The following is a 143,298-nucleotide window of genomic DNA, read 5'->3' on the forward strand; positions in this document are numbered from 1 at the left end:
AAGGCTTATACAATTAACTCCTTCCATGACCATGTAACACCGGTAAAACCCAGTAACTTTATGTTTAGGGTACAGTTTACAAAATACAGTTCTACAGCTGCAATAACACATTTAAAATATACAAATGTTAAACATATAAAATAAACATATAATATAAAACATATAAAATATTTTGTGTTATATAATATAATATAATATAATATAATATAATATAATATAATATAATATAATATAATATAATATAATATAATATAATATAATATAATGTGTTATATTTTAAAATAATTTTTATTATTATGTATTAGTAGTAGTAGTACTAGTAGTAGTATTAAATTAGTTATAGTTATAACATAATATATAAAATCTTTTTTATATTATATTATATTAATTTAAAAATAATTGATTTCTCCTATTGTTTAATATATTGTTTTTAATTAGTTATTTATAAACTATTTTTAATAAATGAAATACAAAACAATTTGTACAATTTAATAATAATAATAATAATAATAATAATAATAATAATAATAATAATAATAATAATAATAATAATAATAACAGTCAAAATAACAATATACAAGTTTCACATTTATGCTTTTAAACCCTCCAGAATACCTTTCCCCATAGACTTCTAAGTGTATACTGTTCAGACTGCAAATTAAAGTGGCCTGTTAAGATGGGAATTGTATACAATTGCCTGTGTGTGTGTGTGTGTGTGTGTGTGTGTGTGTGTGTGTGTGTGTGTGAGAGGGTGTGTATTACTAGCATTGTTAACTGTGATTACAGATTAATGAATCTGAACCACTGTAAATTAGACTGGCTAGTGTTTGTTGTTTATTTGAACTATATGTTAGGGAGCAGGAGCATCGGAACAGACGGCGCACAGTAACCAGGGCATTGTTTCAGGCAGCTAATGAGGATGAGATTGGGGCTAAATCAAGGGCGTTGTCATGGATATGACCTATGACAGTGTAATTTCAGTATTTTCTCAGAAGCTCTGTGGGTATTCTCTCTCATGCTGCTGTAGTCATGACAACGCTGACATACTGTAATTCAATGGAGTCTGCGGACTCTTGTGTGCATGTGTGTGTGTTGATCCATGGGATATTGCTTAAACTTATCATGCCAAGCTACCGTGATACATTAGAGTTCTATTTCCAGCATACAGACACCTCATGCAGAAAACACACACACATATACTCCCACACTCCCACATTGACCCTGAGATGGAGATGTAAACCGGCTCCATTCATACAATAGAAAGGCTGGGCAAATTGAGGGAGGAGCCGGGCCGTCACCCACGGAGACCAGAGCAGGGAGTCATGGGAAAGATAAGCTGTGGGAGTAATGAGGTGAACATCTTTTCACACAATTAATCTTACACAGAAAAAACAAAACCAACAGCTCAGCACCTAAAATTAGATTTGTGTATAAAAATATCACATCAATACCTAGTTTATCACTCCACATAAGTGTCTCGTTAATATAACACAAACAGTCTTTTGCAGCTGTGCATCAAAACCAGCTGTTTGAGGATCAAATCTTATGATATTTACGACGCTGCTGTTCTCACCCTGCCCACCAGGAGGCACCAGACTCACACCTCCCCAAGCAACAAACAGAAATGTCTTGCATCAAACAGTCCCTCTCAGGATGTCTTCCACCACACCCTGAAACTCTCACATGCTCTCCGCTGGTTTCGTACGCTGCTTTGAATTTAGCGTGAAAGCACGTCTGAAATGAGAAAGTTTGTGGTGTGTTTAATTGAGACGTTAAGAAGTCATTCAGACCCAATGAATTCAATGAAACCCCAACCCTCCATCCTTCTCTCCTCCCCTTCCTCCACAGCCCTGAATAAGACTCTGTTCTAAAGTGCCACATAAAGACCCTTTGGCATGACGTGTGTAAATGAGTTCGTCTGTGTGTGCATGTAAAGTTACATCTCAATCTCCTGTGTGCGTCTATGTGTTCTGTGGGAACATCTTCATCGGACTATTCACCCTGCACTCCACCCTCCGCAGGAACAATGCATTAGATCAGTGCACAAACCGAACAAAGACCTGCACTGGAAAACACACTCTCAGTTTCTAGGCTAAGAGGAAAAGTGATTGTCTTGAAATTGCAGGGCTTCTCTTTGATGCGCTGCTGGTATTGTGGCAGAATAGCTGAGCTTGAGGAAGAGGGTGCTAAAAATGGAATACGGGTCAGTTATATCACATCTAAACCAATTATTGTGTACCACTGATGCCATTAAGATGATAGAAAACACAGCTGCATGTTGTGAGCGTTCATTTTTCAGTCTCCTCGGGCCCACACAGAATCGAATCTGTGCCTGCTGAACTCCAGAGTCATTCACAGATTTCTGCAGAACTGGAACAGCATCATTCACTACACAGCCCCCCCCGGGAAGTGAGTGTGTTATCATTCACACACAAGGACTGCACGATGGTACGGCAAATACACTCTCTTTCAAACAAGCACACAAACACACACCAAATGCTGTTTGAAGATAGAGCTGATAAGAGAAGCGATCCCTCTCTTGCTTTTGCTGGCATATGGACATGGCCAAGCACTACATCACTCACTTGTGTGATGTGACAGGTCAAGATAAGACTGGAACAATCACACTCCTCATCACTTTAAAAATCTGCCCTTATCGTCCCATCCTTGACCTCTCTTTCAGTCTTTCTCTTTCATTCCTAACCACAAAACTGGCTTAGTTTTTGCATCCTGAATATGTAGATCTCCTAGATTGTAATTGTGGTTTGTGTGCGCTGTTGTAAAGGCCTTTCTTTCTGGTCCATGGTAAGTTTGCAAGGAAACGGAAGCAACATGAAACCAGAGCAGTTTTGGACTCATCTTGCGGTGTTTGTGTTCAGATGCTCAAATTAGAAGCGAGCAGTTCATATGTCTCTCACCACATACTGACCAGCTGGACATAAGCAGAGGCAAAGGCTAACTTACCGCAAGCATAGCAGGCCATCAATTTCATTTTCCAGCAACTTCCTTTTTGTGCCCTAAAATGGGAAATTTTATACAGCAAACTGCCGTACTGTTTCTTTTTCTATGTTTAAGAATGCTAAACTAAACAGCTTAAACAGTGCATTAGAAATGTATTGAATTTTACTTTAATATATATTTTTTTAAGTATACTAGAAGTACTTTGGTAATAAATATATGCTTAGTTGCACTTTTAAGAAATATGCTAAAACACAAGCATACTTTTGTGAAATGTTAGTGTATTTACAGAAAACATACTTATTTTACTCTTACTTAACGTATATGAAGATGAAGTAATTATTTTTGTATTATTTTGGTTATTTTAGATGTTGGACATAAATCTGTCAGATTATATTAAAATATATCAGTCCTATTTAATGCATTAAATGCATTTATTGCTATTTAAAGCATTCGAAGATAAACAAAAGTCTTAAAGGGTTTGGAACAACGTGGGTGAGTACTTGATTACAGAATTTAGAAAATATGTTTTACAATAAAATAAATGCTGGTGTGCATTTTCAAACGTTAGCTAACAATTGGAATGCTAATGTTAACCACTGTAATGCGAAGCTGAGGGTGCGTCTCAATCAGCTCCCTAGCTCCTGAGCTCGTGAATCAGTAGCTAAATCGTGTACACGAATGGTCACTGGTAAGTTCCCTGGCTCATTGCACACTGGGACAGAGATTTCTCCATTTCCGGTGATATGACTATATACCAAAGCTATAGAAGGCAAGCCTGCAACCTTTAGCCAAAAAAGCATAATGGCTAATGCTAACAATTCTACTTTGGCATTATGCGGGAAAGGAGACCAGAGGTCGTTTTTTTTTTTTTTTTGAATGGATGTCAATCGAGGAGAGGCTTCACTATACTGAAAAAACAGCTTTTTAGATGAAACAGCTTATCATTTAATAAATCGACAGCCTATCAACTAATCTCCAACATGTTTTACACTAAGCAATACTTTTGGATTCAATTATTTTTGGAAAAAATGCCATTTTATAAGAGAAGTCACTGACTTTTTGCGACAGGAGTGATTCAGCTTACAGCATTTCCCATTTATTCCTGGTATCCATAAACGGCGATTGAGTGTCGCATAACTCTGACTTAAATTCAGTGACGTCAAGGCTGTAATGTGGTTGGTTATTAAGGCTCACATGAACAAAGTTGAGCCTTATGCTTTCTCAAATAGTAAGTAATTCAGACCCTCAGTTTACATACAACATACAACGTCAACAGACAACATTCTAGAACGTCACCGATTTACAATTAATCAACAACAGGCAGGACCAATCTCTTTTGGATGTTATATTTATTGTCTTTAAACACATTGATCTGTTACATGTTCTTACAACATTTCAGACGAATATTAATTCTAAATGTTAACTAGATGTGTTCATTACCTGTTTAGCGATGTGTGTTTATGCTGAAATATACTAAATAATAATAATAATAATAATAAATAATGGGTTGTCTTTTTAAATCTTCTATCGCGTGTCATTACATTTATCGAGTGAGCATCGATGCTCCTTAGTTTTTTGGTGCATTGTGGGATTTTTCAGGAAGTGAACGTTCCAGTGCACTGGAAGGATTTCACGATTGAGACAGCACTTTAATGGCCAACTCCCTGTAATGATCATAAATGTGTCTAGGGAAATGAAGACATTTTAATAATTTATAAGTAAACTGCTTTTTGAATCATATCAGTGTCGGCTGCAAAGATGAAGTTTCCGAAGATGACTCGCCACCGCCACAGTATAGCCTAATGGACCTTTAACAGAGAAATGCACCTTTTCATACGGACTACATTATCAGAGATTTTTTTGTGTGTGTGTGTTTTTTGTTTTTTTTGAATTGGTTCGTTTAATATTTGACATTCCAAACTTTCTATAGATTTCATTTTATTATATATATATTCTGTTTCGGACTAGGCAGTCAAACCAGGAGTGAAAGGTTTAATTCTGGCTGACGTGTTTCCTAATAAAGTGAATATTAGGGCTCTGTCATGCTACCTTTGGATTCAGTACTTCTGTTGTAGAGATGTTGGGCCTCTTCTTACCTTATGTTCAGTATAACAGAGAGTGATGTATAGTGATTATAGACAAGAGAATGAAAACAAACGCTCATGTCAAGCTTGATGAGGATTTCGTCCAAGCTTTGAAAGGAAAACTGAGAATGGTCAAAGAAATTCCAATGCATATCTATGCAAATCATAATACATATGATAGGCTATTCAAAAACACTACTCAGAACCTCTGATTAATTCTTTTTCAGATACCAGTAGATAACAGTTTTCAAATACCAGTGTCTGAATTACAAGCTCTCAGAACCAGAAAATGCAGCAAGTCATACTCAAAGAAAAGTGATCAACCACTTGAAGATGAGGATGGTGACAATTAAAATGTTCTGTTTCTGTTTGGTTTAGCCATTTTCAAGCTTAACTTTGTGAAAAAAAGCACTTTATTAAATTCTGTGCTTTATTGTTTTTCAGTAACTTCTTTATTTGTGTGTGTGAAGAAAATTGTATTATTCATTTTTATTCAGTGATGGAAGATTCAAAGTGTACTTAGTGTACGTAATACAGGTATAACAGAAATGTTCTACAAATTGATTTAAGTAGTTCTGTTATAGCATTTCACAGATCTTTATTTTAATTGATCATAATTTATTATAATTGTTTTGGCCATGAGTTTTTATATGCTGCAGTACTTTTTAAATGTACTCAAGGAATGTATTGTTGTAATGCACACATGATATTTTACATTAAAATTTTCTAGATTTGAAAGTGTGTACGTGTGTGTCATGTTCATTTAATGATTTTTGTACTTTTTAATATACCATTTTAGTAATAAACTAATAATGTGCTAATAACACATTTATTATGCACTTAGTATAGTATAATAAAATATAATAAGTGCATTAATATTAGAACAAATTAAGTGTATTTCCTAAAGTGTATTTCATTGATTTTTTAAATAAAAAATACAGCCTGGTAGCACAAATGTGCATATATGAAAGCATATACTATTAAACTGATTTTTCTGAAGAAGTGTACTGGTTGCTCTTTTCATTGCATTTACAATGAATGGAGACTAAGGTTTTCAAACTTCAAAAAGGACACAAAAACACCACAGAAGCATCATAAAAATAGTGCATATGATTCATATACCATATTCCAAGTCTTTAAAGCCAAAAATGACTCTATGTGAGGAACAGACTAAAACTTGGATCAAGTATAAAACAAATAACACATTACTTTACTCATGCTACTTGAAAAAAGTGATAATATCACATGTGAGTAATGCCTCCTCATCTTAAGAATCATCATCATCTGAAGATACAGTATAATGATTCTCTCTCACAATCTTTTCTCTCTAACTGAGTGCAGTATCTTGTTTTATTCAGAGATATGATTGGTCCCTGGAGATGCAGGTCAAGTTAGCACCCTGAACTTGAGGCCTTGTTGTGTCAGCCGTAGCAATGCGTTCAATTATGCTCCCACACAATCGTTTCCTCGACAGCCATCCACAAGCCATCCAATTACATGTTTCCAAATGAGTTTTCTGTTTTGAGCTGCCAGCGAGGACCTGGAGAGCTGCACTGCTGCTAACCGTGTGTGTGTGTGTGTGTGTATGTGTATGTACTGTATGTGTGTGAATGATGATCTCAGGGCAAAGGGTGAGATTTCCGCGACACACACACACACATGCAGAAACGTTTATTTTGAGGTAAAAGTGTGAGCGGGGAACATCCAGCGGCACACAATCCTCTCTCTGTACTTGAGAGGAAGAGAGAGAGAAAGCAAAAATAAATGACGGCTTGTATTTCTCTCAGACTTCACTCTTTAATTCAGAAAGCAATTACTTCAGATTTTCCACTTCAGAGGGATGGAGTGAGAGAAAGTGAGAGAGAAAACTGCACAGAGATGATACTTTGAATTAGTTACATATGGAGACTGTGATGAAAGGCTAGAGAAAAAAAAGAAATAAAACTTCTTCATATGTGCTCTTGTGTGTATATATGTAGTGTGTGTGTGTGTGTGGCTTTACTGGCTGTCTTTCTATCTGTGGAGACTCTTTATAGTGGGGAGATGGATGATGCATCATTCTGACATCTGTATAAAACCACACACACACTCACAAACACACACGTGCCATTCACAGTGCTTTATTCGCTCTGTTATCAGACAAATACTTTGAAATTTATTGAGGTAATTACGTTAAAGTTGAATTATATTACATGGTAATGTGTTTTCTTTAAGCACATAATTATATGATAAGAAGATTTTTCTTTATTAATATGGACTAGAGGAGTGACTAGTGAAAATCTGTGCATGCAAAAGTGCCCATGATACAGAAAACGAAAAATGTACTTTAAAACACATGGCCAAGTTCTTACTCTTTGTATTCATATTGATTTCATATGATTTTGAAAAACTTTTAAATCATTTTAATGAATTTAAAAAGTCATGTTGTGTAACCATAAAACATAACAAAGTATGTATACTAATTCATAAATATAAGTTTTTAGGGGGCAATGCCACATGATATTATACAAATAATCTGATATTTTAAGAGGCTTTTTGATCTTGACACACAGTCATGGGGGTCTGTAGATGTCCTTTCTAGTATATAATTTTTTTTTTTTTTTTTTGCATGTTGGTTGCACCATTTTGATTTGGTGTTTTTGTTAAAATATTTTTTTTATAAATAATAATAATAAATGTTTATGGCAAACATTTTTTTTTCAAGATTAGTTGAATTAGTTTGGATTAAATATATTATTATAATTATATATCATGAATGTGAATTTGTTTGTATATCATGAATGGGGACACAAAAATGCGGCAAGAGTTTTTATTAAAAATAAATTTGTATATCAAGGTTCAGGTAACATGGAGAAAAAGTACACATTGTTCATTTACATATACTATTGCCATTGTATCAATACAAAGCTAGTTGAAAATCAGCAAACTTATCCTTAAAGTTATTTTATAGGCTATGTGAATTGCATTTTTAATGTATTTATGAAAAAATGAAGAACAATAATGAGCATCATGTCATTGAAACTTCAATACATTGTATTTAAACGTGAAAGGACAAATCAATTGCTTTGAAAGAGCTCAGAAATCATTAAATAATGGCATTTCGTAAGATGCACATTTATTGTGCCTTTCAGTGATTTGTTTGTGAGTATATGACAGTAGGTGTGTATGCTTTTGGTAGCATGGCCTCAGGTTGGCACGCTGGCCTGGATAAAGGGGATTTCCGTTGCTGCTCCCCTTTAGCCAACATCTGCCCATCTGGCACATCTCCTCAGTCATTCTGTGATTCCTTTGCCCAGCCCCCAAACCATGGCAAAAGAAAGCCCATGGCAGGTCTCTAGTTTACATTGCTGCATTCTTAGTTTTGGCTGAATGAGGTGGCACATATTCAATGAACGGATTCCTCCCACTGGCTCTGCACTCTAAGATGAATCATACAGGAGATGGCAGTAATATAAAAAATTATTATAATTTTTTTTTTTTCAGTGTTTGGCAAGTAATAAACCTGTGTAACTGAAACTGGACAGTCCAGCCTCTCTACTCTGTCTCTTTATGAGGTTTTTGAGTTTGGGGTCAGTCATGAGGGCCAAACTGTGACTTTAAATCAGGGTTTAAGCCCCAGATAGGAAAGGTCAAAGGTCAAGCCCCAGGGACCTCCAGAGATGTCGCCGTTCCTCTTCGTCAGAGATGATCCGGATGAGAGGAGTCTGTGTAGAGCAGAGTCTGGGTCAGTGGATTAGGCCTGTGTTTGGTCAAAGGTCAAGCAGCAGGCCATGTTTAAAGCCCATTACACAGGAATGAGATGGCACTAATTCTTTGACTAGAATGCAAAACGTCCACATACCCCACTTGCCTTCACCAAAAAGGACACATTAACAAAATATGTCAAAATGTAAACTTTCTATATATATCACTTAAAATTTTATATAATTTATGCTGACCAAGGCTGCATTTATTTGATCAAAAATACACTAAAAGCAGTTATAATGTGAAATATTTCATAAATATTTTCAGAATGTTACCTATGGTGTTTACTGGAATGAGCACTTTCTGTTGGCATGCAGGGTAAAATGCAAGAGAATCTTTATAGGAGCCATAAGAGCAGTTGTTGTGGGCGCTCCAAGGTTGTGGTACAGCTTGTAAAGTCAGAGAAGTGCTGAAATACACAAACACACACACAATCATACACAGACCACAGCACACCACACCACTGTGTTTGTGCGTCCACTCTTCCAGCTGAAGTTTGAACTGCTCTGTACTACTGAGGAACAGGACAGGCACTAATTGGAGGGACACAAACTTGCTGGTCAACCACAAAATGCCCTGGAATGTTGGGTAATTACTGCTTGACCTCTGGAATTTGATTGAAATACTTCTGTCACAGAATATGTGGACTTTTCAGGAAGAGCTGTTATTGATGGTTGTAGATGTTTGTTTCTCTCACCGCAAATTGTACTGCCATAAAGCAATGGATGAGAATGGAGGGGTGCATGAACCAGCCGGAGATTATGAAAATATGCTCCGCATTCAATGTAGAGATTTGTTGAGTAACTATAAGAGATGTTTCTAAAGAATGCTGCACATCATGGAAAACAAGAAATTCATTGCTCTTAAAAAAAAAAAAAAAAAGAGTGATGTAGATATATTCTAACATTCACAACACAAAAGCTTAATAAACTGTAAAAATGTTATCACACAACATCACAACCATGAGCACATTAATTTATGATTACCCACATTTATGTACCTTATTTTGTATTAGCAAATCTGATGAATGAGAGTGTGAAGTTCTGTCATCATTTACTCATCTTCATGTTTTTTCTAACCTGCATTACTTTCTTTCTTCTGTGAAACATGCATGAAGATATTTTGAAGAATGTGGGTATCCAAACGGTTTTGGTCACCACTGACTTCCATTGTATGGGGGGAAAAATAATAATAATGAGATATTTCCAAAAATACAGTGTAAGTCAACAGGGTCCAAAGTAGTTTGGACCCCAACATTCTGTTACAAAGAAAAAAGGGTGAAAAGTAGTTTGGAAAAAAAAAACAGTCAAACAGGTTTGGAACAACATGGATGTAAGCAAATGATGATGATGATGATAATTATCATTTTTGGGAGAACTATTCCTTTCAGAGGAAAACAGGGGAGCCGTCCATGCTTTAGCCAGTCAGAAACAATCTAAGAACTTAAGAAAAGAAAACCAGTAGCTTCTGCTTGTACCTGTGTGGTGTAAATACATGATCAACAACAGCAAAACAAACAATATCAGTTTGGATGAAGGCACTCTGATGTATAGTACAGCATCACTGTTCAAACACACTCATGCTCTGCTTTTATTCGTGACAATGGCCAGTTCAAGGTCTGCATTCATTCTAGTTAGAGCACCTGACTTTGACAGAAGCTTCAGTCTAAAAATAACAGAATTGTGCTTGGTTCTCTTTCAGCAAGGACAGGAAGTGGCAGACCCTGAGAGTGCTGTCCACAGGAAGTGGGCTGATTTATGTTGGCCCCTCATCACAGCGCGAAACGGCCATGTGCTACACACATGCTCATACAGAGGAAATGTACATCCGCTTGAAATATACAAACATCTCTCTTTCTGATTCCCTCTCTCCTCTATTATCTGTCTTGCTCCTACACTTCTTCCTTTATGTAACCCAGTCTCATGGCTAAGTAAAGACACAAATCATACAGACCACGGTTGTCTCGTGAATCATCCTGTACATATAGTGACACAGATCTGTGATTCATGCTGTGACTGAGCTGAATCCAGATGATACAATTGCATGTGCCATTAGTGATGAGAGGTGGGGACAAATGAGTATCATTTAGTTGGTCGGTGTTCATCGACAAATACAGTACAGGCCTGCAGAATACTGACTTGCATCCTTGATGAATGAAAGTATTCAGAAGAATCTTTCCCTTAATATTATAAGTTAAAAGTTAAATGTTTTTAAAATGTTAAAAGAAAATGTGGTTAGCATGGAGACAACAGTGTCAGTAACATGAAATATGACATGTGATGTGTGAAGAAAATATAGACAAAATAAAGATAATTTATGCAAATTATGCAGATTAGCTTTAGCAAGACAATGGACAAGACAATTTTTCCACCAAAAAATTTTTTAAAATGCCATTTTTACTATTGAATAAAAATTACATTGAAATTAAATAAACCAGTGTACAGTAGACTATGAAATTTGTGATTTATAGAGTTTGTTTTCTCATAGTTCACAGGGCCAAAATAGTTGAAGAAACATCCCATATTCTCCAGCAAAATGCAACCTGAATGCAACAAATACACATAATGAAAGATGTATAGGGAAAGGACTACTTTCTTCACTTCCAATTTCTTCTTTTCTCTTGCTTCCTTTCTTCATAATGACAGGAAGAGAGCTTTCCCGCTCTCCATTCATCCTCAGCTCAACCCAAACAAGAACCCATTTCTCCTTAAATGCTCTTAGTCTCAAGCCTATAATTTAGATTTAACCTAATGTATCCACCAAAAATTTCCCAAATTCAGCAAATCAAAATGATATCCTCCATCTTGGAGTAATTATGTGTTCATTTTGTTTTTTCCAGCACGACCACAGCTTGAGACGATATGTCTCGATCTCCACCATCAATTCCCCGAGCAAACATGCGTGTGTGTTTGCATTGCTCGCGTATGTGTGTGTTTGTATGAGGTCACATCGCCCTCCATTGCTCTGTTCCCACCCGGACTCTCCTCCTTGAAGCAACATATCGTCAGAGGAAGACCAGAAGCATTCGCAGAGCAATTGTGAATGAAACTTTACCCTGTGCAAAAAAAAAACTAGAAAGAGAGAATGACAGAAAAAGAGAGGGAAAAAGCAACTGCAGACTTGAAACCACAGCCGGGCTTGAGTTTTATGGGAAAATACTTCAGAAAAGCCTGATTCCACAAAAGACAGACTCGCAGGCAAAGACAACACACACAGACACAACATTTCTGAAACCCTCAGGGCCAAAGACGCACGCACTTAGTCACTTCACATGCAAAAAATGCTAATTAAGCCACAGATGTTGCTCATTTAGAGATAATTACAACTGTCCAGTCACAAACAAATTTGATCAACGACTCAGAATGTTGACAGATTCACACATTTGGAATATTTGGGTTCTGTCATGTCTCTAAACACACCCATTTTGCCACAAAGTGTCCTGACAACCACCAATTGTGTTTAATTGTGTGTCAAAAACATGAAATAAGAACGAAAAGTGTGTGTATGGTGATATTAAAGGAGAGAAACAGAGTGTGATTCTGTGACAGTGAGGATGGGGGTGTGTTTTGCTGTGTGTGTGGTTTTAATTATCTAGACTGCAGAGCTGCGGGTATGCATCTGTATCTGTATCAATGTGTGCGCGTCTGTGTGTGTGTACTGTATATGTGCTGTGGGTATGTGACTTTGCCAGGACGTCCCATGAGGCAAAGTGCTGACGCCTCGCAGCCCTGCCAAAGCAGCCACAGACTCCCCCCCACCTCACTCACAGACACACACACACACACCCACACAGTGAAAAACAAGGCACGGCCCAGCCGCCGAACTTGGGCCGCCGTAACGGAGGGGCAACGATGGGGCCACATCACATCTGACAAAACAATCATATACAGCAAGTTCAAACAAACACACACGGGTCTGAAGACTGTACAGAGCCATTATAAAGAGAGAAATGTGTTTATAGTGATGTCATGCTCTCCCTCTTCTTGGAGAGGTGGGAGAGAATGAGGCAGACTAAACATTGGGAGGAATATTCGATATGCACTATCATTAAATCTGCCGTAAATTAACCCGTTCTGAGAGAAGAGCTGAAGACGTAACACTTATCGGGTCTTGAACTTGAACTACAAAGTGGAGAAGCTATTTGATGTTCATGATATGCAGTTTTAGGGGCTGCTATACATTAGGCTTCTCCTCTCGGCCCGGCGGATCTATAATACTGACAGCTATAACTACAGACAGTCCAAATGGAGCTATTTTCGCACTTGCTGTGATCCGGTGACAGGCCCGTGTGTGTGGTATAGAGTGTTCAATAATGAATACCCTAGAGAGATTTTGCTTTAAGACAGCAGACAAAAAGTATGGTTGTGCAAATAACACACACATATCCTTTTATGTCTGTAAATATGCTCTGCATACACACCGCATGCATAAAAGAACAAGAAGGAAGGCCACACGCAAAAACAAGCGCATCCCTCCTTGCTGATTATATGTTTGGACAAATTGGTTTTGTAGTACAAAGCAAATCCAGACAGTTGCGGCGAAGCGTTTCAAGTAGCTTGTGTGTCATATCTGTTTGTGAGTAACTAATCTAAACTCGCTTGTTGTTCACTTTATGGTGAATTCTAAATAAAGCCTGAAGCCCTTCATTTGATGTGTGTGAGCCAGTGAGCGTCTATATGTGAACAACTGTTTTATTACCCAAAATGAAATACCATGTTGAGAATGTACAGTAGCTTTTGTCAACACATACAGTGAAAACCAGTTTGTGTTCAAATCCATGAGGGTGGTCTGTTGGGTGGTGTTCATACTCCAAGGATGGACTGGAACAAAGAAACAGGCTGCAAATTAGGCATGAATTTAACTAATTGAAACTATTGCCATAAAATATCCCCTTGTGAAAAATAAGTACTTGAGCATACTTCTAGTAAGAGTACATATTATGTAAATAAAAAAATTAAAAAAAATTTAGATATACGTAAGTGCAAACTGAATGTAATGTTTTCGGACACTTAATTGAATGTAAATAGCAATTAAATGAAAATGTATTATAATTTAAATATATATCAAATGCAGTTAGTTGATCTTTAGAGTGCTTTTTGGTTTTAAGTACATCTTATGTGTAATTTCAGAATTAATTTAGTTGTCTTTTGTTGTATTTAATTGTTTGTTTTTTTTTTTGGTTATTTTTGTTGTGTAGTGTTGAATTTATTGTTTAATGTAATTTCTATTGAAACTTGAATGTCGTGTATTTAAATATATTACACATATGGATGATGACATTGCAATTTCGTACATTTAAAATATATTAACTTTAAATGAAATAGTGAATAACATTAAAATGTTAGTCAACACATCAAAATAAGTGTACTTCTTTAAAGCATAACTGACGATTATTAAAACAATTATTTAAAATTTACTTTAAATAAAACGTTACAAAGCAGCTTTAAAACGGTTTCAGAAACAGGCATGAAAGTGCACTCTCTTCAAGTACATTTAAATTGCCTTTTATTTCAGTAATAGTGTATTATCTGCAAGTACAGTGTTTTAAAAGTACACTTAAGAATTGAAGTACACTACAAGTGCACATTCAATTCAATTAAGTGTACTCCTTTTTCACAAGGATTGAGTAACCTTGTTTTACACTGTAGCTATGTCTGAATATATACTTGAATTTTTTTTTAATTTGTAATTTTAATTTGTACTACTTTATAATAAAGAATTTCACTTCAATAAAAAACTTTCAGTTAATGCAATAGCTAAAATGAATAACAATTAACAACACTTTTATAGCATTTATTAGTCATTGGTTATGGTAATTTCTGCTAATACTTATGCATTTTATCATTTCAGTTTGTAAAAGTTAAACAATGTATTATGAACAAACATGAATTAACAATGAATGACAGTATATATATCAATTAGCATTAACATTAATAATAAAGTAATAAATTCTTATTGTTCATTATTAATTCATGAAGCATTAACTAAAGTTAACAAATTGAAAGTTATTTTTAAAGTACACTGTAAAATCTAATAAGTTGGGCTTACTTAAAAAAAGTATGCAAACTGATTGCCTTGAAAAAACTAAGTAAAGTGAAATAGGAATTGTATGTTGTACTGACAAATGCTTAGTTAGTATAGTTAACTTACACAAGAGTTCTAGTAACTAAAAAAGAACTGTAGGGGGTACTTGATCCTTTCATTTAGGTTTACTCACGACTTAGTATAGCTACTCACTGACTCCCAGAATGCATTGCGCAGAATAAATTATGCAGTTGCTTTGTTTTACAGTTGTTGTTTTTTATTTGCCGATTTTATTTGCTGTCTTGTGTCAGTAGTAGCACAACAAAAAGAGCAAATAAAATGGCTATTGTTACAATTAATGAAAATAAATTAAACTTAATTGTTACCATTGTTGTGATTCACCTGATGAATGTTTAAGTCTGTGTGTGACTTCAGCATATTACCGCACACTATTTAAGGATTATATAAAAAGCATATCAAGGCATTTATGAAAAAAAAAAATCTCAAAAAGGTCATTATTAAAACACACGACAGAAAAATGCTTTAATTAAAAAATAGGTCATTTTATAAAAGCAAATTTACTCTTTGAAATCGTGTAACTCTGATTTCATGATGCATTGCTGCATTAACAGAGAAAAAATTATAGTAACATAAATGAAGTTTCAAGTGCCCAACCAAAGGGAAGGCTAATCACTATAATGGTGAGCTAAAAAAAAAAAAAAAAAAAACGGCAATTGCAACATATTAGTGCACTGCTGCCTCTCACTGGTTTATTAATGTCATTGGTTCCTTTGTGGCTACTTGAATATTTTAAGTAAGTGTCACTCAAAACAGTAAGTAAATTGTTTTATTTGCCTTGAAAGTAGCTGAAACTTAATAAAACCTAGTAAGTATAACAACTAAGTAAAGATAACTAATTAAATCTAAGTAAGGTAAACTATTGGATTTTACAGTGTATTACCAATAGCATTACACTGAGCATCCATCCCCCATCATGTCTGCCTTTAAGCAGGTGAGCAGACTCTTGTGACTGAATTGATTTCATGTGCTCATGTGAAGACAAATAACAACAGAAGTGGGATGTGGCAGCCGCGGTGGAGAATGAATACATCCGTCACTATAGCTTATATGGATCGGTATTTTTTCCTCTCTTAAAAACCTTTGGGGATTTATTTTATGTCTAAATTTGGTTTCGACAGCCGGCAAACGGCTTTTTTTTGGTTGTATATTTGCATGATAAAATGCCAGTAATGACTTTCTGCATTGTGACTGGTTAAGACAGGTCCAGATAACCTGTGATGAGAGGCCTAAGAAGGAGAGAGAATGAAAAAAGGTGGAGAGGATGGGAACAAATGGTGTGACAAAGGCTGAAAGAAAGATTGATGGAGAGAAACGAAGAGAAAAGAAAAGTGAGATAAGTAAGGAGCAGGATGGCTAGCAGGGAGTATATTTTTCTGAGGGGGAGAAGGGAACTTTCTTTATTCTGAGAGGAAAGTAAAGTAGATGAGAGATACACAGAGGACAAAAAGAAAGTGAACAATAAAGAAGTGCCGTAACTCTGCTGTTTTATTCAGACAAGCGTTGATATTTAACATCACATCAAACACACACAGATGTAATGAGAACACAAGAAGCAGAGAGAGAGAGAGAGATTAGCACTGTTCCAAAACCTAGTGAGCTGCCTCAATGCCTTCTTCAAAAATATAGCCAGCAAAAGCAACAGTCTAACAGAAATGGATGAGTGCCCTACATAGACAGCAACTCTGTGTGAAACACAAATAGCTCTTCACACAGGAGATGTGACTTCAGAAGAGTTTGCATGCTCCTAAACCAATGCCAAAATGAGGTATCTTAAAAGGCAGCATAATTAAGATACTTAACTGGGCCATCTCAAGCTAAATAAATACATTTTAATATATTTTGAGATATACTGTAGTTATGCATTCAACAGGTAAATATTCAATTTCCAGTTTTTTACTATACAAAGTAATGGTAACAGGGCTAGCAGTTTAAAATCATTTTCAATTGTTAAACATAACAAAACATAAGAAAGAATATATTATAACATTTTTGGAGGACTTATGGAATGGCTCATTACTTTAAAAGGAGATAACACTATGATAAACATTATGTCAACAAAACAAATAAAAAAATAAAGAAAATAGTAAATGGATTCTAAATATTATTGACTGGATGATAATAATAATAATAATAATAATAATAATAATAATAGTTGTTGTAAAATCAAAATTATAATATAATATAAGGTTACACTTTATTTTAAGGTCAAACTGACCCTTCACAAAGATCTGCCCCCCTTAGTTACTGTTGCTATGTCCGACAAGCCGTGCCGAAAAATACATTGCAGAGCAAAGAGGACACTGACAGTACTCCGACAGACAAGACAGAGCAGGTTACTTTTGATATGAAACAACGTCTCAGCTTTCTAATTTTGTCATTTTTTAATAAATAGTCATAGCACAAAATAAACATGATTGAACATCAGAAGGTATCTTGTTTCAACTGCAGAAAGACATCAATACACACCATTTTTCAAGTTCAAGTCCACCAACGTTTAGCTACTCTCCTGTCTGGTTTGTTTATCAGAAAAAAAAAATGGCAGATTCTGCATTATGATTGTTCAGATCGCCTGTCAATCAAACTACCAGCAAAGGGTCAGTTCTCAGCTCTTAGCTAACTATTAACTACGACTTTTGCCTCACTAAACAACTAATTTGCTGCTTATTAATAGTAAGGTAGTTGTTAAGTTTAGGTATGGGGTAGGATTAAAGGATCTAAAATATGGTCATGCAAAATAAGGCATTAATATGTGCTTTATCAGTGCTAACAATCCATATGCTAGTAATATGCATGCCAGTTAATAGTGAGAATTGGATCTTAATTAAATTGTTGCCTAATATAATATAATTATTATTATCACTATAATATTAAAATCTTAAATTATTGTGCATATGTGCTAATACAGTACGTAATGGACAAGTTGGAAACACAGGGATGGGGACAGACCAAGGATGCTAATGGCATCTGTTTGTAGAATAACCAGTCTATGATGCCTTAAAATGCCAAATCTGTAGGCAGTTCACTAGGTTGCTGGAGAGCAGTAATTTTTTAATCTTTTCTTTGTTCTTTATAAACTATCTCAAAAGTAAAGAATAACCAAAATCTCATTGTGTGTAACTGTGCAACTCATCCGGCTTCAGGTCAATGTTTTTCTCAGATTGTAGATTATTTGAAGAGAAGCACCTTGAATCAAAGCGTTGAGCATGAGTGGGGCTGTGAAAACAAAGGTCAGACAGATCCTCAAACCTCAGCAAAGCACCACGATAAAGAAAAGGAGTTTTCCGAGCAGAGGCCTCTTCTCTTTCTTTCTTTTTTTATTTTTCATATCCCTCCTCACACCTGTTTACTACAGGAAGTGATGATGTCAGCCTCTCAACCCTCTGGCAGTTTGCAAGGAGGTTAGAGAGAGAGAGAGTGTGTGTGTGTGTGTGTGTGTGTGTGTGTGTGTGTGTGTGTGTGTGTGTGTGTGTGTGTGTGTGTGTGTGTGTGAGTTAGTGAGTGTGTGTGTGTGTGTGAGTGTGTGTGTGCGAGGAGGGTTTATTTATCAGTAATCCTGTTTTTTTTATTTCCTCTGCGCTCAGACTCGCACAATAACACTCAACTGTGCGAGTTTATGCTTTGCCCCTTTCCTCTCTCATTCTCTGTGTCTGTCTTTCTCTATCACTCTTCCTTTCTTTCCCCATTTCCCTCAAAGAAATGAATTTCTCCTCTTTACACGCCTCTAATTACTTTGGAGAGGAAGGGGGAAAAAAGGGAGACGAGAGAGGGGTTACATACAAAAAGAGGGTGAAAAAAGAATACACCGCATTCTTGTACTGCTCTACACAAACGCAATAAAGAAACGGGGGTTTGAGGGGCACGATGCTTTATAAAAAAATGTTCATTCCAGCAGGAGAGGAGGGGGGGGGTGGGGGGTGGGGGGGTCTCTGAATAAATTAATCAGCACGATTGGCTTTTTGGAGGCTGGAATCTTGAGCTGTTATTGGCCAAAGGAGATGGAATGGACTGTGGGGAGGGGTCTCTGATTGGACAGAGTGGCTGTGAGAAAGGGGAGACCCTGACTCGCCTGTTACTCTGAGGCTATGACCTTCAGCACACACATACACCCATACAAACACGCAGAAGCATCACACCTCTGTGTATCTGGAGAGGGATAATTAAAACTTCAGGAGGAGGGAGGTGAAGAGGGAATGGGTAGAAGGGTGGCCAAAAAAGCAAGTGTGTGTGTGTATGTGTGTGTCCCTGCTGTGTCAGCCCTGCAGACAGACATCTGCCTCATTATCAACAGCACTTCACTGCATGAGCTCCATTATCCCTCTCTCAAGTGTCCCTCTGTGTGTGTGTGTGTGTGTGTGTGTGGTGGCTGTAAGCAAGAGAATGTTCCAGATAAATGAAAATATTTCATGCTGATTTCCATTCATGCGTCTGGTGTAGTGCTTGTAATAAATTTAAATATGTTCAAATATTCAGAAAATCACTCCCCTCGAGCAGTTGTAGCTGTTTGTTTGTATGAGTGTTATATGAATATCTAAAAAGGCTTTTTGATGTCTGTGCATTATTAAATAATTACGACAAGAACAATGATGCAAGCAAGTGCACCTCTGAGGATCAACAACCAAAATGAACTGGTTAGACATAATCTGTTATACTAAAGAAGTGGTTTGTTAAGATTATTTCAAACCTGAATGGATTGGGTTATATTAAGGAAAGGTCATTTGTGAAGGGAATGTTCACACAAAAAATGAAGATCTGCCATCATTTACTCACCTTCATGTTGTTCTAAAACTTTAGTCTAACCCCTCATTTTTGGCCGTACTATCCTTTTAAATTGCAGCCTGTTTGTCTCATGATACAGGATAATATGTAAAGTTTTTACAGCTTTCACAAAATAAGATTTGCTTTACACTTTTTAAGATTTTTTTTTCCATCCTTAGTGATCACCGTACTGTTGATGACTAAGCCTCCAGACAATATCCAGCGAGGTTAAATGAAACTATTTTTTATAGTTACAGTTCTCATTTTGTGTTGAACCTCAGATCAATACATTTGAGTCACACCATAAAGATCACTGGAAGAGATAATTGTATTTGCATGCCCATATGCAATGCAGAATTAGATAATAGATCTCCACACCTGATGGGTCACAAACTCTTATACTTCATATAAGAAAGTTTTTTATATTGATTTTTACTGTTACATATCTGCTAGAACTGCTGAGCAAGTGAACAGCAGTAATAAAACAAATTCAGAAGTGAAAGCAGTGTTTGGTCTCAGACTGAATACAGCATGGTTAAATAAGTCTGATTTCTGGTGTCAGCACCAACACTGCAAGCGTCTGAGATGAAAGTCAATTCTTCCATTCAAAGGCCTTGAAGATGCAACTAATAATGACATCTCATCCAGAGCTGACGTCAAAGCGACCAGACTCCTTTAAAGGGCAGATTCGGTGTGAGTATCACTGCTGCCCATCAGAGTCAGTGTGTGTGTGTGTGTGTGTGTGTGTGTGTGTGTGTGTGTGTGTGTGTGTGTGTGTGTTAATGTGTCAAGATACACTGAGCAATAGAGTAGAAAGAGGTTTTTGTAAGTGTGTGTATATGAGTGCGTGTGGTGAAATTCTTTGCCGTCAGTAGAAAAGGAGCACTGTGAAGGTGAACTGGGTAGGAGACCAACGAAAACACCCCTTCCCACACGCACACACTCGGCCGTTGAGCGTCAGTAATGTAGTGCTGACTCTCAGTAAGGCCCTCTGTAAAGGACCGAGTTAGTCAAAGGAACATTTCAGCAAAAAAAATGGAAAAAAGGAAATAAGAAAAACATGCCAAACTTCCCCTGTGGCGTCAGCTACCTTTAAAGGTGAAGGCTAGTGGCTGAAAGAGGCCAACCGTTCTTCTCCCTTGGGGAAAAAAACACACAAACAAATCACCAAAATTTCTTTCTATAAAAAGACAGCACTTTAAAATAAAAGACCCGTTTGTAGCATATTTACTGTTCATTTTCTGTGCATTTGCTGATTTCCATTGTGATGTGAAAGGAGCTGATTATGTCTGACTGGTGCTGTATTTCATTGGGAGGCCATTGAAGTGCCTTTGAGTGTGCTCGTTTGGGCAATTCCATCTGGACCCTCTCCTCACTCCTGCAATGTTCACAGCTTTCACCGAGACAGAAGGAGCCCACACAGAATAATAAAATATATAGTATCATGGTTTCTGTTTGTATTTAACTTTTCGACTCTTTGTTCTAACGCTACAAAGCTTCTTCTGGATCCATTTTGAAAGATGGAAAGAGAGAGGTGTGTGGTATGTGTGTGTGTGTGTGTGTGTGTGTGTGTGTGTCTGTGTTTGTCTTTAAAGATGAGAAGATTAGAGTTTCTAAAAATACATATTTGAAAGAGTACTGTACATTAAATGTATGCTTTATATAACGTTTTAATTTAGATAATGGAGAAAGGAAGGGTAAAGAAGTGAAGGCCATATGTAAAGATGTGGTTTTGTTTCTGAGAAACAGGGGCAATTTTTAATGAAATTCTATTCAAAAAATCAATTTAAAGAGCAAAATGTCAGGGGATCAGGGAAGTGGTTTATTTGTGACAACATGCTTTTGCTGTTTCCATGGATACTTACATGACATTTATTTGACCTTTTATTACGGGACCAGAGAAAACAAAAAGTTACACATTGATTTTCAATTCAATTTTTTAAATTTCATTACAAGTTTCGATTACGTAGGCTGAACAGGAACAAACTGTAGCCAGGATTTTATGCTGGACCAAAATCTATTTTTAAAACAGATTATTCTAGACTTGCTTGATTCATAGCTGTCAGTCAAGCTGAATCCTCAAATATTGTTAGCAACACTAATGGTTGTGTCAAATACTTATTCGATCACAAAACACTGACAATGTTGACTCAATTTAGGTATGCTGGTCTAAGCTGTTTTTGCCTGGAAGACACTAACTACCCCACAGGCGTAGATCATAGGAAGAAACATCATAATACCTTTAAACATTACTGCAGGGCTAGATTTAGCAGGATATGGCATTATACATGGATTGTATGCACAGATTTATACACAGATTTTAATCATTTATGTGTGATTTTCAATTTATTGTTCTGGCCATTGCATTCGTTCTCTCTCAGAGCAACATTGCTGCATTTCATCATGCCAGATAGAATGGATGCAACATGGATGGGGAACATATAGAATGGGAGAGAAGCTGAGAAACAATAGAAAGTGTGCAGCACACACACACACACACATGATTCATCAGCATTCCGAGAAAAAAAATCACAGTGGTTTATCGCACCCCTGGGTTACCAACATGCCAGAAACACTTCCACTGTACGCTTGGCACTGCCAGCATGTCAACACGTACAGTACACAAATATGCGCAAATATACACACAGCAGTAAAACACAACACTCCTGCTTATGTGAGCACCTCTATATCTTTTAAAATCTGTTTGTGTGAGTGTGTTAAATGATATCTGAAATGTGTGAGTGTGTCTTTGCCTTGTTAAAGTTAATGGGCTTAAGTTGAACAGCAGCCCATCCAGAGAAACAGCTGTAAAATGCAGCAAATTACATCACACAGGAGCCATAACAGCTACCGTACACACACACACACACACACACACACACACACACACACACACACACACACACGCTTTGAAAAAATTAAATGAAAAAAGTTATTACAGAAATAACATACTTTATAGCTGCAAGCTATGTTTTTGGACACTTAAAAATGTTTAATCGCAAATAAATGCAAATAGAATTTTAATTTATATTAAATGCAATGCTGAATTTCGGAGGGATAGTTTTAAAGGTATAGTTCACCCAAAAATGAAAATTCTGTCATTAATTACTCACCCTCATGTCATTCCAAACCTCTAAGATCTTTGTTCATCTTCGGAACACAAATGAAGATATTATTGATGAAATCTGAGAGCTTTCTGACCCTCTGTAGACAGCAAGGAAACTACCACGTTCAAGGCACAGAAAAGTAGTAAGAACATCGTTAAAATGGTCCATGTGACATCGGTGGTTCAACCGTAATTTTACAAAGCTACAAGAACATATTTTGTGTGCAAAGAAAACAAAAATAACGACTTTATTTAACAAATCTTCTCCCCCGAGTTCTACCACCATTATCGAGAGTAACACGACGCATGTGCATGATGCTGCTGTCGTAGAACATGGATGTGCTGTGCCTTCTTTACAAGTGGAGGAAAGCATGCACATGTTACTCTTGTTACTCATGTGACGCATCCTGTAACTCTTGATAATGGCGGTAGATGGAAACTTGTTAGTATTATCATAGCTTTATAAAATTACGGTTGAACCACGGATGTTACATGGACTATTTTGTTGATGTTCAATGACAGAATGACAGAATTTGCACTTTAAGCACACTTTTCACAAGGGTAGCATGTACTAAAAAGCAACAATGAAATTTACCAGGGAGTAAGATGAAAATGATATTGTATGTCTACAATAAAAGTTCATAAGGAAAGATAAAATCAAAAGCTTTTATTTAGCATATATATATATATATATAAGTTTGGAAGCCTGTGAGGTTTAAGATTTGTATATTCAAGAAAGACACAAGAAAAGAAGAGCAATATTTGCCTGGCCCAATCAACACACACTCACACTCACAACCAGGCACCTTGTGTGCCAACCACTGTAAATATTTAGAGGTCAGTAGTCACTGAGTGGAAAATCAAAGCCCTCAGACATGTGTATGTGTGTACGCACATCGCGAACCGCTCTCACTTTCAAAGACTTCTTTTTAACTCCCCACACTGACAGGGAAAGAAAGCAGTTATCTGTCTGGATGTGTGTGTGTGTGTATGTGTGTGCGTGTGTGTGTACTTATCTGCGCTGTGCCACTGCACTCAGGGCACCACATTAATCAAAATGTTAGAAAAACGTTTCCAGTTTAAATAAACAACACAACCCAGAGCAAGACTAAGTGCACCAAAACGGACAGATACACACACACATTCACAAACCACTAATCTCTCTGCTGCAGCTCTATCTCGGCTTGTAAGGCAGAGACGGTGTGCTTACGTTAGTGGCCAACATCTACATTGGAAAAACGTAACGAGTGTGACAGGGTCTGATTTCAGACGATGTACAAGGAGTGTGTGAGTATTTGTGTGTGTTTGTGCATGTGTCTCCACACTGTGTGAGTGTGTGTGTGTGTGTGTGTGTGTGTGTGTGTGTGTGTGTGTGTGTGTGTGTGTGTGTGTGTCAGTGTTCAGGAAAGAGTTCATGTTCTTATTTGTGCTGCTTGTGAAGCAAGGCATCATTCTTCTTCTTCTTCAGGACCAAACTTGTGTATGTAACTCATCTCACGAGGTTTGTGCTATAGACATCAGTCACTGTACTTCTAATCCTGCTGCTTACTGAGCAGCGATGAGCCTGACTGGCTCTGTGATTTTTGCCTAGTGGATGAAAAAACAGACAGAGATTTAAAAAATCCCATATATTTACACTAAAAAGGGTTGATTAGATTAGAAAGCCTTGACAATCTTGACATAATTAAGTCTTTTTTGAACCAGGTCAGTAAGCAACCATTTAGTAACGCCATGGCAACCACCCATAACTCTTGAGCGATCTCCCAGAACAACTTACCAACCATCTAGCTATGCCCTAGCAACAACCCAGAACACCCTAGCAACAGCTTAAAACATCATGGCAACCACCTAGAATACCCAGCAACCACAAAAACACCATAGCAACTGCTTAAAATGCCCTATTGACCATCTAGAACATCCAAGCAATTGAAAACTTTAGCAACCATCCAGAACACCATAGCAATTAACAGTTAGCAACACCATAGCAATTGGCCACTAACACCATAGGAACTGCTCAGAACTCCAAAGTAACCATGAAAATAACCTAGCTACTGCTTAAAATTCTTTAGTGACGACCTAATACACTGTAGCAACCACCCAGGACTCACTAGAAACAGGTAACATCCTCAGAACAGAATAGCACCCACGAGAGCTCTGTCTAAAATGCCCTAGTGACCACCTAGAACACACCAGCAACCCCTTAGAACACCCAACCACAAGAACACCCTAGCAACTGCTTTGATTGAATGCCCTAGTGACCACCTAGAACACCTTAGCAATCCCTCAGAACACCACAGCAACAGCCTAAAATGCCCAAGTGAACACTTAGAACACCCTAGCAACCCCTTAAAACACCATAGCAACATATGATGCGATTTCAAATTTTCCTTTCTCTTTGGAGTGTTACAAGCTCTTGGTGACTAATGAAGATCTGTGAAGTTGCAAAGACTAAAGTCTCAAATCCAAAGAGATATTCTTTATAAAAGTTAAGACTCGTCCAGGCCCCCCTGAGACGGCTCGTTCTAACACGCCCCCACATCTCTACATCAGTATGTGGGAAGATTTCCATAACGCCACCCAGATGTTCACGCAAAGTAAGAAGGCCTACCTTTTATTCACATTGTAGTATTGTTGTTGCTGCCTCTGCCATATCGTATATAGTGTGTTTCATCGTGAAAGCGAAACTACTTTGTTTGGCCTTCCAAAAGAGGACGATATCCGCTTCGTCATGCCTGGGGCTGATCTGTGCTGGTCGCTGAGGAAATACATCATAGAGGGGCATGGAGGAGAAACAATAATGTACAGTATGTGGAAAATAAGGTGTTTTTTTTTTTTACCTTAAACCGCATGAACACATCTCATCACACCAAATACACAAAATAATTTTCTTTTTAGCAACATCATATGACCCCTTTAACACCCTAGCAACCCCTCAGGACACAATGGCAACCACTGTGCCAGCAACTATTGTCACCCTACAAACATCATGGGGGTGAGTTTTTTGCACAGACGCGCTCCAGTCACATTTCTAGTCATACATGTACAGTACATCGCCCTCGTGCATATGTGCATCCACTCAGTTTGATGTTTTTGGCGGGCAGCTAACTGAAAGGGTGCATGTGGGTGAAAGGGTGCCATACATTCTCTATAAGTCATAGCCTCCGTTTAACCACATGTATTTGTGTGTGTGCCACAACTCAGGAACATCAGATTGCGGTGTGTATGTTTACGTGTGGCATTTCAGGGAAGTCTAAATGTAGTTTTATATGAGAGGCATATGTGAGGCTGTGTGTGTGTGTGTGTGTGTGTGTAAATATATATATGTGTGTGTGTGTGTGTGTGTGTGTGTGTGTGTGTGTGTGTGTGTGTGTGTGTGTGTCTTTTTTGTGTTGCGGAAGGTCACCCTCTCTCTCGCTGGTCCTCTCTCTGGAAGCCTACCATATAATTTACTTTAAGCCAACCAGTCGCTATTTTTTCCAACCACTAATTAATTATAATTCTGCACGGTTTCATAAAGTCAGTAAAAAGGCATGCGAGAACCTACTAAACGAGTTCAGAAAGGGAGAGAGGAAGAGAGAAAGGGCTCTTGTGGTTTTGTGTTAAAGCATTTACCCTGCCTGTTGTCTTTGTGCCTCGAACACAAACTCCCTTTCAAGACTTTTTTCACATATTGCAAAAGGGCTTAAAGCAACTGCAAGATAATCAACTGAGACGCCAATGAAATCAAGCAGAGAAACGCAAAAAAAGACGGTTAGACTCTGTGTAGAATATATAAACAAACCGTGCACTGACATAGAAACACACAAGCAAATACAAGCCTCAGTGAAAAAGGGAAGTTGTTGTTTTAATATGCCGTCTGTAAGAAAATGTGCAGATTTAGGCCCAAGTAACTTTTAATTATACAAACCACTTACAAAACAACCTGGTATGTGTACAAACCACATTTTCAGATGTTATTCATCTCAGTTACGCAACTGCCATTGTTCCAATCAATATGACATTTAGCCAGATTTGGAACATGTCTAAAACTCTAATTTGGGTCATTTTGTTATTTTCAGTCAATAAACAATAAGTTAAATATCAATTCAACAGTCAAAATTAGGTCCTTATTGTATGATTTTGAGACAGACCAAAATACTTATTTAATGTGTTTCAAAGTAACAATTTTTCATGCTAAGTTAAATATCTGTTTATTTATATAAACTTTATTAACACATTTTATGGATTTTGTGTATTCAAATGTCTGTAAGCCTCTGGGCCATATGCTATATTTGAAAGTGTTTCGTCATGATCCATTTGTGTGACACCCTGTCATTAAAGTTTGAGTGTTTTTATGTCCACCTCTTGAAAGGAATTTACTGAGTTGCTTCCCTAAACAGTTTTTGTCTTCTCTCATCTGTCAAAACATAAGCTGACAGATGAGACTTAGCCTAAATATTTAATAATACTGCTAAGCTGGCACTTCAAACACCAGTGACATTTAAAAGTCTACCTTGAGGGAAAGAACTACAATCCCATGATGCATTGAGAATAACATAATCAAAATAAAAATGATGGATAAATATTAAGCTATTCATTTAATCATGTTGATAATGTATATACAGTAGAAACAATTATTTTCTTTCACTTTTATTCCAAAACATGCATATACACAAACATTTAAGTAGTTTGAGAGTGTAGGAACAGTGCTTCAAGGAAGTGGATGGGCACTAAAGAGGGTTAAGGCTAGAAGGGATGTGTATGGCGCTATTGGGCGTGCGCACACCATTAATAATTACTATTTCTACATTCTTATTAGAGGTAGGTTTAGGGTTGGGGTAGTTGTAGACATTAATAAAACACAATATAATAAGTAGAAAATTTTATTTATAGTTAGCTTCCAGTCAGAGCTGTATCCCTTCTAGCCACCACCACTAAAGAGTTTTTTTGCCGTGATCAGCCTGTTTTTATTCTCTGATTGGTGGAGATTTCTCCACAGAATCATGGGCAATGATGTTTTTCATCTGAAATTGGGTCGGGTCGAGATGAAGTTTCTCCGATGTGCATAAAACAGTCATTGGTGACGTTGTGTAGGGCAAAGTTCATTTGGTTATATTTGACTCTGCTCAATAGGAAGTCAGCCATTTTGGATTGAATGTGCGATTTTTACATTTTCATACATTGTTTTGAGGGACTTCCCATGGCTAAAAACATATGAAAGTCAACATAAAAGTTTGTCTTAGGTGCAATTTTGGAGAAACGTGCCTCATCAGCTCCACAGCGCCCCCAGTGCGAAAACACACATTTCATACCTTTGGAATACACACAAAAACTCACGAAAATTGGCACACTGGTAGAAGCTTAGCAGCACTATTTTATTCCATGGGCATTTGATTTGAGTGTGGCCAGTGGGCTCCGTAGCACCCCCTACAATTTCAAACTTTATTTATCGCTGTGGTTGCTGATCACAATTGTTCTGGCATAGTTTGTACAAATAGCCTATATATATATTACTTTGCAAGCCACATGGATATCATTCTTTTTGCCTACAGCCTACACAGATACTGAATGTATTTGGCCTTTGATAAGCTAATCTAAGTAGAGGAATCAGAGGACACAGGATTCACATATTGCTTTGAGCCTACAGTTTGCATCCTATAGAATAAGGCCTAAAACAGCAGTCCACCCACAGAAGCACCACTGAAAGCACTCAATATTCCATGAGCACAATCAGATGTTCAAAGTGCTCAAACTCATATCATAGGAATAAATGAAAGTGAGTCCATGCAGTTTGGAGGGGATTCAGCTGTTCTGCCTTAGGCTCTGCCTGAAGATGTGGAGGAGACACACGCACCAGCACATATAGCCACTTCCATCTGTACCTGAGAGTGGGGCACTGGGATGGCCTGTCAGAAAGTCCCTGTGAGGACATGATACTCCAGTATGGTTTAAACCGCTAATGTCCCAAAATGCATTTGTCCAAAGTGTTGGCTATGACTTTTTTAATGGACATAAATACACAGACCATTACACCTCAGTTAGCCACTTTTTATAGTGACATTAAACTTTTTTCCATCTTAGCACATAACAGCTCCTGCAGTGAGAGAAAACAAAAGAGAGAGAAAGAGAGAAGCATTTAAAATATTTATTTAATAAATCTCCTTCCCTGACACACACACATTCCCACACTTTAATCATAAGCATACAGAATACAATTTACCTGTCAAATATGAAAGCTTGTCTCCATTTTGTTATTTGTGCCAATACTCCTCCATCTACTTTATGTCCTTCTCTCTTCATTTCCCTTGCTTTCCTCCTCCTCATACATTCAGGCCCCTCCTTTCCTCTTAGTCTTTGCTAATGCCTGCTATAAAGTGAATATGTGCTGCTGCTGTCAGAATGATAATGGCATATGAGCGGTGTGACTCATGGGCCACAGAAGAGGGCAGAGCAAGTTAGAGAAAGAGTTTTGTTTGTTTGTTGAGTTTCCATTTGTGTGTTTTTCCCCCCTCTCTCTATATATATAACTGTTGAGCTTGTATTTCCTATTCAGTAACATCTTACGGAAAATGCAAAATTGTCACATAAGATTCTGGTATGTTAATCCCCTTGAGAAAAAGAAGTACACTTCAGCATTATTTTAAAAAGATTACTTGTTATGAAAATAATGCACTGAAGTGCAACCTGAATGTCACTTAACTCAGGCATTTAACTGTATGTTAATTGCAGTTAAATTTAAATATATTAAAGTTTCATTTACTTTGTCCAACGTAAGTACTTCTTTATATGTAATTTCATAATTACTTTATTTGTCTTTGAAATAATGGTTAAAGTTTACTGCTGTATGTACTCTACATAATGCATGCATTATGATTTAAAATGTACTTTAAAGTAAACATTTTCATTGGAAATAAAGAGCAATTTTCAAAGGTATACTTAAGTGTATTAAGAAACATAGAAAGTGTACAAGTACACTTACGTGCTTTTTATTTCATTAATATTATATCATCTGCAGGAGCTGTTTTTTTTTTTAACTTACCTTTTAAAAACATCTTACCTTTCACTTTTCTAAATATCAAAAAACTATTTCTGATAATTCTCCATGATCATCTTACCCTTTATTAATAAATGACTATGAAAAAGATTAATAAATGCTATAAAAAGTATTTTTATTGTTAGCTCATAATGCATATGTCTACATATAAATGCATATGTAAATATCTAAAACATCTAATGCATATCTAATATACAAATCCTTATTTTAAAGTGTTCCTGCACTGTCATACTAGATCATTTTCTCATGTCAAATTATCAACATTGGATATTGGCTAAAGGATATTACAAAGTGTGCAGTTTTGTTATTCTCTATATCCCGAAAGGATCATCTATCAGTAAAAACACCCCCATGTGACGGAAAACATTTTGTTCACCGTACATAAAGGCACACTATATAACCTGGGAGGGACATCAGCAGATTACATCAAACATTAAGCATTAAGCGCTAAATTTTCACCTGACTTTTGACCTCTCTTTTGACAGGACAGGCCTCACTGAACAGCGGCGGGTTTCTTTGCAGTCTCCCGGTTATGTTGAATTGGTGAGTTATCATGTCACGACTAATCCATGGAGGACAGAGGCTTTAAAATAGTGCTTGGCACAAGATTAAAACATCTCAAATAGTCAGCTAGTCTCCAACCGCAAATTGAGGCAGCCCTTGAGTGTGAGTTTTTTTTCACCTAAATTTGGTTTATATTTAGCTGTAATTGCCTGAAGTACAGTAGTATTGATGTCTTTTATAAGCACTGTAACCTCTCACCTCTCAGACTGCAGCAGTAATCAGAAAGAAATCTGCTCGGCGCTAATCATTAGCTGAGACACTATTGCTGGGTACGAAGAGGCAGGGCCTGAGCAAAGTGTTTGCCAGAGAAATGCTCAGGGAAGCCTTTCCATATCTTGCAACCTTTCAGAGACTCCTTAATGCTAAAGAATAAGTTAAATTTGCTTTTAATGACTTAACTTTGAACAGATAAGTTTAAATGAATGAAATTTAAATGCATCACATTTTGTGTGTAGCGATAGAAGCTGCGCTCATAAGACTGAGTGTTTGGTTTGCCAACTTGCCTGTTTATTTTCCAAATCGCAGAGCGGCATTAGAGTATTCAGCACATATATAAGAGCTAGTGCTCTGTTTTGAAAATCTCATTTTAAGAGATTATGTGAAATGAATGTTCCAATATTAAATTGAGCTCACAGCTGCATTAAAATTGCATGTTATAAACTGTCTCACCACACTTTTTTGCCATTCCTCCTCCTCCTCCTCTTTCTCTTTCACTCCTCTTCTCTGTCAGAGCGAGAGGAGATATATGTGCCAAGCAGACATAATAAAAAAGAAAGAAAGTGGAGGGCTGGAAAAACTTGAGCGGGACAAACTTTGTCGTTCTGTTGCACATTTTGAGTTTCAGTGTCTATGAATCAAATCATTATTGAAGCTGCCATCACACAAGCCAAACAGACAGGAATGTGGACTTTTTTAGACCTCGCAGGAAACAACTCAGAACCATTAACACGTTTATGTATGTTCCATAAGCATGTTTTATGACAACGAACACTGTGGTTTCCAAATCCATTTGTAACAATTATTATAATTACAGATGGCACAGAGAATGTATTGTATTAGTGTGTTCAAGTGAACAGGTTAATATGAGTTACATGTAAACAAATGAGGCTAATGGGGGAGACTGAGGCTTGATTAGAAGGTTATTAGTTAGGAGTGGGGGGAGTGAACACGAATGAGAGGATGTTAATTTGTCTTGGTCTACATGTTTCTTTACATAGCGTTTTAATTGCCCAGACGCCATGCTAACGATTTTACAACAATAATGGGGGTGTTTAATTTAAATAAATTGCCATCATTATAGAGTGAGCGCTGCCAATCTGATGGCTTTAGGCAGCAGTGCTGGGGTCAGTCTGAGCGCGCTCTCTCTACCTTTCCTCAGCTCACTCTTTCTTTCTCCTGCTGAGCTCTAGTTCTCCTTTCTTTTGCTTCATTTTCCTCTCATTTTTTTTTCATATTACCTTGCTCTTTTGGCTTATTTCTTGCCCATTTGCTTTTCTTTCTTTTTCTCTCGTGAGGTGATTAATTTAGCGCTATTTACCACTTGTTTTAATGAATATTTAGGTTTTTATCTCTTTAAAAAATTAATGAATAAAAAAAAAGTGAATTGTGTACGTTTTTAACCCCAGCGATGCCAGACTGAGCAGAAAAAATAACTGTTTTCACACAGGTTTCCTTGAACACGCCTCTTGTCTGCCATTGGTAATCCCAACAGATAGCCACGCCCTTAAATTCACACCATCTTTTACTGTTGTCAGGCAGGTTGTAATGCTCAAACAGAGCAATTGTTTGGCATCATAGTGTTATTCATTTCAGGAAAAGAAACCTTCAAATGTCTTATATTTGTCGCATATTAAGGTAGAAGAATGTGTTTAAACATTAGAGAAAAATGTAGTGCAGATAAAAGCAGATTTCATAATTCCTACCTTTTCAGCTCATGTAGGAAGTAACTTCAGATTGATAGTTAGGCCTACTGTAAACACAAGGAAAAAAGTGGCAGCTATAAATAGCTGTGTGTTTAATCTTTCCTAACAGCTAAAAGTTGGCAAATCGCGTTTTGTCATGATTCAAGTATTTACTCTGTTTGAACAGGCTTCTCCATCTCATGTGTTGTTTTTCTATTATATCCATCTCAGACAAGCTTTCTCACTTTGAACTAATGAACTGTCAGCTAAGACTTTCCAATAGGCTGCAAGACAGAAACTGTTAATGAATGATTACTGTGAATACATGCACATGCATGCATACTAAATACACTCAGAAAAATAACAATAAAACATTTCGCCATGCATGAATTCCTATTCAATTAGCAGACAACAGCTTTCAACTTGTCTTGAAGGGTGTGGAATCCTCATGTTGATGAGTTACAGTTAGTCAAGGTCATATTCTAAAAACGCAATAATGCAGAGCAACTTGCCAAAACACTTGGTTTCTGCCCATGTTGTAATCGTTAGAATGTACTGAGGTTTTGCCAAGTTGTTTTACACTGTACTGGTACAGTGGTGGAATCAGGTAATATGATGGTATTTTTATGGACACCATAGTAATAAATGACTAATCCAAGATGTTTCAGAAAATATGATTACCATTGCAAAAAAACAAACAAAAAAAAAAACATTTTATTACCATGGAACATATTCAAAAAAAAAAAAACATAGTTTTTCCATGGTACATCTTCAAAAGACAATGCATTTAAACATTTAAAAAACAGTACATGTGCAAAAATTAGATACAGTATTACCGAAGTAAATGTTTTAAAAACATAGCTTTACCATGGTACATGTCCAGTTGACGGTGGGTTTACTTGTATACTTTACTTCCATAATATGCTGTGCTACCTTTCGCATGAGACACTTACCCAATCTCAGAGCTTCATTCATTGCACAGTCGCATAAGGGTTCCTAAAGGGGCAGGTTTTTTTTTTTTTTTTTTTTTTTTTTTTTTTGGTGTATGGTAGAGACCAAACAATACTGGAGCCCATTGACTTCCATTGTTACATTTTTCAAAATATCTTCATTTACTGCATGTTCCACAGAAGAAAGAAAGTCATACAGGTTTGAATGAAATGAGGTTGAGTAAATGATATCATTTGCATTTTGGGGGGGTGAACAATCCCTAAAAATCCCTAATGGCCGAGACTGTGCAGAAGGCATAACAGTAATGCTGTACCATATACTATGAGTTTATCTTCTGGGGAAAGGTGTTTATTAGCCAGCAGAGCCTGAGGGTCTGTGTTTACTGCGGGCCCTCACACTGTGTAAACACACACATGGACACACGAATAAATACACCGAATGAAGGGAAACAAAAGAACTTGCAACATTCATTTAGAAGTAACCTGTGGTGTGATTTGCTTTGGTTTCTTTTCCATTTCTGTACAAAACCATACATAATATGCAAAACAGCCCTAGATGGATGACCTGTTTAACGGCCCTCTCTGTGTCATATTTAGTTGCTTTCTCTTTGAAAAATACATTCCTCTTCCATTTTATGATGAATGAAAATCTGAGATAAAAATCTCTGCAGGCAACAAACTTTTATGCTACAAATTACCAACAAGAGCTCTTAGACTTATTGTTTCTGAGACAAATTGCAAGTTTAATAAGATCTTCAGAGAAAAACATGGCCATTTAAAGCCCATTGAAGTGTTTAATTTGTCAAATGACAGGTAATAGTGGGCATATTTTGCAGCATGTCATGTCAGCACTCTGACATTACGGTGTATGAATTTCAGGAATGAGGAAATGAAACTCCTCTCCTCTTCTGACTTTTCACAATTATTTCCCCAGAGAAACATTCACACTATAATTAACAAAGAGGAATGTGCAGAATCATTTTGTTTAGAATATGAGTTATGAAGGATACAAAAAGCATAAACATGCACAAACAAACGGCAGGCAAAAGCCTTGAGGCTTAATGTTTTTTATGGGTTCCTTTTTATGTTCAAGCTCAAAGAGAATCAAGAACAATGACATTTGTGATAGCCTCTTGTCTACCTGTATTGGATGGAAAGGTGCAGCATTCAGTAATAAATAATGACAGACATTTCACTCTTGGGAGAACTGTTTCTTTAAGATTCTGACATTTTTTATTTGGATGGGTGCAGTGATATCAAATTTGTGTGGGAATACAACCATCCATCTGATTGAAAAGTCTGAAGCTGTCTGAAGGTCAAGTGCAGTTTTATTAATCATGTCTGGATTTGTTTGATAGTGAACACTTTTACCAGTTAGTGATTTGTCAGGCTTTCTATCAATAGTATTAAAATAATCGCTGACAACTCATTTGTCATTAAAAGCTCACAGGTCCACAATTACCCAAGTCCTGCTGGCATGTTCGATTTTTAAAAGTGCTTTAATTAGGTTTAGTTATATATTTTTTCATTTGTATAATTTATTGTAGAATTCTACATATGGAAAAAAAGCAGCTTAGGCATTCTGTGAAAAGCATAAAGAGAACGAGCCAGAACATCATAAATAATCTTGATAACTGAGAAACCATGGAATATTTGTACTTTTATAAAATCATCCCTACATGCATTTTTACAATAAAGAAACAAATAAACGAATTAATACACACATTAAATAATAAAAAAAGATACAAGGTGACAACAACGTGACAAGTCACAATACCTAAAAATATATATATTTTTTTTTTTTTTTTTACAATTACCTGTTCGGAAAATATTAAATGCATGTAAAATAAAAATGCCATTACTTTGGAAGTCTTTTGGGCAACTACTTTACACTTCCCCACAGACTTTCACAGTCTTTTTAAAATTAATTTTGTGTGGTAATTAGCAGCATGCCATAGATGCCGCTGATTGAGCTTAGAAGTCAACATGAAATCAAAATTGACCCTATTTACTTTCTTAATACATGCATGTTAATTAAAAGAAAATTTTCTTTTTTACTTTCTTAATACATGCACTCCAAGCCCTCTTATTTTATATATTATTTTTATTTATAATATATATATATATATATATATATATATATATATATATATATATATATATATATATATATATATATATATATTATTTTATAGATTTTTTTACTTGACTACATGTCAGAATTCACTGCTAAAAAAGTCACTTTCCTGCTACTGATAGTGCACAGAACAACAGACAGATAGACAGACAGAATTTGACATGTATAATGCAACTGTTTTATTGATTTCCCATTCACATTATTTAGAGACTTTAGCTCCCACTAAGGCCCACTAACTGTGTCTACACACACAGTACGTTCTCTGTAGGGACCCAGTATTTCAGGAGTAAATGGCAGACACATATGCTACTGTATGTTACGGCCTTGGTCATGCAATACTCCCAAAGTGACATTAATCCAAAAACGCGCACGCACACACAGCTTCACTAAAATGGTTCCAGCAATAAGATACTCCCTCAGAGACTCAACGCACACAGGTAGCCACACACATTTTGGAAACATGCGAACACACACATGCATGCAGATACTAACAGAGAAGCTCTTTACTTGAGAGACCATCCACTTCAGTGTGCTCTGGAAAAGAATTGTTTAAGTGTGGCACAACGGCAGATGGGGGGCCTGAGTGGAGGAGTGAAAGATGGGGGGAACGGAGGTGTGGAAAGCCAGTAAGTGGAGCTGAATTCAGCGGGACAGTAATTATTTCTCGCTGCTGGTATTTGACACCTGCCAGGGAATGTCTGTAAAAACCCTACAGCTAGCAGAACAGAACAACACAACATAGAGAGATAGAGTCTCGGTGCTTAGGGATTGATTGATAACTGTACTTACTCTACTTGGCCTTTTACCCCCAGGCACTGAAAAGAACAATGAGACACTTCTTCACAGTGTTTGTAAGTATCTGAGAGAAAAAGTGGGAGAATCCACCTCTCTCTCTCTCTCTCTCTCTCTCTCTCTCTATGTGTGTATGTGTGTGTGTGTGAACAGCCTTATGCACATGCATGTTTCCATTGACAATTTGCTTTCTGAACTGTAAATCACTATTACACTCTGCTTTTTCACTATTTTATAGTGTCATCTCACAAATCCCAGCGGTTCAATTCAATCACACCTATTGTTCTCTGACGGGTCCTGCTGAGGATGTAATATTCCCAGCCAACATGGCACTTTTGCCTCATAAAGATGTGTAAGGCAACATTTCTCAAAACCACAATTTGGATAAGGTTCTACATACAGGGATGAGGCAGCACTCTTTGTTAATAAAATAGCAGCACAAACCTGTGGTTGGGTAGCTGACATTACATTTTAAACACTTTAACATGCTATTCTTCAGCTACAAATATTTTAGATTATCCATTTAAGAATATGTGTTCTTTGACCATGAAGTTGCATTTTCATAGTGTATGCATTTGACCATGAAGTTGTGTGAAGTTTATTATACAAAACTGTTTGTTTTCTTTTGTAAGGTTCATTGTACTTCACAATTATGTTATGTGTGCTTTGTGATTTTGTGCTTGTTGTTTGTGAATAAATAATGTAAAATTCATTACGTTATTAAAAATAAATAAATAATGCAGTTTATACCATAATGACTTGAATACACATTTTTTGTATGATGAACTTATTTTTAATTTCTGATTAAAAATAATTTAGATTTTCTTTCATAAACATCTAGATGGCAACTGTCTGGAGATTGTAAAAAAAAAAAAGTGACATTAAAAAGCTGAATTGGCATACTGTTTTCATAAAATTTTATTGACTTTTTGTGAAGCAGTTTTAATTGTAAAATATTAAACATTTAGGAAAAAGCCAGTCAGTATTCATAACCAGACCCCTTGATTGTATATCAATGTCATTATTATTATTATTATTATTATTATTATTAATATTATCATTTTTTTTACACAAGGCACATCTTTTACAGGTTTTGAGGGTAAAACTTAATAAATATATTATAGATAAATCCATTTGTATTTTTCTTTCACCTTCAAAATAATGATTAAGGTCTGCAAAATAACATTCAAGGTGCAAGGAAAGTATTTTAATAGTTTTTTTCTTGATGGTTACAGTACTTGACATTTATAGAGTTAGGAAATCAAACTTTTCATAGAAAGGGCTGTTAAAATTTCTCAAAATTGTATAAAACCAACAAAGACTACATTTCTAAAAACTTGGCACATGCCTTTTAAACTACAGTTTTAAAAGATTTCTCCTTTCTATCATTTCAGACATCCTTATTTGGCCTTGGCTCTGTACATCTATGAGGATATGCAAAAGAAAAGCAGACATGGCCTTTCCCCTCCAAACGAAGACAGCATTACTAATAAACATTTGACTGAAACATTTTTAAAACTAATAAGTGTTTAATTCAACACAAAGATGTGCTATTTCTTCCATATATATTTTTTGAAATGTGAACATCTTGTCAAAATATGCAGATTGTAGCATGCACAAATATATAAAAATGATAAAAATTCTGTTTTTATTAATGTTTCCCTTTCTATGCATACACAAAGGCTTACTGTAATGCTATTTTTAAGTTTTCTTGGTGTTTAGCCGAGCAGAGATGGTCAGAACATCCTTGAATTAAATTATTTATTTATTATTATTATTTTTTTTTTTTTTTTTTATGGCTAAGAATGAAAAGAGATTAGTTGAAAATTAAAGGCTTTCACATTTACTCTGCTGGTATTTTTCTCTTGTTGTGCTGATCTATAAACCCAGGCGCTTTGCAGAATGTTTCTTTAGAAGTTTGTAAGCCACTGCCTCTGTGTGTGTGCATGTTTGTTTTTGCAATCAGAGTCTGTTCTGTGGCTTATTGGTTTAGTGTAATTTGGGAGTAGCTCTATTAAAAGAGATGCTTTTGTTTACACAACATTTTGACAGCATTCCCCTGTCCATCCCAGAACATTATGGTTAGAGTGTGGGATACAGGCTTCATATAGCTGCACGAAGACAGACTTGAAGTAAGTGACCACACGACCATCCCTCTGACCATACTTAGACTCGGTAACAGTGATTTTACTGCGAGAGAGAGCGTGTGTGTGTGTGTGTGTGTGTGTGTGTGTGTGTGTGTGTGTGTGTGTGTGTGTGTGTGTGTGTGTGAGAGAGAGAGAGAGAGAGAGAGAGAGAGAGAGAGAGAGAGAGAGTACATTAGCAGTAGTAGGCTTCCTGCTTGGGTTGGCATGGTTCTCGGTGAGCGAGGATTAAACATAGCACTGCTGACACAGAGAAATCCCTTATACAAACAAGATCCACAACAGGAGGAGAGAGAGATAAAGAAGGAAAAGAACAAAATTACCAAAAACACTTTAAGATTATTATCCTTAAATGCCCACATAACAACAAAGTTGGTCACACTGTAAAAAAAAAGAAAAAAAAAAGGAACTGACATAACTTAAAAAATATATATATGGCAACCTATTACAGTCAATTTAAGTTAATGCAACTAATAACTGTAAACTTATTTTCATCAAATGAACTTAAAAATTATTGTCAAGGCAACCAAAGACTGTTTAGCAATTCAAGCATTTAGCAATTCGAGAAGCTACAAACCTTGTTCCTTCATGATTATGCCTGATTTTCATTTCACTACATGATATAAGCATTATTTGCTTCTTAAAACTAGAGGCAAATATATTACCCTGATAGATTAACATATTTCCTTAGCAAATATTATAAAGGAATAGCTCACCCAAATCAAATGTAGCATTACATCACTTGCTCACTGGCTCAATGGATCCTTTGCAGTGAATGGGTGCCGTCAGAATGAGAGTCCAAACAGCGAATAAAATAAAAAAAATCCACAAGTCCATTGGTGCTCAAATGACGTAATGCTAAATTTCTCCAAATTTTTTCAGATGGACTCATCTACATCTGGATGGCCTGAGGGTGAGGAAATATTACACAAATGTATTTTTTTGAGTGAACTATTTCTTTAGATTTGCAATGTGATGCACATATACCAAACCACACAAATCTCAAACATTGTGTGATTGACAAATATGAACTCTGAAGTATGTGACAGCTAACTAACAGTGACAAAAGCAGCAGCATAAATTAAACCAAGCAATTACAGGAGAATAATTTTTTAAAGAATATTTACAACATAATTACTCTTGCAAAACATAAAATAGTTTGTTCGGATGACTCAATTTAGAAAGATGGAATGACATTTGAACATGTTTTGAACAAACACTTTTAAGTAAAATCAATAAAACACCATTTGTTAGCAACTTGTTTTAAGATTATTCATGCTCAGTACACACTAAATAATAAACATTATAAAGAAAAAAATCCATGCTTTTTTTTTGTTGTTTGTTTTTTTTAATACAGTGCAGGGTTATTTGGTAAATTTTATGGACATTCTTTCCATCAAAGGGAAAGGGTTCACCCAAAAATGAAAATTAGCCCATGATTTACTCCTGACATTTACTATCTGACATTCCTCTTTCAGACGAGTCCAATCAGAGTTATATTAAAAATTGTCCTGGCTCTTCCAAGCTGTATAATGGTGCCCCTGTTATTGAAGTTGAAAAAAGTGCATCCATCCATCATAAAACTACTCCACACTGCTCCGGGGTGTTAATATAGGGCTTCTGAAGCGAAATGATGTGTTAGTCTAAGAAAATATTGATTTTTAAAACTGTATAAACTGTAATCTCCAGCTTACAGTTGCTCAAGAAGGCACGTTCAAGACAAGGCGTTCGAGCTTATGACGTAGACGTAGCAGGAGGTGCAACGTAAGCTCCGGGGAGTAGAGTGTAGTCTAGCGAGAACCAAGTTTTGTTTACAGCACAGGGAAACCATGTGAACTATATCTGTAGTTTGTGCCGCCAACGCTGCAGCCTCCTCTTTCTTGCCAAGTTCTTTGTCAGTATACTCTGGTTAAAAAACTAATTCTCCCCTTGCCTTATATCGAAATCCTCTGACATTTTTACTTTCTCCTTTGTGCTTCCACATTCGTCACTCTCTCCCCTGAGCTTACACTGCACCTTCTGCTACGCCTGCATCATATGCTTGAACACCTTGTCATGAACACGCCTGCTTGAGCGACTGGAAGCTGAAGATTACAGTTAATAAATGTTAAAAAAAAATCTATATTTTTCTTACACTAATGCATCGTTTAGCTTCAGAAGGCCTTTTTTAACACCCCATAGCCGTGTGGAGTAGTTTTATGATGGATGGATGCACTTTTCTTGGCTTCAAAAACAGGGGCACCATTCACTGCCATTATACAGCTTGGAGGAACCAGGACATTTTTAAATATAACTGCGATTGTGTTCATCTGAAAGAGGAATATCAGATATGCCTAGGATGTCCTGAGGGTGTGTAAATCATGGGCCGATTTTCATTTTTGGGTGAACTATCCCTTTAACAACAAGCCATGTTTAAATCCATTTTTGCAGATTTTCATTTTTGGGTGAACTATCCCTTTAACAACAAGCCATGTTTAAATCCATTTTTGCAGAATTTCCTCAGAAACCAGCACAGAAAATCCAAACGTAGGCTGTAGATTCTGTCTATATTTATTCACTGTAACCATGGCCCCATGACACACAGCAAATGTGTGACCTCTGTATGATCAATAAATGGTTCTGTCACGGATTCATATTATTTTTAAGCCCTCAGGAATCATTTTATTCAAATAAGTCTTCAAAGTTAGACAAGGACAATCCAACAGAGAAAAATGTCAAGCAAAGCGTTCATACAAGACACATTAACTGTGTGTACCAGGAAGATTGGTCTTAGGTGTTTTAATGTGTCTATTTTATGTTTTCATGTATGAGCGTGTCTATGTTTGCGTGAGATTGAGTCCCACTACCAACAATGCTTCTATTTTGATTTCTATTTTAATATTTTTGAAAGTCTCTTATGCTCATTAAGGTTGCATTTATTTGATCAAAAGTACAGTAAAAACAGTAATATTGTGTAATATTAATATATAAATAAATAAATAACCATTTTCTGTTTTAATATATTTTAAAATGTAATTTAAACTTTCAAAATTTCCACATTTTTAATGGTGTCTCAAACTTCTACATCCAAACCTGATTTTGATTTACATGCCTTTTAGACAGTGTGGACCACTTCAGATGTTCTCGCTATATTAGGGAGAGCATTTGTAAAATTTGTATAGACAAATCTGTACACACTACACACCAAAACACTGAACTCCAGGAAGATACTGCACATATAAATACACACTTACATAACAGTCATCCAAACCAGCGGTTCCAGTGTGCTGTATACTCACTATATCCTTACTATAAAATTATAAATCTTCTTCCTTTTTCGTTCTCTCACTCTCCTTGTCTGTCTGTATATCTGTCTGTCTGTCTTTTTCTCTCTCTGACGCACGCATAAACATACTCATGCACACCTGGTCTTCATCAGTCAGTAGGCTCTTCAAAGAGCGGCTAATGCCCAAGACTAAGAGAAAAAACACAGACCTAGACAATCTGGCATCCAACAGCTTTCTCTCAGGTTGGCACAGAGGTGAAAGGTTTACAGAGGCTCAGACAGCTCTTCCCTGTGCACCTCCATCTGTGTGAGTGTCTACATGAGTTCCTGATTTCATAAGTGTATGCAGGATATGGTAGCTCTTGCTTCATACACCCCCACAGTCCCATCAGTACGGCTTAAGGACACCTTCATCAACAGCAGACTAGAAATATGTTCTTTACTCTTATATTGATCGTCCTAAGGGACTGAAGGGAAATGCCTAAGACAGCGCCATTTATTTGCTCATGCTGTCTGCTTTAAGCACACGTAACGACGGTATGTATTCAGAATCCAAAAGTGAAGTAGCTATATTCAGCCCTCATTTTGTTTTCAAGCCACCATATTCAGATTAGTTACTGTTACTTTATAAAATTTTGTTAAATACTTGTTCAGTACTTCTTTTGTACTGACGACTAATGTGAATGAATAACATCAAGTGGGAAATACCATTTTTTCTGAACGAAATCATGTCTCTTATCCTGAGTCCTGCTGCTAAAAGGTACTGTGCCTGTTGTCTGCAGTTCCCATGCATGTTCGATGTTACTCATTTGGCATTTCCAACACCACTTAAATTTACAGTGCCATGCCCACACTAAATCTGTGTTTTGAGCTTGAATGCGATGGGATGAAAAATGTTGTGCAAAGCAAAACAATGATAAGAAAACATGTTTTTCTACTGAGTTTTTCTCGCACAGTGCAAGAAAAACAAACTCAAACAAAAGCAGCATGGTTAGTTAAAGGGGACATAACACACAGTTTCTGGCAATTCCACATTAATCTTGAATACCTGTATAGTAGTATTGCATTATTCATAGCTCTGAAGGGTCTTTAGTTTTGTCAGATCTATTAAAGACAGATACAGCTTTATGATTCTCTCCGAAAACAGCAGAGCTCTTGGAGTCTTGTTGTGGGTGGGGCTAAAGAGTCACAAGCACGCGCACTTTTGCTTCGAGACCATCTGCAGGCTGTGACATTGACATAAAACATGCAGGGACAAAAACTTTATTGACTTAAATTAATTATGGCTAATGAATTAACGACTGAAGCACGTTGATGTGCGTGCTCTTGCTCTCGCTCTGGTTGATGTGTGCGCGCGCTCTTCCCCTCTTTATGACGCCATAGAGCGTCTAAAACCCAGGTATACTAAATTTGTATATCTGGCCAGTAATAATGTTGGCTGCGCTGAGAACAGGGCAGAAGCAACCACAACAGTATTGAGAGGGGGGCTGCACAGAGATAACTGTGTTAAGCAGCATAATACATAACACATAACATTGTGATGATGGTACACAAATCAAATTAGACATTGAATAACAGGAACTGCACTGAGTACAGGGCAGACAACAACAACAATAGCATAAAGGGCTGCAGAGTAGAAGCTGTGAGAGCCAGATATTACACACATGAATAGAGGTAGCTTAATATGAATCAAGCACTCACCGACAGTACTTCGGAAGCTAAGGACTGAACGTTCAGCTTGTAAAACCTGACAAAGGTATTCTGAGAAGACCAGTCAGCTGCAAGACATATATCCTCTTGACCATGCCCATGAGGAAGTGATAGCTCTTGTTGTGTGGGCCCTAATGTGAAAGGGGCATTCCAAACCTTGGCTCGTACAGTATAAGCAGCCGTGATAGCGTCCACAATCCAGTAGGAAAGTCTCTGTTTTGACACGGCCCGGCCCTTCATACAACCACAGTGGCACACGAAAAGCTGGTCAGACTGCCGTAAGCTGGCCAAACGGTCAATGTAAGTCCTCAAAGCCCTGAAAGGGCACACCAAAATCTGAGTGTCTGCATCACACAAGGTCGATGACTCAGAAGACAGGGCAGAGAGCCAAACAGTTTGCGCTCTGAAGGGAGTAGATGGAGTCACCGGGTCCAAAGCGAATACAATCACTGTCCACAGAAAACGCATGTAAATCCCCTATGTGCTTAGCCGAAGCAAGAGCAAGAAGAAGTGCAGTTTTGAGAGATAGCTCCTTCATAGCAATGGATGCTAAAGGCTCGAATGGTGGCTGTGAATGAGCTCTTAACACCACCTCTAGGTCCCAGGGTGGGACTGAAGGCAGATGCGTGGGATGCAATCTCCTCACCCCCTTAAGAAATCTCACCACCAGCGCATGCCTGATGATTGCCCGCCCAGCAGGGAACGAAACGAGGCAATAGCATCCACATAGGCTTTCAGAGTTGACGGAAGAGATCCACTATCCAGCCTGTACTGTAGAAAATGCAGAACATCTGACTCGGAGCAAGCATCCGGGTCGATATGAGCATCACGCCACCATTTCACAAACACTCCTTATTTAAGGGCGTACTAAGGTCTTGTGGAGGGCGCCCACGCCTCTGAAAGTGTGTCAAGCACACAAGAATGCAGGGCGCTCAGTTCCTCTGATATTCCTGAAGCAGCCACACATGAAGGCTCCATAACTCCGGGTTCGGGGGCCACAACGTGCCGCTCGCTTGAGACAGCAGATCCTTCCTGATGGGGATCGGTCAGGGTGGCGCCATCAGCAACTCTGTCAGGTCTGGGAACCAAGGCTGGTTCGGGCAGTTTGGGACCGCGAGTATCACCGAAGCCCCCTACTCTGTGATCTTGCATAACATCAGTGGCAATATCTTGATCGGGGTAAATGCGTACAGTCTAACTGCTGACCAGGGCGATGTCAGAGCATCCCCTTCCAGCAGGGAGTGAGAGAGATAGAAGAACAGCGGACAATGCATATTCTTGCTCGTCGCAAACAAATCCACCTCTGCTCTTCTGTAGCGGGTTCAAATTATCCAAACTGACTCGGGCGCAACCTCCACTCTCCTTAAGGAATCCCATTCCTCTTAAGCATGTCTGCCCTACGGTTCAGGAGACCGGGGATGTGCGCTGCTCTGATGGAGAGAAAGTGACGGTCTATCCATAGCAGGAGATTTGCTGCCTGATTGTACAGCACCCTGGAGCACACACCACCATGGTGATTTATGTACGAGACCACAGACATGTTGTCAATGCCTCAATGCCAAGCCCAGACGGGTGACACAGTTGTCATACTGATCTGGCGGTTCGATTGGTCCCGTGCAGGTCTTGATGTAATTGTTGTGTGCGCCGCATTTTATACTGCCTCCCGAGCTCGTCAGTATTTTCATGCAATTTGCATACTTAATGACAAATGGCCAGTCAATTGGACTGGTGTGAGCCATAAGGACTTCAGGAAAGGATGGAAGGGAAGGAGTTCCCAAAGCTCAAAAGGGAACCAACTCTTTAACAGTGTAAGTACTGATCTCCCCTTTAAGTCCAAATCACGAACAAATTACTCTTTTGAACTGGTTATTTTTAGTGAATCCTACAGGGCAACCAACCAACATACAGGGCAACCAACGCGCTACGATTCAAGAATTGCTATTATGAGTTGGTCTTGTTACTGAATCAAAAACATACCGCACAACCATTTAAGGACCGCTTCACAAACCAATGACTCTTATGAGCCGGATCTCTTAATGAATCATTTGAAAAGACTCATGTGGTCCGGTTTGACTCACGTTGAACCTTCACTGAACCTTCACTGAATGAGTGAACCGATTGAGCGTTATCTGACTCACCATAAGTTAATTTTAGCAATGTCCATTTTGAACTGTGAATGCTTTATTTAGTGAATTACTTCTGCCATGACCAATAGAAAATGCACTCAAAGCCTCTTTTATGGAATTTGTTTACCCATGGCAAGAAATAGCACAATGTTAATTGCACCAAAAAAATAGTGCTGAATTTTCTGTATAAGGTGTAAATCATAACGAGCCCAATTTACATAAAAAGGAGTGTGTTTGTGCTTTATTTAATGACTTTATTTACATACTCATGTCACAGCACTATTTCAGCACATTTTGCGCAGGCTAAACTGTATTGCGGACGGTTGTTTTAATTCTTTTGGCAGCCCTAAAATTGCTCTTCTTGTTTTATGGTTTTAACAAAGCAAATAAAAATCTTTCCCCTCCACAACCTGACCAAGTAGTGGGGTAACTGGGAAATGTTTACCCTTGCTAATGGTGTATGATGATTTTTTTTTTTTCTCAGGCCAGGAAAAAAGTCAGCTTTCCACATTTCTGTAGTGAATGTGATTTCAGATCTCACATCCTGTATAATATCCTGTGTCTGTGTGACCACATGTGCACAATATACAGTAATTTTAACATGCTCTTATTTGTGGAGTAATTACCATGCATGCTGAAGCAATTCAAATCTTAAAGGATAAGAGGAGATTATGCTCAGAAATGTCATAACTACATTCGATACATTTGAAGTTGTCATTCTCAACCTCTTTTTCTGTGGCTCATTTTATCATTCTCCCCTTTTTTAGGGAGTCAAGATAGATGAGAAGTGAAAGGGAAGTTTTGATGCAGACCACTGGGAGAAGCTCCGGAGGGAAAGAAAGTCAGACAAAAGAAGTGAGTGAAAGAGTGAGGGAAAGTATTTGTATTTTACCAACAAAAGCTTTAATCTCTATACAGTCCACCTTCATGAGGCCTGCAGTTTGCACCTCCTACTATTGTTGGCTAGAAAGTAAAAGACAGAGTGAGGGAGGGAGAGAGACCATGTTAAACAGAAAGAGAGATTTGGGACTGAGGTTGCTTCGTTGTCAGCCTCCTACCGTTTTCTGCCTGACATAGTTTATTTAGAGCTAATCTTTGCTTTTTCATCCCCTCTGGACTATCTTTCTTTTTTCTCTCTTGCATGCTTTCTCACACACTCTTTGGCTGCTGTTTCTCCATTGGTGTGGGGTTAGAGGTCGGTGGGAAGGTCGCAACGGTTGTTGGACTCCTTTAACACAAGCTGCCAATTAGATTTGTGACAGGAGGCGGTCAAAACAAAGTTGCCAAACTGTGACACAAACATGTACACCCAACCAACAGGTTCAAACAGGTCTTAAATTAAGGGGAGAGAGTGTTTTGCACTCAGACTCTGAGAATATGTTCTCTCAGCAGCAGAATATGGTTTTTGAAACATCATGCATTTAACTTGAGAAGCAACACTGAAAAAGATATAGATTGCACCTTGGAATTTAAGCCTTTATCTTCTTGCACTGGCAAATATTTGCACTTGTTTTTAACTTAAACAATCAAAAAAAAAAAAAAAAGAAAAAAATCTGCCAGCACAGTAGGACAAAATACACTCCCATAAAAAAAATAATTCTTAATATCTTATGCAGTGTTGCTTTGCAAGCATTCATCCATCCATCTATTCATCCATTCTCCAAACCGCAGGAGTCTATCCCAGCATCTCGGACTACAGGCCGGAGAAACAATTAATGCAGATCTATAGAAGACAGTTTCTGACGGCTACATAAGAAAGAAAGAAAAAAAAAACATAATTGTTAAATCATAAATATAATTCATAATTATACCATAATAAGTCATAATTATGAAATACTAAATCAGAATTATGAGATTAAAAGTTAAAATTGACATAAAAAGTCATATTTAAGATCAAAGTCAAGTCAAAGCATGATTTTTTTTTCCATACATTTTTATGTGGTGCAAATTAGCTTCTATATTTATTATTTAGTATCTCATAATTTAAACTTTTTATGCCATAATTATGATTTTTATGTCATACACTATCAAAGCTGAAGGAAAAAAGGTACAAAGCTGTCACAAGTTCAAAGGTACATATTTGTACCTTATTTTCTCCTAAATGTATTATTGTACAATAATACATATTAGTACTTTAAAAGTACATATTAGTTCCTTAAATGTACATATAAGTACCGTTTGAATGGGTACCATACCAGAGATAGTTTTGTACTTTTTTTCTGAGTGCAAGTTTGACTTTTTATGTCATAATTATGACCTAGTATGTCATAATTTTGACTTTATGCCATATTTTTTATCTCATTATTATGACTTTGTGTCTAATGATTTAGACTTTTTATGTCATAATTATGATAAACCAAAGCATTATTTTTTGTAAGGGTGATGCAAACAGATGTGGGCAGTGGAGGGCAATATTTCAGTGTAATGCATTGTCAGGTAACCTAAACAATGCATCTATATGGTCAAAAATATGATTAAATATCAGTGAATTAACCTGACTACATATAATTAAACAAACAAAAGCTGGACCAGAAAGTCTGAGCATATCACACCAGTCCTTAGGTCCTTACACTGGCTACCAGTTATATTTAGGATTGATTTTAAAGGGGTCATATGATGCTTTGTTAAAGATCATTATTTGTGTATTTGGAGTAACAGAATATGTTGACATGCTTTAATGTTCAAAAAAACACATTATTTTTCAAATACTGTACATTATTGTAGGTCCTCTATGCCCCGCCTCTCTCAATCGAGTTTTCTACAAAGTCCCTCCTTCTGACAAGCGCAGTCTGCTCTGATTGGCCAACTGACCCAGTGCATTGTGATTGGCCGTATACCACAAGTACTCGTCGGGAATGTAACGCCCCTTTCCATAATTGTGAGCTTCACCTTTCATCTTATCGAAATACAGGCAGATGGTCGACCTGCTGGGCATTGCTGCCTGACACACCTCCACCAGTGCCTTGTGCTAGTGTACTCCACTTCTTGGGCATAAAATGGGTCGTCAGCCGGGGACCACCAATCATGGATGTTTCGCTCCTTTAACCCCAGTACATCTCCTGGTGGCGGAGCGATGGCAGGGATCACTCCCTGCCACCCCCCTGCTGATGACCTAGATGTTACTTGGCCCCCAACCCCTATACGTCCTCCTCAGCCACAGCCAAAAGCTGCCCCTCTCTGCCTCCTCTGCCAGTTCTTTAATGGCTTTTCGACACCCTGCTCCTGTACATCCCATTTCACGGAGCAGGTGAACCGTTGAGGACCCAACGAAGCCCCTGCATCCCAATACGATGGGACACATGGTGGCTTTCCAGCCAGCCTCTCTGCATTCTTCTACTAGGTCTGCATACTTGGCACGCTTCCGCTCGTTGGCACCCTCCTTACCCTCCTCCCATGGGACAGTGAGCTCCACCAACAAGATGGTCTTAGTTGGTTCTGACCACATGATCAAATCTGGCCGGAGCAAAGTTTCTACAATCTCTCTGGGGAATTGGAGCTGCCTCCCCAGGTCAACCCTCATGTTCCACTCCCTGCCAGATGCGAGGGCTCTAGATGTCACTCTCTGGTGATGGTGGTTAACTTTCTCTCTCCCCAGCCCCTTGCAAACAGGATGGGACTTCTCGTTGGCGCGGAAGGTCTACTATTAGCTTCCTGTCTGCATGACTCTGCCACCTCTGCTAGTTGCTAGTCAATACCAGATCGTGTCGTCACCTGTAGCGGCCTTGAGACAATGCTGTCTTACATCCCGACAGGATGTGCTGGAGGCTTGCATTGCCTAGTCCCGCAAAGGGGGCAACTTTCTTTCAGTGCCGAACCACTGGTGGAGGTTTCTGGGACAAGGTAGGGTGTCATAGGTGGATCTAATCAGGAAGCTGAGCCTGGCTTGGGGGATCTTCCACAGATCAGACCATGACAAATGCCTATCTGTGACACCTTCCCATGACATCCAGCGTGCCTGCCGGCTCTGAGACACCGCCTTGATGTTGAGGCGCTCCTGCTCGGTCCTTGTCACTTCTGCCACCACCATGGCTCTCCGCTCTTTCTTGGAGGCCTTTGACCAGAAGAGGGGGGTCTCACTCCTCCCAAGGCCTGCTCGTCCCTCCTGGACTCTGCCGACTACTTCACAATGTTTCAGCCTGCTAAACATCAAATCAAAACATCAAAAAACATCATATTTCAAAATAAATGTAAAGAAATTTAATAATGTCCGTACCATCAGTTCAAGTCTGAAGGGGGAACACAGTTGCGTGACAGACACAGTGATGGAGCTCGTATGTGTTTGCAGTACACAAGCCATGGACGGTTAAGACAGCTGCCTCTCTCTCTCTCTCTCTCTCTCTCTCTCTCACACACACAAAATAAACACGCACAAAAAGGAGGGCAAAAATCTGTGATTTTAAAGTGTATATAGAATATTTTTGATAATAACAAAACATACTTACAGTAGCTGACTCAGAAGCGCCAGATTGTCATAGCAGAATTACCTCCTCTCCTAGGTTCATGAAACAGTCATCCATTAAAGGCATTGCAGTTCTGTTGTAAGTAATTTTAAAGACTCCTAAATGCGTCTACTTTCGGAAGGCCAAATAAAGTGCTTTTGTTTTCAACACTAACTGCGGTTACTGAAACCACGCCTTCTTTCTTTGCGTGAACATTTGGGCGGCATTATGAAAATATTTCCACATAGTGACGTAGAGGTGTGGGGACATGTTTGAAAGTGCCGGTTTAGGGGGGTGTGGCCGAGTCTTAACTTTGATAAAGAAGATCTCTTTGGATTTGAGACTTTAGTCTTTGCAAATTTACAGATCTTCTTCATGCACCAAGAGCTTGTAACAGTCCAAAGAGAAAGGAAAAATTGAAATCGCATCATGTGACCCATTTAAAGTACTTTTACTTGTTTATAAATCACTCAATGGCCTAGGATCTAAATACACTGCAGATATGCTCACAGAACATGACCCTAACAGACCACTCAGATCATTAGGATCGAGTCAGAAATACCAAGGGTTCACACAAAACAAGGGGAATCCGCTTTTAGTTATTTGGCCGCCTATAGATGGAACCAGCTTCCAGAAGTGATCAGATGGGCTAAAACATTAGTCACATTTAAATCTATATCAAAACTCATCTGTTTAGCTCTGCATTTATTGAATGAGCACTGTGTGATGTCCAAACTGATTGTACTGTATTTTATGTATCGCACTGCCATTTTCTATTTTTTTTCTATTATCCTAAATTCAGTTTAAATCAATTTCTAAATAATTTTCAAGGTTTTTAAATTCCCTGTTTTATTTTTGTGATTATTTTACTTTTTTTAAGTAAAGCACTTTGAATTACCATTGTGTACGAAATGTGCTATATAAAAATAAACTTGCCTTGGACACTGATACAGGGCAATGTGAATGATTATAGTTTTCAATCTTAAACACTGACTGTGTGTAGCCTACATGTGATAAGCATGTGATATTATTATTGAAACAGGACAAAAGGGATGGAAACAAAATGATTGATGGGGCACTGGGACAAGCTGCAAAATCTAAACCAGGTATCTTAACCAATTAAATTAAACAAACCATCAGCTCCTCTTTATTACATCTTCACAAAGAGGTGAATAAAAGGGATAGAGAATGGAGTGATGACAACTTTGTGAGAAGCAGAGAACGGAGGAAGAGATGCAGCTCTTTGTCCACCCCCTCAGTCATTAGTAGTAAGAGAAGTCCTCTCTTTCAGTCTGTTTCATCTAACTCCCTCTCTCTCTTCCTCTCTCTGTCTCCCGCTCTCTTGAATGCGGCAGATTGCATGTCACTTTTTTAAACTCTCTCTCGCTCTCTCGCTCTCTCTCTCTCTCTCTTTCACTCTCCTTCATTTATCACTATTTCTTTTTGATGTTGGCCTGATCAGTGAGGTTTGAACAGAAAAAAATCCAACAGCTAAAAATAGAGCTTGAACAAGCTGAAAATTGGCTTTAATCTGCTTGCGTTTCATAAAGAGTGTGTAGGTATGTGTGTGTGTGTGTGTGTGCGTGCGTCTGTGTGTGTATTAGAGTACGTTTAGAATCCTAGTGTGTAAACATGCATAATAATCATAGATTAATTCTGACTGAGAGCAAGGTTATGAGTTTACATAAACCTCAATAATAATTCTCATGTGTCTTGTTGAAGAGCCAAGATTCTCTGTCTCTTTCATAACCATGAAAATGAATCATTTAGCATTAGCAGAATGTGGGATATGTGGTAGCCGTAAAGGCTGGATTTATGGTACAAGAAGCATCAAAAGCAAGGGTATACTGTTGTATTAGTAGCAATGTATATTCAAGCAGCAGAGTTTGAGAATATAATCAGTACAAGGATGCATGGAATCATGTAGGGCACACTGTGTGTTATTCATACACAGCATGTGCTCCATATATTTCATACATACAGTGTTTAAATACATGCATATACTTTCTCATGGTAGGAAAAAAGAGAGGCATTAACCACCCAGAGCGGCATAATCCATCTCAAGACCAACCATGAACTGTTTAGAGTGAAATATAGGGGGGGAAAAGAGGGAAAAATTTAATTTATTCTGTTTTAGTTACTTTTTGTCATATTATTGTCAGATATATTGAAGTAGGCTAATGATTTATTGACATGGAACTTGCAGTTCAGTGAGTCATATGTTGGATTCAGTAGTCACTGTGATGGATTTGGTGAGTTTATTCGGTGAAGGACTCGTGAACTGATTCTAACCGGCAGATTATGCATTTGAGAGTCTTTTTTTTTTTAAGGATTAATTAAAATAACAGAGTCATAAGAGACATTTATTTGTGAATCTGACTGCACAGCACAGGCTATGCTGTATTTGTATTTGTATTTTTTTATGCAGGTGTAAAAATTATGCAGGAAAAAAGTGTGTCGCAGATCACAGAAGTGCCGTGTGAGAAATATGTAAGTTAGACCCACCAATTAACTTGTTATTTTTATGAACTTTTAACTACGAATTAACTTATATTTATTATTTTAAATCAGACTATAGTGGATGCCACTCGCCTTCAGGCATTTATGCACCTCAAAGACCCTCTTTCCAGCACACGTCTAATGAAACATGCAATTAGATGTGCAAACTGAACGTTAACATCATGTTCATGTTCTGAATGTTTGGTAGTTTTATACAGAAGTAAAGTTTCACTGTTCAGAATCTTTGTTCTAGTTTTGGACTCGTGATGTGAAAACCAAATTTTGAGAAGTTTGAAGGAAAAAACTTTTTCATAAAAGATCAGAAAGAACTGAAATAACTTTAGAGAGCTGTGAAATATTTAAAAGGGTGATGTCACCGGCTTATTGGATTGGCTGTTAACTGTGACATGGTTGGCGCTTCTTCAAAGACAAGTGCACATACACAAGGACATGCTGTAACTGTCCCACCCAGTGATTTAGTACATGGTTAAAAACAGAATACTTGTCTGTGCAATAATGGTAAACGCTGTATGCAGTGGAGATTAGCACTGTATTTGCATTTTGCCTCATAATTCACTGCTAGCATGATGGCCATTCATTATAGTATTACTGGAGATCATACTAGAGACTTACTCAATATGCCTGTGAATGTACTGAGCACAACTAAATAACAACTTAATGCCATAGATCATCCAAAAACGACAATTCTCTCTCCATTTACTCACCCTCAACTTATTCCAAAACTGTATGACTGATATTTTGAAAAATCACTGAGACATTGTTCAAAATATCTACTTTTGTAGTAGGAAAGTCATACAGGTTTGGAACAACATGAGGGTGAGTAAATGGTGTTGTCATTTTTGAGTGAACTATTGTAAAAAAAAAAAAAAAAAAACGCTTTAGCATAGACTGCTTATTACAAAAATTATATAATTAAAAATAATATTCAAGTACGAACTTAATGTAATGTTTTTGGACACTTAATTGCATGTTATCTGCAATTAAATGAAAATGCATTATAGTTTAAATTTGTATTAAATGCAATAGGCTTGTGCTTTTTTGACCCACTTATGTAGGACTTTATATGTAATTTCATAATAACTTAAATTGCTTTTGAATAATGGTTAAAGTGTGCTGCCAAAAGTACTGACAAGACTTATGGTGAACTAAAATATACTTTAATGTAATTAAGTATATTTAAACTATATATTAAGTTTAAATGTATTGTTAAATAACACATTAAACTCATCAAAATAAGTGTACTTCTTTAAAGCACAACAAATGGTTATTAAAAAATAATGACTAAACACTTAATTTGACATTACTACAAAGTGCACTTTTTAAAAGTGTGTTAGGAATCATATTCATGAAAGTGAACCCTTTTAATTACATTAAATTAAATCTAATGAAGCACACTTCTTTTTCACAAGGGATCCCTTTAAATTTTTAATGCAGTCTGTCCCTCATACAGAGCCAACCTATCACTTCATAAAACATAATATATAGCGCACAAGTCATTCCTTTTATGGTGCTTTTATGAAGCTGTTTTGTCTTTTTTGGAGCTTGATAGCCCTGAACTGTCGCAGTATGACAAGAGGCTTTAATAAATTTGCACTTATTAATTAATTTGCACCAAGTTATTTGATAACAAGTTTGATGAAAAGTGACACTTTCTCAGATATTTAGAGCAGCAAATTTAACTTTTAATGGTTTTAATCTCTTTCTCTCTGTGTCTGTCTGTTGTGGCAGGTTTTGGTCAGGCTCTGTTAGGGCCGAGTGGGCTGTGTACAGTGGGGTCTATAGAGACTGGCCAGTAATCCTGCTCTCTTAAGGCTCAGTCTGAATCTCAATAGGAATGTAGGGGCAGATTTACTCCTAAATCCATTGGTAAACATTGCGCTGACGCTGCTCTCCGAGTACCAACAGGTCTCCTATAATTGTTCTCTGTGTGTATTTGTGTGTGTGTGTGTGTGTGTGTGTGTATACAGCGGAGGGTGTTTCTTTGTTTGTTCTGGTGACTCACAGTTCTTGGCCCACTTGCTTATTGAGTTAGATGCTAGGCTAAGCTAATCTCTGCAAAGAAAAATGAGCACATGGAGAAACTAATTTGTTCTTCTTTTTTTATTGCTGTTGTAGTGGAATTATGTGACCCTTACAACACCGTTCTGTTGCAGGGCCATGGTAAAGAGACAGTTTTGCCATGCTTTATGTCCAAAAACCATGGTAATACCATAGTAGATTTTTGTTGGTGAATGCTAAGCTAGCAAGATAGCAGATTGATTGCTAACCAGTATACTTAGGCGCTGTTCACACAGAACACACTACTTTTCCATTGTTTTTTTTATATAAACACACACTAGACGAACGTGTTTGACCGTTGGGTTCACGTCTGGCATCTTTTCCATGACATGGCATTCTAAAAACTGCGGCACACAAGTTAAACAAAGTTCAACTTTTAAAAACGTTTCTTGAGACCTTGCGTTTTTTCCCCATTCCACTGCAAGCATCTCACATTTTGAAAGCAAAAACGCATTCTGTGTGAATTGCCTCTTATGTGTCATACTAACGTATCAAGGGCAGGTCAAATCATTAAACGGTTTGACACTGCATCATACAATGAACCCATTATGCTGTTTGAGTGTCAAAACTGCTGATAAATGGGCACTAAAGGCATCTCAGATGTTGAGCTACAATAACTGTAGATGCAATGTATAACATTGTCTGTTAACCATCAGAGCTGTGGACATCTGATGCTTCAGAGAATGCATTAAACTCTTATCAGCGGAGAATGTGGCGTTAATTCAGGGTGTCTGAGCGGGAGATTAGGAGGAGATGGAGCTGGGCTTTAGGGTGAGCGGGAGGGGTACAGAGGGCTGAAATTCCATGGATGCCTACTGGATCAGGGATGAGGGCTGCTGTGTTTGGATATGGATCAGCAGCAGTTACACAGGCCTGGGACCAATGTCCATCTGCTCTGCTTCAGATCAACAAATCCAGCTACAGCCTTTAATAACAGTGCATCATCGGGCATGATAACACAGGTCTTATGAATCCAGTGGAAACCCAATATTATTAAATCATTTGTAATATGACTCTTGTACGTTGTGTTGATGTGTTGGATTTCAGTGCAAGGTGACATCATTGTGATCTCCTCCCTGCATTGTGCAGACTGCTTTGCTTGTCGCTGAAAGATTTTAGGATATCCTTGCATAAATATACGCATCCCCAGAAAGACCTTTGAATACATACATACAAATCGAGGGTGAGATGAGAGTGGTCACTGTCTTTCATAAGGATAATGGAAAACAGAGAGTGAGATGGGGAAAAATATGCTGATGGGATTATGATGTGTGCAGGATAAACAGGGGCCCTCAGGTATATGCCTGAAAGCAGTGGCACATAGTCGACTTCTGAAATGAGTCCCCTTGCTTTTTTTTTTTTTTGTTTAGTTTTTTTTTTTAGTCCATTGTAAATTAATATTCTCTTTGATATTTACATGGTTTCTGGATTGAAAGGATTGAAGCACAATATTTACTTTGCACTGTAAACAAACAATCAATTCTATAATATTTTGTATGTTTAAGTTAACATACTATTTATTTACAACAACTTCACATCAAATTCAAGTTTAAACTAAAGTTGAAAAGTTTGGGGTTATAATATTGATGACAAGTATTATTATTCATTTATGTCAGCAATGTGTACTGTATGTACTGTATTTTTTACCTTGTTTCAAAAATAATAACTGCAATAATACAGTAATTTATTTCATATTTTATTATATTATGCATTATATTTTATTTACAGTTGTGGTCAAAATTTTACATACACTTTGCAGTTTCTGCAAAATGTTAATTATTTTACCAAAATAAGAGGGATCATACAAAATGCATGTTATTTTTATTTATTTTTATTTTATTTCACATAATAAACATTTAGCTGTTCATGAGTCCCTTGTTGGTCCTGAACAGTTAAACTGCCTGCTGTTCTTCAGAAAAATCCTTCAGGTCCGACAAATTATTTGTTTTTTCAGCATTATTTGATTATTTGAACCCTTTCTGACGATGACTGTATGATTTTGAGATGCTTCTTTTCACAGAGGACAAATGAGGGACTTATATGCAACTATTACAAAAGGTTTAAACTCTCACTGATGCTCCAGAAGGAAACACAGTGCATTAAGAGCCAGGGGGTGAAAACTTTTTGAATTTGAAGATCAGGGTAAATTGAACTTATTTTTGTCTTCTGGGAAACATGTAAGTATCTACTGTAGCATCTGAAGGGGAGTACTACATGAAAGAAATATGATATTTTGGTAAAATAAGAAAAATGTACACATCTTAAATCTGTTCAAAAGTTTACACTCCTGGCTCTTAATACATAGTGTTTCCTTCTGGAGCATCAGTGAGTGTTTGAACCTTTTGTAATAGTTGCATGTTAGTCCCTCATTTGTCCTCAGTGTGAAAAGAAGGATCTCAAAATCATACAGTCATTGTTGGAAAGGGTTGAAATAATTAAAAGATTCTGGAAAACTAATATTTTCTCGTGTGGACTATATTAATGTATTCCATGTGAAATATTTTATTTAGGTACTGATACAGATACTGCATCATAAGTGTATGTAAAATTTTGACCACAACTGTATTTCTACTGTTGTTCATTTTCATGTATTGTAGAGTGTAATGGCTGATGCTAGTTTTTAATTTTTTGTATTTTGTGCTTTATGCTAATTTTTATTTTTCATTGATGTAGCGTCTAATTGATTATTCATTACAGTACTGGCAGATAACCACATACAGATGCTGCATACAGAAATAGAACTAGTGACACAGATATCCCAGTTTCCTCTCTTTATCGGACAGAAATACACAAACTCTGGTGTCCAAAGGCAATACCTTTACTCAGCCACATTTTCCGTGAGACCATTATACACTGATCTGGGTGTATATGTGTGTGTTTGATTGTGTGTGTGTGTAGGACAGGTCATGGTCTAAAGAGGAAGGATAGACTCTGTATACCTTGCTCAGGGACACACCTTGCGAACGGTAATTGAATGTACATTGGGAAGGTTGGCACAGTGTTCCTTAGTATATTCAGCAGAACTGGTGTGGATTTAACAATTAGGATGAGGATTAGAAGTAGAAAATAATCACATTTACTTCTGCTTTCATATTTGACACTTTTGCACATGGCTCATTTTATATTCAAGATTTATATTCAGATATATTCAAGACAACACACACACACTCATTCAAATACTTACAGTCAATATGCAAAGAAACAAAATAAAACAAACGGAATGTTATCAGCTCTTTAGGTTATCAGTAAAAGTATGCACACTGATAAGAGCTAAACTAGAAAAAAAAAGAACGAATGCTCTCTCTCTCACACACATATGCACTCTACAGATGTTCTTGTCTCTCCCCTCTTCACATTTCACACACTTTAAAAGCCCATGTGGTGTACTGATGCTTTAAATCTCATGTTCATCCTGGGTTGTTTTCAGGGATTTAGCCAAATCTGTAATCAATGAGGGAGTTATTGATTTGCGATTGTCTCCTACCGCTCACAAAATCACATCTCTCTGATGTTGTGAAACATGGTCAGGTGCTCACAAAGGACCTTATAGATTAGAGCCATCAATGAAAAGTGTTTTCAGGGGATAATTGCAGCCCAGTTTAATATTCAACCTCTTGTGAAGGGAGTCCTAAATCCTCACCTCAGCTCCTTTGTGTGTTGTACCCAGAGGCTGGGGTTAGACTGAAGGGTGAATCTGGGGAGAGGGTTCAGGGGCTAACTGAGCTCTTGGGGTAGAGGTCACTCATTCGTTCAGTTCTTCAGGTCCCAGAATGTCTCACGCTGCATTCTGTACAGCCAGGGTTTTTTTTGTTTTTTTTTCCCTATACAACACACTGTCACGCAGTCGTGGTTGTAATAAGGGTGCTCGACAAGGAGTAGAAGTAAAGGAGTCTTTAATTAGCATCAACACACTTAAACCATTGAAAGCAACGTTAATTCGACACAAAGGAATGACAGAAACTGAGGGCTTATAAACACAAGGAACCAAGGAGTAAACAAGATGAGTAATATAATGCAGGTGATAAATACATATAATTAATATTATTTTAATTAATATCATAACTTATATTCTATTTTATTTATTATGCATAGTATATACATTTAATTTTATTTATTTTTTCATTATTTTTATTACAGATAATTTTTTTCTAAACAATCGTGTGTGTATACTATAAATATACTGTACAGTGATTTGGTGCTTAATACATTTTTATTATAATCAGAGTTGAAAAAAGCTTCTTTTTTTCAGGATCCTTTCAACAGAACCTTCAAAAGAAAAGCATTTATTCAAAATAGAAAATTATATATATATATGCATTATATTTTTCAAAGATTACAGTAAATATATTTACAGTGTTACAGTAATTATATATTTTAAGTAAACACTGTTCTTTTGAACATTATATTATTAGAAAGTTTCTATTATTAGAACATTATTTCTAAAAGAGCCATTTAACATAATTAGACTAAATACAGGAATAAAAACAGAAAGCAAAAGCTTTTTTTTTTTTTTTGTCTGATCACTGAAATTATCTGTAAGAAGTTGTAAAAACATTTTAGTCACTGATCACATGTCTTCTCCCTCCTTCAGCCTTTACAGCTGTAGCAGTCATTTTTACCACATGCTGCCAACAAGGCACTAAAATTCCCATAAACACCCTTATCGGGGTCATAAGTCATCACTTACGGTGCTGCATCCAACTTGTCAATCAATAAAATCAATCTTCTTTCTCAAGGCTCTAATAGACATAATAATAGTGACACTGCATTAGTATTCACAGAGGATAGCATTTTGAAACAGGCTAACAGGGGTTATTATTGAATGGGTGATGTTTATGTGTCTTTTTACTGAATGTCTTTAACCCTGGTGTTAGAGAACAGAGTGTTGATGTGACTAAGGATGCTCTTGTTTGCATGATGATTTTACCACTCACAGGCTACCAGCCGTCCTCTTAAAACAAACACAGATGGACAGCTACTAAGAACTCTCTGTCTCTGCTTCTTTCACATGTACACACATTCCTCTGGTAATTAAGAAGATGTTTCTTCTCTTTATTGTCTCATAAAGTTCTCTCTGCAAACATGTTTGTAGCTTTAAAAGTAATTGAGACTTTGTTTTGGAGCTTTTTCTACAGAATTACGACTCTCGACAACACTTGGTGCTCGGCTACTCAGCCTTCAGGAGACGCATGACAGCTTTATGAAACGAAAAATCAACACACACAATGATAGAAACACAAACCACACACACACACACCTGAACAGATAGATAAGAAATACCTGATCACACAGCCTGTAATTACACACACTTGCATTTCTGGTTCCTGTTGAAGAAATGACAGCAGCTTGAGATGTCTGCAGGTAAATGAATCAAAACATACAAGGGAAGGCCTCAGTTTGGGGGTATCAGATTAGTTAAAACTAAGTTAAATTAATGTAATACAGATAGCATGCTACTATGCGAATGTTCTGCATTGTGTTTTTATTCCCAGCAGCATGTGATTTGTCAGTGAATTATAAGTGACATGAAATGACAGACAGCCAAAAATATTTTTGCTAGTAAGGTATTTTAAGTTTATTTTAGTTAACCATCACCTTAAATGCTGAATCGCTTTCTTTACTGCACAATATGAGCTGTGGGACATTAAAGTAATGATCTGAGCTGACATTTATAAACGCTATTCAGTGACAGGATATGATATATTATAAAACATTATTAGTGTGCAAATTATGTAATGGGATAAAAAAAATATCTTGGTGCTCTTAAAGCAATTAGAAATGGTTTTAAAGCCGTGTAATTTTTTTTTTTTTTTTTTTGGTACATTTGTGGTGTGTAAATCTATGACGTAATAAAACTTTAAGCTTTACTTCTGTCGACGATGAGACCAGCGTTTGAACAACTGTTTCTATGGTTACCTCCTCAAACAATGCCGACGCCTTGCGAGCACATTTTATTAGCCGTTACTGGACTTGTGTTCTAACTTTTGTTCTTACTATAATGCTGTCATAACCCCAAACCCCGCTATAAAATCGCACCCTGAAAAGAGTATGAACAGCAGAATCTTTGCTGTTTTTAATTGTTTTTCTGCTGACTCTCTCCATGGTCCACAGCGTGGTTTGGGTTCGCTGAGCGCAGCTAATTTGACAGTAAGTTGATTGAATATTCGGGTTTGGTGTGGGAGGCGCCTGCGGCTCTCTCTCTCTCTCTCGCTCTCTCTCTCGCTCTCTCTCTCTCTCTCTCTCTCTCTCTCTCTCTCTCTCTCTCTCTCTCTCTATCTGCCCTGAACTCGTGAGGGGGGCGGCAGGCGGCGAGCACTGCACTCGCAGCAGGGACGCCGTTTGAAATCCGATCCTAGTTAATTTTTTCCCCTCTCTCCAGAGCCCGGTGCTCAAACTGTTGATGGGAGTCTGTGAGCCAAGCTTTCACACACTTCACAACCGACCCAGCGGCGCAGCGAAGCAGTTGTGCCCGGACAGCGCAGCGGAGAAGAGCGGAGCTTCTTCCGTAGGACCCCGAAACCCTCTTACGAGCCAAAACTACATATGTGCTCCTTTAGATGATACAGTCTAGTGGGGTTTTGATACACTTTTCCGTGGTTTTAAGGACTGGACAGAGTAGGACAGCTCAAGGCTGTGTGTAAATAAGGCTTCTTCTCAAACACTCCACTGACTTCACGTCTGTTCACTCCTGGATTTGGAAACTTGATTGTTTTTGGATGATTTGCCCCCTGAATGCGATTCACGAAACATCTGGAAAGGACCTCGCAGACCAAGCTTTCTCAAAAAAACTGACAAACATATTTTATTTTGATCTCGAAAAGGATTACTGTGTCAAAAGAAGGAATTTGGTGAGGAGTTTATTATTATAATTCTTATTAGCTACATTATTATATTGTCTTTTACAGTTGCCTAGTAGCCTAATATAATGGAATTTGTTATAAATATACAAACATGAATTTTGAAATATTCAAATAAAATAAATAAATACATAACTAAATAGACAAAGTTATAAAATACATACTGCATCATAACAATCATTTAGGTAGGTACATCATTTAGCTGCATGGGACGCAAAGCAGCATCAGAGGTGAATGGCCTCAAATACTCTACTAGTTTTTATGTGGCGTTTAGTTTTGACACAGAATTTGAAGCAGACAGAGCTGCTAAGACCAGTCGTATTTCAGCTGTGTACAGGCGTCTTTGAGGGGTAGGAAATAGTCTTATTCCTCATTTTTCTAGTTGTTTCCTGGGTCCAGTTCCAAAACGTGTCTTTCAATTGGGCTGTTGATTCAATCAAAGCCTTCAAGGGAATGGAAACAAAGTTTTAGTGTAGAAGTGAGCTGCGGTGACATGTGGTGTATGCCCGTATCGCTTACAGTCGGACAGGTGTTGCGGTGTGTGTGTGTGTGTGTGTGTGTGTGTGTGTATGTGTGAGAGTATGAGTAAGTACTGCGTGGTCGAAAGCTGCTCCACTAGTCGCGAGGAGAAGCCGCACCTGTGCTGAATTAATGTACAATATGGCTCAATTCAAAATGTTTGCGGTGTATAATTTAGCCTGTTGTGTGGACAGTCATTACTCATTCACAAACTAGCCTGTAATATGTCAGCAGCTGGTCTTTGTCATGTAGGTGTAAGTGTTTAATGGTGCTGAAACCCACCGTGGGATGTGAGGTGACTGAAACATAGGCTAGTCAAGGGAGCTTATATCAGCCAATCTTCCTGGTGAGCGCTTGAGCACTTTTCGTGGTGCATGAGTTTAACACAAAACTGTTTATAGCTATTCCCTTCAGAGACCGTAGAGCCATTTATATTTTTACCTGTAGTAATCTCAATGACTGGTTAACTGTGACTCAATTGGCGTGTCTTTCTGATGAGAGACTAAGCCCTTTATAGCTTGATGTATAGTATGACGCATTTTAAAACCAAAATTACATCAATTTCTTCTGCGGCCACCTCAGCAGGGCTTCATTTGTGTTGTTTTTAGCTCACACTGAAGCGAAACTCACCAGTTTTTCCTCTGCCATACCCACGGGCCATCTGAAACCAATTGTAGCTATTGGAGTGAATTAGAGTCTCTAGAGGTGTTAACGCGGGCTACTGGGGGCAATTAGCCACCTCATGTACTAGAGTCATTCAAACCCGACTGGAGTCCGTGGTGAGAACTGACTAGGATGTAAACTGTTAGGTTTCCCCCCAGTCTCTATCATTGTTTTAAGCAGACCTAGGCTATATAGTTTTTTTTTTCTTTTCTTTGAGTGGCTAACAGCAAGACGTTTCTTGCTGTCAGTTCAGCTTGTCAGATATCCTGAAATTTGGTTGCTGAACTCATGCACTGTATAAAACAACCTACTAAAACTGAAAAGTTTTCTTGCTGCCTTAAATTTTTTAAATGGTATAAACTAGTAACACAGTTTACTGATGAAGAAAATAATCGGTTGCACTTTATTTTACATTTCGTGTACTTACATGTACTTACTGTGTACCTACCTAAGAAATATGACCTAAAATTCTGGTAATATGGTTAGGTTTAGGGGTAGGTTCAGGGTTAGTCCTTAGTTATTACACAGTTATTGTAATTACTATAATAATTACATAGTATGTACACGAGGAACAGGACTATAAAATAAAGTGCTATTTCTGAATCTCTGAAAACTCAACAGAGTAGAAACGATTGGTTAAAAGCATGAAAACCTTGAAACTATGATGACAATATCCCACATTTAGAAATGTCTATGCCTTTTTGGGGGGTGATAATCATTATTTTTCTAGTCATGTGTCCCCTGCACTTTTCAAAACCAGCCCTGGTGGAAAGGTCTCTCCAAGGCATGCACAACTCAAATGAGAGCGCTCATGTCATCAGGGAAAAAAGAGGCTCTTTTCAATTGGAATCTCAAATAATTGTGACCCATAGCGGACTGGTGCCGGCTCAAAATCAATACGCCACTCTGTGGACTGTCAAAAGTTTGAGAGTTGAAGTCTTGAATGTAAGTCATCAAACTCTCTCTCTCTCTTTCTCTAAAGTTCCTTATGCTTTCTTTAGACCTCATTAGCTACTGGCAAGAGATTAATTTAATGTATGTTAAAAACCTGAACAAAAAATGTGCATGAAATCATTTTACACACAATGCACAATGTAGTCCAAGGGCTAAGAACAGCATGAATGAAAACAAGACATATAATAAACAATGGACAATGTTACTGAGCTCTCTCGCTCTTTCATCCTTCTGTTTTTAATTACCCATATGTTTTTCTTTTTCTATGAATGTTTTTGTTGACAGTGTCATGCCATACGCTTTATGTAAGCATATGAAATGATGGATTTAATGCTAGAAAGCACAGAAAAGTCACTGAGAAGCTCGGAGAAACCCATAATTTCACAGTGACAAACATCTGTAAATGTGGTTTGTAAATTGTTCCTCTTTGATTTGTGTGTGTTTGATGTGTTTCTCCATGGGGATGTTTAAAAGGGTGGGTTAAGGAGTTTAATTCTTACCTTTATTCAGTTGTCTACACTGAAGCAATGCACAAACCTGTAGCCACACACACTCCCACACGTGTGCTGACAGAGCTCACAGAGAGCCGCAGGATGGTGAGTGAAATTCTCGGAAGAGGATTACAACCAAACTCTAATAGAGACACCTCAGACTTTAGCTTTTCATCTGCTTTCTCTCTCTCACTTTCTTTATCTCTCTCTTACTCTGTCTCCCTCCTAATCCCTATTTTCATTGGCAGATTTAGCCTGGGCTGGCAGTTGACTTGGCTGCACAATTACTGGAGATTACTGACATTTTTGAGTCCCAGATTTGTTGCAAGGTGTGACTAGTGTGTGATAGGATTCTATTAAAACCCTCTTTCACCCAAAACTATTAGACATTACACGCATAAACGCCCAGGATTTGACAGAATATTCTTGCACTGCCTTGTTCATGTCCGTAGTTGTTTTGCTTGCCATTAAAAGAGCACTGAATTTGTTATACTTCAGTATGCGTCCTATATCACAGTTGACTGAGGGGTTTAAAAGTAAGAGACAGAAAGGGAGCTACAGAGAGTAAAAACATAGTAGCTAATGTTGAATTATTGGCTAGACTGATAATCATAATATTTCAAAAGAGTCCAAATCAAATTCTTCAGTAATCCCATAGATAAACATCAACTCTTCTGAGAGAGTTAGAGTTTTACACACCACACGGCAACAGACTGCTGCACATCAGTCATGTCACACAGTCCCAGCTGCCTGTACCCTAAAGTTTCATTTGCACAGAAGTATATGCAATTAAGTTTGAGGTCAATTTTTTTTTTAAATACATTTGTACTTTTATTTAGGATGATTTTTTACAAAAACATTTTATTTTTAAATAAATTGTGTTCTTTTTAACTTTCTATTCAGTGAATCCTGAAAACAAATATTAAGCAGCACAACTGCTTTCAACATCTTAAGAACTGTTTCCTGAATAGCAAATCAGAAATCACAATGATTCTAAAGGGATTATGTGACACTGAAGACTGGAGTAATGGTTTCTGAAAATTCAGCTTTACCACGTCAGGAATAAATTACAATGTAAAGTGAATGAAAATATTTTAAATTGAAAAATATTTTACATTATTAATGTTTTTACTGTATTTTTGATCAACTAAATGCAGCCTGAGTGAGCCTAAGAGACTGCTTTCAAAAACTTTTTTTTATTTTTTATTTTTTTTTTATCTTTCAGACCCCAAACTTTTGAATGATATGTGTTAAAATGACTCACTATAAATGCAATAGAAAAGATACAAGCAGGCACAGTTCAGTGTTCAAACTACGCAATGTTATTTTAAGTAACAGACATTGTACAATCATCCATTCATTATCGCAAAATAAACCACAACAGGGTGATCAGGATAGTCTTGTATTGCCCCAAAGTGGTTTATTTTGCGATAATGATGGCTTACTGCACATTATCCCATTTATTACACTGCTTCTCCCCAAATAAATAAATAAATAAATAGTGATGGTTTTCTGGATATTATTGTATTTATTACACTGCTTCTCCCTAAATAAATAAATAGACTGCAGTTAGTCTAGCAGAATTCAAATAAATCACTGTCTGTGGTAAAACTGTCAATTATACAGTTTAGTGGCCTTAGACCACACAATGCTGTGATGAACCAATCAGAGTCAAGTACTCCAAAATAATAATATAAGATAAAGCCTCTTCCAAGAATATATCAGTTTGTTTCTGCTTAAGGCTTTTCCCCTACTTATAAGCTTTGTTACTGTAAGATAGTATGGCTCCAGAAACAAGCTCAAAAAACACACCTACTATACACACTCCAGAAATACGCTCCACAAATATACTCTTTTCTCCTACAACAGCCAGCGCTGATACACTATCAGCCCACAGCACAGTGCACGCTTCTGTTCTGCCGGCCAGAGAAAGCACTGAGTTACTCAACACACCAGCCCCGCTTTTCTCTTTCTCTCTCTTCAGTATGTGCTGACCAAGAATTGAGCGTCTGCTCGTCAAGGGAAAGAAAAACAGCGCCACACTAGCCTCAGGAGAGTGTGTGTGTCTGTTCGAGAAGAATGCCACCTTTAAAGTTAACGCAAACATTTTGTGTGTCTAAACCAGGGCTGTTCTGAAATAACAGGAGTTCAAGTTTAAAGCAACACAGAGTCCTCTCAAATTCTCAGCGTCTTTGAGCAAAAACCTCTCAGTGGGGAATCAAACCGTACAGCCTACAGTATATATATATGTGTGTGTGTGTGTGTGTGTGTGTGTGTGTGTGTGTGTGTGTGTGTGTGTGTATTTAAAGCTCTTTACATTCTTTTTATTTAAACTAATGTTAACTCTTTCTATTGTGGCTAACGCACACACACTACACACACACACACACATGGCAAGACGCACACACACACACACACACAAGTCACAGAGTGTGAGGGGAGCATATGTTTTCTTTAGAGAGATAAGTGTGTTTGTGTTAGCTTAGTGAAAGACGTGTTTCAGAGTAGACCGACCAGAGAGAAGAAGAAAAAAAGGGAGAATAAGACGGCAAAAGAGAATTTACAACAAATCCCAGTCTCGTCTAAACTAGCGCGGGACATATAATATGAAGTCACTCCATTTCATTTGCTCGTGGCAGTTGTGTCTGGTCGTCGCACTTTAGTTTTCAATTTACAATATATGCATAGAGACTGCTGCAGATATTTGCACATCAGCACAGCATTTCAATAGAGTGTTTTGAAAAATTTGTCCCATGTCAAAATAACAAACCAAAAGACCTAAGTTTTATTGAATAACTGTGAGCATTTTTACTTTTTATGCTGTTATATGAAGTGTTTGTTCTGTGTTCCTTCTCTATTAGACCTCTTATGACTGTTGAATATGTTTCTGTGTTTCAGTGTCTGTGTGTGGCAGCGGTACATTGACAGCATGTGTGGAACGGTGGAGGATGTTTGAATCTAGTCTCCGTGGTGAGGACACTCGTCCCCACGTCGCTCGGCCCGGGATGGTCCCGCTCTGTCTCCTTCTGTACCTCGCGGCTCTCATCTTCCCTCCTGTGTACAGTGCCCACCTGCTGTCCCCAGAGCCCACAGGTCAGACATTACACCTCACCTTCTCTGTCTCACGCTCATGAAGACCTGGAAATATCAGGGAGTTTTTGCAATGCGTTTTTCACACCTGGAAAAGTCATAGAAACTTTGAATATATATTTTGTGTATAAACCATTTAAAGGTTTGGGGTAAGCATAGGTGCGGGAAGTGGGGGTGCTGAGGGTGCTGCAGCACCCCCCTGTTTCTGTGGGCAACTTTTTAACTGTTGGAAAAAATATATATATATATTTTTCTCCCTTTTCAAATTTCAAATCACATCAGAAAAGCAATTATTTTTAATAAAAATTAAGGAAATAATCAAAAAGTATCAGGTAGGATTAGGATAGGTCTAGGGCTTTTGTCCCAATTAGGTGGCATCCATTTAATAATTTGAATTAAATCAATATATTTATTTGAAATAAATCAATAAGTTATTATTGCATACTGTTTTATAATGTATTACAGTGCTGAGGTGCAGATAATTGCTATTATTTGCAATACATAATTAGCAGAATATCCTGCTATTTTAACATAGTATAAATAGAGCTATTAGAAATAGATTAGCTGCCCCCCCCCCCCCCCCCCGAGTACAGCACCACGATTTTTTTTATCTCGGGAGAAAATCGCTTGATTACAGCTCTATTTTTTATTTGTTATTCCGAATTGTGCCAAATTTGATCCCACTGTAGATATACCAAGATCAGTTTATGAACATTTTGTTCTAATAAACAGATTCTGTTCACTGAAACTGTCAAATTCACACATTGGTCTCAAACAATAAAGTTATTTGAAATTATTGGAAATGTCATTTCTATAGGGAATATATAGGGTAATATAAATTTTTGCAGTTATGATTTGCTCCGAAATATTTAGTTGCCTATATTTACAGTAGGTCTTGTATACTGGTCACAGTGATGTTTAATTTGTAAATTAATCAGTCAGTTCTCTTAAATCAGTCAAACTCTGTGCACACACTAAGTGCTTCATTTTAATTCATCTGAATCTTTGCACCTCCTGTTTGTTTAATCTGTAAACCCTCATCAAATACTTAAAGTTCTAAATTGATTTGGGCTCCACTAACCTCTATGATGCACACCTTTTCTCAATGCAAGCACTTCTCAAATGTATTTTTTGGACACTTTCAAAAAACAGAGGAATGTGTGTTGCTATTTATCACATGCTGAAAATGAATAGGTTGTCAGTGATTCTGTGTTTTTAAGGAGCTTGAGTTACAGCCTCTTCAATTGGGCAGTGTGTAACGGGCTGAGTTTGTACAGTGGCATAAAGTGGGTATTGTTGAACACTTGTGTAGTTGATATTATGTAAACACACTTTGTCCTTGCCATTGATTTATTATCCTGCAGTTGACGGATGAGGCCCTGCAGAGCGGATTACATGCCAGCTAAGCATGTGTGTGTGTGTGTGTGGACTGAAAAATAGCTTATCACTCCAGGCAGATAGGTGTCTGAATTTTCTGCATATGTGGGCAGGTATGAGAGCCCACGGTGTTGATCATTATCAGTTGTTTGTTAAAGACAGGTTTCTTGGATGAGTTCACCTGAGTCTCTGTTGTGTTTGGATTCTAGATGGCTCTACTAAACTTGTTATAGTCACTTAGAAAATACAAATGAGCTTGATGCTTTCTTGGCCCATTTCTCCGCTCTGTGAGTGTGTGTTGGGAGAGATCATCTGATTGCTGGTGGATCTGATTTCTCATACTGATAGCAGGTAAATATTAGGAGACGGCGAGAGAATTACAGTTAATGTTCACACATGGTCCACTGGAGAGAATGCAGAAAGTCTTCAGCAAAACCACAGCATAAACAAAGAGCGATTGTTATGAGACAAGAACCTGCAAACACTTCACCACCCAGCTACTTTTCACTTCTAATCCTAACCACCAAATCCCCTGTTTTTCTCTCTCTTCTTTTCTATTCATCTATTCATCTTTTTAGGACCGTGTATCCAGTGACAGTAAGTTTAATTTGATCTTTTCAGACAGACAGATAAAAGCAATAAGCCACAAGAGGCTGCACATTACAGTGAAGTTAATGCAAGTAAAATGTGTTCTTAGGCACAGCATGAAGCTGAATATAAAGTGGCTGTTATGATATATGTGTGTATATACATACATATATGTACTGTATGTATAATGACAATATGAGGCATAACATGGCTCATCCAATTAAAAATTTGATAATCAAAAGTTTAACTTTTTTAGACCCTTTGCACTATGAGTGTTTTTCCTTTGTTCTGATGTTATTAGTTGGGGTTCGTTCACCTCATTAATGCTCTTTGAAACTCACTGCAGGACAGCAGATGAGTTATTAATGAGAAAAGAAACACATTCTCCGAATGGTGTCTACAACCACCTGTTCACACACAGAGAGACTTCCTTATACCAGATACCTGCGTGGTATTGCACACACCTGTACATACATACAGAGGCAGAGGTGTGTGAAGCATGTACACACTTGCTGGTCTGTCAACCTGTAGGATGGGTGTCTTCAATGTAATTATCAGTTCCCCTGAAGGACATTACTTAGATACTTACATAAAGTAATAAGTGGTAAAACAATTGGCTTGGTGTGTGTGTGCATCAGAGTGTAGCAGGACTTGCTTCATTTCTGACAGACATATATATATATATATATATATATATATATATATATATATATATATATATATATGTCTAATATACAGAGCATATACAGTATGTTAACTATACAGATAATAGTTAGCATAGAAGAGTTTTTTTTTTCCAAAAACATAAAAAAAAAAAAAACATACAGACTCCAAACTTTGGGATGTTCTAAAAGGTTTTCTTTAAGGGTTAGAGTTAGTTTCTAGTAATTATAATTAGCTTTATATAAAAACAATAGAAGTCTATGCTAAGTCCTCACTTAGTCAAGTCAACGTGTGTTTGAGTGTATGTGTTGCTGATTTCCCTCAGCTCCCCTATACCACTTCTGGCAGTCATGAACAGATGGCAAAAGTTATGTGCTGTAAGAAGTCCAACAAACACACACACAGAGACATGTACACTTCTCCTTTACCACCCATGGAATGAACCTCTGCCTTGGCAATATTCCTGGTCCAACACATAGCATCACACACACACATCCACAACAAACCAGTACTTGATGTGTCGCACAAACAGCAGTCCGTCCATCAATCTCCTCTGGATTTTGGTTAGATTAAGCTTTGGCTTAGTATTTTATATATTAGGCTTCTCAGGAACACAGAGTCCTCTATGATGGCTGCTTTCTCTCCTGGGATGCTTATAAATAGTTTATAAAGCATTAATAATGCATTAATGACAGTGTAACAAAGCTTTATACCACACACAGATCAGGTTGTAACTGAAAGTGATAAAGTGCTGGCTTCGTTAACAGTGCGCAATCATTATAAACTGTTATAATGTTACACAAGGACAGCAGGCCATAAGAAATTTTTGTTTTCAGTTATTAGCCCTTTATACTGTGTGATAGACTAAACAGTGTGTCACATGTTTAGGAGAATCTGTTTTTGTTTTAAAAAATTTGAGTTATAAATGGGTTTGCATATTCATGTTAATACACTCAGACTGTGTATGTGATTTGGGATCTTTCTAAACAGCTGTTGCCAGTTGCTTCTGGGTATCATTGGCTGGAAGGAAGCAAGGCAGAGGATTAGTACTTTTCCTGCCCAGTAATACGGGGACGACGGCCGCGAGCTCGACCAGTTCATGGTGAGCACATCACAAACCTACCCTACCTCTCTCTCTCTCTCTCTCTCTCTCTCTCTCTCTCTCTCTCTCTCTCTCTCTCTCTCTCCTCTGCAAATCTCTCACTCTCTCTCTCTCTCTCTGTTCTCTCTGAAAATGCTATGTTTCTATTCAGGCTAGAAGATGGATTGAGTAAAGGGGGCAGGGCACGGGCCAAAGAGAGGTGACGTGTTTGTGTGTGTATTTGCTTGATCGCTTGTGTTTCTTTGAGGGCAATTTGAGGTCACAGAGTTAAAAGAGTAACATCTCACTCAGCTCATTTCTTATTCTGTCACCATCACAATGATGTTATTTCCCTTTGTTCAGACAGTTAAGACAACTCATTTGGCTTTACAGCACATATTTAACAATACAGCAAATTTAGTATAGTGATAGACCCATTTATGTTGGCCAAAACAAAGAATCAGACAATGTTTGGCTATTTTGAGATATAAAATTTTTAGTTAAGCTTTATTTAAGGTGTCCTTGCTACAGTGTAATTATACAACTGAGTACTGAGTAATATTAATAACATGTACTAACTTTAGGGTTAGGGTTAGGATTAGGGTTTGGTTTGGGTTAGTTGCTTGTAGTTGTGCATAATTTAAAGAGCATACTATGAATTTGTATGTGCTATCAAATATTAAATTCAAATGATGTCACTGAATATTCAAAATTAGGGTGGCACCACATGCAAAAGTATGACTAATGTGAATATTGGTGTCTGTCCTAATGAATTAAACATTTAATCAAGAACAAGCCTAAATGTCCACTCAAATTAAACACTTTTTTATTTCCAAAATAAGATTTTGTAAATTTCTGAGAAAATTACTTCAGAGACGAAACTGGATCTGGATAAAGACATTTGTGAAATATCAAAAGATATACTGACGTTACTTTAGATTAAGAGCATGTGTTTGTTCATTTTACAAGCTGCTGCAGTGTGTTTTGAGTGTGTGTTCTGTACAGTGTGTAGGGTTTGAAACTAGGCCAGTTCGTCTATGGAATGACAATTAAGATGGTCCGGTCCCTGATTGCAACCTGTGTGTTTGTTTCAGTGTGTGTGTGTGTTTGTTTGTGTGTGCGTGTGTGTGTGTGTGGCTCTTTGAGTGTGTAGACATGTGAATGTGTTTGAAAACCTTTGAAAGAATGTTTTAGGACAAAGATTAAAAACAACGACACATACAGTATACTGTAAATATATATATATATATATATACACACACATATGTATGTATGGTTGTGTGTGTGCTAGAGAGTTTGGCTCAGACTCTGGATGGGCTCTGGATGTTCAGAACACCCAGTTTCCGTTACTAATTAGCGCACTGATGCGGGAGGGTTTGTGTGTGTGTGTGTATGTGTAGACAAGGCTTTCTGGATGCAGCAGTTTTCTTAAACTTTCCTCAGGGACACACCGTCATACACACACACACACACACACACACGTCTCAACAGGACAGAATAAAAGAGGTAACAAGCTGCAAACTCTCCTCTGCCCAACTCTCTTTCTCTCGTAATCCTAATCGCCGATCGTGTCTTTCTCTCTTTCTCTCTTGCCAGTCTCATTCAGAGGAGGATCTGGCTCAGAAATGTGACGTTTTTACATCCGGCATCTGCAGTTCACACATACAGTGGATGCAGACTTCAACTTTAGAAAGATACTTCTTTAATGCAACAAGATTGGATAATGTTGAGATGGAGGGAGCGGAAAGGAGATTGTATGTGAGAAGTGTGCATGAGACTGTGTGCATGAATGTGTGTTGTTCAGTCTGAAGGTCAGACGACAGTAGGGGATGTTGACTGAGTGTATCACGCCAAACGGCTGAAAGCAGCGGGAAACGACAAAAGAGCAGACTGGCACAGCTCAAGCTGGTGAGTGTGTGTGTGTGTGTAGATAAAGGTGCAGACTAATTACCTGCTATAAATCAGCTACATATAATGATTACACTGTGTCATAATAGATCATGTACCTGTGCTTTCAGCCATGACTCATAAAAAAAACATACTAAATTGTGTGTTTTTTTTGTTTTTTTTTTGAAAATCTAAAAATGCTGAAAGTTTTCTGTAAGGGATAGGTTTAGGTGTGGGGTTGGTGTAGGGTGATAGAAAAGACAGTTTAGTATAAAAACAATTACACCTATGGAGAGTCCCTGTAAACCACACATACCAACGTGTGTGTTTGTGTGTGTGTGCAGACTCTCTATCCTCCCCCCTCATTCTCTTGTTTTAACCTGTCGTTTTGTTGCAACACCCAAAACAAGTAAAACCAGAGACTGTTAGTCATACACACATTTATCACATGCTGTCAGCTGTATGTGTGTGTGTGTGAGTGAATGTTGGAACAAACAACATAACGACTCAATATACATCCCTAAAAACAAGCAAATAAATCAAGAGGCCACATTAACCCCCATCCAACACACACGTGTTTGTGTGTGTGTGTGTGTGTGTGTGTGTGTGTGTGTGTGTGTGTGTGTGTGTATGAGAGAATCGTTTTTTATTCTAAAAATGCAAAACGCTTACATATACACTACTGTTCAAAAGTTTGTGAGTTTGAAAGAAATTAATACCTTTATTTAGCAAGGACACATTAAACTGATGAAATGAAATGCATACTGTTACAAAATATGTCTGTTTCAAATAAATACTGTTCTTTTGAACTTACTGTTCATCAAAGAATCCTGAAAAAAATGTATAATGGTTTCCACAAAAATATTAAGCAATACAACTGTTTTCAACTCTACTAATAATAAGAAATGTTTCTTAAGCAGCCAATCGGTATATTAGAATGGTTTCTGAAGGATCATGTGACACTGAAACCTGGAGTAATGATGCTGAATATTCAGCTTTGCATCACAGAAATAAATTACATTTTAAAAATGTATTAAAATAGAAAAAAATTTTTATTGTAATAATATTTCACAATATTACTGTTTTTACTATTTCGATTAAATAAATGCAGCCTTAGTGAGTGTAAGGAGACGTCGAAAAAAATGAAAAATCATACCGACCCCAAACATTTGAACAGAAGTGTGTAAATCATTTTATTTTTTTTCTTATATAAAAAAGATTATATTGAAAGCTAACAGACATCTAATATGTGTTTGCATTTAGTCAACTAAATTCACACACTTTATTTAAAACACACACACCATTAAATGTAAAAACTGCTGTTTTCTGATTACTGCTAAAAATGCCCTTCTCACACAAACACACACAGAGTGTTGACCTGTTAGTTTCAATCAAATATATTCCAGCAACTGCTGTGTTGCCCATGACAGCAGGTTTTAAATCACATCTCACATATTACCCTGCACAACTCTAGCAAAACACAAAAAAAACCTTTCATCTTTTCTGCATGATCAAAGGAAAACTATCCTGAATGCATGCAAGTGTGTGTGTGTGTGTGTGTGTGTGTGTGTGTGTGTGTGTGTGCTGAATATAAAACAGTGCTTGAATATACAGTGATTATGAAAATACATGAAGCTGATTATAGAGTGAATGTATGATTACAGGCTTTGGAGGACGGTAGTGTTGTGGTCACGAAGGTCAGGACATTGGTTCACATCCGGGATGGTTGACCACTGCTGAAATCTAGTAATCTAGTTTTGCCTTTTGCTTTTGGCTAATCAGTGTTGTCATGATGTCATATCCCGTGGCTCCAGAGTGATGTCACATGATATTTACAGCTCAAAAGCAGATATCCAGTCACATACTTAAGCCAAGCAACTACCATTGAAATGAATGGAAATACATAGCAGACAGCAGATACTTACTCTGCATTATGAATTTCAGAGCACGGTGGCACATGAAATGGGGCTTGCGTAGCCTAACAGTGTCAACGGGGTTTGTGAGTCTACATAAAAGTCTCACCTGATCTTTGGTCCTCAAGAGGCTTCTATATCAGCCTTATAAAACCTCAGCGCTCACACTGGCTCTATTCTCCACACACCTCCTGGGAAATATGGGAACACACAGTAGCCATTTATGATATTTATTTATAACCCCTTCCCCCACGCACATTAGTGTCTTTTACAGGGCCCGGCATATGTTACACAAACACACATACACATCTCATACACTCCCTCTCTTTCACAGGATATAGAATAGACACGCGCACACACAGCGGCATTTATTCACTGAAGGAGCCGCTGTCTGATGTCAGCACTGTGGTGCCTCTGGATTTGAGGGGTATAGAGGGGGGAAGGTATAGAGGTACAGAAATGAGTGAAAGACAAGATGAAATGTAGAGAAATGGGAAAGAGAGGCAGATGTGACAGCATCAAGAGTGAAACACACACAAACTGATATGAGAAGTGATCAAAGAGATATTAACACTTCACGTGGCCTTCAGACTTGTGTTGAGTTGTGTTTTTGGACTTTGCACTTAACAGCGTGTGTGTATGCGTTCACATGTAGCGGGCGATCTATAATTCATACACCTCGATTCTGTATTCCACTTGAGCTTAGTCTTGTCTGCAAGTCGTCTGCCAGCACACTCCTGACCTCACACACACACACACACACACACACACACACACACACACACACACACACACACACACACACACAAGCACAAGCACAACATCTATTGAATATATCAATCCTTATGTCTGTCACCACTCAATCCGGAGATGAATCTCACTTTGAAAAGAGAGACTGAAAGAGTAATAGAGATACTACAGAAAGACAACCAGGTTTTATGTCGAAATATTTATTCCAGAATGTTGCATTTCTGTATCTCAGTGGGGTCTCCATGCCGCTCTCCGGAGTGGTTAATAAACATATTTGTTTATTTTTTCCTGGTGTGCGTTTCTATGATTTTTAGATCCTGCTCTAAGTAAGAATGTAAGTGATTTAATATTATTATTATTTATTCTGTAGATCTGTCTGTCAGACTCTACTAGATGTAAATGACAATAGTAACTTGTTAATTAAGGGTTCCATTGTCGTACTGGTAGATTATGGCACCAGCAACGCTGAGGTCATGGGTTTGACTCCCAGGGAATTTACAGAAACATACTTCGTGCATTTACCCAAATACAGATGCAAATGCTTGACCAATACAGTAAAACACATAATCACTATTAACTTTAGCTTGCTATAAACATGTCAACTTGCTAAAATTGCCTTCAAAATGTTGCTATGCCCTGACAATAATAAAATCGACAAACAAAACGGACAAATTTTGGAATGTAGTAACACGGCACATTTAACATAGCCTTACTATACAGCTCAATAAGTACCTTCAAGTCACTTTGGATGAAATATCTGCATAAATTTCATTATCAATACTTTCATTCACTGCAGGCTGAATTTATTCCATTCTTTCTGTTAGATTGGGTGTCGAGTGAGGTTGAAGTGTTTCTGGAGGACTACGTGGCAGGAGTCGGGGACACCGTGGATCTGCCCTGCACACCGCGCGACTTCCTGGTCCCCATCGTGTGGCAGAAAGATGGCGACGCCGTGTCTCCTAGCAACCGTACGCGGGTGGGGCAAAAAGTGCTCCATATCATCAACGTCTCCTATGAAGACTCGGGGGTGTATTCCTGTAGACACGCCCACAGCAGCACGCTGCTAAACAACTACACTGTCAGAGTCACTGGTCAGTCTCTCCGAATAATATTTAAGTAGTGTTGTCATTTTTTTAGTACAGCAGACTGGGGTGCACAAGCTCAGTCATGCACAGCATTAATTGGAAACTCGCCAGTCAGACTCATTCCCTACAGGCAAACGGGTCTTGAGACATACTCCCAGCACACACCTACAGGCTTACTTGACGTTTATCATACAAGCATAATAACACACTCGAAGGCAGAATGTTAAATAGTCTATGTTGTTTAATATTCCACATGGACTGAACAGGATTGTTGTAGACTGTGACAAGGGCTTTACCGGAATAAAAATTAGGGAAATTCATAAGGCCTCCTTGGGAAGGTACAGTGGAAAATTACATTTTTAGGTCCCTACAGATTAAAATCAGTGTGAAATATTCTTAAATATTATTTTAAATTTTAAACAACTAGAGTTGTTTTTTGTCTGTGCGTCACATGTGACCCACTGAGCCGGCCTGTCAGGTATTGTTATCTTTTACTATGCAAACAAGTGTCACTGACTATGTTTAGAATGGAATCTGGATACTGCTTACTATGTAGTATACACTATAATGTCTATTTTATTATCATTTAAAAAAAGTGATACAGTATGCATTATACAATGCTACACATTTCAGATGGTAGCATGCTACATTACTGACACGATCTGAATTCAGCGAGTGCTGTTTACTTATAGCCCTAATGATTGAACTAAAAAAAAAAAAAAAAAAAAAAAAATTATTAACATTTTATAATAGGAACATTTCTTTATTAAAATTAAATTATTGATTTAAAAAATAAAATGTTAATATTTTTAATAATGTACAAATATTTTAACATTTGTTAAAATAAATCAAAAATGAGTCAAGAAAAACTAATTTAAAACTGCCTTTGATATTACATTCAGTTCAGTTTGGCTAATGTAATGTCGATGCATACTGAAAATCTTCCTGATTTGCACAGTATACATATTAAATACTAGTAGGAGAAGTATGGTAATATGCTATTCTGAACATGTTCATACTGTAAAAAAAAAAAAAATCATTAAACTCTTAAGACAAGCAGACATTACATGATAGAATGATTGTTTTTGTGTGACGTGTGTGTGTGTGTGTGTGTGTGTGTGTGTGTGTGTGTGTGTGTGTGTGTGTGTGTGTGTGTGTGTGTGTGTGTTTAAACAGTAGTGTGGAATGATATTTGGTTCTGTAAACTCATGGACACAAGATGATCTGTTCATTGACAACTAATTAGAATGCAATTATGTGGAATCACCTCATCATTTAAAGCAGATGTAAAAAGTAAGTGAGTGGGGAGAGAGTTTTTTACCGACATGTGTTTGGCGTTAGGCCAGGGCAGTTTGGCTCTCCTTCTCGCCAGCATCTGGAGAAAGACAGAAGAAAAAAGTGAAACGGGCACAGAACCTGCACCAATTATCGCATGCCGATAAAGAGTCCACAAGACAGCAATATCCTGTTCTGCTCACTTTAACACAAGACATAGCTACCAGACACATTGACAGACAGTTCATACAAAAAAAAAAAAAAAAAAAAAAAACCATCATTAATCACCCATATTTCATTCCAAACCTGTTTGAGTGTCTTTTGTCTGTGGAACATAAAAGAAGATGTTTTACAGAATGTTCAGGCTGCTGTTTTCCAAATAATGAAAGTGAATAGGGACTAGCTTGTGTGCTATATTCCAAGTCTTCTAAAGCTTTGTGCAAGGAACATACAGAAAATAAAAAAGTTCTTTGCTTTTCATGGTCTTGCGTATATTCTGTTAATGTACCGCTTAATGCTCCACACCAGGTTTGACATCAATGACATCATTTGTTTGCATGGGTTTTGTCATTGACGTCTTTACAATGTTTAACTTTTGGGTGTATTAATCCTTTAAAAACATGTAACACCACAGAACAACAAAAAACCATTAGAACGTAAAACATTTTAAAAGACAAACCTTCAGTAGCCGCTGAAGATGGTTAAGCCACAAAACATGAAAATATAGCATAAATCTGATGGTTTGGTGCAACTAACACTGTGAAAGCCACACACAGAAAGGTTCAGTGTCCCAGTAACAGCATATCTTTAGTACTAAATAGGCCTAGTGTTGGATTTTAGGTTAGGGTATTTTAGGAGTGTGTGCTGTACAGTTTTACCTGTGTAAATGTTCACAGAGGAGGAGCTAAAGACAGAATAATCTCTTTTTTAGGGTCATAGCGTTTTTTTTTCTCCCTTTGAATGAGTTCATTTAGAAGCAGGATACAAGAGTGTGTGTTTGTGCATGTGTATTTTAGGACGTGTGTAAAAATACAGCTGTTATCAGAAATCTCTGAGACGTTTTACTCACTGAATCTCTGCTAACATCTGCCATCCATTAACTGCTGTGTATGTGAGTGTTTGAGGGTGTGTGTGTGTGTGTGTGTGTGTGTGTGTGTGTGTGTGTGTGTGTGTGTGTGTGTGTGTGTGTGTGTGCAGTAATTGTTTTTGATTTGTTATCAGTTTATTTTCCTCATTCTGCAGATTATATGAATAGGTTCATTGTTCATACAGAAAGGCCACTGTGCTTTGTAGTAATGAGTTCTTTTTCTCTCTATGTCATTCTTTCTCTCTTAGACTCGCTGTCCTCTGGTGATGATGAGGACTATGATGAAGATGAGGACGATGCAGGTAATGGAAATGGTGTGTTTCTCCCTCTTATTTCTCATTTCAATCCGCTTTTTTGATTGAGATTTCATGAGGTCTCTCTGTTGTGTAATAAATGCATGAGAATGCTGTCTTTTCTAGCTGGAATTAGGTTGCATCTCATTTCATCAGCTGCTTTTCCCCCCACTTGATACTAAAACGCAAATTCTCACAAGAAATCAAGAGAGAGGAAGGGAAAAGAAGAGAAACAGCATCAACTGAAATGTGACAAAAAATCTGAGAAAATGCCACAATATCTTTGACTGTGTATAACAATTAAAGAAAGAAACAAGAGGAAGATTTAATTTCTCAGTGTTTTAGTGTTGGTAAGTTCTCAACTCAGTGACACGATTGAGTTTTTAAAAATATATATTTTGGACACATTTTGATAAATGTCTGTGCAGGCAAATATGTGTCAGTATAGCAAGAGAATCAGAATCACTGGTTCTGTCCATATTTAAAAAAAATATTAAATAAAAATAGAGAGAAATGCATTGTTTATATAAAGTTTGTCAACAGAGTAAAAAAAAACAAAAACTATTCATATCGATATCATAGCCCAGATCTTTGAATTAGATAAGAAACGTTCAATACTGAAAAACGGAAATAATAAAATAATGAAAATCATTATTATCACTGAGAACAGCTTGAAACATTAGGATCTCTTCAGTCATGTTACTGTTAACTAAAACTAAAACTTATTGTTAAAAATTATTGTTGTTAACTGAAATCAAGCTAAAATGAAATAAAATATCAATATTAGATGAAAATCTTAAACTTGAAAACAAAAATTGGACATTTTGTTTCAAAACTAAAACGGAAATAAAATAAGAAAAATCAAATAGATTTAAAGGGGGAAAAGCTAATCAAACTAACCAAATCTTCACTAAAAATGATTTAAAAAAATCGAATTAAACATATAAATAAATACTTTTATAGTACATAAAACTAAAATAATACTGAATCTCTTTCGAAACTCTACATGAGACACATAAAAGATTATTGGACAATCTGAGATTCTGGAGACTTTTTCCATTTTATCTTTATTTAATCTCATTGTTTTGTAGGAGAAACAACTAAGATTTGAAAGAGATCGTATTTGCGATTTTTCACAAAGAAAGAAAGAGAGAGGGAAGGGAAGGGAAAGCTAATGCATCTGTCTGCTGTGATGGGATCGGGGTTGGGGGAGGGTCTCAGGGTTGAAAGGAGGGCATGAAACAAGGGATTAAGCAAAAACCCAAACCCCTTTAGAGTTTAATGATCAGTAATCCAGCTCTAATTAAGAAAGAGAGAGAGAGAGAGATCAGCACACTGGAGCTGAGAGCTGTGAGGTCTGGGCTCTCTGGAACATTTGAGAAGAGCTGAGGTCGTGTGACATCTGATGACATCATTCTGTAATATCTTAATGATGCAGTGCTGGTTACTGCTCTCAGTTTGGCTGACTGAAGCAAGCTGTGCATAATATCAGCTGTGTAGAGTTGCGCTATACTTTGATGGCTTTTTTGGCTGTAGAATAAAAGTAAATGGAAAAAAATGTTGGGTCACTGTAGATTTGCGGTTCCCACTTTAAAGCCCCGATTGTCTGTACTGAACTCTGTAAAATAGCAAACCACACAAACACACATATGGGACCAGGTCCACTGTTGGGTACAGATCCATATTGTGGTCCTGAGTGATCACTGACCATCTGAGAATGGAACTGGAAGAGTGTGTGTGTGTGTGTGTGTGTGTGTGTGTGTGTGTGTGTGTGTGTGTGTGTGTGTGTGTGTGTGTGTACAGGCTTTAGTATGTCGGTTATGCCAAAAGAAATGCCAGCCTGCCAATCACCCTTTACATTCACAATCTGATAGCATGAGCAAATAACGCAAGAGAGAATTATATTCAGTCCAGTTAATGGGTTTATTGTGTGTGTATGTGTGTGCACGCATTCACAGATGTGTGCTTGGGAGCTCGCATGTATGTCTGGAGCGAAATGTGGCGTCTGTGGGTTTAATCGCCAAGTTTGCGGGTTGATCTGATCTGGAGTTAATTGTTTGAGGAGGGATAAAAGTATGTTTACTCAGTCTCTTAAAGACACATACACACAAAGTTCAAGACTTGTCTGAAAATAAAAATAATGACTATTTTAGCTAAAGGATCTTACTGTAAGTACTTATGCTCTGATATTTGGCATTAGTTACTAGGAAGCATAAACACAGACCTGACCACTTGACAGTCAACATTATAAACTGAATTTGTGGGAAGATTAAATGAAGGAAAATTGCTCTGCTATTATAATAGGTTATTATTAGGAATCCACATTGTGTGTTCATGGCTCTGTGAAGGAGTTAACACTGGGAATCTTTCAGAGTTCTGTCTACAAGAGCATAAACGCACGTCACACTCACATAAGAGTGTATGTAAGAGTGTTTGCTTTTCCAAACAAATTTTAATTCAGTCTGGGAATTAGGCAGCCAGTCTGACGCTGCCACAGAGCGAGCAAGAAAAATCTTTCCATAAACATTCACCCACACGAAGACTCCCGGAGAGGGAACACCCGCCCCCTAAAAAATAGTGCTGGATATCAAAATACACTTATATTTGTTCCATTTACACCCATGGATTCACACCGACATATTTTTTGTAAACTTTCAAAATTTCATGTTTAGTTAATATTTTCAGCAGCATCTAATTTTATTATTATATTTCTAACAGAAGCTCCATTCTGGACCCGTCCTGACCGGATGGAGAAGAAACTATTGGCCGTTCCCGCCGCTAATACAGTGAAGTTCCGCTGTCCTGCTGGCGGCAACCCCACTCCCACCATCCACTGGCTGAAAAATGGGAAGGAATTCAAGGGAGAGCAGAGAATGGGTGGGATTAAAGTAAGACAATATAAATATCGATTAAGAACATGTGTGTGTGCATGTGTGTTTAGGATTACAGAGAATAAGAATTGGCAATTAGTAATAATTTACACAGATCTCCAACATCTGCTCCTTCAAGAACTCTCTCTCTCTCGCTCTGAATTTTATTTGCTTGTCATCTCTAGAGGATATTTCCACCTGTTGCTGCTTCTCTGAAAGAACAGAAGAACACAAAGTTCTGTGTGGTCTTGTTATTTATGTGTTGATGCGTTTGTGTGCAGGTGTTGATTGTGACGTGCTTTAGAGGCCATCCACAGATTCTTTAGATTATTTTTATTTATTATTACCATTTTTTTTTATCTCTCTGGGTTGTTGCTCCTTAATTCTCAACAATTTAACCCCCACAATTTAAAGGATAGTTAACCCAAAAATTAAATTGTTGTCATCATTTGCCATCCTTCCAAACCTATATAATTTTTTTTTATTTTGAAAAATGTCTCTGTTTTTTTTGTGTGTGTGTGTGTGTGTGTGTGTGTGTGTGTGTGTGTGTGTGTGTGTGTGTGTGTGTGTGTGTGTTTGTGTGTGTGTGTGTGTGTGTGTACAATCAAAATCAATGGTCACCAAAGCCTTTTGGTTCTTTTATGTTTCAGAGAAGAAAGTAAGATTTAGAGCTAAATGAGCGAGAGTTCATGATTTTGATTTTTCTGTGAATTATCCCTTTAAATATTACAGCATTATTAAACACAGTTTTCCTGAAGAGGCACACATTTTCTCCACGGGAAAGAAAAACCATGAATTACATCTCAATTGTTTCTTCTAAATAGCCTTGAGATTAAATTAACAACAAATTGAGACTTTCACTAAAGACTTTTACAGAATTTTCTCCTTTTAGACATCCCCTCTTCAGATGAGATCTCAAACTATGCTCAGATTTGCAAAGATATGAAAGTCTAAAATCAAAAGATCTCTATATGATCAGTATTTCTCATATAGTTCTTCCAAGACCAAATGACCTAAGCTTTGCTGTCCACATTCATTTTATAGCTCTATACTCCCACTGTATGTCAACAATTTGTTTCTAAATTAAACAGAATTTTAAGAGAAACAAAAAACAAAATCAACATTTAAAACAAAACTAGGATCTTCTGAATGACTTATTTTTGCACACAAACATTCACACATTCAGACTCTTTAACACGGCCTTACATTGTGTTGTCCTATATGCATAGAAAATAACCAGTGTTCCCTAAGAGAGACATTTAGAAACAAAACATTGACCTCTCAACCTTTCCATGGCCATAGTGTGACCAGCACGCCCTTACAAACACACACACATATACACACACCAGGGGTCTGCACTGACCCAGGGTCATCCTTTATACCAGAACTGCCCTCCGCATCAGCACAGTCACTGTTGGCCTAGAGATCTCTGACAGCATCATAATAGCTTTATTTAACACATACATAAACAGGAGCGTGACAGCTCACCCTAAATGTCTTCTGTCTCTATCAAGACCAAGGCTAAAAGTCACGGCTCTTATATTTATGCATAAGGATGTGTGACCCCATTGTGTGTGTGGATATGACAGGTCTAATGGCTTGATAACGCACTCAACAATGTGTTAAAATGCAGAGCGTCATGCGAAATTAAATATCTGGAGTTCCCTGAGTGATCAGCATATTCCATCTTAAAACTCCTTTTTGCATTGCAAGGGGAACAATGATGCTGTGATTATGTTTCTATTGGGACTGTAAGTTTGACTAACTCTCTGGCCGACGGTCAGGGCACATTAATTGCTGACTAAATGCAGTAAGATTGCCGAATAAGTTTTAAATGCAAGAAAATTAGTCACAGGCTGTACTCTCATTGTTTGAAACGATCCATGGATTTGTTTAGACAGTTGACTTTCCCACAGCTTTCCCTTCAATTGGCTACACACACATTAATACAAACACGCACATACAAACAGACACAACTCCTCAGACACTTTCTGTGCCTAACTGGCAGGGTTTTAAGGTCAAAGGTCAACTCTCTATTGAGTCATCAGAAGGGGGAGGTTCCGAGATGGTGTTGTCGTGGCGATTTAGAAACCTTGATTGGCAGGGGGAGGCGTGGCTTTTGTCATGGTCACATATGGCAGCCGGAGTCGCATTGTTAGAATGCTAATCTGTGGCACTCTGGGTTAGTCACACCTCACACACACACATACTGATGTTTTGTGCGTTTGAGTGTGTGTATGCGAGCAGCTCGCAACATATTCAACAGCTCAATTAACGAGCAAGCTAAGGAAAAACTGTTACGTACACAGTCGCAGAACTCTGTGGCACCACCAGCGCTAAATTCTACAAGCTTGGAGCATCAGTGAATCTCTAATCCACCGACAAATGTGCCTTTTGTCTGAAGGCCACAGTATGTCTTTATTAACTGCTTAGGTGCAATTTGTTATTCATTTATATGTAAAAATATGTTTAAAGTCAAGTGTTTAATGTTCACTTTTCTCATGTAGCCTGATTTTTGCTGTTTAACATAAGGCTAGTCCACTTTGCAGCTTCTTTCCAGTAAAAGGTTCTGGTCACATTAGCGAAATCTGTGGGCAAAAAAGGTCCATTGTCCATTGTCAATAGTAGCAATGTTTGAAGTATAGTTCACACAGAAGTTATTTTTTAACTAAGCAGCTTTCTGATCATCAACACTGCAAATTAGCGTAACCATCTTGAATCCAATGTGAAATCTGCTTAGGGAAATCTTTCACCCTCATGCAAAATACCCAGTCATGTGGATTCCTATTGAAATGACTGGATTTCTATCAGACTGACATGACAAAAAATTACCAGTTGTTGTTTAGGGCGGGTTTATAGCTGATACCATAATAAAAGACTAGTGTGGAAAAAGTAATAAATACAGATTATTTCACATATAATATATATATATATATATATATATATATATATATATATACATATACATATATACATATATATATATATATACCACATATATATATTATATATATATATATATACTATATATATATATATATATATATATATTATATATATATATATAATATATAATATATATATATATATATGAACATAATTCTGCTCTGTAAAAAAATTATTTAAACTGCACTAACAAAACAAACAATATTTTTTTTGTGAAACCTGTTTGAAAAAATTGTTTTGACATTCAGTTTTCTGCCACTAGTGACCACTAAATCCACTTCACCTTTAAGTGGTAATAGTTCTCTTTATCAATATGATGAACTGATTGATATAGCCATGTAGTTCATACTCTAGGGCAGACTCTCATATTAGGTTTTGTATGATTATGGACTGTCTGTATAATATCAATGGCTTCTTTTAATGGTGAAACAGGGTGTTTCCAGTGGGACTTCTGTACTACTTTTTATTGAGAGAGAGAAAAAGAAACAGTTTTTTTCAGTTGTTTTTGCTGCCTGTCTCTGTGGGTCAAATTGACCAGCACCGCTATCGGAACAAGTTCACGCCGTTTTGACACAACCATAAATCCTGAACATACATGTACAAACACGCACATACTCAAGACCTGAGCTTCTTAGCACCTCCTGAGTCCACCGCACTGGTCTTAACTCCTAACCTCAGTCTGACATCAGAGTTAGAGAGGCTTAATATTTCCACAGCATAATGCCGGGAGGAATTTGAGAGGCTCTTTTCAACTGATTATCAGACCTCTGCTTGGGTCTTTCTTGTGCTGTTTTTTTTTTTCTCTGAATCTGCTGGGTCCAGCTTGACATCGCAACACTTTTCAGCTCTTATCTTTTGATGAAGGATGGGATAAACGTACTAACTCTCTCCTCCCATTCTCTCTGGATAAAGTGCTCGGGTAGATTGAGGAACAGATGAGAATTCTTCACAGCATTTCTTTTCAGCAGACACATTGAGATAAATGTTGTATACACACATACACACACGCGCGCACACACACACACACACACACACACACACACACACACACACACACAAAATGTCAGTGTCAAGTAAGATAGGGTCCTAAATTAACTCTTGCTCTCTCATAGTCTCACTGCACATGGGTAGCTGACATTAAATACTTTTGGGAAGTTAACAAGGCGAATCTAGAATTTCACTGAAAGGGGGCTGAGCATGAGTTGATGTAGCTCAGAGGAATATTTATTTCCTTTATTCTAAAGTTGCTAAACAGTCAATTAATATACATATATATTTAATCTCACTGGTAGGTCTTTCAGGGTGGCTTGAGGAGGGGAGGCATCCAAAGCACATCAACTTGTCACTGGGGTTCCTCAGGAATCAATTCTTGGACTCCTCTTCTCCATATACACAACATCATTGGGTCCCATCATATAGGCACATGGCTTCTCCTACCATTGCTATGCTGATGACACAGCTCTTTCATTTCAACCAGATGATCCAACGGTAGCTGCACGGATCTCAGGCTGCCTGACAGACATCTCGGCTTGGATGAAAGTATATCACCTATAGCTCAACCTGGCAAAGACTGAGCTTCTTGTCTTCCCTGCCACTCCAACTGTACAGCACGATTTCACCATCCATCTAGGTTCTTCTACAATTACCCCATCAACTTCAGTCAGAAATCTTGGTGTAACCTTTGATGACCAACTGACCTTCAAAGACCACATTGCAAAGACTGCTCGATCTTGCAGCTTTGCATTGCATAACATTAGAAAGATCAGGCTCTTTCTAACGGAGCATGCTGCACAATGTCTTGTGCAGGACTACTGCAATGCTCTTCTGGCTGGACTTCCATCAAGCACATCAAACCTCTACAAATGATTCAGAATACAACGGAACGACTGGTCTTCAACAAGCCTAATTTATAGGCTGGACAACCTCTTCAAATGATTCAGAATGCAAAGTTGTGGATGTTATAAATTTCTTTATATTGTTGCTTTTGTATTTGTCAGCCACAGGCTCAGCCCCCGCCTACTTCCACTCACTATTACGAATCTACATCCCCTCTAGAAGTCTGAGATCTGCTAGTGAGCAATGTCTCATGGTACCATCACAGAGAGGCTCAAAATCACTTTCCAGAACATTCTCGTTCACCATTCCTGGCTGGTAGAATGATCTTCCCACCCATATCCGGAATGCTGAATCCCTGACAATTTTCAAGTGACAGCTGAAAACTCATCTCTTTAAAAGCTGTTTGACTTCATCGTAAAAAAAAAAAAAAAAAAAAAAAAAAAAAATTATTTCTCTTTATTTATTCCTTCTCTTTCTAGCTTGTACTTCTTTGAACAATGTCTAAAACTTGGTATTACAAACACTTCCTGTGTCTGTTTGCCTCTTTAAGAAGAATCGCTTATGTATCCCCCAATTGTAAGTCGCTTTGGATAGAAGCATCTGCAAAATGACTAAATGTAAATGTATACATATATAGGTTTAAACTAAAATCTTGATTCAAAAAAGTCAATGGACACATTAAATGTCAACTACTACCATACAGACATTCACTCACACATTTCTCATACTGTGCACTATGTCAATCAGGAAACACCGAAGCCTCACTGAGTGAGAGCGAGCCAGTAAGAGCTGCCTGAGAGAAGGTAAGGATCTAGAAGACAAGGGGGAGGAGGAGTGCAGGGGGCACAGGCGCCCTTGCCAACTTTCTTAGGCATGTGTGTTTGTCTATGTGCGTGTTGCCCGCTCAGGCAGTGTTACCATGCAACTGTTCAAAAACACAGCCCATAATATTTACACAGTTACATTTTTTTCCACTAAGACCTTCGAAGTACGTAGAGGAGGAATGAGAGAGAGACAGAGTGCAAGAGAAACAGAAAGAAGCAGAGAGAGACATGTAATTAGAGTGTGCTCTATGAATGAATGGATGGTTCTCTGTGTGTGTGTGTATGTGTGTGTGTGTGTGTGTGTGTGTGTGTGTGTGTGTGTGTGTGTGTGTGTGTGTGTGTGTGTGTGTGTGTGTGTGTGTGTGTGTGCGTGTGTGCGTGTGTGTGTGTGTGTGTCTGTGTATGTGTGTATGAAGTGAAGGGTTTGTTATACAAAAGGAGATTTTCTGACCAATCGGCATAGTTTCCATGTCAGGTGCTGTTAAAGGTATTCCAAAATAAACCCAAAAATAAATAAGTGTGAGATTATTTACCCATCCTTGTGTTGTTCTCTGTATGCAAATACAAAAGTAGAGATATCTATCTATCTATCTATCTATCTATCTATCTATCTATCTATCTATCTATCTATCTATCTATCTATCTATCTATCTGTCTGTCTGTCTGTCTGTCTGTCTACTGTATATATATTTATCTATCTATCTATCTATCTATCTATCTATCTATCTGTCTATCTGTCTATCTGTCTGTCTGTCTGTCTGTCTGTCTGTCTGTCTCTCTTTTAAACAAACCAATGTCAAGCAAACATTCAAAGATAGTCTTGACAAACTTTGCAAATGCAATTCAAATTAAATTTGGATTTATCAGCTCAGTGGATCATACACATAACATTATGCAGACACAGAGTTTAGCACCTGCTTTTCTTCAGCTTACAGAAAAACCTGAGGAAGGATTCAAGTGGACCTCTTATGTAATATCCTCCTTTATGAATAAAACTCTGTCTCTTTTTCTGTCTCTGTAATCCTCTCTCTCTAGTTGAGGCATCAGCAGTGGAGTTTGGTCATGGAGAGTGCGGTTCCATCTGACCGGGGAAACTACACATGTGTGGTGCAGAACAAATACGGAACAATCAAACACACTTACCAACTTGATGTGCTGGGTATGAACACACAACACACACATTCAACCGAACTTACTGTAAACTTACCTTCATCGCTAACTGCACTCCATCTCTCGTCCAATCAGAGCGCTCTCCTCACCGGCCCATTCTACAGGCGGGACTCCCGGCCAATCAGACAGTGGTGGTGGGCAGTGATGTCGAGTTCCACTGTAAGGTGTACAGTGATGCTCAGCCACACATCCAGTGGCTCAAACACATCGAGGTGAATGGAAGCCAATATGGGCCCAATGGCGCCCCCTTCGTCAACATCCTTAAGGTACAGTCATCTATAGTGGCACATCAGAAAAATGCATGAATGAACCACTTTTAAGAGGATAGTTCAAACTTTTTTTTTTTTCAAAAACTTTTACTATGCCTTTCTATTAATATTAAGACAATTGTTATTTGTTACAATGACAATGATTTAAATATTTGTATTACAGTTTACTTTTCTCGAGAATACAAAGATTTAATAATTTTTTTACGATTATGAAAACATTTTTACTCTGTGCTTGTTAGAAAGGACCTTCATAGATGTTGAAGGCATTTTTTGAAATGTGTCCAAGTGCAGCTTAAATTAAACCACATATTAAGTCTCATGTGAGGTTTGAGTGACTCTTGGAGCACCTCCCTCAACTCCTAATCCCACCCATGTTAGCATCTCACTATAGACTCTGCAACTGGAGAATTAGGGGTATCTCGCTCTCTTTTTCCTCTCAGAGGAGTGAGAGAGGAGGCAGACATCTGTTTTAGGCTAAGCTAACCGCCGCGGTGGCGTCGCACAGGGAGACAGCCATTAGCTGTGCTGCCCCACTCACTCTTCAGATGAGAAGGAGGGAGGGAACAAGGGAAGAGGCTCCCGAAAAAGCCATGGAAAAAATGAGTGCGGGAAGCGAGGGAAGGGCCGAGTCAGCAGGCAGAGGAGGGGAGTGCGTCGGCTGGCCAGACCGCCACGCTATTTTAGACTCCCACATAATTGAAACAGTATTTTACTGGGAGCCGCGTGCCGGCTTTTCCCTTCCCCACAGTCTCATCTGCACACCCTCTAAAGCCTTCCCCAGCCCTCCCAGACTGAGAGTGCTGAGCGACAGATCATGTGTGGCACATCGCCTGTGATCAAGGGAAAGAACGGAAACTGAGAATAAAGCAAATGAAGCATCTGAAAGAAACACAGAAACAGATATGTGTGGATAAAGGGGCTGAAGACAATATCTGAGCATTTAATTATAACATATATTGACATCAGAGTGATGGCCTAGCAGTTAACGTGTTGAGTTGTGGTGCCAATGCAGGTGGAATGAGTTTGAATCCAGTTTGCAACATTTCCCAAGCTCGTTCCTGTTCTTATCTCGTAATTTTTAGTTTTTAGATACCACATATAAATCTTCATGGGATGCATTTTTTATACGCTGATAGTGTTGTGTATTTGCATGCGCTGTCTGTGTTGGTTTAGTTCCCTGATTACAAGGAACTGTGCAAATCTGTTAACAGCGCAACATCTTGGTGCTTTCAATCAGTAAAATAGAATAACATAAATTGTGCACATAAAAGTTTTGTGAATAAGCCACAATCTATAAGAAGCATAATTTATATGAAAGGAGATGTTTGAATTTATTTGAATGATTAATTATATGTAAGGAGATTTTTTTATTTGAAAGGATGTGTTTGAGTTAATTGGAATGTTATTGAGTTAATTTGGTAAGCACCATTCATTTCGAAAGTTTCTAGGTTATAATTAATTAAAATACCTTAGTGGCACAACTGGGTTTTTGTGGATTTGCCCCTAGGTGTATTGCATCACTAAAATACCAGAGTGGCAGACATTTTAAATCATTAAGTGTTTGTTCATATTTAAACATGTTCGGCTCTGACTAAGTGTGTGTGTGTCTCTGCAGAGCTTTGTCAGTAAGGTAAAAGAGGCCCATGATACGCTGACTCTGTATAATGTGTCAGAAAAAGATGCAGGCCAGTACTGGTGCAGAGCCCACAACTTTGTAGGCATGTCAGAGAATACGTTCTGGCTCATGGTGTCCCAGCCAGGTAAAAATCTTTCTCCAAACAGCTGATGTCAATCAAGACTTTGGTGGCGTAGAGTCAAACTCCCCTTAACTCTCTATTTCTCCCTGCTCTTCTTACCCTTTTTTTACACATTAAATAAGGTGACCTGATTCCAGTGTGAAGGCGAGTGTGTGTCTGCTTCATTTAAATGCTCGCTTCTTCTTCATCACCAATCAATGCAACAAGGGCATGTTTAATAGGAGCCGAGACTGTGCCACATACACATTCTTATTGATTTTCTCATACACTACACACAGCTCTCTTGAGTATTGGGAGACACACTTCTATATAAAACTGTGTCAGTTTTATCTAGTGAGAGATTAAATTAGGCTTAAAGCTGGTGATATTCTTCCACGCTCTTTTTTATATTTTCTTTACACCTCAAATAGATCTGGGTGAAAAAAAGTGAACTGCTGCTGCTGATGGGGCGTTACATTTTTCACCAGGGTTCGGGGTTTTAATTTGCTTCTAGGTCATCTCTTTATTCGCAGGAGTGTGGAATTTCTGGGTTACTGGTGATGGGTTAACTCATCTTCACTTGTTCAGATCTTCTTCCCGGTGTTGGGTGCTGTTCCTTTCTCAAGGGTTGTGGTTTACGCATCTGTCTTTCTCTCTCTCTCTCTCTCCATCTCTCCTTGGTTTTTCCAGACTGCGGGAATAAATACTACGGATAAAGAGCTGGAGATTCTTTACCTGACCAATGTGTCTTTTGAGGATGCAGGGCAATACACTTGTCTGGCAGGGAACTCGATTGGCTTTAACCATCACTCTGCCTGGCTTACAGTGTTACCAGGTATACTAGTCTCACTTTCTGGGGTTTCTTTTCACTCCTTTTTTCCCATGTCTCTACATTTCATATTTTCTCTATTGTCCTTGAATGTTTTATTCGTAGTTTTGCAGTTAAAATGTTTTTGAAATGTTTTCAATGATATCCTCTATGGACCTTAGTCAGGGCAGACGGCAGCCTAATTTTTATTCACGTCAAATTAAATATGCCACCATCACTAAAGTCATCTAAAAACAACCCGGTTGTTTGTAATTGTTTTCAGATTCAAAAAACGGATGATGATTTTTCCACTCGAGAACACACGTGCTCGTGATGGAAGTGCTTGTCGTGTTTACTGGAGTATTTACTGATGGCACACAGTCCCAGTATCTGGGAGGCCCAGTTCATTAATTCTTACATACTCTGCACTCATCCTGTTATCCTGCTCTCCGTTCTCATGTAGAGACACAAAACTCTATCTGTGGGGCTCATCACACAAGTGCCAAATAAGCCTCCCGGAGAGAGGGCCATTATGGGATGTTTGTACCTGCCTGGGGGCGCGATAGCATGTTAATTAGTTTGTAAGGTAGCTATAAATTAACTGCAGGCTTTCTGCTTTATAAATTCGAACAAAGAACAATAACTAATGATTGACTTGACATGATCTCTAATCTAACAATTAGTGGGGCTTGTTTCTAAAGTCACTCTGTTTTTAAATGAACATCTCGAGGCTGTAGTTAGTAGCCAATTTATATTGGGTTTCATGTTTTATTCAAGTTGATAAACTAAATTTTGTAGTTATGTGTATTAGAAACAAACAGGGTCCAAAATGAACCTTTTGCCACATAGGTGGATGAACTGAGAAAATGTACTGGCCATAAAAATTTCTAATCGCCCCTCAGCAGTTGTTGTTCCTCTGATTTTATATTCCATATGTGTGTTGCCACATTAAGTTCTAGAGAAAAGTCTTTTAGGAATAGTTGTTTGAAGATGGTTTGTATGTCTTTGAATCATTGCTTACATCAGTGAGGATCAGACATTGTCACAATTTGATTTATGCTACATATTATGTTGCAGTTCCCAGTAAAAATATTATTTACTCAGCAAAGCAAAGCTCAGCAAATTTGACTTGCATTTGGCACTCGGACCCTGTCAGGACAACAGTAGACAACAGTAATAGAAAAGTGAGCCATTTTAAAACATTTTAATCGACCGTTGCCATTTTGCTGCCATTTAAAAAGTAGGTTCTAAATAGTATAAAGGTGTGTTGTATGCATGTAATTCATACGTACTACCACTCACAACAGTACAATCTATAGTGTAACGCATTGGCACATTTGTCTCCTAATGTCATCATTACACATCTAACCTGTGCTCTTGTGCTCTTTGTCAGCGGTGGAGATGGAGAGAGAGGATGACTATGCAGACATCCTCATCTATGTGACGGGCTGCGTGCTCTTCATCCTCACCATGGTCATCATTATCCTCTGCCGTATGCGGATGAACACGCAGAAGACTCTCCCCATGCCACCCGTTCAAAAACTGTCCAAATTCCCCCTCAAGAGACAGGTAACAGAAAGTAGATACAAGATTTGATCAGCCTATTTCCAATTTTCTTTCTCTCTCTGTATCTCCTCGTTTGCACACTTAACGTAAAGCTCTTTGGGCTATTCGTGTCTATGAAGACATATTTTGTGCATGTCATATGTGATGTGGCAGGGGGGATATTCATGCTCTCCTGGAAACTGCCAGTGTTTATATCATGTTTCTCTCCTGGTGAAACTCACTCTCTCAGTTGTTTTAAACATTTTAAATTGCAGCAGCTGCAGCTGACACACACTGTCTCTGTAATCTCTGTCGCTCTCCCAATCTCTTCTTCTTTTTCCCTCAAGTTATTTCCAGCAATCAAAGTCTGACAATGTCACGCTGGAATCAACGCAAGCTACATAATCATGTTGAAGTGTTTTTCTTTCTCTTTTATTCAAATAGTGTGTCTGTGTACGTGTGTATTTTGAGCTAGTTCTTATTTTAGAAAATATTGAGATATCATTGTCAGACAGTTTGATCTTTCTGCTGCTGACATACTTTCTCAGTGTCTCATGAAAGTCTACACAGATTTGCATTTCCTAAAGGAAATAGCAGTGCTTGCAAGGAACTAAAAGAATAGTGCTCAAGTTATAGGCCAACATGTCATTGTCATGACATTCAGCGCACGTTGTGTGTTTATTCTTGTGCAAAGACAGTTATGGATGGTTAAAAAGATGCTAATCGATGCTAGAAAGAAACCAATCACAGTTTGGGATGAAAATTTTACATTATGATGATGCCATTGCTGTTAGTCGGATTTTAAATTTTTTACATTATATGTGCGTCAAATGCAAGAAAGAAAAAAGAAAGCCAGTTGGGCTGGTGGCTCCCAAGCACCTTTTTGGGTACAAGACAATAGCAAAACTCCAGATCATAGCTGTGTGTGCGCGGCAGCAATGAAATGTTGCTCAACACAGTCTTCTGTGGTCCATTATGTGGAGATCTGACAGCTACAAACCTCTCTGTCCCAGAAGCACTCCTCTGAGGAACAAACACCATGTTTCTGTCTGCAACACAACACTTCAGAGTAGTATCTTCTTAAAATAGACATCTTGATCCTTCCACTCTCTCTGTCTCGCTCTTACACTCACTGTCTTATTCTCTCTCAGGGACAATAACATGCTGTTTTTATTCTTTACCCAACAGGTGTCCTTGGAATCTAACTCTTCCATGAATTCAAACACCCCATTGGTCCGGATCGCCCGCCTGTCATCCAGCGATGGGCCCATGCTGCCCAATGTTTCTGAGCTTGAACTGCCCTCTGACCCCAAGTGGGAGTTTCCACGTACAAAGTGAGTTACAAGCTGAAGTGAACATCGAATGACCATAATAATCAGACAGTTTTAAGTTGTGTGCGTTTTGTCCCTTGCTGATTGCTGATTCTGTTGCAGACTAACGCTGGGGAAACCGTTGGGAGAGGGTTGCTTTGGGCAGGTAGTGATGGCAGAAGCCATTGGGATTGACAAAGAGAAACCAAACAAACCTCTCACTGTTGCTGTCAAGATGCTCAAAGGTAAGTGTATCCAGATGGTATAAATTATATTTTGAGTCAAAAAACATCACTCCCAGATCACAAAAAAATCTCATCAATACAGTGAATGTGCTTAATTTTAAATAAATAAAAAGATTTCTGTTTCAGATAAATGTTATTAAATGTTATTTTAAAGTTCTATTCATCAAATAATATGAATATATATATATATATATTAAAAATATTATGCAACACAACTGTTTTCAACATGGATAATAATAGCATCAAATCAGCATATCAGAATGATTTCTGAAGGATCATGTGGCACCAAAGACTGGAGTAATGATGCTGAAAATTCAGCTTTTTGCCATCAAAGGAATAAATTGCATTTTAATATATATATTAAAATAGAAAACAGTTATTTTAAATTGTAATAATATTTTACAATATTACTGTTTTCTTAGATGACGGCACAGATAAGGACCTGTCGGACCTCGTGTCTGAAATGGAAATGATGAAGATGATTGGAAAACACAAGAACATCATCAACTTGCTAGGAGCCTGCACACAAAATGGTCAGTTCACACACAGACACAAGATAAGATCCCAGCTTTGATGTTTAGCTTTAAAATTTGAAAATTTTCTAATTGGATTGTTTCTATCTATGTTCACACAGGTCCTCTGTATGTGCTGGTGGAATATGCCTCTAAAGGAAATCTTAGGGAATATTTGCGGGCAAGAAGGCCTCCTGGGATGGACTACTCATTTGACACTTGTAAAATCCCAAATGAAACTCTGACATTTAAAGAACTGGTGTCCTGTGCCTATCAGGTCGCCAGGGGTATGGAGTACCTGGCCTCAAAGAAGGTAACACATCCACTTATCTTAGTTCGTAAACTTTTTCAAATAGAAATAATTTAAGATGCTTTAAGTTTATAAATGCTGTCTATGGATGCCAGTTATTATTTTCCAGATGTGTACGTCATAGTGTCTATTTATCAGACTTGAGCATAAAAGATGGCCCTCTTTCTGTTTGTGTTGCCAGTGTATCCATAGGGATCTTGCGGCCCGGAATGTTCTGGTAACCGAGGACAACGTGATGAAGATTGCAGACTTTGGCCTGGCTAGAGATGTGCACAACATTGACTACTACAAGAAGACCACCAACGTAAGTCGACACTATTATCAATCTCAGAATGCTTGAAGGATAGTGTTCTTGGGTGGCATTGGATTGAAACACAGCGGATGTGGTCATGCACTGTATTTCAAATGTCAAACCTGCAGGTGTTGAATTTTGTGTGTGCCTAGTTTAGGAACTTTTGAAGTTGCGTTTATGAGCAACTTGTCATAAATGAATGAACTGTTGATTGAGGTCTGGAGTTGGTAATAAGAATGTGTGGGTATTGACGAGGGCTGGGCGCTATTGAACACATCACAGTTTACCTGGCCAGCTGAACATTGTGAAATACAGTATTGGGGAGTAACTAGCTAAAACTAGGGGTGCTGCTAGCTTCACTACATTTTTGGTAACATGACATTAGCTTAGCAGTGAAAAAGAAAAAAAAAAAACACTTGTTTTCCAGCACGTAGCACTGTAACATTTTAGCAAGTTCATTGATGAACTGGTTAAAACATGATTCACAGATTCATTTGAATCAGCACTTTTTGTGTAGGTAGAACTCATTCTGAGATCGTTCTTGTGTCTTTTTTGTACAGTAGGTGGCCCAAAACGGTGGTTCTACTGCCGCATGTACCACCGCCGCTGCGTCTGCAAAGTGCATTTGTAGCTTTTGACCGCTGAGTGACGCTTTAACCACAAGTTATCAAACAAATAGACAAATAGACAAATAGACAAATAGACGTCAGTTTTGCCTCGCTAATGTGTTACATTTGACGGCTGCAGTCAGGGAAAATGAAAGAAAAACACTGTAGTTAAAATATTTAATATTCACAGATGAAAGTTTAGTACTTATGAAGTTATGTGCGTTTCTTAGAATGAATTCAAGCAGGATAAATGTCAAGCCTGTGCCTGAGCCTGTGCTTATATTTTCTCTAAGGTACATGGTATTAAACCATAATTTAAATTTGACACATTTAATAGGTGTGCAGTATTATTTATATTATATGAATTATGTGTTATATTATTCAAAAGAAATTGTGGTTTACTTTGCATCGGAGCATTAAAAGTGGTAGCCTATTTTAGTGAGCTATATGCAAAATGTCAATATTCTCATACTGTATATTAATTAATATTTTAAAATTCCTTTAATAAAACAACATGCATTTTTTATTCGTTACCTGTCATTTATTTTGACAGATAACTTCTTGGGGAAAAATATATTTGTCTGTACACTGATTAAGAAATTGTTGCATGTTTTATGAATTATTTCCTTTATTTTAGTAAAACGTGAGGCACTGTATAATTTCGCTCCCATTATTTAGGCCTAATTAAAACAAGAAATGAATAAATTAAACCTGCACAAATTAGCTAAATCATTGAAACTCTAAAGAATGGACTGATTAATAAAACGTCATGTAGCAAAATATAAATTTGATTGAAAATAGTGACTTGGATATTTTCTGTCACATAATCTGAAAATTATAGGCAGTGCTGAGTAGATTACTGGCAAGTTGTAGTCCATTACTGATTACCAGTGTAATTAAATACTATTACTAATTACATCATCAATACTGTATTTAAATTATTTTACTAATTACTCTGTCTGAAAAGTAACTTAGTTACTCAATAAGTAACTTAAGTATTCAAATCGCTAATTAGGCTACATCTTGAAATCCCTATAAACCTTAATAGAAATTAACCTCTTTATTCTTTCAATTTGAGTCATACATAGAATAGTTTAGCCTTTTAGCTTTAAAACAACTGTAATACGTAAACATTAAAAAAAAAAAAAAATGTGACCTTCTTTGGTTAACAAATAGAAATACTAAATATAACACAATATAATACAGGTTTATGGTTAACTAATGTAGGTACAGTAAGTATAAATTACATAAATTATCTTCTCTGCTGAATAAAGCCGTGTCAGATCGCGCTGTTCTTCAGAAGTAAATTCCTCATAGCAGGACTTCTTTCAAAAACGATGAAAATTAGATGAATCTTGATTTTTTTTTTTTTTTTTTTTTTTATCTTTTTTTTTTTTGTGGAGGGTGGTTTTTGCGCGGGTGTGTGTGTATATTATGATCTGATATGGGGAAAGAGTGTGCATCACTTTAGTTTCATACGGATTACATAATCAGAGAATATTTGTTTTTGATTTGAATTCGTTAATTTAAAAGTAGACACTTGAAGCTTTCAGATACGGGAAAGACTGTGCTCGCTTTTGTTTCATACGGATAACATAATCAGAGAATATTCATTTTTGATTTGAATTCATTCATTTAAAAGTAGACAAGCTTTCTATAGACATTTCTCATTTCTCTGTGACAAATATTCGCTGAGTTAGTGACGTGTAGAAAGTTGCTCACAGAGAAATAGATGGCAGATATTGCACTGTTTGTTTTGTTTATTTTGCAAAAGCACAATGTTTTGTTGTTATTGTCAGTGTACACAAATAAAAGTAGGCCCTTTTTAGATTCGATTGATTTTAGTCTTATCTGGATCTGAGTATATAAGGTTTCTCTGTGAATCGGAAAAACTGAAAGTGAACGCGCTGGCATGCAGAGGGTTAAAGACGCTGCATTCAATTTTATCTTTAGACGGTAAATTTAGATTTCAAATTCAATATTGATTTTAGAACTGTTGAAATTATTTACTGTATGTAACGCAAATACTTTATAAGTAACTATAATTAAATAACCTTAAAATGAGCAGTAATCCCTTACTTTACTTTTTCAGTGTATAAGTAATTTAATTTCAGTAACGCGTTACACCCAACACTGCTGATTACAAATAACATTACAAAAAATTGAGTTAGTAATGTAGCTCATTTTGCATAATGTATTCTGACTACTGTTGATTACTTTTAGACTTTTGTAGTATTTAATTTTATATTTTTTGTTTAGACTTTTGTCCAAATCAGTGATTAGGAAAAGTCTTTGTATATGATGAAGACATAGAGCTTTAAAGCTGTATATCAGCAGTGTTAGTAACTTGCATAGTTATCCATCTCATACGTGGCCTAACTCAATGAGGGGCGTTTTTGTCCCCAATTTTAGAACCACGGATCACAAATTTATTATTATCATATTTCGAATGTAGTCAAAGCTAAATGCTATGAAACACAGTAGGATGTTCTAGGAAGTAAATTTCAAAATAGAAAATAATAATAATAATTAGAGAGAATCAGTAAATTATGAATAATTTTCTACCTTTGTGTGAATAATATGTAATCATGTAAATCATAAAAAAGTAATTGTAATCTGATTATGAGCATTTTAAAATGTAATACAATCTAATTGCTTAATTTTTGGTAATCATTTACTACCCAGCACTGATTATAGGCTATAATTTAAATGATATTGCTTATCTACCTTCAGTGTAGTTAAATTTTTGTTAATATCATTTAGCATGCCTGCTCCTTTTTAAACAGTTGGCTTTAAAGTAGTTTAACTATCTTAAATATGCTTAGAGTAGCTTGTAGCAAGATCAACGTAGCTTCCCTAACTCTGGTACAATAGACAGAATGTGTTGAATGGAACTGTTAGGTGTTGTGACGGCGAGTTTTTAGTTGTGGGGTGTGGTTGGTGAAGTATTTGGATATTGGATGGGGCAGTTGGAGATTAGAGGGCATTGGGGAGCGGAATGATGTTGACATGGACTGCAGAAGTGTATTTGTATTAGACAGGACAGTAGGAGATTAAGCTGCAAGCCTGTTGATGTTAGTTGGGCGTCTGTATGTCTTGCTGGGTCAGCACCGCTGTTGTTCTGACTGATCTGTGTCCTTTCAGGGTCGTCTGCCTGTCAAATGGATGGCACCAGAAGCACTGTTCGACCGTGTCTACACGCACCAGAGCGATGTGTGAGTTTACATTGCCATGCATACCTCTTCTCACATCATGCCATCTGTTCATAAAGTTCATCAAGCATTAAAGGAATGCAAGTGAACACCATAACACTGCAACAATAGCACCATAACACCATAACACTGCAACGATAGCATCAAAGCTATCCAGGAGAGTGTGCCAGTGTTTCCTGCAATGGAATTCACCGGCGATGCTCAGAGACATGAAAAAAAAAACTACAAAAAAATACATATCTGACCAAAGTTAAAAGGGCTGAGAACTGTTAAATAAAACAAAGACACATCTTTCTGTTCTTTTGCTGACTGCACTCAACAATAAACACAGTATTACTAGTGTAGTCTAATTCACAAAGACTTATGTATAAGTGTGTGTGTGTGTGTGTGTGTGTGTGTGTGTGTGTGTGTGTGTGTGTGTGTGTGTGTGTGTGTGTGTGTGTGTGTGTGTGTGTGTGTGTGTGTGGTGTGTGTGTGTGTAATGTGCACAACCGAGCTCGGAACCCTTCCCCGGACAGCACGCCAAATATGCATTACCATACTTCAGCTAATTATATGCAAGCGTGAACTCGTGAATATTAGTGACCCCAAACTTTTGAACGGTAGTGTGTGTGTCTTTGTTTGCACAGCAGGTTTTGATTAGTATGTAAGTACAGTATACTGCACACTGTCTCTCAGTAGACCGAAACACCCATTCATCAGACTCAGACTGGTACCCGGAGCTGCACTTTCCAATACAGTATGTCTAAATACTCTTTAATCACAGTTGGCCTGAGACAGCAGTAATAGAATAATATCAATTGCCTCTGCCTATAGGCTGTACTTATGCTATGATATATGAGCAGTGAGCCCTTCATTCACTCAGTCTGCTCTGTGTGTGTGTGTGTGTGTGTGTGTGTGTGTGTGAGAGAGAGAGTTTGTATGAGAAACACACTGATGGGCGTAAATGAGATTTGACTCCAACATAAAGCTAATGAACAGATAGTGATATAATGACGAGCCAGTTATTCAGCCATCTTAAGGCTTCTAACTGATTGTGTGTGTGTGTGTGTGTGTGTGTGTGTGTGTGTGTGTGTGTGTGTGTGTGTGTGTGTGTGTGTGTGTGTGTGTGTGTGTGTGTGTGTGTCTGTTTGGCCGGGTAGCATTAGCTGGCTCATAGCTCCTGTTGTCTCTTAGCGTGGCTAATTTGATTAGCACTGCTCAGTGGTGGTGTGGGAGGAATGGGGCCAAAACAAAAGAGCCCTGAGTTAACAGAGCAGCTTGTGATAACACTCACCCACATACACATATGTGCGCACGCACACACACACACACACACACACACACTTGCTCTAGTTTAATAAGACTCACGTCTCATATCACCAACATACATTATAAGCCTCAGTGAGAACCTACAAAACTCTCTGCCAAGTATCTACATCCCAGAGAGACAGGCAGAAATATTGTTACTCCACTATTTCATGCACATTCACCATATATAGTGGCCTAACAAGTGTTTAGACACTTCATTTGTCTTTGAATTGTACTTATGTTTTGTACTGTACTGTGAATGTGTTGTTGTCGCTTATTTGCTCTGAACTGTGACCTCTTTTGCATCTCAGGTGGTCTTATGGAGTGTTGCTGTGGGAGATTTTCACACTGGGTGGCTCGCCATACCCAGGTATCCCAGTGGAGGAGCTCTTTAAACTGCTGAAGGAGGGTCATCGGATGGACAAACCTGCCAACTGCACTCATGAACTGTACGCTTTTGATTATTATTTTTTAAATACTATTTTATTTTACAGTGAAATAGTATTATTACAATAGTAAAATTCTTATTTATCCATAATAACATGAAATGAAACAAAACATTTTTTGACAAATTATGCAACCCTATAAACAAGCGAATCTGAACTCTTAAAAAAAAGCATTTTGTTTTTAGCAGAAAAGTCACAATTCAATATTTGCTACTTTCACTCCATGTCATAATTACCGTAATTACTAGATAACAATCCAGACATTCTACTTGAAAACTGTTCACATCCTCATATTCAAAATTATTTGTTTAAAAGACAGCTAATCTGTGTAATTTGAGTAATCAATAGACAAACTCACAATTCAAGTAACAGTTGTTATACAAATGCTTAAGCTAGTTTATTCAGCAGGACATTAGTCAACTGTATTTTTTTTAATTTACTTTCGGATTATTCTTGCAGCATTAAGATATTAACAATAGTTAATTATAGGAATTATAAACAAAAAATATTACAAGATAATGCTTAACTGCATTTACTGCTTAAGTCGCCATCATTTAGAGTTTTTTTTTTGTGCATGTGCACTCGGAAAAGTCAGTTTACAAGTTATTGAAAGTAATTACGAGTTCTACGAGAACATGAGCACTTCTCGTTATTACAGTAATTCCGATATGACGTGGATGCACCTATTGCTCATCAATATAAATATGTTATTTCTGGCACGTAGTAAATGCATGTATTGTTTTGTGTTGTGATTTGTGCAGGTACATGATTATGCGGGAGTGTTGGCACGCTGTTCCTTCACAAAGACCCACGTTCAGACAGCTGGTGGAGGATCACGACAGGGTTCTTTCCATGACCTCCACTGACGTAAGAGCTCTCGTGCATCCAACAAAACACCTTCACCATTATTATCCAGAACTTGCCAGTTCTGATTTGTGTGTTTGTGTGGGTTTGATCAATCAGGAGTATCTGGACCTGTCGGTGTCATTCGAGCAGTACTCCCCAACCTGCCCAGACTCCAACAGCACCTGTTCCTCCGGCGACGACTCTGTGTTTGCTCACGACCCCTTACCTGACGAGCCCTGCCTTCCTAAAACTCACCCACAGCAATGGGGTCATACGAACATAAGGCCACGGGACAGAAATGGTGGTTTTTGGGGACCTTCCGGTTCACTGAACTGAACCAGCATGTGGCAAAGTGCAGACTGGGCTCCTGGTACATTGTGGATCTCATGAAACGCTCAACAAGAAGCTTCAGACTTCCCATATCTGAAGGATGGATTATGCCCCTCTCCTTCAGCTCCTTTTCTTTGAAATTATTATTCAGATATTTGTCTTTGAAAAGAGAATTCCTATTTTTGTATTCGGCAAGTTTCATTTTTCCTTTTGTTTGCGACAAAGTCAAAAGGGTCAAACCATTCCGTGCCTACCAAAAAACAGACAATTTGCTGGACAGGAAATAAAAAGAATGGATTGACACTGTGTAAGAGCACAGTTCTGAAGTGACAGATAGAGTCGTCCTGTCACACATGGACAGGAAGTGTTTTTACAGCAATATCTGACTGGAGTGAGAATCAAACCCATGGCCAGTCTCTCCTCTCCACTCCTCGCAAAGAACATTTTTCATTCTTTTTTAATAAGAAAAGAGAGAGAAGTCTTCTAGATGTGAGATTTGATTAGAAGATATATAACTGTGTGCTTTGTATGTATCTTAAAGTTTTTATTGTAAATATATAGATATAAATATGTACCATATTGCAGTCGGTAGCAGTGTACTTTAAAAAGAAAGAAAAGAAAGAATGACATTCTAAGAGCACTGTTGAGATCATGTATACATTTCATCTTTAAAAAAAAAACAAAACAAAAGTTTTATTTGAATTAACATGTATATTTGTAAAGCTATTTATAGACGTAAGGTTTTTAAGGGGTCTAAAATTATAGTCGGGTTTTGGTACTGTAAACAAAGGGTTATTTACCACAGAAGTGCACGATTTCAACCAGTGGGTTGTATTTTTATTTTTTTTTGCTTGTTTTCTTCCATTTCTTAGTTTACAGTGACAAGAATGTATGAGAAACTAATTGGCCATTTCAGCAGAGCAAAATGATGAAATTATGAATTCTAAACACGAAATCAGTACACCAGAAGTTGCTTTGCCCCTATCTCAGTATTGAATTTAATTTAATGATAAAAGGACCACAAGTGCTTCTAATCTTCATGAGGAAACTGCACCAGTGTATATTTTTAACCCCAGTCATACTGACATTTAAAGCACTTTTCATCATGTTTGTATATTTAAAAAAAAAAAAAAAAAAAAAATCTCCATATTTGGGCTTCCATGCATGAGTCATAAGCAGATCCGATTGCTACAGTTTTTCAAAAAACAGTGTTGGTTGTCTCTGATTATGAGCGCTGTGGTCTTTTCATCCAGCTCTATGATATGAAGGAGTGCTATGTGGGTAAAACCTACCATAGCATATACAGGTAGATATATGGTGAAACCATACTACGAGTTTGTCGCTCTTAATTGCTCTTTTGCTAATGAATATGTATAATAACATTTTGAGGTAATCCTCTGGGTCGGTATGTTTGCAAAGTGCCAAAATCTTTCTCTCTGCTCTGAGTTTTATGTTAATGAGTACAGAGCTGTTATTGCTATTCAACTCTAGCATGCATGGTTGTCAGATGAGTGTCTCTGGCCCTGGGAATCTAAGCGAAGCATTATGGGATAGCTTGGTCGTGTCTCAGGGTGTCCTCAGACAATTGCATTCAAGCAGAAAGCCGGCAATAATATATAAGGTGGGGGGGGGGGGGGGGGGGGGGGTGGAGTATGATTCGCTTGCTGCTAAACTACGAAAACTGTAGATTTGATAGGAGGTGACTGTACAGGTGCCAAGTGAAGCAGTCGCTCCCTCCTCCTGCAAACCATTGAATTTTTGTACTTGTCAAGTGCCTGGGAGGGAGTTGAGTGGCTGAATATTGCAACATACGGTTTGAATGTACGGCCACATCAATAAAAGATATAAGCAGGGTGTTTCTTTGAGTGAGAAAGTGAATATGTGTAAGGCACTTTGTTCCCTTAATTCTCAGATCGGGTTCTTAAAGATACTGATGACGTTGTTCTGTGACTTCTTCCAGCTGGGGGACATCATGTTCTGTTGGATACAGTGTTTTGAGTGTTTGTGCATTACGTGTGGAGTTGTTCGTTTACTGTTTGGTGTGGGATGGCAGTGCAAGCGATCACACTTAGCTTCATTTTTTGTACAACCTGTAACCTCTGGCTCACCTCGGCATCCTCCGCTCTACTACTGACAGCTCTTTTGCATTGTTTCAAACATATCAAACAATGTTGCTGGTCCTTTTCCCTCATCAAAAATCCACGTTATTTATTTCCTTGTATTTATGTTTCATTTTGTTTTTCTTTACCCGTTTGCTTTCATGACCTTCTCTTATTCAAAAGGACAGCATTCCTTCATGCTTGTGTGTTTTGGGATGGAGGTTGAGCCGAGATGCATTAAGGGGTTGAAGAAGGTCTTCTTAAATGTTTACAATGAACATCCAGACAGTTTGAAAGGATGATGTGTTTCCCCAGCACTTTTAAAGTGGCTGGATGATGAGCAATACTGATCTGATGTCGACATTCTTTCATTTTACACATTTGTTCTTTTCCTCTTAAGCTCAATTTGATTGTGCCATTCAGCTCTTATTAGAATTAAGATATTAAATTAAGTTATAGATTTAAATTTGCAAATGATTGTTATATGTTGAGTAGATTTTATATAGGTGTTTTTGTTTTGTTTTAATAGGGATGAAAGCTTTTTTACAGTATTATCTTACAGAAGAATTGCATTGCATTCCAGGTAGATTTCTTTCTTTACGCAGTGAGGTAACACGTTTGCAGAATTATTAGTGTTTTTGATTTTGTGTATCTCTCTGTTTTTAAAAAGAATGGTGTAGTTTTTGTATAAGTGTTTTATGTTATTTTTCCATATCTCTGTATCTGTGGAACATTCCGTTCTGTTTCAGTTGTGCCCCTTCCGAGCTGTTAAACCTCTTTACACTCTATCAGTCTGTGCCTGACAGAATTATGCTGTCAATCAAAACCTTTTCAATAAACACAACAAAACCAGTGCTCGCTTGTCACATTCTTTTTTAAATCAGTACTGGCCACACTCAGTATTTCAGTGTTATTTTATCAATAATTATGAAGGGTGGGAGAGAATTTTATATTGATATATAAAATTGAAATGCAATGAAATAAAGTACATTTGGAAACTCCAGAATCCCCAGTCATAACTAATGCAGATTACTAGTGGTGCGCCAAAATTTCTGTAGCCAAAAATATTTGAATGAAAAAAAAAAAAAAATAATAATAATAACTTTCTTTTTGCATAGCAATATGTAAGATGTTTTCGGTTGTAAAATTCGAGAGGTGACTTTACTACGACTGAAAAACCCTGGGCTGAGTTTCCCGTAAAAACGATCGTACGACTGATCTTAATATTACGGTCTGTTTCCCAAAAGCATTGTAACTTAAGTAGCACTTGAAAATCATCGTACATCTACGGGTGCTCTGGAGTAATGGTAAAGCCCTAAGTGCATCGATCGTGTACTACGTGTACTAACGATCGTGTACTACCATTACGAACCATTCTATAAGGTGACATTTCAGCACTTGACAAAATGTATAGCGACTCTTAAGTAGCACTTAAAGCACAGCTACGTGCGATTGCTTTACGTGCATTGTTGGGAAATGCACATGAAACAATTATGAACGATCGTAAAATTACTCGTAGAAAACGCTCTTAAGCGCTAAGATCAATCGTTATTGGGAAACCCGGCCCTGTTCCGTTACCAAATTACCCAAATTCAATTACCAAACCTTTACTTTCAGTTTTCAGCCAAATTAAAATTTTAATAATAATAATAATAATAATACATTTTATTTGAAGCGCCTTTCACAAAACTCAAGGTCACTTTACAAGTATGAAATAGACAACAAATATTTCACAAAACTCAAGGTCACAAAGAATAGTGCCATTTTAAACATAGTGAAGTGCATTTTGATAAGTTTTAAAAAGAGCTGGTGGGGACGGAAGCCAGATTGGAATTGTTCGTAAAGGTTATTTAGAGATAGATGTGAGTGAAGTTGAGTGGCAACTATTTTTTCAAGAATTTTGGAAATGAAGGGAAGATTAGAGATGGGGTGGAGGTTATTAAAATTGTTGGGATCTAGAGCAGGTTTTTTTAGAATTGGGGTGACAACTGCAGTTTTGAAATGTAGAGGAACAATTCCAGTAGTGAGTGAGGAGTGGATGATAGCAGATATAAGGGAAAGTAGAGAGGAGAAGCAGGATTTGACTAAAACTGTGGGGAGGGGATAGAGCGGGCATGTGGAGGGCTTGGATTTCTGAATAAGGTCTGAGATAGCCGAGGCATCGGTTAGTTGAAAGCTGGAGAAAGGAAAAGAGTACATGTGTAGATGAGAATGGGAGAGTGGTGAAGAAACAAGGATTAGGTGCCAGTGGATATTGTGAATTTTCTCACTGAAGAACAGCATTAGGGAATTACAAGTATCAGCAGAGTACAGATGGGGGGGTTAAGAGTCTGGAGGTTGAAGAAGTTTGTTGAATAGTGAGAACAGAGCTTTGGAATTTCCATCGTTCGAACTGATTAGACCAGAGAGAAAGGTTGGTTTGGTTTGAAGGATTGAATCCTTGTAAAGCAGTAAGTGGGATTTATACATTTCTTTATGAATAGTGAGCCCTGATTTACGATAAAGTCACTCAAGTTACCGACCTTTGGCTTTCATTGACCGGAGCTCTGGGGTATACCAAGGGGCAGATTTAGAGAAGGTGACAGACTGAGTTTTTACCGGAGCAAGAATATTAAGGGTATTGCTTAAACCATTATTATACAGAGCAAGCAAATCATCTGGGGTGGAGACATTGTCCGGGATCAAAATATTAACAGTATAGGAAATGAGAGTATCAATATTAATGTCCTTAATATTCCGAAATGAGACGAGACGGGTGGCTTGGTTATAGAAAGACAGAGTGTGGCAGTGAATAAAAGGAGATGATGATCTGACAGAGAGAGATCATCAGCTGTGCAGGTGGTGGGGTGAGACCAGAACAACAGATTAAGTCCAAAGTATGTCCTTTAATATAGGTGGGAAAATCAGAGTATTGATGGAATCCAAAGCTTTATAAGCATGAAGAGAAGTCTCTAGTAAGAGGCAGATTAGTATTGTCCATGTGTATGTTGAAGTCCCCAAGTAATATTACATTAGGCGAGAGAGTGGAGAGATGGATGAGTAGAGCAGCAAAGTCATTGAGAACGTCACTGTGATGGTAAACAGTAGCAATGATTGTGGGAATAGGTCCAGGCAGTTTACAAACTGTAGCCTCGAATGAGCTGGAAGTAGGCACAGACACTGGCAGGACTTTCCACTTCTCGCGGTAAATTATCACGAGACCTCCACCGCGACCAGAGCCACGGGGTTGGCAGGTGGAGTAGAACTGTTAAGTTGTGAAAAGTCACAGGGCTGTTGCCAAGTTTCAGTTAAACACAGAAAGTCAAACTTACGGTCGTCGAGGAGATCCTGGATGAGATGACCCTTGCTCGTAAGCGAGCGGATGTTAAGTAGACCGAATTTGACAGAGCTGGAGTTGTGCACAAGAGTAGTAATAGCTGATCTAGCTAGATAAGCTAGCACAATATGATCAACAGTCCGCCGGGCAGTGCTTCTGGGGGGGGCGACGAAAAGTAGACCAGAACGAGCTGATTGCCTTGGAGTTGTCGTGGAGGAAGTTACAGCGCCTATTGCACCTGCTGCCTTATTATGCTCACACTTTGATAAGCGGCAGCTGGATGCAATAATTGCATGCCAATGTGCATTGGCTTGTTTAGTTTACACTCGAAGTAGATTGGTCTATCAAAGTGATATCCCCAATTCGTCGGTCACCTACATGACGTCTCTGTTCCCTCCTTCAGGGAACGAGGGTTACCATACGTAACCAAGACGTTTCTTTGTGATTGTTTAAAGTAATTAAATATAGTCCCATGTATGAATTTTCAGTTGCTGAGTCATGCACCCTACTTTTATGTCGTTTGTATGATTTTGTGCCTTTTCTCTTTTCATACCAATGTCAGAATAGCTAATTGGTGCCATTAGCAACTTAGGCTCTATTGACAGCATTTGTGATGGCATTGTTGGTTTGGTAAGACTCGTAATGCTGTCAATAATGCCACCAATTAGCTATTCTGCTTTGGTAAGTGTAAAAAGAGAGGTTCTGACTTGAAGTGGAACCTGCTCGTCGAGTGGTGTTCTTCTCGCCGTGAAGACCCCCGAAGATGCCCGATTGCGGTCGTGCTTTTTATTTCTGCAGCAAGGGCTAGAGTGAAGGCTGTCTCCCTATGGTTAAATCCGTGGAACAGGTACGTTTTCCCAGTTTTATCCAATCTCACCCAGTGAGGTAGTGCTTTGACAGTGGTGAGTGGAACTACTTGTGCCGAGCCCCAGTCTACACCAAATAGGGGCGCAGGTGGCTCGCACAGGGCACTGGAAGGGGCAGCACCCATTTCGCTTTGGTAGGGATCCCAATTTGTCGGTCTCCGATGTGTCGTCGTGAGTGAACAACTGAAAGGGAACATTTCAGTTACATATGGTAACCCTCATTCCCTGAAGGTTGCCACGGTTGCTGTACCACCGCTGAGTGGCAGGGTCACCGGCTCGGCTCCTCAGCGTAAACCTGGTATTCATTGCACCTGCTGCCTTATTATACTCATGCTGTGATCAGCGGCAGCTGGATGCAATAATTGCATGCCAATGTGCATAGGCTTGTTTAATTGCAAGCCAATGTGTACTCACCTGAAATGGGTAGTGGAACAGAGAGGCCCCGGTTAGTGTCGGCTTGTTAAAACTGCTTCAGAGTGTCCATACTGTAGACCCTATTGAGATCCTCCATCTCCCTCGGCAGCTGAACGTGGTGGAACTTCCGGTGCCGGGCCTTCACGATGAATCCGTGAGAACCGTGGAAGGCTGGGTTCCATATTGAGTCCTAAGCGGTATTCATATGTGTATAGTCCACGGTATAGCCTTAGAGCCCGTATCTTCTAGATGTTTCATCATTGGTATCAAAAAGATCTACTCTTTATTCCTCAAACCATGATGTACTCTGTGTGATTGTGAAATGCATCATACTATTTGTACCATATTTTGGGTAAAACTACACCAACTCGTCAGGACGGTCATAACGCATGCAAATGAGGTGTCACTGGGACAAAGAAACACTTTTTTTGCTGAAACTATACGCCTTGTTACTGGTCAATCTAACCAAAAGGGGTGTTACAGGGAAACCAGATAAAACCTATAAAACGTCCAAAAAGTCGGGATTATTTTGATTTTCTTTTCTTTGTAGATACCCATCACCTGGGAAACCCCGCGACTCCCCTTCCGGGAGGAGTCCGATCTTCTGGCAGTTTTCAGAAACTTTGTTGATTCACTTCGGAGCAGTCGTCCCATGGATGAAACGATGAAGCTTTCACTCCTAACAGGATTTCGATAGGAATCTACGCATTATACATGTACCAGGACCTGTACTCAGCACCTACAGAACCAATGCAAGTAACCGCTTGTAAACTATTTAGTTGCGCTTCTAGGCTTTGACCCCTTTTAATTAAGGTGATGTGATTCTTTGATGGTTGAACAGGTTGTGATTAGTTGATGAGTAAATACTGCTATTACTCTTTTGCGCACGAGCTCTACCTCTCTCTACAGTGCGCTCTCTCTCTCTACATTACGCGCTCTCTCAATTCAGTTCAAATGAGCTTTATTGGCATGACTTGTACAGTTTTGCCAAAGCATTGGCCATTACATAGCCAATGAACAAATAATCAATGAGTAAACAAATGCTGGAATACATTTATATATATCAAAATAAATAATAAATAAAATAAAAACAAAATAAAAAAAACACACTTTTGTATATTTGTATCAACATTCAGACTTTAGCTTTGTCCACTGGCTGACTCTCGTAGGTTGTGGCAGGCTGTTACATACTTTGCTGCTGTTGTGATTGAGATAGAGTTTTCTCCCAAAATATGATTTAATTTAACTGAATTTGGTAATGCCATAAAATTTGGTTCTAGTTGTTGGAATCTAGTGAAATAGTGTGATCTAATGCTGTGATAGTGATCACAGTGTATGAGGAAGTGTTCTTCTGTCTCCACCTCTCTCTGAGAGCACATTGAACACAGTCTCTGCTCTCTCGGCTGCCATCTCTGCCTGTGCCGTCCTCTCTCTACAGCCAGACAATGATCACTCAGTCTATATCTGGTTAGGTCTTTCTCAATTTATGCTCTTTCACACAGCTCAGGTATTCTGCTGGTTTATGATCTCTTTTCAGGTTTAAATAGAGTTCCATCTTCTTTTGTGATTTAGTAGCATCTTTCCAATAGGTGATGTAATTTTTATAATTTGGTTTGGCCAGATAGTGCTGTGCTGGTCTGGCTGTAGTTTCAGCATCAGCTGTGAGAGTGGGCTCCGGTGCCGGTTCTGCTCCTGACACCGCAGGGCTTCAGCCTGGTATGAGCTTGGGTCGCTGCGCTTCAGGTGCTGGTAGAACTTCACAGCTCTTTTTTGGATACTGATCAATAAGGGGTATTGTCCTAATTCAGCTCTGCACGAGTTGTATGGTGTTGCTCTGTTTACTTTTAGGATGTTTTTACAAATTTGTTTATGCAGAGTTTTGATTTCTTCTTTTCCCATTTTGAGAAATCTTGGGTTTTTAGAGGTCCCCATATCTCGCTGCCATACAGAGCAATTGGTTCAATTATTGCTTTTAGGATTTTTAGCCAGGTTTGAATTTGAATTTCATGTCGAATAGTATTTTTAATCGTGTGGAAGACTCTCATTGCTTTTGCCTTCAGTTCATTCACAGCCAGATTAAAGTTCCCTGTTGTACTCGAGGAGCTGCTGTAGTCCCTCTTTTGTTTTTGTCAGAATGACTAAATCATCTGCAAAGAGGAGACATTTAACTAATGATTCCGTCAGGGTCTGGCCGGGGGCAGTGGAATTATTTAAGGTTTTGGCTAATTCATTTATATATATATGTTAAATAGAGTGGGGCTCAATGGGCAATGTTGTCTGACTCCTCGGTGTTGGGAGAAAAATTCTGTTAGTTTATTTCCTGTTTTTACAGCACATGTATTGTTTTTATACATGGTGCTTATCAAATCAAATGTTTTCCCTCCAATCCCATTTTCCAGTAGTTTTAGGAAGAGTCCTTCATGCCAGATCGAATCGAAAGCCTTCTCAAAGTCAATAAAGCAAGTGAAGATTTTGGATTTATTTTGGTATACATGTCTATCAATGATTGTGAGGAGGGTGTAGATGTGGTCCGAAGTTTTTGTGTTTGGGCAGAAATCCAATTTGACTTTTGTCCAGGATTTTGTGGTTTTGAGAAAGTTTTGCAATCTTATATAATAATCGAACAGAATATTTTCCCCAGGTTGCTATTGACACATATGCCTCTGTAATTGTTTTGCTCATATTTGTTTCCTTGTTTAAAGATTGGTGTAATTAGGCCTTGGTTCCAGGTGTTGGGAAAATATCCTACTCTCAAAACGAAATTAATTATTTTAATTATTACGGTTTTAAATTTGTCGTTGATGTATTTGATCATTTTGTTTAATATTCCATCAATGCCACATGCCTTGTTGGGTTTTAAAGCATGTAGTCTATCTGTAAGCTCATTTACTGTGATTGGGAAATCCAGGGGGTTCTGATTATCTTTAATGTTTTCTTTTAGGATTTCTAATTTGGTTTTTAATTCATTTCGAGCAGGATTTGTTTCAGTTGTTTTGTACAGATTTTCAAAGTGTGCCCTCCATATGTTCCCGTTTTGAATGACCAAGTCTTCCTGTTGTGGCCTATAGAGCGTGTTCCAGTTGTTCCAGAAGTTACTGGTATTTATTGACTTCTCCATTGCTTGAAAAAATTGTTCTGTGTGTTCTTCATTTTTTACTCTTAGAGTTTGTTTGTACAGTCTAAGGGCTTCGTGATATTGATGGCTGAGTTCTTCATTGTCAGGATCTCTGTGTTTTTGATTCGAAAGATTTCGTACTGTTTGATAATTTTTGCACTTAGTCAAACCATATTTTAAGTGCCTTTTTGATGATTTATTTTTAAAATTTGGATGCTGATTGGTGAATATTTTGGTAATTCTAAGTTATAAATTTATTTTTCAATTCATTATAAATTTATTCAATAATAAATTGATCGTTTGACTTTCTATTGCATTTTGATAATTTTCTGTGCTGTTATTTGTCCACTTGTAGGGTGGTTGCAGCTTCAGTAAATGAGAGGGCTGTCTGTGTGATTCATTGCTATGAGTTTGTCTTAAATATACTTAAATATAGTGTAATTTTACAGTGGTCTGACAGAGGTGTTAGAGGACTGACTGTGAATGCCCTGAGTTGCACTGGGTCAATGTCTGTGATGAAGCAATATACAGTACTGTTGCCCAAGAAAGAATTAAAGGTGTAACAACCAAAGGAGTCTCCTCGTATGCGACCGTTTACTATATACAGGCCCAGTGACCGACATAGCTCTAGTAGGCTCTTTCCACTTTTGTTTGTTAATTTGTCATAATTGTTTCTTAGGTGGCATGAGGGCAGAGAGTGGCTGGTGTTTGTAATATATTTGTCCCCCTGTGTGTTGACAAAGTCTGGTTCATTTCCAGTTCTGGCATTTAGATCGCCACACATTAACACATTCCCTTTAGTCTGGACATGGCTAATCTCATCCTGCAGGATGGAGAAGGTTTCTTCACTGTAATAGGGGGACTCAGCTGGGGGAAGGTATATAGCACACAAGAATATGGGACGGTCTGTGGAGACAATGTTTTTGTGGATTTTTAACCAAATGTAAAATTTTTGTATAGCTGTGATTGAGTCTATGAGGTGTGCTCTATACCATATCAGCATTCCCCCTGATTCTCTGCCCTGAGTCATCCCTCTTAGTTTCATCGACTGTAGAACGACTTCCCTAAATCCAATTGGACAGCCAGTGGCCAAATCTCTAACATTCCATGTTTCCTGTAGTATTATAATGTCAGAATTCTCAATTTCTTTTTTTAAAGTCTGAATGTTGGCTCTTGATACCAAAAACAGAGGACCTCAGTCCTTGAATATTCCAACATGTGACTTTCAGGGAATATGAGTTCATTAAATAATCACATTTGTTATTTCAAAACAAGACAGACATCAGTATATTGAATTGACAAATCAAGAAGAATATATTAAATCATATGATCCAAGAAAATAAGTTAAATGTATAAATTAGGTAAAGAAAAATATACAAAGATATCATATTAATATTATATATATAGTTTTTTTTTTCAAGAACTATAAATAATATGAGCTTTCTAAAAATCTGATATAAAAATAAACTTATATACATGCATATAGACCCATACTTTTTTTTAAGAATAACAAATAATAGGTTTCTAAGAATCTCATTTAAAATAAGTAGAAATAAAACACTCTCTCTCTCTCTCTCTCTCTCTCACACACACACACACTTTTTTGTGAGTCACTAACCCATGAGGTGTGAGCACAGCAGAGTCAGCATGTGCTGGATGTTTGTGAGGTCCCTGCATGGAGATGAGGCCGGCTCGCTGTGGGCAGTGCTGGGGCTGTGGGTCAGTGATCTGCTGGCTGCTTCAGCGTAGCTCCGGCTGCTCCTGCTGACGTTCATGTGGATGAGAAGAAGAGGGGGCTTCAGGCCTGTTCATGCGTTGGTTTCAGGGGGAACACACGTGGGGTTCCTCCGGTCAGAGGTGAAGTGGTGGAGGGGGTGGTGTTTTGAGGGGTGTCCCTGCAGTAGCTCTATGGGGTGTCCATGAGGTCGCTGTGGTGTGCTGGAACTTCCGTTGAGTACAATGTACTGCTGGGTTTTGGCAAAGATGGGGACTGCCCTTCTGTGGAGCTGGACATGTCGTACAGGCTGCTGAGATTTAGTGTGGGGTGCTGAACCAGGTATACGTTGGGCTTTAGGGCACAGTCTCTGGATACTCTGGCATTTATATGCCTGATGGTGTCCTGGTGGAAGTCCGAGCACAATAGCAGGATGGAGAGGATGATGGAGAGGATGATTCTCAGTCACATTAATGAGAGCTGTTGCTACTCTCTCTCAGCGCTCGGGAGGTTGTTAGTGACGGTGTGGATGATGATGTGGCTGGGGGAAGCTCTTCACACAAGAGCTCCAGGGCGTACTCTGTGTTTGGGCACCATATTTTTTGACGTTTTTTCTCAGAAAAAAGTCTCTTTTCATCGATAAACTTGCCATTGGCATCCATGAGGAGTATAATGTGAGGCTGTGATTGACTGTAGGAGTCTGCTGGAGGAGGGCTTCTGGGCCGGGTCTCTGAGTTCGCTGAAGGAGTCGTCTCCTCTGAGCTCTGCTGTTCTCCTCTCTGTGTCAGCTGCTTCTCCACAGCTGGCAGTTGTATTATATGGGACTCTCTGTCATCTCTCAGCTTTCTCATCTCTTCCCTCATTACAGACAGCTGATTGCTGTACTCTTCTCCCTGTTTTTTTTTCATTTCTTGAGTTTCTTTCTTAAGCATTTCTATTTCTTTCCTGTAATCCACTTCTTTCTGTGTTGGATCAGTCTCCTTCACTACTCTATTAATCTCCTCTCTCAGCTGCACCAGCTCCAGCTCCATCTCCCTGAACTTCTCCTTCATGTCACTGATGATGCTGTGTAGAAAGGAGATCTCCTCACTGTCATCTCTGGACTGCTCAGCTGTGTACTGATGGCTGGAGGTCGAGGGGTCTTCTGCAAACTTTTGAGTATTAGGGCTGATCTTGTTCAGCTGAGCTTTTTCTTTCATTTGCAGGAAATCCTTTTCAAATTGTTTCAGCTCCCCCTGAATCATTACAGTCCCATTTTTATATAGGTTCGCTGTTATCGTGACATCTGAATCTGAATCCTCCCCTTCCTTAATCTGTAGTTTCCATCCATTACTGATGCCTTTTCTAATTACTGTGGGGTAATGATGTCTGATTGCTGAGTGCCAGGCTTCAGGGTCTTCTGTGTAGAATATTATGTTACTGACCTCTCCATTCCTGTATAGGTCTGAGTACAGGGTTTCTGGACTGTCCTTGAGGAGCTTATCTTTATGTTTTTTTCTTTAGGATCTCATTGGTAGCTTTGGATGGGTATGTTATAGGGATTGATTCTGTCATTTTTCAAATATTCTGACAGTTGCTGGCAGTTTGTTGTTGTTGTTTTATGAATGTTTATATCTACTGGAGTTAGCCCTTATACTGTAGCTTAATTAAATCACAGTTTTTAGGCAAATCTTTCTCCAAAACAAAGGTGGTTGATTGCTGATTGTAGATATTTTGTGTACTCACTTGGAGTTCCTCTTTTCCTCTAGTTGTGGTTGTGGTAGTTGTGTGACCTTTAAGTCTTCTGTCAGTTGGTTGTCTGCTAGTTGTCTTCTGCAGATTTTTCTTGGTTGAGTCAATGTTCTTTTGTAGTTAATATGTTGCAGAAGGTCTTAATTTATATAATTTTATAAAAACTGATTGTCTGTCTTGTCTTAAAACAACATTTAAAAAGCAAAAAATCAGGAGCTCATTTTCATGCTGCTGCTGCTGCTGTCTCTCTCTCTCTCTCTCTCTCTCTCTCTCTCTCTCTCTCTCTCTCTCTCTCTATCCATGCCTTCCTTCTCTCTCTCTCTGGCATCTAGGTTCCTTGTGTTGTTGGCATCTGTGTATGTTTGTGTCTAGTCAGATGTTGCATGTTCCCCAGTAGTGTAGTTTAATAAACATCCATATGTATTCACACTTGGTTGTCTGCTGCTCACAGGACGAGGTCACTTTAACGTTACAGTTTTGTTACATGCTCTGGGAGCAATGTATTAGTAGTAAAATTATTTTTCGTGGCCAGAAAAATTATTTTACTTAGTCAATAAACGATTAACACTGTCTGTCCTGCGGACGAACAAATAATTTTATTGTACTATTAATGCTATAATGCTACAAGTAATAACTGAAGATTAATATAAATAATAATAAGCCATTATGATTATGTTCATCTCACTTTTAGCTAAAATTTGTTACAGTTGCTAGGGTGCAAGACTCAGCAACTGAAAATTCATACATGGGACTATATTTAATTACTTTATACAATCACAAAGAAACGTAAATAAATAAACAAAAATCTCTTGTTAACTGAAGGAGGGAATGGAGATGTCACATCGGTGACCTACGAATTGGGGATATCTCTTTTTATCTACTTCGAGTGTAAACTAGAGTGCATCCAGCTGCCGCTAATCACAGCGTGAGTATAATAAGGCAGCAGGTGCAATGCATACCAGGTTTCGGCTGAGGAGCTGAGCGACCATGCTGCTCAGTGGAGGTACAGCAACCGTGGCAACCTTCAGGGAACGAGGGTTACCATATGTAAACGAGACGTTCCCTTTCAGTCAGTCACTCACAACGTCACGTCGGTAATGGACGAATTGGGATCCCTGCCAAAGCGGAATGGGTGCTGCCCCTTCCAGTGCCCTGTGCGAGCCACCTGCGCCCCTATTAGGTGTAGGCTGGGGCTCGGCACAAGTAGTTCTGACTCCAAAGGAGGTGGTGGCAGGCAAGTTGCGACATGCGACGGGAGCGCAGACCACCTTGTCAGTTGATGTATGCAACCGTCGCTGTGTTGTCCGTTCGGACCAGCACGTGCTTGCCTCGTAAACGCCCTTTGAGACAGTTCAAGGCAAGGCGCACTGCTAACAACTCTAGGAAATTGATGTGCCAATGCAGCTGCGGGCCCGTCCAAACACCTGAGACTGCATGCCCATTGTACGTGTTCCCCCAGCCAATGGTGGAGGTATCCGTGTAAACCATAGCATGCCCGGAGACCTGTTCTGGCGCACCTCTGCCCGAAGGAATGCAAGATCTGACCACGGGGTTAAGGTTTGGCAACAGGCTGGTGTAACTTGGACCCGGTGAGTGCCGCGCTTCCACGCCCACCTCGGGACTCGGCCATAAAGCCAGTGCTGGAGCAGTCTCATATGTAACAGGCCGAGTGGTGTAAGTGCCGCTGTGGCCACCATATGCCCCAGGAGCCTCTGAAGAAGTTTCAGTGGGACCGATGTCCTGCCCTTGAACATAATTCAAGCAGGCTAGCACCAACTGCGCACGTTCCTCTGTGAGGCGCGCTGTCTGTTAGACCGAATCCAACTCCATACCAAGAAAAGAGATCCTCTGCATCAGGGAGAGTTTGCTCTTTTCCCAGTTGATCCGAAGGCCCAACAGGTTGAGGTGCCAAAACACCAGGTCCCTGTGCTCGCACAACTGATCCCGAGACTGTGTTAGTATAAGCCAATCATCTAGGAGAACAAGAACCCCCGCCGCAACTTTCATAAAGACAAGGGGGGACAGGGACAGCCGAATGGCAGGACTGTGTACTGATATGCCTGTCCTTCGAACTCAAACCGCAGAAATGGTCTGTGGCGCGGAAGGATGGACACATGAAAGTACGTGTCCTTCAGGTCGATCGCTGCAAACCAATCTCTGATTTTGTTGTCATTTGTGTATCAACATCTTGAACGGTAGCCGATGAAGGGCCCGGTTCAAAACTCGCAGACACAAGTTTGGACATAACCCACCGCCTTTCTTGGGTACAATGAAGTAAGGGCTGTAAAACCCCAACCTCATATCACCTGGAGGGACCGGCTCTATCGCATCCTTCGCAAGTTGGACTGCGTTCTCTGCCCGCAGTGTAGTGAAGCAGATACCGCTGAACTTTGGGGGGATGCCGGGTGAAATGAATCGCATAGCCGACGCTGATGGTCCGCAGAAGCCAGCGAGATGGGCTGGGTAGCACTGACCAGGTGCTTAGAAACCGTACAAGCAGGACCAGCGGAACCACAGCTGTACCCGTTGTGGGGTTTTACTGTGGTGAAGAGGGTACTAACTCGGGTGGCTTGTGAGCAGGCCAGAGTGTGGTGTGAGTGTGGGGTGCAAGGCTCACCTGGTTCCACAGGTTGGCAGATGGTGCGTGAGTAGGGGCTTTGTTGATGCTCTCGAACCGCCCCCTGCTGCCATCTGGCGAAGGAGGAGGATGAGTGAGGTCCGGTGCTTGGCCGTCCATAACTCTCGATGCCCTCCTGGGACCCAGAGATAGAGGAAACTGCTCTTTTGTCGAGAATTTGGGTACATGAGGCCAACGGCGGGAAAAAAAGAAACAAAAGATTCTCCACCCGGCCCTCCTCCGGGGGAGGGAGTGGTGCGTTCACCATCTCCTGAAGAGCAGATCCCTCCATCTCTGGGTTGCCTGTCTCAGGGCCGCTTGCTCTTCCATTTGCCGCCCTGGCGGGGGCCTAGACCGGGGAAAAGGGGTGCTGAGAACCAGTGTGAGCCATCCCTAGAAACCAATCATCCAGCCTTGAGGGCTCGGGATGCAGTGGAGGTTTCCACTCGAGCCCTACCCTCTCGGAGGCCCGGGAAAGCATAGCTGTCATCTCCAGATCCGATTCAGGCTTTGCCACCATCCCTGAGGGCAGCAGTGTGGCCAAATCTTCATCGGACAGCTCTCCCTCCGATACTGAGATTGACATCTGGTCGGGGGGAGGTCCACTGGATACCGCTGGTACGCTCTTTGAAGAATTTACCAGCTCACATCATCCCAACAGCCCTCCAGACCAAACTGACCCAGCTCTCTGTTCCTAGCTCTATCTATCAGTGGATCACCAGCTTTCTGACAGATAGGCAACAGCTAGTGAGACTGGGGAAATTCATGTCAAACAGCCGCTCCACCAACACTGGTGCCCCTCAGGGATGTGTTCTCTCCCCACTGCTCTTCTCGCTGTACACCAAAGACTACACCTCTAAAGACCATTCTGTCAAGCTCCTGAAGTTTGCAGACGACACTACAGCCATCTGCCTCATCCAGGACAGTGACAAGTCTGCTTACAGACAAGAGGTTGAGCAGCTGGCTGTCTGGTGCAGTCTTAACAACCTGGAGCTTAACACGCTCAAAACAGTGGAGATGATTGTGGACTTCAAAAGAAACCCCCCTGCACTCCCCCCACTCACCATTATGAACAGCACTGTGGCTGCAGTGGAGTCATTCAGATTCCTGGGAACCACCATCTCTCAGGACCTGAAGTGGGACAATCATATTGAAAAAGGCCCAACAAAGGTTGTACTTCCTTCGCCAGCTGAGGAAGTTTAACCTGTCACAGGAGCTGCCGAAACAGTTCTACTCAGCCGTCATTGAGTCTGTACTGTGCACTTCAATAACTGTCTGGTTTGGTTCATCTACAGAGAACGGTTCGGACTGCTGAAAGGATTATTGGTACTCCCCTGCCCACCCTTCAAGAACTGTATATATCCAGAGTGAGGAAAAGGGCTCAGAAAATCACTCTGGATCCCTCACATTCAAGTTACCCCATCTTTGAACTTTTGCCATCTGGCCGGCGCTTCAGCGCCGCAAATACCAGGACAGTCAGGCACAAGAACAGTTTTTTCCCCAGGCAATCTACCTCATGAACAGTTAAATGTTCCCCACTTATGAAATAAAAATGTGCAATATCCTTATATTTATTTGTTACCCCTCCATCCTAGTACATCCCTGCATCTTACTCAATCCTATTCCATTATCATTTATAGCACAATTGTTTATACACTTATTTATTTGCAAAGGTTTTTTTTTTTGACTGTGTGTTGTTGTCTCTGTGTACTGGAAGCTTATGTCACTAAAACAAATTCCTTGTATGCGCAAGCATACTTGGCAATAAAGCTCTTTCTGATTCTGATGCTTGATGCCCAGATACGTGAGGCATCGTGACCATCACCCGGTGCCAGGTAACGGCCGCACCCAGAAACACACGGGTGAAATGGCATCCTTATAAGGATGATTGCACCTGCTGCCTTATTATACTCACGCTGTCATCAGCGGCAACTGGATGCAATAATTGCATGCCAATGTAGATTGGCTTGTTTAGTTTACACTCAAAGTAGATTGGTCTATCGAAGCGATATCCCCAATTCGTTGGTCACTGACGTGATGTCGAGAGTGACCAACTAAAAGGGAACTGCAAGTAACAGAGCGAGAGAAGAAAAATTGGTGTATAATCTACAATTTTTCACTCAGAAATTGCTAGTAAATTGCACAAATGACTGCAATAAAACAGCAAGTAACATTAATACTAAACATTAAAAGCACTAAGACTGAAATAGTATTTTCTTGCAAAACCTACTCCAATAACATTTGTTTTATAATGTATACTGTATCAATTTGTTTTTGTTTAATATAGTGTGTGTGTGTGTGTGTGTGTGTGTGTGTGTGTGTGTGTGTGTGTGTGTGTGTGTGTGTGTGTGTGTGTGTGTGTGTAATTTAAAGCAATAATGTAACAGAATAATTAGTCATTATAATAGGAATAATGTTGTGCCACTGAGCTCTGAATAACACAAAAAAAATGTTCATTAGTTTTGGACTAGTACAAACCGTCACACAAATTGCACTTGTGACTGTGAGTGTTTGTTTGCTGGTGTCCTGCAGGCTCTCCAGAGCTGTGAGACTCAAATATGTCCTGAAGGGGAACATCCTGCTTCCCCAGAGCTCTGAAGAGACTCATTCAGGGCCTTTCGATATGTGTGTGTGGTGTGTGTGTGTGTGTGTGTGTGTGTGTGTGTGTGTGTGTGTGTGTGTGTGTGTGTGTGTGTGTGTGTGTGTGTGTGTGTGTGTGTGTGTGTGTGTTCGTGTACATGGACTTTACTCTGCAGCTCAAGAGCTCCTTTCACAAATGTGTTTGAGAGAGCTAGGTCTAAATTGGTGTGTCTGATTCAGAGCAGTGTTTGCTCAGGGGGAGGCTTTGCATCCCTCATTCCTTTACTTCTTTTTTTCATTCTTGCAGGGTTCTCTGACTCCAACAAGCCTTGATTTCTCTCATTTTTCCTCCCTATATGTCATCTTTCACTGCTGTCACCCTACCAGGTTGTCCCACTGTGCAGTAGTTTGGATGTTAATCCCCAGGGTTCACTGGAAATCAGTCACCTCTTCAAACCAATACAAAGAACAGAATTATTTTGGCGTAGGCCCCATCTGTAGCTTGAATCAGACATTGTAGATTCCAGCTAATCCTGCCGAAGACGAAGGCAGGGCGCAGCATACCCCAAAAGAAAGAAGAAGATTAAGACCCACCAGATGAAGCACTTCTTACAAGATCCTAGATCATGTGGACAAAAAAAAAGATTAGATAAGATAAGATAAGATTAGATAAGATTTAATTAGTCATAATTAACATGATTATAAAAGCATTTAAAAATGTATCAGATTATAGCTTAAGTATTATCTTATAGAGTAGAGGAGATGGGCCACGATAGGCCAGACAGTGATAGAGGCCACGACAGGCCAAGTATTGATAGAGGCCATGACAGGCCAAGTATTGATAGAGGCCATGACAGGCCAAGTATTGATAGAGGCCATGACAGGCCAGGTAGTGATAGAGGCCAAGAAAGGCCGGATACTGATAGATTCTACAATAGGCCAGATAGAGCCACAATAGGCTGGATAGAGGCCACGATAGGCCAAACAGTGATAGAGGCTGGATAGGCCATACTGAGAGTTAGGCCATGATAGGCCACAGAAGATGGAAAGGCCCTGATAGGCCACAGTGGGAACGGCCCCGGCGGGCCACAGAAGATGGAACAGCCCCGATAGGCCTTAAAGAAAAGCCACAATGGCTGCGGAGAAAAGTCTAGCTAGGGCACAGATGGAGATGCCCAGATGGGCCATAGTGAGAAAGCCAAAAGGCCGTAGAATGAAATGCCTCAGTAGGCACAGAGAGGAAGGCCATGTAAATAGACCACAGTTGGAAATGCCACGAGATGGGTAACCGAGGGGAAGGCCATGAAAGACAAACCACAGAAAGAAAGGCCAAGTTAAGCCGCAGTAAACCATAGAGGTTGTTGGGAGTAATAAGAATAGGTATTGTACCACCACTAGTAATTGCATATAGATTACCTTGAGGACAGCTTGATATTCTTTGAGATGGTTTGTGGTTCAGGTCTAATGTAGGATTCGAATGCGGAGGATGACCATCTTCCCAGTAGATTGATAGCTGATGTTTGAAGTTCAACAGCAGTAGTGGCCAGTGTATGGAAGCGGTGACAGACCGCAGCTTCTGAAGGTGACTAAATAGAGCTGACCAGCGGCAGAGAAAAAGGCACCGATAGGCCATGAGAGTAAGGCTACAAGAGGCTGTAGAGAGTATAGGCCGTGACGGAAGGCTGCGAGAGGTGGTGAAAGAGTAGATGTAATGAACAGGTGTGACACCACCTCCAGTAGATGCTTAATGTACCTTAAACATATAGCATTACATTTTTAACAAAATGCATACATATTTACAAATGAATGACTGTATGAGTTAATCTAATGACCGGCCACATTATGCCATGTAACACAAAGACAGCGTAGTTCATGCAATGAGAAAAGCCATCACAGGCCAATTTTGCGAAGGACAATAATAGACAGTTACATAAACAATAATGGTCACTTATCTGAAGGTCACAATAGGCCAAACTGAGCAAAGGCCGCTATAGGGTGAGTAATGTGAAGCCTCGATAGGCCATGTAAAGTGAAGGCCCGACGGGCTGCAATTACATTTCTATAAACTATGTGATGTGAGAGCCTCGTGTGTAGATGACCATGATAGGCTGTTGTATGTGAAAAACCGTGATAGACTGGACATGAGGAGCATGTGAGAAGTAACCACCACCGGGATTTTGCTAAAAGTATTATACTGTACCTTGAGTATTACGTGAAATAGTTTAGTGTCTGATCTTGATGGAAATCCAATTTGGAAGATCATGTAAATAGCAGCTTGACAGCGGATTACGGGAATTCTAAACCACCGCATTAAGTAAAAAAGGCCATTAGTTTAGGTTAAATGATAGAGGTAGAATTAGGGTTCTAGCAGCGACTTAAGAGCATATACACGGATACATAAACAATCTTTAGGCTAGACTCCTGTGCACGCTTGATAGAACTCCATCAAACTGCCAGAACCCGCAGAGGAAACCGATTCCCCCTCAAAATAGAAAATGGGCCAGATCAGCTTGACCATAAAAAGAAGAGATACTCAATGTTAAGCGAAGACACTGATAGGCTGTGATATGTGAAGGCCACGATAGCCCGAATTTCATAAACAGTAATGGACAAACTTACCTGATGACCACCGTTGCAGAGTTATGCAAAGTGCCACAATAGTCCGTGTAATGTGAAAGCCGAGTAAGACCGAAGTCAATAGGTATGAATAACAGAATAAACCAACACCAGTAGATGCACAAAATAAACAAGCCTTGATTATAACTTGACTTGAATTTACTAGCACACATTGTTAGTCTTGACGTAAACTATTAATCAAATTGATTGTCTTTGTAATCTTTAATCAAAATCTTTAAGATGCCTGCTGAGCATCGAGCCAGATCTTACCTAGAACTCAAATGGAATAGGACCGCGTATACATCAGCTTGATAGAGCCTGTGTTCATAATAGTGCCAGTCCAAAGAGTGAGCAGTGTAAAGATGAGGTCAGAGTCATGGTTCTCTGCATCTGCTGTCGTGGAATCTAAATGATTGCATTGTAATGAAATGCCAAGGTTAGTAAGATGATCAAATGAAGTAATTAAGTTTTATGCAGAAGGAGTAAAAACACAAGCATAAATATCGGAACTGTAAAACAGAACTAGTCTTTGGCTTTACTCCCACAAAAGCTTAATGAACTCCATTTAACTATAGGAACCCGACAAATGAACCTTTCAAGAAACTAGAACGCATGAAATACAAGTTAAAGAAATATTAGTAATGTATGGAACTAGGACAAAGATAGAAAAATAAATCTTGATACATTACCCTTGCAGAAGGATAAGAACGATTTACATTTAACAACGATGCCTTACTAGTCAATTTAACTTCAATAGCTATTGAATCCTGTAAAAGCATTAAGAAAGCCCTTACACAAAGATGTTTACAGAACTTTAAAGCAGAATACTTTAATGCTCACCACACAGAAAGAGCACCAGCTAGTTATTTAATAGAGCAAACTAATGCCACATAGCTAAGCTAAAGCTAATTGCCTTAAATATGTCCTGAGAATAGTAAAAGAATAACAGATTAGATGAAAGTATGATGAAATGATTAGTTAGTCGATATTGTGTATTGGGTAAACTTTAATGTTTGAGCATAGCAAGAAACATGTCCATTTGCATTCATGCTCTTATTCAGGGGACGCAGAAATAGACAGCGAGGACATCTTTGCAGAAATGGTCTACGCAACAGGAGAGACTCAAGTTGTAATACTTACCCCATTCCAGTAAGTATTCAGGAATTGTTGTAGATAGACGCAAATAAAACAATGACTGAATAAACAAAGACAAAAGCATATGATTAAGACAACAAATACCTTACAGTGTGCTAGACATAGCATATTTTACAGAAAGGAATAATACGAGCAACAATCTTTATCAGTATCAGTATAGAGATTGTAAGCTTTTAATAACGAGCCTCAAAATGCCTCATTACAAAAGAGTTGTTCCATACATTGAATGTATTAGTTTGATCAACATCTTAATTATGCAGTGCTAGTCTGCTAGATAAACGAACAATCACGGAACACCAAGCGCTTTATCTTAAACGTGAGTAAATAACCTTGCAGAGAAAATTTTGTTTTCCCAAGAGCCACAAGTGCATAAAACAAAAATTATACTTAAAATGGTGTAGTCTGATTAAGTAATGAAGACGAGATGCCGAAGGAGACCGGCAGCCTTGTTTCCGACTACAGGCCCAGAGATTTCATGAGTGCAGGTTCACGTGAGCGTACAGATGAAATATTTTGTTGATTGAGACCCAAGCAGCGCCGACGCGACAGCTCGGAAAGCACCGGCGTTGCCAAGTCCACCAGTGCAATGCCAACAATCTAGTGTGCATCTTGAGAGGAATGTCAACCTCGCAATAGTTTGCAGGAGACAAACTTAACTATATGCAAGTAACCCAGGGAAAGTCACATGACAGTTTGAACAAGAAACGTCGCGGCAGTATCTGCAAACACAATGAAGGGTGAGTAGAGGGCTTTTACATTCTTCGTGTTGAGTGAACTGTAATCTTGCCATGGCCATCCGTACATTACAAAGAGCTTAACAAACTTTTGGTTATATTTCTGCATAATTAGTTTTGTTGAAGGTAACTTCAATGAGGACATGTGTTTATGCAAAGATGTGTAATGTGTATGGTCACGCAGTGGCACTAGTGATGCTGAAGTCATCCTAAAGAGCCCTGAAGGAATGAGCTGTGCATTGCTACAGGAAAACGTATTATCATTTCTCTGCCGACAGCATCAGTGGCATGCTCTCCATCACTGAAAATCACTAAAATCACAAACAATTGAACGATAAATACAGAAACGTACAGCTTATATTCAGACCAAAAAAGTTGAGGTCAGAATTATTAGCCCCCTTGGTAAATATGAGCAATGGTAGTAGGGTGGCCAAACGTGCCATTTTCGCAGGACACGTCCTGGCCAGGATTTTTATATTGCCTAAAATATCTACGTTTTGGCTTTGTTTGCACTGCGGAGACCAATTGTTGTATAAAGTACCGTGAGAGCTCTAGAGAGCAGACGGCTTCTTGTGCTTTTGAATCGCTCTCACGGTACTTTGATGTCATACACCGATTGGTCTGCTCAGTGCTGCTTCAAGTCGAACACTAATATGTACACATATTTGCATCGCTTTGACCGTTCTCTGTAGATCCCACCTTCTCACACACCACGACTGGTCGATTACGTACAATGTCTGCATGTTATTGGTCAAACGATCATTACCTTCATTAAGTATGAAAACAGGAAACATAAGCCAAAATGGTAGCTGTCAAAATGAATCTGCATTGTTTTCCCTTTTGATTGTTTGTTCAAAATATTAACAAAAAAAATGTAACCCTAAATTGAATTAAAACAATTGAAAGAGGCAGGAAAAATCACATTGTGAAATAAATGTTTTTCCCCAAAACACATTGGACACAGTTATTAGCACCCCTAGAAATTCTTATGAATAAAATATCTAAGAAATGTATTACCATTCATATTTACTTTAGATTTTTAGCACACCAGAGTGACTACAAACATGAAATTGTCCAGCCATGACTTCCTGTTTCACAGAAGTATAAATATGAGTTAACTCAAAGGCCAAATTGCTTGAATCATCCATCACAATGAGAAACACCAAACTACAGTTCTGATATGCAGCAAAAGATTGTTAAGTTTCACAAAATAGCCTGTAAGAAAATAGATAAAGCATTGAAAATTCCAATTTTAACCATCAGGACAACAATTAAGATGTTCCAATCAACTGGAGAGGACTTGTGTCTATATTATCTTAATGCATGGTGAGGAGGATAGTTTAAGTGGCCAAAGACTCTGCAAAGAACATAGCTGTAAAATCTCAGAAATTATTTGAGTCTTGGGGTCAGAAGCTGTTTGGGAGGGTTTTAAGAAAAAATCCTCTGCTCTCATCCAAAAACCAACTCCAGCATATTCAGTTGCCAGACACTACTGGAATCAGGTTCTATGGTCAGATGAAACTAAAAAAGAGCTTTTTTTGCCCACATGAGATGGGTTTAAAGGGAAACACAGGGGTAAAAAAGGTACCACATGACCACAGTTAAATATATTGCTGGATCTTTAATGTTATGGGTCTATTTTTCTGCCAGAGGTCCTGGACATCTTGTTCAGACATGTGGCATCATGGATTCTATCAAAAACCAACAGACTGCCAACTTACCAGCTGACTGCCTCTGCTAGAAATCTTATAATGGGCCATGGTTGGATCTTCCATCAGGACAATGATCCAAAACAAACATCAAAATCAACACAAAAGTGGGGTTCTGCCATGGCCATTTCAATCACATGACCTGAACCCTATAGAAAATAAGTGGGGTGAATTGAAGAGGAGAGGCACCAACATGGACTTTGGCATTTGAAGCTTCTGGAGAGATCCTGTATGCTAGAACAGTCTCTGATCAAGTGTTTTCCAACCTCACCAGGCATTACAGGAGAAGACTCTTGGCAAAGAATCTTGACAAAATGGAAGTTGTAAAAAGTACTGAATAAAAGGGGATCTAAATTAACATCTAAATTACACAATTACAAAATGCAAATGTTTCTATTTATTTCCTATAATAACACATTGGCTGATGCAGCATTATTCTGCATGTACTAAACTTTAATGTTACAGTTTAAAAGTAAATGTTCTAAAGGGGCGCATCTTCCCCATCTTACCCTACAGGACTCTACAGTGAAATCAAATTATAAATTGCAACTGCAATGAGTAAAATGGCCAATTAGATTTGCTTCCCTAAATTGTGCAGCCCTAAGCAGTAGTTTCATGGCTGGTAAAAACTCCCAAAATGCATTTTCACTGCACAACAGCTGTTTCGCACTGCATCCGGCTACATTTCATGTTTTTAGCCAACCAACCGAGTGCAAAAAGTTGTGTCCAACCATCAGGTACATCTGTGACCGAACATTGTCTTTTGTATATTAATGTTGACCAGATTAAAAATCTTTAGTTTTTTGTTTGTTTGTTTTTTAAGATGAACTTTGCCATGTCTCCCACCAGTACTGAATTCTGTCATAACTTTTATGCTTAACCATTTTTTCTTGCGTACAGTAACATCAAAAATTGACTAGTTTGGATGGTGCTCCTAATTTTTTAAGTGCTCATAAAAACTGTTATGCATAAAACCCACCGAAAGTGCATCAGATGAAGATGAGTTTTGTATACAGTAGATCAGATTGTCATGAGCATCTGATTTGGAAAAATCTTTACAATGATTCCATTTCACAACTGCTCACACAACAATGGTGTTCAAAACCCAACATGGTGGATGGCTCACAGGCTTCAGAATATTACTAATGCAAAAGTTATGTGTTTGTACAAGCTGATGATAGGGCACAAGATAACTGTGGGCACCTAGTACTCCACACTGCGGCTCTCACTGTGAATCCATCCCTCACTGCTTTATATGTGGTATACACAGTAAACACACAAAAAGTACCTGATGACTCACATGCATTTCAGGTTATACAAGTACACCTCAGGGGCCTTGTAATCAGAGAACCATAATATATTGTATGTCGTTTTCAGAATTAAAGGGGTCATATAATGAGAATACACTAACTTTCAGAGCTCAAAACTTTCAAAAGGCCATCCTTTGCTGCAGAAACCTACTTGTTGGGTTTCTGATATCACAGAGGCTTTGCAAAGACAATGATGGAGAGATGTAGAATATATTGAATAGCAAAGTGGCACAAGAAAAATGCTTTTATTATATTTTACATGCAAAGAGGGAGTCTATAAGCAACAAACAGTGCATTTAATTATAAGGGACAAAGAGAGAGCGGAGAATGGTTATAAACTAAACTAAAATTAAAACTATAAATTAACCACAGAGAACACTTAAAATGATAAAAATATATATATATTATATTACTTCAAATAAAGCCCCTATACTTTTTAAAAAATAAAAATGGCCTTAAAAACCATAACGTCCCTGTAACTATGACTTGTGAGTTTGTGAGCAAGGATGATTATGGCTCTCTGTATCCTCAGTCAACACACTGAATACTTTTTTGACCAAAAAGAAAGACTCCAAAATGGCCCCACTGCATAAATAGACCTAAAAACAGAGGGTGCAGGAAATCTCCTCCCGACTACACTTAATTCATTTGATTTGTGTATAAGTGTGTTTGCTGGACTCATGTTGTGCCAGACCCTTCTGTAATTGTTGCTGGTTGAGTGTGTGTAGTGCACACACACACACACACACACACACACACACACACTCATCTGTGGTCTGAGGTATGCAGTAAGAGGCAGAGTTTGGGAGGCCTGAGCATAATTAATACCTTCGATGTGGTTACAGAAAAGGCAAAGTCACCGACCATTTTTTGCTAAATTTAATAAAGTAAAAACATGTTTTCATGTGCATATGTGTACCCCTCTGGCACTGCACTCTGACCAGACAAGATGTTTACCGTTAGTCTGTGGCGTTGGCGTTGGCGACATTTTTCAGCCCCTATTAAAAAGCCACAGCAGACACCAACACTTATGACGCACACAGCAAAAGCGGGAGAAGGAGGAGGGGGCAAGGTGGAAGGGAAAAATGACAAGAAAGTGAGAGGTTGAGAGAGGAGAGATGTGTCAAACATAGCGTCAGCGTGGAGACTCCTCTGACAAGTGGCTGAAGTCCAGACTGAAGCTGGCTGGGGTGAGGGACTCCCCGCCATACTGACAGAAGTTTACAGAGCGCTTTAGGAAATTTGAATTGACTCTAAATGCCAGCACAGCAGAATGTGAACTCTGCGTTCCGAATGGTAAAAGATGAGTAAGACACTCTGTACCACATGCTCATTACCTTTGGCTGATGACAACGATGGCAGAAGCATCATGCCTATTCATGTCAGATTTTTGAACCAAGTGGATGTAAATGCAAAAATAAAATAAAAATAAAAAGTAACTTTAATAATTAAGTCGCTCAATTATTGGTGGTGAAAAAGATTGTTTGTTAACTTTTGTTCTGTGGAACAACATGCCAAAACTGATCTTTTCTTTACAATGAAAATGTATTATCACTGGCTGTGATGATCTGCTGCAATTTTGCTTGGTTTCTTAAATTAAAAACAACATTTTTGCTCAGGATTTGAACTAATCAGCCACTGACATTCTGACTAAACAAACTCAGTGACTATATTATATGTTTTTTCTCTATCTCTAAAATAGTACTTACAAAAGAGCACCTAGAGCATCAAGTGAACCTGGGCTGCCATTAGTGGCCCCTGAAATTAATAGTTTTAAGTTGTTTCTGATAGATGATATGAGGTTGTGAATATAGGAGGAAAAGAGTTTGAAAAAAGGTTAGATTCATAATTATAATTCTTATTTCTGCCCTCTGGCTATGGAGGTTTTGTGGCAGCATATTTGGCATCCTTAATTCCTTTAAATTCCAGATGTTTCCACATGAGAGACGCATTCTGTGTGAAAGCTTTTGGCTCTGCAACACAACGCCAGAATGTTTCAGGAAAGCAATCACTGTGGACACACTCAAAAAGCTGCTCAAATGTACCTTTTCATGCTTGTCGCCAGAAGAATGTTCTGGCTTAAATACAGCTCAAGCTGTAACGCCAGCATCTGTGGCATGCTGCTGATTAGTCCAGAAAATTATTCTGACTTGTCCCTCAGCCTTTAAAAACTCATGTACAGTAATCCACTTACAATGGACATCTAAGGCTTTCAAAGCAGAAATGTGAAAGCTTGCATTCTCTTAAATCCCTTTCACAAATTATTTAGTAAAACAAAAAGTTTATTATTTTATCTAGATTATCGTTTGTAGGTAGCATTACTTTTTAAGATGAATGAACAGGTATCTGGCTATCCAGAAATAAGTCAGTTTGATGAGTGGACTTTGCCTCCTTTAAAAATCCTTTATGGATAGTTGCAGTATGTCACACCCTGGTATCTTTGCATGCAAAACTTACTAAGTTTACTGAATCTACATGTTGAAAGACTGGATTATAACTTTGTACAGACACCACACCATTCACATGCTAACATAACATTTAAAAGTTTCAGTATATTCTAACAGTTGAATATTGTGATGCTGTACATTTTCCTCAGATTTTCAATTGTCAATTTAATAAGAACACACATCCTTTATTTTTAAAAACTGCGGGATTAGTCTAAATTATCTGGGTGATAAAGTTGTTTTTAAGCAGTTTTAACTGAGCATACTCTTAATTACTATATCAAAATGCTCTTTTCAAGGTTAATTTTTGTTTCTTGCGCACTTGCAAACACTTTGAACTTTGAGTACTCTACAAATAAAGTGTATTACAATATTCCCATATTGTGAAACATGATATTAATTGAAATCAGTTGCTTGAGTCCAAGAGATTATGGACTATTGCATTATCAGTATCTTGACTTTCAATCGTCAGATTCCCTTATGAGATATGAGAACTTTTCTTAATATATTAGCACATTTTTACAAGTATTACGTATAAACATCATTTCGCAAGTGAGTTCACAGCTGTAACACTGCGATAAAAGTTCAAAACTGTGACCATGTTAAGAAAAAGGGACAAAAAGCCCCCAGAATGACTGTGTGTTTGACGTGTGAGTGTACGTCCGTGTGTAATTGTGTAAGCTTGTGTGTGAGAGCTCTTCTCCTGAAACTGGACCTTGGAATGTTGTCAGAGTAACGCTGCCAAATCAGCGATTAGTGGGGATGTGTGAGAGACAGCCATAGAGACGAGTGAGCTTTGAGGACAGGTGTCCTCAAACACACACATCTCTGGCTCTTCATCTGTTGAGTATTGTGGGACAGTCCAGTTTGCTTTTTGGTGGGTATTTCAGCTATGTGCAGTAGCACAGAGACCTGTCACACGCTGGTCTAATAACACACTCAGGTTATTATCTCACCATGATTTTATTGTCAGTCTCCAGCAGTGTCAGAAATTAACTTTTTTCATTAAGGGGAAATATCTGCCCCCCCCCCAACAGATTTTTCAGGCATATTCATTTCTAATTACATTAAAACAGCCCCCCCCCCCCCCCCCCCATTTTAATTATGAAACCAATGAAACAGGTAATAATTTAAATAGGCTTAGATTCAACCACTAAACAGGTCAAAGGCTTAGATTCAACACAGACTCATTGGAAAAAAACTCGCCTGTGGTGACATTTCTGCAAAACAATATTACGTTGCTACTTGGACAATTTCACTACACTTTCTAATCACTTTGAAATGTTCATTGAATGGCACATTTGCTGAAACAACAATATTACGTTGCTACTTGGACAATTTCACTACACTTTCTAATCACTTTGAGTTGTTTGTTTGTACCAGGTGAGCTACTGAGCAAGTTTACTATGTTAGAATAGCTGTACATAAGGGGCTGGTTATGTGATGCAAATGCCAAAATGTAATAGCTTACAAATCATGTTTACAAATGTATTAGTTAATGTATTTGCTTGAAGTTTTTGATAACTGATTATCTTCCCCATGATCATAATTTGTGTGGAAAAGCCACTAGTGTTCATTTTAGCTGAAAAATGCAGTGAATTGAATGTATAGGTAGGTTTTTGGAGTTTTGCAAAAATGTCAGAAGATCCGCTTTTTACAAGAATTCCAATAGATTATACAACAGATTTATCAGTTTAGAAGATGTTATATGTTTTTCTTACTTCGAATTGCATATCACTTCATAATCTTCTTCATTTTGAGTGTTTACAAGCAGAACTGTATGCTCTGCTGATATCTATAAGAAAACTGGTTTCTTTCTAATCAATTAATTAATGCTCTACAATGCAAGAAAAAATGTTTGAATGTTCAGGCTTTTCTTCTGCATTTGACATCAAACCGACATCAAATGTCAAATAATCAGTGAAGAAATTTAAAGATTCATTGGTTACACGAACCTTTTTAATAACACTCACTCTCAGAATTTTTTTTACAAAAAGCTGTCACTGGGGCCAAAACCTCAGGTGCAACAGCTAAAAAGTATATCTTTGTACCTTATTTAACCCCAAATGGTACATATTAGTTCTTTAAAAGTACATATCAATACCTTGAAAAGGTACCACCCCAGACACAGTTTTATACCTTTTTTTCTGAGTGTATGAGATGGCTACAGGTCACTGTAGTATCTTAATAGCCACTAAATCATTTAGAAACACATTGAATAGAATATTAGAAAATATATCAAATGTTAGAAAACAGCTATAAACAGAGGAATGAACTGTAACAGCATTTTTGACCCAGCTGAGTGCAATCCCACTGCAATGTCTGATAGGGAGAAAGACAGAGTAAGAGGGAAATTAAGAGAAAAAGAGCTTCAACATTTATCTCTCATTATCTCTTGAGTTGATCAGTGAGAAGCTTAATCCAGATGTTTGGACATCTCCAAAACTCATGCACAAGGATTGCTGGATAAATGCTGGTCCCGATTAGCCATTTCAAGTGTTTCATCACTGCTTCTAAAATTCAGTGCTATATTCCAAACTGGCATTTAACACACACTCAAAGATCACGCTGATATAGCAACCATGTTGTTTATTCAGCAGCCAAACGCATGCAAGCGTGAAGGAATGATCTATCTGTTTAGGTCTGCGACTATCTAATGGGGAATGTGTGCAGCAGTGTGTCTGTGATCCATTTCACTTCCAGACAAGAGCAAGTGATAAACTCTATCACATCCACAGAGCTTCAGAGCCCCTTACAGAGCTCAGAGATGAAAGACATAGACATATGAGTGTAATAGGTGAGAAGAGATTTCCACTAGCCCAGATTTATTATTTATATCTGGAGTTTGAATTGCATTGGGCTCGTTCTAAGGAAACGGTGCCATTTTTTTTCTCAATTGTGTCCCCGATACCACCTTAAAAATAATGGATCTTTCTGACATCATATCCGAGGGTATGACATCATAAAAATTTAATGAGTACTTAATTGACCTATCAGTAAGCCCCGATGTCCTTAGTTACTGTTGCGAACTCGGACAAACAAACTAAGTTTGCTTTGTTGCTAACTGTCTTACAGTGACAACTGTCAGTGTGAAAACCTTGTCCCAAGATGTTCTTGATCAATTTTGGACACAGAAGGGCCACCATTCAAGTGAGACTTAAATATGCCATGGAGGGATATATAAAAGATTTTAAAATAAATACGGTGGGTAACTAAATTAATTTGGAGGTGAAGTTTTACAGATCACAATGCAAGCAGGAGAAGCCTCATTACGTTTGTCACAATTGCAGATGACAACATCCAGGATTCATGTACTGCAGGGTAAGATTAAACAAATTTACATTTAACCAGTTTAATATGGAGATTCACTGAAATGTAGACCTTTGTTTAAGTGTTTTTGACCTACACTGTAAATTAGCATGGACTCACTAACTTTAACATTAGCTAGTTTTAGCCAGAGATAGCTTGCTGAAGCACAATATGACATTAACGTTCTGCTTGAGCAGATGAAAATTGTAACTTAATGAGAGTATGACAACCAGAAAATGAACGTTTTCATCTTCATTGGGATGCTTAGGGACATTTTGTTCATGCTTAGGGACATTTTTGTCTTGTTTGGGTTTAGGAAATGGAATAAAATAAATTCCATTACCCATCCTCTCAGGATACGTGTAATCAGTGTTACAAGTACCCCAGGCACATCATTTTCCATTTTTTTTTTTTTCGTAGCATAAACACCATCAAACCGATGACGTTTCGGATCTTCCAATGTTTCTCTATGGCGCTGAAACCTAAAGATGTCCAAGTTCCGGTCCCCATGCAACTTATACTCAACTGCCATTGGATCATCTGTGTTCGAGGGGAGGGGCTTACCGATAGGTTATTGAAATATATGTTTAAGTGCAATAACAGAAAGGATTTTTAGGGATGAAAATAGCAGCCTGTTATTTTGTAAAGCTGTAATCACATATTTAGGAATGCTTTAATAGCTTAACATTTGAATGTTGTCATTTTAAATTTTCAGTGAAATCACGGGCGACAGATGTGCGCTGTGATGTCCATTGCATAACTGAGAAAGCGTTAAAGGTCGAATAAAGTTTACCACACAGATCTGCTGATATTCTGTGTGTGAGTGTCTGTGTGCGCTCAGAGCAGGCCGGTAAGTCTCATTAGCTGAGAAGAAAGTAAGGCAGTGTTACATGTGTGTGTGAGATACAGAAACACACTGTTCAGTTTAAGGTAAAGACTTTGACTCTACAGTTCAGTGGTAGTTCAACAGATAAGAAGACAGTTCCAGCCTTAGCTCCAGTCAGAGGAATGCTGTCTGTTCATGGCCACTCGTAAATGGTGTGTGATTCAAAGTAATCGCTGTTGACTTATTTGCTGTGAAATTAGCAGTCATTATGCTGAGTAGAATGCTTCCATATGCTAAACCTGCCTCTCCATCCTGTGGAAGTAAACACTCCCAAATAAGAGTGAGTTAACAGAGAGAGTTGTGTGCATCTATGAGAAAAGAGGTCTGTTTATGTAGAGTTGTGTAAGTGGATACTGAAGGATAGTGAATGATAGTAAAACCTGAATCCGGCTTAACAAACAAGCTACATTTCTTACAAATCTAAAAGTCCAAAAAGGTTTGTGTAAGGGTTAGTTTGGGGTTATGGGATAGAAAATATCATTAGCTCAGTATAAAAACAATAGAAGTAATATGGTTAGTTCAGTATAAGAAAGATAGAAGTATGTGGGAAATTTTTTAAGCACACTCATGCAAAAGAGAAAGCATGCTGATGTGCAAACAGGATGAACTCTAAAGATGGAATTAATCAGATGAAAGAGATGTTGTTAAGGTCAGCATCACTATTATTATTTAGCTATAATCGTCCTGGTAAGCAATACAATCATCAGGACATAGGAGGATTTTGTTGTTGTTATTTGTGTTGTTTGTTTGGGGGGGGGGGGGGGGGGTTTAATGTTTTAGAAACTCAATTTTATCTTATGCTCTGTTTCTTTCAAAATGTTTTAGAAGCATTTTAAAAAAATTAAATTTTTTAGAAATCAGTATCTTATGCTCTCTTCTTTCAAAAATGTTCATTTTTTTTAGAAGTTTATTTTTAGTGATGTTAAAATTAACTGTAAAACTGCTCTAGAAAAAGATTTTTAGTTAAATGAGATATTACATTTTTTTTTTAAATAATTATACTTCCACTCACAAAGTATAAAATAGTCTTTGTACGTGAAAAATATTCCCTTGACATTCTTGTCTGAACTAAAAAAAATGTTATTAATTTAATAATTGTATATATATATATATATATATACAATTGCATATATATATATATACATATATACATATATATATATATATATATAAAACCACCATAGCATTTTTTTGTTTGTTTTTTTGTTTTTTGTCCAAACATAACTTTATCCAAAAGTAACTTTGTCCAAAATCAGATGCAAAAAAAATTATAATCTGAATTTGAGGGAAACAAGGCAAAAATTATAATCCATCTGGACTTTTGTGTGTTTGACAATCATTATTTTTCAGATTCTGCCTGATATGTTATACAAATTGCACTCCATCAACCCTATTTAAAAAAAAAAAAAAACATCCAATACAGTCACAACACCCTCACTGTCACTAAAATCTAATGATTGCGTGCATTCTTAAGCACTTCCTGATGCGTGACTAGACATTTCCTTGATACCCTTCATTTTTAGCTTCATAAACAAACATGACAACAAGAAAACTTGTGCAGCTGGCCAGGCCCGTTTGAATGCACACCCATTGGTCCCCACCACACCACAGCTCTGGTCTGGGTTTATTTTGGAGTCGTTTTCCGTTTACACATGATTTGCTCTGGATTGTGTTTAATACACTTTGGTTCTCAGCGGGGCTGTCCTTGGGCCCCTCACCCTGACAACTGTTGCCGAGGCAGTGAAGACCAGACCAGTGCCAGTCAATGGATTTCATTCAGTCCATACTTCCTGAACAACAGAACGAGGGAGAGAGAGAAGAGAAGGAAAAGAGAGAATGAGTAAGAGAGGAAACAGTAAAGTTTTGCGCTGGCATTTTCTTCTTGCGCTGTCGTTGCCAGCTGTCCTTAAAAATCTACGGCACCACACAATGCACTTGCCTCACTCTCTCTTTACCCATTTCCCTTCTGCCAAGCGGGTCCAACCGTGATCAATCGGCACATCTGGAACACACACACCACCTGCAGACAACGAAATCTGGACATCCAATATGCTCATTGTGAATGCATGTCATTTGCACTACTGAGCCTTCCTGTCTGTTTCTGCAGCTCAAGCCAAGTGTTCATACCCAACTGAGAAGACAAGGTCAGGCTACACCAAAATAGGAGGCAGAAAAAACTCCTACAGTATAAGCCCATTCCCTCGCTCCAAACTATCAAATTAGATCCAAGCAGGTGTGTGTGTGAGCTTGTGTATGCGACTGAAGCTGCAGAACGGCCAGTATCACACAATGATGGCGAGAGCTGCTGTCCTCTGCGTCTTCAAAACAACTTTTTGGGCTTGTATGTGTGCACTCAATGAGGAGGTAATAATGAAGAGAATATGAGAAAGATTTACAATATCAAACCTAATCTATCTCATATGAAATCTCATTTCAGGATGTTTTCAAATCACTTTTCCAAGGCACTCTCTACTTAAAGTCATCTGAAGATGAATAAAAGAGAATATGTGTATGGACTAGATGATATATTGAATATATTTGCAATAATTTTCCTGATGACAAAATATTTATTTTATTTAAAAAAAAAAAAAAAACCATTAAAATCAAGCATTCAAAATATAGTTCTGTGTATTGAAATGCTTTAGTAGAAATTAATGTAGGTAAATATAGCTGTTTGTTGAATTATTACATTATTAAAACATATATGCTAAATATACTTTTGTAATATTATATTAGTTCATTAGAAATTAATAATAACCCTTATGTTAACTTATTCAAAAACATGCTTTTATTGTTTTTAAGTAGATTTTTTACTTTGTCTTTTTAGTCTACTTGGTTATAGTGATTGTTGAAATGTTTGTTTCTCTAATAGAAGTTAAAAAAAAAAGTTGATTACATTTGAGTGAATGATTCAAAGGCCTATTCATTAAGATGGTAATTTATTAAATAAATCAGCCATATTGAATGAACGATTCATTGACTGACCATTAAGACTGGCTTGCATATTTAAATTGAATTAAAAATTCATATTTAAACTACAAAAATCATTTTATTTATATTCAAAATGTAATTTTTAAAACAGTCTCATAGCATTACTTATGCAATTGCTGTGTAAATGCATTCATGCCACCTCTGAGCTGCAAATACACATAACACTTCAGATGCAGTTGCACATTTGCAATTCAGCGATGGACTTTGTTGATACTGATCTTCAGTTGATTGGTAACAGCCTTATAGTGTTTTATGTTCTGATTGAATTCATTGATAAGACGTAAAAAAAATAAAAAAAATAAAATAAAAAAAAAGACATACTGTCATGGCTACTCTGAGATAAAGACCGCACAAAGATGAAAAAGGTAATAATATCAAGAGTCTTCAATCCAACAAAGGTATTTCAACAAGGGTTATCCAAACATACAGGGTAGCATGAAGACATTATAGATCCAAGACCAGACAAACTCAGACTGAAAGATAAGAACTTAAATACACAAACAAAACATGGATCATTAAAGAGACACACCTGAACCAAATGACATAATCAACACAACGAAGAGAAACATGCAAAAAAGAAAACAAAGTATATTTTGGTGTGACATGTGACATATTTAGGTACCAGCACTATCAACTATCAAGATATATTGTTTAGCTGTGTGTCACAGTTCTAGTACTCTGGTTTGCTACAGTAAAGCAGAGCTGCTGTGCTTTATATAAAGCAGCGCAACTCATCCTCCACTGCACTGGCTCTGAAATTACCTTTGAATAATTTCAGGCCTGATCTGTGATGGCTGTTAGTTTTGCCACACTGACTGAATCTGAACCACAACCACCTCACTAACACAGCATGTCTACGATAACTCATCCACCCCATCAGGTCTGAACAACACAAACACACGTGTGGTGCGCCACACATACATTACACAAACACACACACATGGAAGCTAAAAGTCTGCGCTAAGCATTATCACCAGGTTTGCCGTGGAAAGTGTGTAGAGCATCATCAGAGGGATAATAAGAGGGAGAGAAAGAAAGCTGTTGCCAGGCAACCAGACTTGCTTGGCAGGTGCTTGGATGGTTGTTTTTGGGACTGAACTGAAAGCCTCCAGTTAACCTTTTATTCATCTTTTACACTAATATTTGCCCTTGTACAGTAACATTAATTAAAAAATAGAAAACTGCAATCTAATTTATATCTGATAACATAATCAAAGTAGACAAATTATACTAGAAAGAAACACAAATAGTCGAAGATATATTTTTATTTTCTACTCTTATTTAACGTACCATTATTCTTCTATAGTATTATACTGAAGTGAACAACTTCAGTGATTAAAAAAAGAAAAGCAAATTAAAGACATGGCAATACGTACATTTACATACGTATTCCCAACATTTTATTATGGAACCCTTATGATACACCTCAAATGGCAAGGGGATTTATAGTAATGTTAATATTTAGTCAGTCCCCAAACTCATTCTCTATGATGGCTTGGGCATGCAGAGCACACATACAAGCCTTAGGAAGCTTTACTTAAAATTATCAGTCATTGCGGTAAGAAAATTTTCATTTGCAAAAGTGTTGTAGCCTACAAATATTTAACTACTACACAGAATGTCTTCAAGACCGCCAAAAAACAAAACAAAACACACATTACTGTCAGGACAGGTTTGTTCCATTATGAACTATAAAAGACGCAATATACAGAGATGCAATATACAATATATTGTTTATGATCCTGATGTGATAAAGACCATCAGGTTCCTGTTTGGAGCTTATTGAAAGCATACAACATTAATAAAAACAAACCTACATTTTCAGGATCATGCTGGGATGTTGACTTTGAATGGGAGATGACTGAGATGGAGTCTGATCTTGCTGGACACATGAGTGGCCTGTCTTTTAACATACAATCTACGTTTTTCGTTTGTTTTGTGTAATTTATAAAAACATCTATCAAGACCATTCCGAAAACATACCTAAGACTTCCAAAACCTCACATTTTGTGTGGCCAGAGATGAGATACCAGATACCTTTGAAGCAATGCCAAGCTTGCCATGTCACCTCAGAGTATCACCTGGTGTCCGTGGAACAGTCTAATTTTAAAATTCATCCTTGTCACCACCTTTTGCTCTCTGCAATAGAAATTATAAAAAAAAAAAAAAAACAAGAGAAAAAAGCAATGTCATTAAAATAGTGCAGAAGCATCTATGTCTCCTCAGACAATATGCAAATCTACAGTGTTTTCAGGTAGTCATATGTCTCCTTTGTACAGAGCAGATGATGTGCTATTGACAATAGCTGACGATTGGGACAGTTGATGTATCTGTTTGTCACTGGTCTGATCAAGCTACTGCTGCGTCGTCATGAAAGTTTACCATTTGCATATATTTTTAAGCCTTGTCAGTTTGACCATTCAAGCGATTTTAAAGCATTCAAGTGCAAGAAACAAAATAACTGTATTCAGTACACTGAATTGAGTTCTCTTTCACATTTTCTTTAAAGGACAAATATACAAAAATTTTTTTTTTGGCTGCTATTACTTTAAGAGCTGCTGCTGCTGAACATGACACGGCTCTGAAACGTTGTATTATAACTCCGCCTTTTTTGACATTAAAGTTTTAAAGTCTCTACTAATAAGCTGATGAATTGAATCGAGTGTGTTAGATGAGGTAGACAGTGTATAGATGCTTCCTGACAATTTTGAAAACCACTGCATTTCAGAGACGTGTTCTTAAATCTGACTCTTATATAACAAATAGCCTACTTACATGCATGCACAGATTTGAGGCAGCTTTAATCGCCTTTTTGGTAACTTGACTTAATTGACGACAACTACGACAAGGCATGCTCATAGTTTCTTTTGCGCTTTAAAATGAAATTATATACAGCGCCCAGCCGCCCACTGCCACATTTGTGTTTGCAATTGAAATGCACATGCTACGAGTACAGTATAACAGGGAAATTGTTTTTTACTGATATATGGCCTGACAACATCTCATCTGACCGCAGTTTACTGTTGTTCACCTGTCCTGTACATTTTCCACACTCGTTTGATGCCTGGCCCTGAGGAGTGCACATCTGAAAAGCCTCCCGTTAGATGTGGTCGACGTTCTGCATCTAAATAAAAGCAGTTCTTGTCAAGAAAAAAGCAGCATTTGTGAATTGGGTCTTGGGTGGTCAACCCTAGCTCCGCCCCTACGTTAAGTACACTTTTTGAGTATCTGTACTTTAATAATATTTGTTTTTTGTTTTTTTGGAAATGTATGGCTTTAACTTCACTACATTTGAAAGACAAATATCATACTTTTCCTTCCACTACACTTCTATCAAGTTCCTCAAAGTACTATGTAGCAGCTTTGAAAGTCAGTGGTTGATTTTTTTTCTCTCTTTCTTCTGTGTTTTTTTTTTTTTTTTAGCCTATAATTAATCACTTGTGTAGGGTTATGTGAAGTGATTTCCCAGCATTTTTTGAACACTGACCAGTAGCAAATGTGATATTTATTCAATGCAATTCAGTAAGTTAATACTGTGGTATATATTAGACACAATATTGTATAATTTTGCAAAATTGTGTAAACAAAAATATTACCTATAAAGCCACAGAAGAACTGATGTGCGTCTCCTAACAAAAAACAACAACAACATGGTTATGTCAAAGAGAGTGATTATCAGGGGCTCATGCAGACTCAAAGAATCAGAACTTAAGTGTGTGCCTGACAATTGCATTTAAGAGAACTGATGCCACTGGCCAAATTTAAATAAAAACTAAAATATAAAATGAAAAAAAAAAAAAAAAGTTCTTCAAAAAGGGGCACTGATGTTTTGCAAAGAGCACCTCCTGGGTCTATCTGTGCACGTTCCTGCTCCAGATGTCCTCTTCTCAGCTAGATTCTAAGCTGGTATCATACTGTGGTGTTTGTCTTGTCTGCCTCAGCATTCTATGTGCTCTTCTTGCCTGGCTCACTAGGTCCTGTATCTAAACCATTGTTTGAATCTGGTCCACAGTCCCTGTGACTTCTCCTGTGCTGTATTTCCTGCCGTTCCTGAGGCCGACTGCTCTCATAACCATTGGTGCATTAACATATCCTCAAGACAAGGCTGGCTTGATTAATGTTTCTGCACCAATTAATAAGTTCCTGTCATTCTGTAAGAATTTTATGGATAAAGCTGGTTAGTCATGGCCACATAGTTGACATGTATGAAACTAGCTTTTAACAATATCAAGATAGTATAAACTAACTACAGTGAAATTATTATTCTAAATAATGTTTAGTGGACTCCATTCAATGTAAATTTTCTGAGATTATACAGATGTGCTTAAACAATATTACTGTCATTGTGTTGTTAGTGCCATTCTCTCACCTTCGGGTGCACGAATGTGTGCTGAACGTATCATCCAGCCCAGAATACAACCAAGAGAGTCAATCGTTTTTCTTAGGGCCTCTTGTAAGGGTATCCTGGTTTCAGGATCTGGGTACCTTTCTGGTTCTGTTAGAATAAAATGTTTAGTGTTGAGCAAACAGTTCAGTAGTGAACTATGTTCACTGGAGAAGATCCAAAATCCACACCTTAGAGGTTTGCTACTTCTTATCTCTGCCCTTGTTTTCTAGTCTTTCTCTACTTAGGAGTTAATCAATAATATGTGCAAAAACACTAATAAAATAATCAAAGACCAAAATGAAACTTACCACCGATTTGTCATCCATATCCAAAGTCAAGCTTTATCTTCAAGGATGCTGTATTGACCAGAATGTTTTTTGAATGTATATGTCTCCATGGTAAAGCCCATGGTCTATACACTCCTTTACAGACTGGACGATCTGAACCATTAGTGTCCGCACAACATTCTATTCTAAGTGTTCACTGTTGAGTTCAAAGAACCACTGCAGTGTTTCACAGTGCTCGGGATACTCCATAACCAGACTAATTGTTTCTGGGTCTTAAAACCACTTGAACAGCTGTATAATATGAGGGCTAGTAGGTTCCTTCATCAGACTCATCAGGAACACTTCAAATCGGAGCTTGTAGGGAGAGCCGGGCTAGAGAAAAAGTGTTCAACTGTAAGTCAGCTGGATATCTATCTACCTTATATTTCAACGTGGGAGTAAGCCATTTTCTGTGAATGGGCAAGACTTCCTTTTCAGTAGCCACTCATAATAAGAAGAATAAGAACATGCAGTAAACAGTAAAACTGTTTCCACTACAAACCAGTGTGTTCATAATTAAGATAATACATTAAATAATATGGTAAGACACACCAATTTGCAATACAGATAAAAAAATTTACAGCTAAAAATAGCTGGAAGAGAAAGA

General features: G+C 38.2%; 1 protein-coding gene across 1 annotated transcript; it reads left to right on the forward strand.

The window, feature by feature from the left end:
- Positions 1 to 60,675: 60,675 nt before the first annotated feature.
- LOC109098494 (fibroblast growth factor receptor 3-like) lies at positions 60,676 to 103,090 on the forward strand. Its single transcript, XM_042768721.1, is given in 19 exon segments — positions 60,676 to 61,242; positions 66,777 to 66,971; positions 76,052 to 76,318; positions 78,923 to 78,976; positions 81,686 to 81,855; positions 88,479 to 88,602; positions 88,689 to 88,879; positions 91,309 to 91,453; positions 92,820 to 92,995; positions 94,160 to 94,305; positions 94,405 to 94,526; positions 94,949 to 95,059; positions 95,161 to 95,351; positions 95,530 to 95,652; positions 99,393 to 99,463; positions 101,062 to 101,199; positions 101,958 to 102,063; positions 102,160 to 102,300; positions 102,302 to 103,090. Coding segments are annotated over 18 exon segments (2,445 nt in total). The 5' UTR covers positions 60,676 to 61,242; positions 66,777 to 66,826; the 3' UTR covers positions 102,326 to 103,090.
- The last annotated feature ends 40,208 nt before the right edge of the window (positions 103,091 to 143,298 follow it).

The sequence above is a fragment of the Cyprinus carpio genome, chromosome A13 (genome assembly GCF_018340385.1).
Source record: "Cyprinus carpio isolate SPL01 chromosome A13, ASM1834038v1, whole genome shotgun sequence".
Lineage (NCBI taxonomy): Eukaryota > Metazoa > Chordata > Actinopteri > Cypriniformes > Cyprinidae > Cyprinus > Cyprinus carpio.